This window comes from Lepidochelys kempii, chromosome 6, assembly GCF_965140285.1.
Source record: "Lepidochelys kempii isolate rLepKem1 chromosome 6, rLepKem1.hap1, whole genome shotgun sequence".
In the NCBI taxonomy this organism is placed as follows: domain Eukaryota; kingdom Metazoa; phylum Chordata; order Testudines; family Cheloniidae; genus Lepidochelys; species Lepidochelys kempii.
The window spans coordinates 10,117,473-10,252,103 of record NC_136385.1 but is presented as its reverse complement, the minus strand read 5'-3'; the positions used below and the strand labels follow the sequence as shown (position 1 = coordinate 10,252,103).

The 134,631-nt window shown below is 57.2% G+C and overlaps 10 protein-coding genes across 23 annotated transcripts in view; 8 read left to right on the top strand and 2 right to left on the bottom strand.

Annotated features, from left to right (window-relative positions):
- The window catches only part of SRCAP (Snf2 related CREBBP activator protein), a 31,245-nt gene extending 23,892 nt beyond the window's left edge, over positions 1–7,353 (top strand). For all 4 annotated transcript variants that reach the window (XM_078853452.1, XM_073350373.2, XM_073350372.2 and 1 more), the window contains 4 exons: positions 1,092–1,220; positions 1,306–1,488; positions 1,912–1,995; positions 3,033–7,353. In XM_078853452.1, the coding sequence (XP_078709578.1) occupies positions 1,092–1,220; positions 1,306–1,488; positions 1,912–1,995; positions 3,033–6,359 (3,723 nt within the window). In that variant the 3' untranslated portion in view covers positions 6,360–7,353. The remainder of the gene's footprint in view (positions 1–1,091; positions 1,221–1,305; positions 1,489–1,911; positions 1,996–3,032) is intronic.
- Positions 7,354–22,197: 14,844 nt separating this feature from the next.
- On the top strand, positions 22,198–30,800 carry LOC140913660 (uncharacterized). The gene is made up of 2 exons (XM_073350432.2): positions 22,198–22,328; positions 23,397–30,800. The coding sequence occupies exon 2, from the start codon at positions 23,443–23,445 to the stop codon at positions 25,348–25,350; it is 1,908 nt and encodes a 635-aa protein (XP_073206533.2). The 5' UTR covers positions 22,198–22,328; positions 23,397–23,442; the 3' UTR covers positions 25,351–30,800.
- Positions 30,801–36,757: 5,957 nt separating this feature from the next.
- On the top strand, positions 36,758–39,765 carry TMEM265 (transmembrane protein 265). Its single transcript, XM_073350499.2, has 3 exons — positions 36,758–37,181; positions 38,162–38,418; positions 38,832–39,765. Exons 2-3 carry the CDS (start codon positions 38,203–38,205, stop codon positions 38,988–38,990), a joined length of 375 nt encoding a protein of 124 aa, XP_073206600.1. The 5' UTR covers positions 36,758–37,181; positions 38,162–38,202; the 3' UTR covers positions 38,991–39,765.
- A 4,030-nt stretch (positions 39,766–43,795) lies between these two features.
- PHKG2 (phosphorylase kinase catalytic subunit gamma 2) lies at positions 43,796–56,653 on the top strand. Of its 5 annotated transcripts, XM_073350457.2 has the most exons (11): positions 43,837–43,868; positions 44,562–44,630; positions 45,119–45,255; positions 45,861–46,036; positions 52,687–52,741; positions 53,201–53,266; positions 53,429–53,592; positions 53,982–54,072; positions 54,707–54,860; positions 55,043–55,168; positions 55,853–56,653. In XM_073350457.2, exons 2-11 carry the CDS (start codon positions 44,601–44,603, stop codon positions 56,195–56,197), a joined length of 1,344 nt encoding a protein of 447 aa, XP_073206558.1. In that variant the 5' UTR covers positions 43,837–43,868; positions 44,562–44,600; the 3' UTR covers positions 56,198–56,653. The 5 variants fall into 5 exon arrangements, with proteins under 5 accessions (XP_073206559.1, XP_073206562.1, XP_073206558.1 ...); XM_073350458.2 differs by lacking the exon at positions 44,562–44,630 and having other exon boundaries at positions 43,796–43,868; XM_073350461.2 differs by lacking the exon at positions 44,562–44,630 and having other exon boundaries at positions 43,811–43,868; positions 45,116–45,255.
- Positions 56,654–56,845: 192 nt separating this feature from the next.
- On the bottom strand, positions 56,846–65,219 carry CFAP119 (cilia and flagella associated protein 119). 5 transcript variants are annotated; one of them, XM_073350484.2, is made up of 9 exons: positions 65,077–65,219; positions 60,339–60,370; positions 59,175–59,240; positions 58,770–58,939; positions 58,326–58,396; positions 58,041–58,157; positions 57,745–57,808; positions 57,264–57,347; positions 56,846–57,060 (listed from the first exon to the last, which is right to left on the bottom strand). In XM_073350484.2, the coding sequence occupies exons 1-9, from the start codon at positions 65,101–65,103 to the stop codon at positions 56,882–56,884; spliced, it is 810 nt and encodes a 269-aa protein (XP_073206585.1). In that variant the 5' UTR covers positions 65,104–65,219; the 3' UTR covers positions 56,846–56,881. The 5 variants fall into 5 exon arrangements, with proteins under 5 accessions (XP_073206585.1, XP_073206584.1, XP_073206586.1 ...); XM_073350483.2 differs by having other exon boundaries at positions 57,264–57,350; positions 65,077–65,203; XM_073350485.2 differs by lacking the exon at positions 65,077–65,219 and adding an exon at positions 62,123–62,149 and having other exon boundaries at positions 57,264–57,350.
- A 364-nt stretch (positions 65,220–65,583) lies between these two features.
- On the top strand, positions 65,584–76,428 carry RNF40 (ring finger protein 40). The gene is made up of 20 exons (XM_073350393.2): positions 65,584–65,664; positions 66,104–66,305; positions 66,567–66,734; positions 67,237–67,402; positions 68,010–68,243; positions 68,362–68,483; positions 68,650–68,796; positions 69,039–69,113; positions 69,440–69,559; positions 70,239–70,418; positions 70,700–70,835; positions 71,160–71,281; positions 71,635–72,068; positions 72,173–72,290; positions 72,544–72,693; positions 72,885–73,097; positions 74,576–74,701; positions 75,274–75,414; positions 75,504–75,605; positions 75,772–76,428. The coding sequence occupies exons 2-20, from the start codon at positions 66,174–66,176 to the stop codon at positions 75,946–75,948; spliced, it is 3,063 nt and encodes a 1,020-aa protein (XP_073206494.1). The 5' UTR covers positions 65,584–65,664; positions 66,104–66,173; the 3' UTR covers positions 75,949–76,428.
- A 3,506-nt stretch (positions 76,429–79,934) lies between these two features.
- Positions 79,935–90,392, top strand: LOC140913671 (uncharacterized). 2 transcript variants are annotated; one of them, XM_073350449.2, is made up of 4 exons: positions 79,943–81,165; positions 82,698–82,855; positions 83,576–84,837; positions 89,330–90,392. In XM_073350449.2, the coding sequence occupies exons 2-4, from the start codon at positions 82,711–82,713 to the stop codon at positions 90,053–90,055; spliced, it is 2,133 nt and encodes a 710-aa protein (XP_073206550.1). In that variant the 5' UTR covers positions 79,943–81,165; positions 82,698–82,710; the 3' UTR covers positions 90,056–90,392. The 2 variants fall into 2 exon arrangements, with proteins under 2 accessions (XP_073206549.1, XP_073206550.1); XM_073350448.2 differs by lacking the exon at positions 89,330–90,392 and having other exon boundaries at positions 79,935–81,165; positions 82,701–82,855; positions 83,576–85,413.
- Positions 90,393–93,766: 3,374 nt separating this feature from the next.
- RUSF1 (RUS family member 1) lies at positions 93,767–103,773 on the top strand. The gene is made up of 15 exons (XM_073348500.2): positions 93,767–93,897; positions 95,253–95,415; positions 95,810–95,887; positions 96,279–96,393; positions 98,604–98,649; positions 98,744–98,776; positions 99,427–99,532; positions 100,897–100,998; positions 101,184–101,254; positions 101,463–101,647; positions 101,903–101,960; positions 102,217–102,287; positions 102,549–102,707; positions 102,841–102,918; positions 103,473–103,773. The coding sequence occupies exons 1-15, from the start codon at positions 93,767–93,769 to the stop codon at positions 103,565–103,567; spliced, it is 1,491 nt and encodes a 496-aa protein (XP_073204601.1). The 3' UTR covers positions 103,568–103,773.
- A 488-nt stretch (positions 103,774–104,261) lies between these two features.
- Positions 104,262–110,576, top strand: LOC140913683 (phosphatidylserine decarboxylase proenzyme, mitochondrial). Of its 2 annotated transcripts, XM_073350480.2 has the most exons (7): positions 104,263–104,327; positions 105,881–106,048; positions 106,203–106,433; positions 108,349–108,475; positions 108,671–108,802; positions 108,936–109,096; positions 109,618–110,576. In XM_073350480.2, the coding sequence occupies exons 2-7, from the start codon at positions 105,926–105,928 to the stop codon at positions 109,840–109,842; spliced, it is 999 nt and encodes a 332-aa protein (XP_073206581.1). In that variant the 5' UTR covers positions 104,263–104,327; positions 105,881–105,925; the 3' UTR covers positions 109,843–110,576. The 2 variants fall into 2 exon arrangements, with proteins under 2 accessions (XP_073206582.1, XP_073206581.1); XM_073350481.2 differs by lacking the exon at positions 105,881–106,048 and having other exon boundaries at positions 104,262–104,327.
- Positions 110,577–111,680: 1,104 nt separating this feature from the next.
- SLC5A2 (solute carrier family 5 member 2) lies at positions 111,681–127,222 on the bottom strand. Its single transcript, XM_078853470.1, has 16 exons — positions 127,115–127,222; positions 125,629–125,766; positions 122,073–122,144; positions 119,319–119,423; positions 119,163–119,222; positions 118,669–118,773; positions 118,427–118,532; positions 118,230–118,310; positions 117,493–117,722; positions 117,230–117,365; positions 116,985–117,092; positions 116,146–116,296; positions 115,876–116,044; positions 114,756–114,971; positions 114,317–114,476; positions 111,681–112,177 (listed from the first exon to the last, which is right to left on the bottom strand). The coding sequence occupies exons 1-16, from the start codon at positions 127,136–127,138 to the stop codon at positions 111,789–111,791; spliced, it is 2,250 nt and encodes a 749-aa protein (XP_078709596.1). The 5' UTR covers positions 127,139–127,222; the 3' UTR covers positions 111,681–111,788.
- Positions 127,223–134,631: the final 7,409 nt, after the last annotated feature.

Sequence of the window (134,631 nt, the reverse complement as noted above, 5' to 3'; positions counted from 1 at the left end):
TCCCAGCACCCCCTGCTCTAACCCAAGAGACTCCACTTCCCTTCCAGAACAGAACATAAGAATGGCCATACTAGGTCAGACTAAAGGCTTGCCCAGTATCCCATCTTCCGACCGTGGCCAATGCCAGGTTCCCAAGAGGGAATGAACAGAACAGGTAATCATCAAGTGATCCATCCCCTGTCGCCCATTCCCAGCTTCTCGCAAACACAGGCTAGGGACACCATCCCTGTCCATCTTGGCTAATAGCCATTGATGGACCTGTCCTCCATGAACTTACCTAGTTCTTTTTTGAACCCTGTTATAGTCTTGGCCTTCACAATATCCTCTGGCAAGGAGTTCCACAGGTTGACTGTGCGTTGTGTGAAGAAATACTTCCTTTTGTTTGTTTTAAACCTGCTGCCTGTTAATTTCATTTGGTGACCCCTAGTTCTTGTGTTATGAGGAGTAAATAACACTTCCTTATTTACTTTCTCCACACCAGTCATGGTTTTATAGATCTCTGTCGTATCCCCCCTTAGTCGTCTCTTTTCAAGCTGAAAAGTTCCAGTCTTATTAACCTCTCCACATACAGCAGCCCTAACCATTTTTATTGACCTTTTCCAATTCCAGTATATCTTTTTTGAGATGGGGTGACCACATCCGCACACAGTATTCAAGATGTGGGCGTACCAAGGATTTATATAGAGGCAATATGATATTTTCTGTCTTATTATCTATTTCTTTCTTAATCATTCCCAACGTTCTATTTGCTTTTTTGACTGCCGCTGCATACTGAGTGGATGTTTTCAGAGAATTATCCACAATGACTCCAAGATTTTTCTTGAATGGTAACAGCCAATTTAGACCCCATAATTTTATATGCGTAGTTGGGATTATGTTTTGCAACGTACATTACTTTGCATTTATCAACATTGAATTTGAGCTGGGGGGAGAACCCAGGAGTCCTGACTAAGCCCGATCTCCTTGATCCAATCCCAGAAATCTGGCTGAGTACATTGCTCTTGCTCTTACAAAGCCCCTCACTCAAGCAGGTCACTGCTCAGTATAACCCGGGGGTATCTATGCCTAACCTGGGTGTGTCTGCCCCTCAGCAAACCATCCGGGAACTCTTCGAAATGCCCTTGGATGAGCCGGCCAAGAAGGAAGGGGAGGTCCTCACCATGGCACAGGAGGACGAGGAGGATCCCATGGCCAACAAGCAGACCCAGATCCTGGAGCAGGTAAGCCCCACCCAGCCATGGGGAGGGTTGGGTTTCCCTCAGCTCCGCCTCCTCACCCACTGAGAGAAGTGTGTCTGGCCGGCAGGCGCTGTGCAAGGCCGAGGACCCTGAGGACATCCGAGCGGCCACACAGGCCAAGGCCGAGCAGGTGGCAGAGTTGGCCGAGTTCAACGAGAACATCCCCCTGGACGCAGACGAACGGCCCAGCAAGGAGGAGGAGGAGGAGATGTCCAAGGCGGAGCAGGAGATCGCCTCGCTCATGGAGCAGGTGCAGGGGCAGATTGGCTAGAAAGAGATCCACCCTGCATCATGTTGCTCCCCTTTCTCCTACCCTGCAGCACAGTGAACCCTAGTGTATCTCAACTGGGGGAGCATTGTACCGTGGGAAGGGGGTGGGTGGCTGTGTCCTTGCTGCCACCTGCTGGAGGGAATGAGCCCTGCTCTCAGTGGTAGGTTCAGAATCTCGCAAGCTTTTCCAGCGGCCCCTGCGCCCTGGGTGTAGCCAATCCTGTGGGCCCACCGTTTCAGGGCTCTTTTATGTGCAATAGGACCCAAAAGACCTGACTCCCAGCCCGCTGCTGCTCTACTCCAGTAGACCCCACTCCCCTCCCAGAGCTGGGGCTAGAACCCAGGAGTCCTGGCTTCCCAAATCCCTCTGGTAACTCCTGTTCATCATCTCCTGCCCTCGCAGCTCACCCCCATTGAACGCTATGCCATGAACTTCCTGGAGGCCTCTCTGGAGGACATCAGCCGAGAGGAGCTGAAGCAGGCAGAGGTGAATGCGACCCCTTTAATCCCTTCATCGTTTGGGGCCAGGTGGGGGATCTCATCCTGGCTGGCCAGAGTAGCTTTGTCCACAGCCTTGGCTTCGGCAGCACCTCCAAACCTCAAGCGCGTGGCTCCCCCCATGCAACGCAGCTTCAGTGGTGTGGCCGCACAGCAACCATCTCTCAGGCTGTTGTGAGCCCCACTCCCCTGGGCTTATGACCTTTCATGGAGATGACAAACAGGCACCAGCTGGGTGCGGGATGGGGCCACAGGGCACTGAGGCACTGTGTAAACCCATCTGGTATCCTGTCCCCCATGCCGCCCCAGATCACACCCAGGGGCCCATCTAGCCTGGTATCCAGTCCCCTCGCCCCAGATCACACCCAGGGGCCATCTAGCCCAGTATCTCATCCCCCTCATCGCCCCAGATCACACCCAGGGGCCCATCTAGCCTGGTATCCAGTCCCCTCGCCCCAGATCACACCCAGGGGCCATCTAGCCCAGTATCTCATCCCCCTCATCGCCCCAGATCACACCCAGGGGCCATCTAGCCTGGTATCCTGTCCCCCTACTGCCCCAGATCACACCTAGGGGCCATCTAGCCTGGTATCCTGTCCCCCTACTGCCCCAGATCACACCCAGGGGCCCATCTAGCCCTGTATCTGGTCCCCCCCTGCTGCCCCAGATCACACCCAGGGGCCGATCTAGCCCAGTGTCCCATCCCTCTTGCCACCCGAGATCACACCCACAGGATTATCTAGCCCCCTGTATCCTGTCCCAGATCACGGCCATGGGACCATCGAGGCACAAACATCCCTCTCATATCCCGCCCTGGATGAGACCCATAGGACCCTCAAGTCCTGTACTCTGCCCCCTCCCTGCTGCCCCAGCTCAGACCCATGGGCCCATTTAGCCCAATATCCTGCCCTGGATCAAGCCAATGGGCCCATCTGGCCAAGTATCCCACCCCCTCCTTGTCCCCCTGGCCCAGACCAGATGCTCTGTGGTTGCCTGGCAGATGACCACTGTCTCTCTCCTTTACAGGAGCAGGTGGAGGCCGCCCGGAAGGACATAGACCAGGCCAAGGATGAGGTGGTGTTCAAGCTGCCCGATGACGAGGAGGAGGGTCGGCTCAGCGAGGAAGGCTACATCAAAAAGAGCAAGAAGGCCAAGGTGCCCAGCCGAGCAGGCCCAGAGCGCACTGGCACACGCATGAGTGAGCGACTGCGGGGCACTCGCCTCTCCCTGCGCGAGGCAGATGGAGTGGACACAGAGTCGCCCCAGGCCCGGCTCCCCAGTCTGCGCCACCTGCGGGGCCACCATGCCAGGCTGGAGGCCGAGGAGGCAGAAGACCACCTGTCCCTGGTGGCACAGCACACGCGTGGCGCAGCCATCCGCAGGGATCTGGTGCGGGAGGAGATGCCGGTTCCGACCCGCAAGGCCGCGGCCAAGAAGGAGGAGTCGGGGACCAAGGTTCCAGGGGCTGGCGAGAGGGTGCTCCGGCCCATCCCTCACAGAACAGAGGCCCCCTTCATCGGGGAGAGGGTGCTCCGGACCTCCCCACAGAGACCTGAACCCCCTGCCACCGGAGACAAGGTGCTGCGAGGCACCCCCCAAAGAGCAGAGCCCCCAGCCACCATAGAGCGGGTGCTCCGAGCCATCCCTCAGAGAACAGACACCCCAGTCCCCGGGGACAGGGTGCTACGAGGCGCCCCGCAGCGAGCAGAGCCCTTGGCTGCCCTGGAGCGGGTGTTGCGGAGCGCCCCCCCGAGAACAGATGCTCCAGCTCCTGGGGACAGGGTGCCTCGACCAGCCCCACTCAGACCAGAGGCACCTCCTGCTGGGGAGCAGGACCTGAGACCTGAGGCACCAGGAGCTGGTGCGAAGCTCCTCCAGCCAAGACCTGAGGCAGCACCTGCCAGAGAGGAGACCCCCCAGCCAATGCTCCTAGCTGCTGAGATCTTGGGGGCACCGGCCCTGCTAGGGCATGAGAGCACAGCACCCACAGGGGAGCTAGCCTCGAAGAAGCCCCCTGCTGAGCATGTGTTGAGGGTGGAACCTCCACCCACTTGGGAAAAGGTGCTGGGATCCATGGAGCTCACGACGGGGGCGAAGATGGGGAGCGCAGAGCCATCGTCTGCCTCAGAGAAATTTCCCCTACCAACCCCCTGCAACCTGGAGATCCCAGCCCCCGACAAGCCGGTGCCAAGCCCGGAGACGCCAGCCTCTGGGGAGGAGCCACCTGAAGAAGCCAAGGGATCTTTGGGCAAAGCTGAGGTAGCCGGAGAGCTGTCCCGATGCCCAGTGGAGCTGGACAGTGTGGACGTGAAGAGGGGAGAGCCAGTCAGAGGTACCCTGGAGGTGCTGGAGAGCCAGGCACCCGATGGGCCCGCAGCAGAGCTCCCACCAGAGACGTGTGCCCACAGCGCTGCTAGGACAGGGGTCGAACCGCCCGCTGCTGAGCCTTTCTCCACCACAGAGGACAAAGTGCCAGGAGAGGCGGAGCCCCAGCCAGCCTGGCCTCTCACGGGCTACCTGAACCAGCCCGTGGAGGCTGCCAACTCTCTGCCTCGACTGAAAACGCCGCCCCCCAGCAAGGAGCACAACGGGCTAGAGCGGCCTTCCCCTCTCTCCAATAGCGTGGCCGAGCCCCAGCCCAGGGAGCTGGCGCAGGGTGCCACGGAGCCACTGGAGATGGCCACTGGTGGCAGCAGCAGCCTGAAGGTGGTGTCCAAGAGGGGGCTGGAGGACCGGGAAGACAAGCCCAAGCACCCAGACAGAGTGCGTGCAGCCAACACCACCTCGCTGGGGCTGGGGGAGATGCAGCCAGGGACGACCTCCTCCTCGGACAGCCCATCGCCGGCCAAAACACCACGCCGACGCACCAGCGCTGATGTAGAGATCCGGCAGAACCACCAGGGCCAGGACGGCCCAGCTGCCAAGGTCTTGCGCAAGCTGCCAGGCCGCCTGGTTACTGTGGTGGAGGAGAAAGAGCTGATCCGACGCCGGCGCAACCGCATCCACAAGCTGGACACCACCAGCGGCACCGTGGTGAGCCCCAGCAGCAGTTCGGCCCACAGCATCTCCGAGCTGGAGTTGTCCCCCTCCAGCAAGGAGCTGCCGCTGCTCCGTGACCTGCCCGCCCGCCGCAGGATTGAGCTGGAGAGCCGGGCTGCCAAGGAGAGGGGAGACGAGGGATCTGGGCTGGAGCTGCCCCCCAGCCTGCCCCCGCCGCCCCTCAAGCGTAAACGGGGCCGGCCCCCCAAGAACAAGTCTCCAGAGCAGCCAAGCCAGGGGGAAGCACAGCCACCACCCAGCACCAATGTGCCCCGCATCAGGAAGCCAGAGATCAAGACTCCCGAGCCATCCTCACCCAAGACCCTGAAGCAGCCCTGCAAGGGGGAGGCACGGCCACCGCCCGGCACCCTGAAGCCACGTGCCCAGAAGCTGGAGCCCAAGGCCCCTGAGCCAGTCTCACCCAGGAGCAAGACAGAGAGCAGTGAGAATGACTCCCCCCTGGAGAAGCGCCGGCGGGGCCGGCCCCCCAAGGCACACTGGGCCCCTGCCACTCCCAGCACTGAGTCACCCCCCAAGCGCAAGCGGGGCCGGCCCCCCAAGAACCCAGCTTCCCCCCGTGTGGAGACAGCAGCCCCCCGCCCTGGCTCAACTTCGGACCGCGACACCTCTGCCGAGAAGGAGCCGCCCCCACCTGGCCGCAAGAGGAGGTGGAGGAGGAAGGAAGAGCCTGGCCAGGCCCCCAGCGAGAGCTCGTCAGATGGCGAGGAGGCCCGGCCCCTCACCCGGCTGGCCCGTCTCCGGCAGGAAGAGAAGCTGGAGTCGGGCAGCGAGTGCTCGGCCCTGCTCCCATCCCAGAGCGCTGCCCCTAAGCCGGAGCCGGACGGCACCTCGTCAGGGGAGAGCAGCACCTCCGAGCAGACCCCAGCCCGCTCCACCCGCCAGCGCCCTGGCAGCTTGGTGCCACCGCTGGAGCAGGAGCACCAGAGGCGCAAGCGGGGGTGCTTGTCAGAGGGCGGCAAGTCCCCCGGGGCTGCCGGCTCATCGGAGGACGACGGGGGCGGCGAGTCAGAGTCATCAGCAGAGTTGAGCGGCGAGGAGGGCGAGCGGCGGCCCAAGCGCCGCCGCCGCCATGCAGGCCGAGCCACCGGCAGCAGGAGGCGGCCGTGCCCCCGAGGCAGTTCGGCCGACCGCATCCTGCGAAGCGCCGCCGCCACCCCAGCCGGCAACACCCGCTCGGCCACCGGCACCACGCCGGGGGGGGTGGCTGGAGCCCCCACCCCCTCGGCCACCGCTGCTCCTGCCGCCATGGTTACCTCCTCACTAAGTATCAGAGGCCGCAAGCCCAAAACGTGACCACAGCCTGGGAGATGCCAGAGTCACTTCCCCTTGGGATAGATCGGAGCTCGCCTCCCCACCCACCCCCATCCCGCCCTTCTCGGGCAGCAGTATAGCCGCTCTGGGCTTCCCACCTCTCTGCCATCCCCGTCTGGACTGTTAAACCACTACTTGAACGCGGGAGGGGCTGGTGGCATGGCTGTCCGGTTCCCCTGGCCCCGACACACGCTTGGCTCTGGGCACAAGCTAACCCAGCTGCAAGTCTCGGCAGCCTGGGGTGACCCTGCTGCTCCGGCCCTGGGGCAGACACATCCTGTGAGGGAACAGGGCTCTGCTCCTTGCCATCTTAGAGCAGGCAGGGTGCCAACCAAGGCGGGTGGTGTACGCGGCTCCTCCTGGTTCCAGGCATGGGATTAGCCCAAGGCCCTGGCTGGATTGGCCCAGGCGTTTCACACCCTTTTTTATTTCTATCCTCTTGCCCAATCCAGGGCTGGTTCAGATTCCCCCCTCCTGCCCCCCCAGTGGAGGGAGCTCCCCCCCGCTTTCTAAAAACTCACCCGTTCTTTTTAACTAGCTTGGGTTGGTTTTTAACTGACGCGACCAAATTCGTGGCCTCCCACTCCCGCCTGGGGTTCTTCTCGATTTCCTTCCTGCTCTTCCATGCAGGAGCCAGGTTGTCAGGCTGGGGCAGCCAAATCTGGCCGCTGGGGACAGACTGGAACGCGGGGTGCAGCGGCCCCCCCAACACACACAGGAGAAATTGTCTTCTTTTTAATTATGTACATTTCAGACTCACATAGCTCCAAGGACTCTTGGGGCTCTGATTGGTTGGACCCCCCCCCGACACACAAACCCCCCACCTTTCTCTGTATGTACAGCCCTTGTTGTAAAATAGGTTCTTTTGAACATAATCTATGCAAAGGTTATTTTGTATAGGGGAGCACACCATTCCCCCCTCCACGGCAGGACTGGGGGCGGCAGCCGTTCTCTGGGGTTGGGGGGGGAGCGTGTGGTTGGGGAGCAGGGGGTGTAGGGACTGGGGGGGGGGTGTTCCCATGGAGCTGTCTTTCCTACTGAAGCATGTTCAGAACGTGTACAGAGGTCCGATGTAATCTTTCTTCAGAATAATGCTATGAATAAAGTGTTTAAAAAAAAGAAAAACCGACAGCACAGCCCCGGCCTCTGCAGTGTGGTTTGTGCCTCCTGCACCCTCCTGTCTCCTGTCCACTCTCTCAGCCTTCCCTCGCGGCTATGATTGCCAGGCTGCGGTGGAAGGTCTAAACATGCTCACACACGGCGGTCGTGCCATTTCAAGGGGCTTGGGCACTGGTGGCACGTCAGTGGCTCCCCTCCCCCGGTTCTCTGTGGCTCAGAAGAGAACTGAAATGCTTTGGGCTAACTAAAGCCATTGGGCTCAACATGGGGAACGGGGTGTGCTCTACAGCGGCTCAGAGCAGATGCTCTGTGGGGCTCCTTCTGGACTTGGAATCCGTAAAACAGCCCCGTCCGCAGCATCCCAGGCCACGATTCCAGGGTTGAAGCCTGTATCTGGTGGCCAAGCTAGAGCATCTCTTTAAGAAGGGACGTAGGGACGGCCGGACTGGCTCGGAGCCAGTGGCCATCTAGCCCAGTATCCCATCTGGCAGCGCCCAGTACTAGCCACTTAAGAGGAAGGTGTGAGAACCTCCCAATAGCAGATGTAGGATAATCTGACCCTGCTTTAGGTTTGCACCCTGAGATCAAAGAATTAAAGATCAGGCTCAACCAGAGGAGAAGTAATATCCCCACCAGTATTAGCATGAGCTACGCTAACTCTGGCTGTTCGCGTTATCCATAGACATGACCAATCACTTTAGCAGGCCTCAAAGCCTTGGTGTTGCCCTTATCATGTGGCGGTGAGTTCTGCAGGCTAATCTCAGTGTATGGAAAAGGATTTCCTTTGCTTGGTTTTGAACTTCTCCTCTTACTGTAATTCGTTGTCCCCTTATTCTTGTGTTGTAAGTCAGGGGAAACAAACCCTCCCTACTCTCAGCCCATCAATATTTTAAAGGCTTTCATCATGTCCCTTCTGTCTCTAACCAGCCCCATTCCCGTCAGTCTCTTGGAGAGAGGCCCATCCACTCTGTCTCTGAGGACTCCCAGGGATGGGGAATCTACCTTGACCCACGACGGCACTTCCAACCCAAGACCCTCCACTGCATTTGTTCTTAGAGCAAAAGCATCACCGTGAAAACATATTTTTAAAAACAAAAGTATTGAAAGGTTTCCTTGCCATCCCAGGAATGGCCTGTCTTGGAGGCTGGTGGGCCACAGTCTTCGCAAACATTGAGGCCACCCTATGGGGGCGGGGGAGAAGGGACGGACCAGCAAGCCAGGGACACACACAGACTCATCAGCTGTATTGCTACAAAGGGCTGTAAACATTGTGTGCCTCAAACTGTCCGGCCTAGCTCACTGTAGTGGCTTTTGGGAGGTTTTCAGGCTTTAAATGTGAAACTACCCCGCTCCCCAAAGATACCGCACATAGTTCCAATAGTTGTCACACCTCCCTGGGCCCCTGTATGGCTCAGCCCCATGGTTGGCATCCTTCTGTGCCCTTCATACATCCCTGTACCAGTAAGATACCATAGTCAGGTACCGGACACCTCCCTGGGCCTTTGATGGCACTGCTGGGGGCATGACAGCAGCTGAGGAGGGTGGGAATTTTTTGTGCTATTTTTAGATTCATAGATATTTAAGTCAGAAGGGACCATTATGATCATCTAGTCTGACCTATTGCACAACGCAGGCCACAGAATCTCACCCACCCACTCCTCCGAAAACCTCACCTATGTCTGAGCTACTGAAGTCCTCAAATCGTGGTTTAAAGACTTCAAGGAGCAGAGAATCCTCCAGCAAGTGACCCGTGCCACAGAGGAAGGCGAAAAACCTCCAGGGCCTCTTCCAATCTGCCCTGGAGGAAAATTCCTTCCCGACCCCAAATATGGCGATCAGCTAAACCCTGAGCATATGGGCAAGATTCACCAGCCAGATGCTACAGAAAATTCTTTCCTGGGTAAGTCAGATCCCACCCCATCTAATATCCCATCACAGGCCATTTTTATGACCCATCTGGCTGACTCAGGGCCTCTTCCCACTTTGTATGGCCACCTCTTGGAGGGGAGGGGGCGGAGGGAAGAGTTCTCCCTGGACCAGGGGAGATCAGGGCTGTGGTTTGAGTTGAGCCCAGACTGGCTGCATTCTACACCCCTTGAAGGGCAGACCCTGTGCTGGCAAAGGAAGAGCCATTATTCCATGGGAGGAAATGACCCGCAGCGGGGAAAAAGGTGCCATGGGAGGGAGCCAGGATGGATCTCAGAAGAGCAGGGCAGCGTCGGGGCCATGGCTCCTTCCAGTGGGGACTCTGAAGCCTGGCTTGTCCAGGCCGCCCTAAGGACTTTCTCATGCTGGCTTCTAGGAGACTTAACAGCTACTGCCTTGTTTGAAAAGGTGCAGCATCACTGCGAATACTCCGCTGGCTTCACTCCTGAGAGATGGGGTGCTGGAGCTCACAGACCCTGGCAGGATGGGCCTGGGACCTGCCCTGGGGGTACAGCAGGAGCCCTGGGCGTCTGGCACATGAATGGCCGGGACAGAGCACAGATCCTGTGACTCCACACCACCCTCCCTCTGCCCTTACATGGTACAGCTGGCGGAGTAACAGCCTGGCACATGGTGGCTCCTCGTGCCCCTGAGAGTCTTCATACATACACACCTCTCCCTATTCCCGTATCTCGTAGAGCCTGGTGCGTCTGAGCAATCCACATGCCCTCCCCACCTCCGGCACCCCACCTGCCCACCCTAGTCCCTGTCCACCCTCCCTCGTCTGCCCTGTGCCCCACACACGCTGCCTCCAGCCTCCCCCGTTCGCCCTGCTCTACATCCCATTCTTCTTCGAGTGATTGCTTATGTGTATTCCACAGTAGGGTGCATGTTGCCGTCACGTGCACCGGTGCCAGAAGTTTTTCCCCTAGCAGTACCCGTAGGGGGAGCACCGCTGCACCCCCTGGAGCGGCGCCTTCATGGCGCGGTATAAGGGGAGCTGCGCGCTCCCCTCACCCTCAGTTCCTTCCTGCCGCCAGTGAAGGTGCATGGGAACTATTCTGCTCCAGCTTAGCTGTAGCTCGTCCCCAGAACTTTTCGGTTCGCTTAGTGCTAGTCAGTTCTTTCAGTCAGTTCAGTTCAAGTACCCGGGCTGGGGCCTGCCCCAGGGCCCGGGCTTCAAGTCGTGCGACACTTGCCGGCGTTCTATGCCAAGAAGTGACCCGCCCGCGGATTGCCTATGTTGTTTGGGCGAGACTCACATCGGCAACCGCTGTAAGATTTGTAGATCTTTTAAACTCCGAACAAAAAGGGAAAGAGACATTAGACTCCGGGCCATTCTCATGGAGTCAACGCTGACCCTGGCTCCGGCATGCCGATTCAGCTCTGGGCCCCGTGCCTTCGGTGCACGGCGACCCTTCGGTGCCTTCCACTAGCTGGCACTGCTCCACAGCTACGGGACAGAAGAAGCCGAGGAAAGGCCAACCGTCGCAGTGGCATCGAGAGAAAGTAGGGGCAGAGGCTAGACCCATGTCGGGCAGCCCCTGTTCCCCTCCGGACCCTAGGCCTCTGACTCATGTTGAGCGGAGTAGCCCGGCCGTGTCAGGTCAGGCCTGTCTGGATGCCTTGGATGCCGGAGGCCTTGCAAGCGGCTCGAGACGTCATGACCATGCTGGTACCGGGGGTGTTGGGGCCCCCGCTCTAGAGGCAAACCGCCGCTGGGCTCCCCGCAATCACCCCCAGCTTGGCACAGGTCTTGGTCAGGAGACCGCTCCCGACCCCGCTAGCCGCCCAGCGATCGTTCGGGACGCAGTCCTCATGCATCGCCATCAACATCCGCTAGACTGTCTGGTTGGCTGCCTTCCGAACAGGGCTCCCGGCACCGTTCCACACCACGGAGTGATTACCGACGTGACCGAGAAAGGCGTCGCAGACAGTCACCGAGTGGTCGGGGCTACCGCAGTCGGTCACAGCATGGGCACCGTCGCCGCTCCTGGTTAGGCTCCTGCTCTCGCTCCCCGCCGAGACACCGTCCCTGCGGCTCGAGGCATAGATTGCCAGCACTGTGCCATCGAAGGTCCACGCATTGGAGCAGATCGCGGAGCAGCAGCTATGAGCAGTACCACTCCTCTGTGTCGGGGTCGCGGTCCCGTGGACGCCGTCGCTCCAGGCACCGCCATTCCTCCCTCTCCGGTGATAGCGCCAGGTCACTGGTCAGCCCGACCTCCGCTCGCAACCACCCCTCCTTGGGTCAGCCTAGTCAAGCCGACCAGCCGGTGCCGCTCGTGCTGCAGCAAGGGCAGTGGCACCAGTGGGCACTGTGGCCTCTGACGCAGCCCCAGGTGGGGGCTCGCTCAGTAACCGGAGCTTCAGAGGCGCTGTTGGCCTCACTCTCTAGGCCCCTGGGAGCTAAATCGGTGGGGCATACGTCCTTGGCGCCCCACCTGGAGTCCGACGAAGGGATGGACCCTCCAGTGCCGGCAGACACTCAGAGCTCCATGCCGGCCTCCTCCCCTGTTCCGGATGACACAGTTGCGGCCCCGCCACCCGCGGCCCTGCAGGAGGACTTCAGAGCACACCAGGAGCTCCTGAAAAGGGTAGCATCGAGTATTAACCTCCAAGCAGAGAAGATGGAGGGGCCCTCGGACTCCCTTTTTAATGTCCTGTCCTCCCCGGTGCCGGGCAGGGTGGCTTTGCCCCTCCACAAGGGGCTGGCAAACATTTCAAACACCTTGTGGCAAACGCCAGCTTCCCTGGCCCCCATTTCAAAGAAGGCACAGCGCAAATATTTTGTACGTGCCAAAGGGCATGAATACCTTTATACCCACCCGGTGCCCAACTCCCTGGTGGTCGAATCTGTCAACCACAGAGAGAGACAGGGCCAACCAGCTCCCATGCCCAAAAATAAAGATTCGAGGAGACTGGATTCTTTCGGTAGGAAGCTGTATTCATCTTCAAGCTTCCAGCTGTGGGTGACTAACCACCAAGCTCTCCTGAGCAGATACGAATTTAACTTGTGGGGCTCACTGCCAAAATTTGAGGTCTCCCTCCCAGAGCGAGACAAGAAAGACTTCAAGGTGCTGCTGGAGGAGGGTGCGGCTGCTGCCAACGCTGCCTTACAGGCGGCGTCGGATGCGGTGGACATGGCTGCTCAATCCATGGCCTCAGCAGTATCCAGGCGGAGGGCATCATGGCTCCTGCTGTCCAGGCTATCCACGGAGTCCCAGCCAATTATGCAGGATCTCCCGTTTGATGGGAAGGCTCTGTTCGCAGAACAAATGGATGCCAGGCTGCGTGGCATGAAGGATTCCCACACAACCTTGCAGACCCTGGGCCTTTACGTACCGCTGGCCAAAGCCAAGTTCAAGCTGCAGCAGGCCCCTGCCCAGGCTTCTCAGCCTAGATATGAGCCCACCTATAACAGGTCTAAGGACCGAAAGGGGCGCCCTCAAAGGCAGTCGCGTCCTGCCCTGCAGCCTGGCCCCCCTAAGGGCAAGCAGGCAGGAAAAAGGCATTTTTGATGGGGTGCCAGGGTGTACCCGGGCAACTCCCGAGGGGACTCCCCTTTCAATAAAGCTTCCCTTCCGCAATCGCATGTGTGCTTTCCTCTCAGAATGGTCGTGACTAACCTCGGACCAATGGGTCCTCAACACCATCTCTCGGGGTTACATGCTGCAGTTTGTCTCGCCCCTGCCCAACCCCCCCCCCCATCCCTCGCTGGTCTGGGGGACCCATCACATGTGGATCTGTTAGAGCAGGAGGTGGGCCGGCTCCTCAGTCTGGGAGCTGTGGAAATGGTGCCCAGGGAGTTCAAGGGCAAGGGGTTTTACCCCCATTATTTCCTTATCCCCGAGGCGAAAGGACATCTCAGGCCTATCCTGGATCTGTGGGACCTGAACCAGTTCATGGTCAAGCTCAAGTTCCACATGGTCTCCCTGTCCTCTATCATACCCTCCCTGGACCCTGGGGATTGGTACACGGCCCTGGACCTGCAGGACACGTATTTCCATATTCATATATTCGAGGGGCACAGGTGCTTCCTCCGGTTCCAAGTGGGGCAGAACCACTAGCAGCTCACGGTCCTCCCGTTTGGCCTATCCACTGCCCCCAGGGTGTTCACGAAGTGTATGTCGGTGGTGGTGGCCTACCTCAGGTGCCGGGGGGTCCAGATCTTCCCCTACCTGGACGACTGGCTGGTCAAGGGCAGCTCCTGGTTGCAGGTGCGGGACCACGTGGCACTCCTTTTGTCCGCTTGTGCCACCCTGGGTGTGTTGGTAAACAAGGCCAAGTCAACATTAGTTCCAGTCCAGCACATAGAGTTAATCGGGGCGCTCCTGGATGCCTCGACGGCCACAGCCTCCCTCCTGCTGGGCAGGTTCGAGACCCTGACAGGGCTAATCGCCTCGGTCTTGAAATTCCCCATGACAACGGCCAGGGCGTGCCTACAGCTCCTGGGTCACATGTTGGCGTGCACGTATGTAGTACGCCACACCAGACTCCAGATGAGGCCTCTCCAACTTTGGTTGGCCTCACAGTTCTCCCAGGCCCGGTGATTGCCTCCCTACAGTGGTGGTCCTCCCTGAGCAACATGCTCCAAGGGGTTCCCTTCCGGGACTTGGCCCCGTCACTGGAGCTAGTGTCAGATGCGTCGGACCTGGGTTGGGGGGGACAGTTCAGATCCAAGGGCTGTGGTCGACCACGGAGTTGTCCCTCCACATAAACGTCAGGGAGCTCAGGGCGGTACGCCTGGCGTGTGTGGCCTTCCGCTCACACTTACAGGGCAAGATAATCAGGGTCCTCATGGACAATACGGCCTTGATGTTTACATCAACAGGCAAGGCGGGACCTGGTCCTCGGCCCTCTGCAAAGAAGCCCTCAGGCTGTGGGACTTCTGTATAGCCCACGGCATCTCCCTGAGGGCCTTCCACCTGCCGGGAGCCCGCAACACACGGGCCGATCATTTGAGCAGGAATTTCTCCTCCCAGCATGAGTGGTCTCTCCACTCGGAGGTGGCTCACCAGACCTTCCGAGCACGGGGAATTCCCCAGGTGGACTTGTTCGCAACGAGGCAGAACAGGCATTGCCCCCGGTTCTGCTCCAGCGAGGGTTTGGGACAGGGTGCTATCTCAGATGCCTTCCTCCTGCCGTGGTCAGGCCAGCTTCTCTATGCCTTCCCCCCCTTCCCCCTCATCAGCAAGGCCCTAGAGAAGGTGAAGTTAGACAAGGCACGGGTCATTTTAATCACCCCAGCTTGGCCCTGGCAGCATTGGTATGGGACCCTCATGAGCCTAGTGGCAGCCCCGCCACAGCCGTTGCCTCTCCGCCCAGACTTGCTCTCCCAGAACTGAGGCCGTCTCCTTCACCCCAACTTAGAGGCTCTCCACCTCACGGCGTGGCTGCTCAATGGCTAGGCGGGGAGGAGCGGGCATGTTCGGAAGGGTCCGAGGAGAGTCGGCAGCTGTCCACACGCCGAGCCTACTTGGCAAAGTGGTCCAGGTTCTCCAGATGGGCTGTCGAGCACGGTGTTTCCCCAACGGCCACCCCAATTCAGCTTATCCCGGATTACCTCCTCCACCTTAGAACCCAGGGCCTGGCCCCCTCCTCGGTCAGGGTGCACCGGGCGGCCATATTGGCCTTCCATCCACTGGTGCAGGGTCATAGAATCATAGAATATCAGGGTTGGAAGGGACCCCAGAAGGTCATCTAGTCCAACCCCCTGCTCAAAGCAGGACCAATTCCCAGTTAAATCATCCCAGCCAGGGCTTTGTCAAGCCTGACCTTAAAAACCTCTAAGGAAGGAGATTCTACCACCTCCCTAGGTAACGCATTCCAGTGTTTCACCACCCTCTTAGTGAAAAAGTTTTTCCTAATATCCAATCTAAACCTCCCCCACTGCAACTTGAGACCATTACTCCTCGTTCTGTCATCTGCTACCATTGAGAACAGCCTAGAGCCATCCTCTTTGGAACCCCCTTTCAGGTAGTTGAAAGCAGCTATCAAATCCCCCCTCATTCTTCTCTTCTGCAGGCTAAACAATCCCAGTTCCCTCAGCCTCTCCTCATAACTCATGTGTTCCAGTCCCCTAATCATTTTTGTTGCCCTTCGCTGGACTCTCTCCAATTTATCCACATCCTTCTTGAAGTGTGGGGCCCAAAACTGGACACAGTACTCCAGATGAGGCCTCACCAATGTCGAATAGAGGGGAATGATCACGTCCCTCGATCATGTGTATGGTCGTCGTATGGTGTTCTCCCATACTTTGACCGGATGGTTCCTCAAGGGATTGAACCGTCTTTTCCCATATGCTAGGCCCCCTGTCCCACAGTGGGATCTGAACTTGGTGTTGTCCCGTATCATGGGACCCCCCTTCGAACCTCTGGCCACGTGCTCCTGGTCTCATCTTTCATGGAAGGTGGCCTTCTTGGTTGCCATCACATCGGCCAGGCAGGTATCAGAGCTCTGGACCCCCGTACACGGTTTTTCACAAGGATAAGGTCCAGCTCTGCCCACACCCCGCGTTCCTCCCTAAGGTGATCTCCGTCTTTCACATGGGCCAAGACATCTTCCTGCCTGTCCTCTCCCCCAAGCCTCCCGCGTCCAATGAAGAACGCCTCCTCCACATGCTCGATGTATGTAGGGCACTGGCTTTCCGGAACGGACTAAGCCATTCAGATCTTCGCAAATGTTTATTGCTTCAGCTGAGCACATGAAGGGGCGGTTGATCTCCACCCAGCGCCTCTCTCGCTGGATCACCTTGTGCATCCGCACCTGTTACGATCTGGCAGGAGTTCCCCCGCCACCGATGTGAAGGCACACTCGACGCGGGCACAGGCCTTGTCAGCTGCCTTCGTGGCCCACATCCCAATTCAGGACACTGTAGGGCCGCTGCCTGGTCCTCTGTTCACACGTTCACCTCGCACTATGCGATTGTCTCTCAAACCAGGGACGAATGCCGGGTTTGGTAGGGCTGTACTCCGTCCCGGGAATCTGTGAACTCCTACCCACCTCCAAAAGATATAGCTTGGAATCTCCTATTGTGGAATACACATGAGCAATCACTCGAAGAAGAAAAGACAGTTACCTTTTTCCATAACTGGTGTTCTTTGAGATGTGTTGCTCATGTACCCTACTGTGGAATAGACACAAGCCACACATCTCGAAGAACGCCAGTTACAGAAAAAGGTAACTGTCTTCTCCCAGCCCACCCCACACCCTGCTCTACACCCAGCCGCTGCACGCTCTGCCTGGTTCACATTCTCAGCATGGCCTTTCTACCATTCTGGGTTTCTAGGTCTCAACCATATTCAAACACACAATATTTGCTTGCAACCCATTTACCAGGCAATCCAGATTGCTCTGATTCAGTGACTTCTCATCTTCTATATTTACTGCTCCCCCCAATCTTTGTGTCATCTACAAACTTTATCAGTGAAGCGTTTATGTTTTGGGCCAGGCTACTCATAAAAATGTTACATAGTGTAGGGACAAGAACTGATCCCTGTGCGCCCCCCCCCCCCTTATATCCCAGCCCCCAGGAACTTCTTGCACCGAGACACAGCCCCACACTCCCCACTATACCCAACTTCAGGAACCCCTGGCATCAAGACACAGCCCTATCCCCCCACCATATCCCAGCTCTCAGGAACCTCTGCCACCAAGACACAGCCCTGTTCCCTTGCTATATTCCAGCCTCCAGTACCAGGATGGCACAGGGTCTGGGCGGGTGGCTGATGTCGTGAGGTCAGTGCCTGGTTCATCACCACAGTCTCTGCCTCATCCCCTGTGGGTTTCCCAGCGCAGCCGTTCTGCACGCTGAATGCCATCTCTTCCCCCATGGGGCATCGAGGGCTCCCCCAGGGTGGGACCTACAGGATGGAGACATGAACAGTCACACGGCCCTGCCCTGCCCCGCTTCGGCTGCTGCAGTCCCGGTGTGCTTCCAGCTCTTCCCTTGGGCAGAGGAATCAGGGTGCCAGGGTCCCCCGCAACTCCAGGAGGGGGTGCTGAGCAAAGAGTGATGAAGCAGCCCCCTGGGGCTCCACTCTCCTTTTGGGAGGTGCCCCAGGGCTGGGCACCCTCGTTCTTTGCAGGGCCCCCATTTTGGGCTGTCTGTGCATGGCCCCCTCCCGGTTTTCCTGCAGGGGATTCCCCAGCTTCCCAGGGGAGAGAGGGTGGCACCAAATGCCAGGGCCCAGCACATTCCTGAGTTTCCAGGGGCAGCAGCTGCCTCAGCCAGCAATGCCCCATCCCCCAGTGCCCCCCAAGAGGGGAAGGGCCCCACATCTCATCCCCACCACTGAGCCAGCCAGTCCCCCGCAGTCTCTGGTTCACAATCAATTCCCCTCCCCAGGTCTAATTTCTCTTTTTCTCTCTAGGCTCATTTGAAACACCCTCCCACTAACGGGCCACTTCACCTTGAATGGGCCCTTAGCACAGGCGTTAACTGCTTATGCTAACTATCTGCTCCTCCTCCTGTTTAGCTGTGACTAGGGTTGCCAGGTGTCCGGTTTTCTGGCAACCTGACACACATCTGACCAGGCCATTAAAAGTCCAGCTAGCTGCAGCGGGGCCATGGCAGGCTCCCTGCCCGGCTCCACACGGTTCCCAAGAAGCGGCCAGCGTGTCCGGCTCCTAGGTGGAGGGGCAGCCAGGGGGGCTCCGCACGCTGCCCCCACCCAAAGCACCGGCTCCACAGCTCCCATTAGCTGGGAATCCACGGTGGGCGTGAATCCAGGGAGCCACAGCTGTGGCCAATGGGAGCTGCGGAGCCAGCACTCAGGGCTGCACCTGCAGGCAGGGGCAGCATGTGGTGCCCCCCGGTCGCCCCTCCGCCTAGGAGCCGGAGTGACATATTACTGTTTCCTGGGAGCTGTACGTACTTACTTCCTCCATCTCCGGGAAATGTTAACTAAAGCCATTGGGCTCAGTTAGCCTCCCAGAGCCCCCTCGAACTGCACCAGCCAGAGCCCACACCCCAAACCCCCTCCTGCACCCTAAACTCCTCATCGCGAGCCCCACCCCAGAGCTCGCACCCCCAGCCCAGAGCCCCCCCAACAATCCCCTGCCACAGCCCAGAGCCCCCTCCCTCATTTCTGGCCCCACCCCAGAGCCCTCACCCCCAAGCCCATGCCCGGAGCCCATACCCCCTCTCACACCCCAACCCCCCTGCCCCAGCCCGGAGCCCTCTCCCACACCCCGAACACCTCGGCCACACACCCCAGCCAGCAGCCCCCTCCTGCACCCCAAACCCCTCATCCCCGTCTTCACCCCAACCTGCTACCCAGCCCAGTTAAAATGAGCAAGTAAGCGAGGGTGGGGGACAGCAAGTGACGGATGGAGGGGGGCATGGAGTGAGCGGGGAGGGCACCTTGGAGAAGGGGCGGGGCTTCGCAGAAGGGGCGGGACAGGGCAAGGGTGTTCCATTCTCTTTGATTAGAAAGCTGGCAACCCCGACTGGGAGAACCATTCACGGACCAGACTCTTCCCTGGAGTGGAAGAGGAGCTCTGTGTGGCTTGTCTCTCTCACCAACATAGCTGGGGCCTGTGAAACAGATTACTCCACCCACTTCCTCTCTCCCATTTTTAAAGGCGGCTACAAGCACAGAGCAAACACCAGCCCCCAGCTTCTGAATTCCCTTGATAACATTTCCTCAGTGCCTCTAAAAACCCAGCTGGGTCCTGACAGCGACTCTCAGGCCACACCTAACAGCCCAGGCTGGAAAATCATCCACCACAGCCCTAGAAAGGGGGTGAACTTCTAGCCGAGAGGAGGGGGCTAAGGGGAGCAACTATCCCAGAGCGTCAGGGCAGCTACAAATCTGGTGTGCCCGAGGGAGTACACTGGGGGGACGACCCAGCCTCGGAGGTGAGAGGGACTGTCTGGATGGGCTCTGATGGGGAGTCATCTCCATCTCTGCCGGGGAAACAGACTCTTAGGGAGGGGGCTGTGCGGACAAGAAAGGGGTGGGGTGGAAGGAGGAGCCCCCCACACACACCTCCAGGGTCTTGGCCTGGGATCCCAGCTCCCTCTGCCTGTTTGTCTGCACACCTGTGAGTTCCCGGTCCAGGTTTGGCAGTGCCTCTTTAGGGCTGGGCCCAGCCTCTCAGCATGAGCTCATTGACTCTGACTCAAAGCTGGCTGGCTGCCTCCTCAAACGCCCCCATCCACCTTGCCCCTCTGGCCGAGTCCCCGCCAGGTCCCCAGGATACGGTGGACATTCAGGCTGGTTCAAGCAATGGGGACTGGGAATCAGCCCTCCTGGGTTCTAGCCACAGTGCTAGGCAGGGATCTGTGGGTTAGACCAGAGGATGGCCTGTGAGTCATTCCTAGCCTTTCCTCTGTCTCGTAATACATGTCTCTTCCCCTCTTCATGGCTCAGTTTCCCCCTTGTTGATGCTGCATTTCTGTTGAAATCGGGATGCCTCTGGGGCATATGGCAGGAGAAGGGTTGTTTGCAATAGGCTAGGAGCTAATTTCTGGAGCATGGGGAGCCATTTGATCAGCTATGGCTGCCTCCTTCCATTAGCTTGGGAGTTTTGCTCTCTCCATGCCTGGCAGGCCCTGCCCCAGGCAGCAGCAGCAGGACAGGTGTGTCTTTGTGTGTGTGTGTCCCTCTGCCTCTGAGCATGTGTCTGTCTGGGGAGCAGCCCCCAGGCCAAGCAAATGTGTCACGAGCCACCGCTCCCACTCCAGGAGGGGCTGAATCAGGAAGCACTTGGGGCCCAGTGCTGGCGATGATCCACCCTGGGACTGCCCGAGCCAGGGAAATTGCAGAGCCATCTTGTCTTTTACACATTCCTGTGCCCACAGCGTTGGCATGGTGCCACCCCCATAGCCTGGCATAAGACCCCTCCCCCTAGGGTTGCCATCTTTCTAGTTGCACAAAACCAAACACCCGAGCCCTGAGGCCCCGCCCCCCGGCTCACTACATTCCACCTCCCTGGGTGGGTCGCTCTCCCCCACCCTCACTCACTTTCACTGAGCTGGGGCAGGGGGTTGGGGTGCGGGAAGGGGTGAGGGTTCTTACTGAGGGTGCCAGATCTGGGGTGAGGCTGGGGAATGAGGGGTATGAGGTGCAGGAGGGGGCTCCAGGCTGGAAGATGGGGCCAAGGGATTTGAAGTGCAGGAGGGGGCTGCAGGTTGAGGCAGGGAGTTGGGGTGAAAGCTCTGGGTTGGGGTTGCTGGCTCTGGGGTGAGGCCAGGGATGAGGGGTTTGGAGCTCTGGGTTTGGGGGGGCTCAGGGCTGGGGCACTGGCTTACCTGAGGCAGCTCCTGGTCAGCAGTGCAGCAGGGGGGCTAAGGCAGGCTGCCTGCCTGTCCTGGCACCTAGTGGCACTGGAACATTTCTAGTAGTGGGGGTGCTGAAAGCCAGCCCCCTTACCCATCCACCCCTGCCCCTGATTGAGAGCAGGGCTGTCTCTCCAGGAGCGGGGGACCCGGACAGGGATAAGGGGGCCGAGGCGACAGCTGGGGGAGGGCATGGGGCCAGGAGCGGAGCTCCAGGCAGGGACCAGCAACTGGGACCCCACGTGCGGGGCCAAGAGCAGAGCCCCGTCCATGGGGCCAGGTGCGGGGCTACGGGCAAGGGGCAAGCGATACCCGGGAGCAGAGGCCTGGGAGCGGGGGTGGGGCCGCCACAGGGGCCCAGGACCCGAGGCCCCCCAGGTGAGGTGAGGGGTTGTGGGGCAGAGGTCTGGGAGCAGGGCATAGGCAGGGGAGGCACCCCCCAACACACACACCTCCCCCGCCTATGCCGGCACCGCCCCAGATACCACCGGTGTTGCGCATGATCCGGAAGCGGCAAACAACCAGCAGGTCTGGCTCCTAGGCGGTGGGCCAGGAGGCTCCGCCCGCCCGCAGAGATTGCTCCCCCACCCCCATTGGCCAGCTCCCAGCCAATGGGAGCGCGGAGCCGGTGCTTGGGGCAGAGCACAGAGCTGCCGTGGCCCTGCTGCCCAGGAGCCGGACCGGCTGGTCGTTTGCTGCTGCCGGGGCGCACGCAGCGCGGTGCCAGCCAGGACAGGTAGGGACTGGCCGGCCTTATAGCCGCAGCACCCCCGCGCGGGCTTTTAATGGCCCAGTCGGCCCGGAGCCGCCAGGTTGGTCCAGCCGCAAAGCGGGCACCTGGTCACCCTAACCCCCCGCCCCAGGCTGTGTGTGTTCGTCCCGGGGGAGAGATTCCCCCCTGTGCGCTGAGGGGCTCCGGGGCCTGATGGGCCCCTCTGGCCCCGGCCAACCTGGGCCTGGCCAGGGACAGGATGGGCCCAGGGCAGCGCCCCGGCCCCGGCCGCTGAGGGTCACCGGGGTCACCGGGGCCTCACGTGACCCGGGGGCACCGAGAGGTCAGTGTTTGCCATGTGACAGCCCGGGGCGCCGGTCAGGTCACGTGACCATGCTGCAGCCGCAACCCCCTTGGCGTGAGGGCCCCTAACCCTGCTTCTGGGGTCAGAGGTCACCTGGCTGACCCCACGTTAACCCAGGAAGCTATCCATTTAAGAGCGCCTTCTTTTCCCCTATTGGCCGGCCCGCCCCCCTGCTCGGTTTCTGATTGGTTGGCTGCTTGGGAAAACCGTTCCTCCTCCCCGTCTGATTGGCTGATTGGTTCGTCAATCATAGCGCTGCGCAGCATTCCCATTGCTGATTGGCTATCTGAGCCGTCTCTCAGCTTCAAACCCCGCCCTCCCCTTCTGTTTGGCCACGCTCCCCGCTGCTCACCCGCCGAGGCCGAGCCCCGGAGCTCGATTGGTCAATCTGGCTGCCGCTCAATTCTCCCGGGTCCGCCCCTCATTTGTTCCCTGCCAGTGCCCGTTGATTGTCCTGCCTTCTTGGCGCGTGGGTGGTCAGGCTCCTCTCCGGAAGTGGGCACGGCGCGCGGCCCCATCCAAACCGCGCGGCCCGAAACCGAGGTGCTGAGCGCGTGGGGGCTCTGGCGTGGGGGGGTCTGGAGAAGGGGGAGGGTGGGTGGGTGCGGGGGCTGGAGGAGGGGGAGCTGTGGGGAGGGCGGGTGGGTTGGATGGGGGGCTGGAGGAGGGGGAGCTGGGGGGAGGGTTGGGTGGGTGGGTGGGGGGGCTGGAGGAGGGGGAGCTGGGGGGAGGGTGGGGGGGTTGGTTGGATGGGGGGCTGGAGGAGGGGGAGCTGGGGGGAGGGTGGGTGGGTTGGCTGGATGGGGGGCTGGAGGAGGGGGAGCTGGGGGGAGGGTGGGTGGGTTGGCTGGATGGGGGGCTGGAGGAGGGGGAGCTGGGGGGAGGGTGGGTTGGTTGGGTGGGGGAGCTGGGGGGAGGGTGGGTTGGTTGGGTGGGGGGGCTGGAGGATGAGGGGGAGCTGGGGGGAGGGTGGGTGGGTTGGTTGGATGGGGGGGCTGGAGGAGGAGGGGGAGCTGGGGGGAGGGTGGGTGGGTTGGTCGGATGGGGGGGCTGGAGGGGGAGGGTGGGTGGGTTGGTTGGATGGGGGGGCTGGAGGGGGAGGGTGGGTGGGTTGGTTGGATGGGGGGGCTGGAGGAGGAGAGGGAGCTGGGGGGAGGGTGGGTGGGTTGGTTGGATGGGGGGGCTGGAGGAGGAGGGGGAGCTGGGGGGAGGGTGGGTGGGTTGGTTGGATGGGGGGGCTGGAGGAGGAGGGGGAGCTGGGGGGAGGGTGGGTGGGTTGGTTGGATGGGGGGGCTGGAGGAGGAGGGGGAGCTGGGGGGAGGGTGGGTGGGTTGGTTGGATGGGGGGGCTGGAGGAGGAGGGGGAGCTGGGGGGAGGGTGGGTTGGTTGGGTGGGGGGGCTGGAGGAGGGGGAGCTGGGTGGTATCTGGGGAGATGGTTGGCTGAGGGGGGAGATGGAGATGGATTGTCTGGCTGCAGGGAGGGGGTGGTTCGGGAAGGGGAGGGGGACCTGGGGGTGGGGCTCTAATGCTTGGTTGGGGGTGGGGGAAGTGCAGATAGAGGTGAGTCGCTGCCCTCTCTCCACTTGCTGTTTGTCTCTCCCCTCCCCCAGCTGGCCCGCAGGTCTGTGAGCCTAGCCCCGGGAGAAACTGACAAGCATGACCCAGGACATGGGGCTTGAGGACAAACTGCCGGACTTGGGTGGCAGGAGGGAGTTGGACCAGAAAGACAACGACAGCGGCAGCAGCTGGGCCAGCAACATCTCGGAGCTGGCGCTGTCCTCCAGCGGCGAGGAGCTGCTGCAGCACCGAAGCCAGCCTGCCAGCCACAGGGTCGAGGTGGAGAGTGATGATGAAGCTTCTGAGCCAGAGATGGCCCTCAGCCTTTCCCCAGTGCCCCTCAAGCCTAAACGGGGCCGGCCCCCCAAGAACAAGTCTGTGCAGCAGCCAAGCCAGGGGAAGGTGCAGCCCCCAGCTGGCACCCCCAAGTCCCATGCCAGGAAGCCAGAGACCAAGGCGCCTGAGCCCTCTTCACCCAGGAGCAAGAAGATCTGTGAGAATGACTCTTCCCTTGAGAAGCGCAGGCGGGGCCGGCCTCCCAAGGCGCACCGTGTCCCAGTCGCCCCCAGTGCTGAGTCTCCACGTGGGCGGGGCCGGCCTCCCAAGGCACAGTGTTCCCCAGTCGCTTCCAGTGCTGAGTCACCCCGCAAGCAGGGCTGGCCTCCCAAGCCATGGTGTTCCCCAGTCGCCCCCAGGGCCGAGTCGCCCCGGAAGCGGGGCCGGCCTCCCAAGGCACAAAGTTCCCTGGTAGTGGTCCCCCCCAGCATTGAGTTGCCTCACAAGCGGGGCCGTCCTCCCAAGGCACAGTGTTCCTCAGTCATCCCCAACACTGAGTCGCCCCGTGGGCGGAGCCGGCCTCAGAAGGCACAGTGTTCCCCAGTCGCCCCCAGTGCTGAGTCACCCCGCAAGCGGGGACGGCCTCCCAAGGCACAATGTTCCCTGGTCACCCCCAGTGCTGAGTCACCCCGCAAGCGGGGTCGTCCTCCCAAGGCACAGTGTTCCCCAGTCATCCCCAGCACTGAGTTGCCCCGCAAGCGGGGCCGGCCTCCCAAGATCAAGTCTTTGGAGCAGTTGCCATCCGGCACTCTTAAGTCCCACATCAGGAAGCTGGAGACCAAGGCCCCTGAATTATTCTCACCCGGGAGCGAGACAGACAGCAGTGATAGCAACTCCCGCCTTGAGAAGCGCAAGCAGGGCCGACCTCCCAAGGTGCACGGTGCCCTGGTCATCCCCCATACTGATTTGCCCCATGAGTGGCACCAGCCCTCCAAAAAGAAGTCTCCAGAAATCAACAAGGGGGATGTACAGCCACCACCCGGTGTCCCCACATCCCATGTCATGAAGCTGGAGACCAAGATGCCTGAGCTCTCCTCACCAAGGAGCAGGACCTCAGAACTGCCAGGGGAGGCGGAAGCACAGCCCTCACCCAGCACCCCAAAGCCGCATGCCCAGAAGCCAGGATCCAGTGCCCCTGAGCCAGTCTCATCCAGGAGCAAGACAGTAAGCAGTGAGCAGCCTCTGGAGAAGCGCCGACGGGGCCGGCCCCCCAAGGTGCCCTGGGCCCCGGCTGCCCCCAGTGCTGAATCACCCTCCAAGCGCAAGCGGGGCCGGCCCTCCAAGAGCCCAGCCTTGCCCCGCGTGGAGGTGGCAGTCCTGTGCTCCGGGTCAGCCTCAGACCGTGACACCTCTGCTGAGAACGAGCCACCTCTGCCTGGCCGCAAGAGGAGGAGGCGGTGGAGGAAGGAGGAGCCTGTCCTGGCCGGCAGTGAGAGCTCGTTGGATAGTGAGGATGGGATGGCCCCGCTCTGGCAGAAAGAAAAGCCAGACTTGGGCGGTGAGACCTCGGCCCTGCTCCCACCCCAGAACACCACCCCTGAAGTGGAGCCAGATGGCAACTCGTTGGGGGAAAGCAGTGCCCCTGAACACCCCCCAGCCCGCTCCACCCGCAGCACAGCAGCAGTTAGCAACAGCAAAACGGGGCCCATCAGTGGCTCACTCAGAATGTAGAAAAGGAGAAGAAAGGAACAGGTCTAAAAATTAAAAAGAGCAGCCTTTAAATCTTCAAATTCCCACACCACTGTCTGATGAAGATGGTTTAACTCAAAGGCTTCGGTGTTTATGGTCTGCTCCTTTCTCTCCTCATTCATGCCTCACTCAACTCAGGGTGCTGAACTTGGTGCTGTTGCCTGTGCTTTGGAACGCTTCACTGGTTTTCTCATACCCTTGCTTTCGCTTTCCAATTCTGCATGGCTATGCAATGCCCTCACCAAATTCCAACTTTTCTAATAAACCTACCCCTGATCTTCCCTCTCTCCTTTCCTACATTGCTTCCCTCGCTTCATCCTCTCCCTTTCATAGAATATCAGGGTTGGAAGGGACCTCAGGAGGTCATCTAGTCCAACCCCCTGCTCAAAGCCAGGATTAATCCCCAACTAAATCATCCTAGCCAGGGCTTTGTCAAGCCTGATCTTAAAAACTTCTAAGGAAGGAGATTCCACCACCTCCCTAGGTAACGCATTCCAGTGTTTCACCACCTTCCTAGTGAAAAAGTTTTTCCTAATATCCAACCTAAACCTTCCCCACTGCAACTTGAGACCATTTCTCCTCATTCTGTCATCTGCTACCACTGAGAACAGTCTAGATCCATCCTCTTTGGAACCACCTTTCAGGTAGTTGAAAGCAGCTATCAAATCCCCCCTCATTCTTCTCTTCTGTAGACTAAACAATCCCAGTTCCCTCAGCCTCTCCTCATAAGTCATGTGTTCCAGTCCCCTAATCATTTTTGTTGCCCTCCACTGGATGTTTTCCAATTTTTCCACATCCTTCTTGTAGTGTGGGGCCCAAAACTGGACACGGTACTCCAGATGAGGCCTCACCAATGTCGAATAGAGGGGAACGATCACGTCCCTCAATCTGTTGGCAGTGCCCCTACTTATAAATCCCAAAATGCCATTTGCCTTCTTGGCAACAAGGGCACACTGTTGACTCATATCCAGCTTCTTGTCCACTGTAACCCCTAGGTTCTAAAGGTTTCCTAGATTCCCAAGCCAGAAGAGAGCATTGTGATCCATCTAGTCTGACCTCCTGCCCTGGCCATAGACTCTCCCCTCCCATCTCTTATAAATTGCTTTTCCTCCCGTATTCTACGCTGTCCTCCTATATTTTTTTTTTCTTTTTTTTTTTTTGGTACTTGCTTTCTTCGTCATTTTATTTTTGTGTCCCCCACCTCGCCCTTCTCATTTCATTACGTGATTTGTTTATAAAGGTACTCTGTTCTTACCAAAGTCACTGGTCAATTCCTAAACCTTGAAGTACAGCCTCCTTGTCGGGAATCAGACCCCAGTGTGCTGCAAGACGGGCGGAGATATTCACCAGTATGCTAATGAAGAAAGCTGTACGGCTCTGTTTCATTATGCAAATCTTATCACTAACTCTTGCTACACCAAGTGATCAAGGGGTGACAAGGAAGTGATGGGCTCTTTCCATAAAATTGTGAGCATTTCTGTTCTAGCAATCAGTCTTGCGGAGACTGCCTGTTTTGTAGGCTCAGCAGAGGTGGTTTGCCATATTGTCAGAAGCAATAAAACAGGATCAGGCTAAGGAAGGAGTTGTCATAGGACTAACTCTTAAAATCTTACAAACCAAAATAGAGAACCACGGAGAGTTGCTTTCTTATGTAAAAAGGGAATGGGGCACTAATTTGAAAATTTGATTTATTTGGTCCATGACGTTCCCTCAGGAGGATAGCAAGGGACTGATAAAACCAGGCAAAGATTGGCAAGAGTAGGTTTGTAGCCAGAGAGAAGAAATAATGTGAAATAATGCTGTGACAATTGCTTAATCTGTGTGCAAAATGATCTTAAAGTAATAAGAACAGTGCTCCCCTTAAAGCTCATAAAAATTTAGGGCCGTGGTCTACTTTGCAGATTAATTTTGTGGGACTGCTACCTGCAAGTTAAAAAGGAAATAAATATTTTTTTTCTTCAGCAATGGCTCGTGTGTTGGTAGTCTAGCTATTCTCCTATTGGGCCCTACTGGCAAAATTGAAATCAGATCGAGGACCTAACTTTACAGGAAAAAATCTTCCAGAATTGTCTTTTGGTGTTAGGGACAAAACAAAAGTTCCACAGTCCATACTGCGCTCAGGACAGGTGGAAAGGATGAACAGAATCGTCAAACTGATGGTGAGAAAGTTTCTCTCTAAAGGGAAGAGACCAGGACAGTCTCATTCCATTACTTGACATGGCATTCGGGGCTGCTTTGCTAGTGCAAGAAATTGCATTTTGTTTGAGGTAATGACGCATGGAGAAATGAGACTTTCAAAACATCTATGAAAAACTAATGATGCATGAGATTGAGGGAATAAAAATGGATGTTTTGTGCAAAACTTTCAAAGACTACCTTAAACAAGCACATGTGTACATAGTTAACGAATGGGGAATATCAAAGTGAAAAGCAAAAGTGTATTTTGACAGATAAAGGAAAATGACTGGAAAGTAGGAGACCAGGTCATGCTTCTATTATGCTTATTGAAGCATAATTTGTATAATAAATGGCTGTCTCTCCATTGAACTGTGGGTAAATTAAACTCATTTATGTGTAATCGGGTTACTGGGAATAAGAGAAATGTGGATAAAGTTTAGCATGCTAACCAACTTCAGATGTTTTAGAAGTGCGTCACCCAGACCAAAGACACCAAGGTATATCAGTGCATAGTGAAGAAACCCCCAGGCATTGGAAGGGAAAAGATAAACCTACAGGTGACAGATGAGCCAATTACACTTCCACCTACTCTGTAAGAACAACTGAGTATGCAATTAGCTATAGAGATGTTACAGTGCCCTAAGGTTGGACTGTGCTCGCTTACTGGTCTAACTGCTATTTCAGTCCCTCGTGCTTTGCTTAATAATGTGTAGTTTATGCATATATCTGTTGTTTTAAATCTTTCTCAATGGAATATTGCTGAATTTGTCCACTGTGTAACAACAAATGTATTGTTGCTGTAGGCATCTTTGTTATTAGACTTAATAGCATTTTATCAGGGACAAGTGCAAAATCTGGGAGCTGCTCCAGAAACTATTACATAGTCTGGTATCTTTCAAAATAGGCAACTCTGAAGTTTTGATGGAATTGTTCGTTCAGTTTTAGGATTATTTAGATCAGGGATGTCTTTTTTCAAACGGGAGATTCAGAAAATATCAAAAGACACATTAACTAGTTCAAGTACCAGGCAGTGGAAACAGTTTCTAAACCTATAATATGCCATTAATGGCCTAACTACTGAGGAAAGGTATAGTGTGTGTGTATAATAAGCATGACATTGCTAAACTGTTTAGCCAGACACCAAGATTAATGAATTAATTACAGAAAAGAAAAGGAACATGGCGTAGGTAAGAAGATTATTTGCACAATTTATGATAGTTGTGTTAACTGCCATAACCAGTTTGTCAAGTGATGATGAAATGGATAAATTTCCTGATTTTTGTCACTGACAAAAAATTAGCTAAATGGTCTTTCCATCAGTGTATCTCAAAGGCTCTTGTAAACCAGCAATGTCTCAAATCCTGCAAACAGATTCTCTTGAGCACAATTTGTAATTTGGGGTCAGTGACACCTCATCATACCAGAGGTACTTGTTGATCTAAACAGTCTTGGCTTCCGTTGTCCGAATCTTAGCGCTGACATGTTTAATAAATTGGCATTTGTCCGGTCACTTGATTACCTGGAAGAAGACCTCCGCAACGTGTGTCTGGATGTACCACAGCTACTGGTATTTCATTCAGCAGTGCAAACCTGGAGCCCACCACATGTAGCCTGCCATCATAACTACTGTCTGTGGCCATGCCAGCCTGACACGGCTCAACGAGACAGATGAACAAGAGGCTGTAGCACCTTGTCCTGCAAGACTCGTCCACTGGTGACAACCAGCAGTTAGGGCGACCTAGGCTCTGGAGAGATGGGATTGCATAGTAACCAGTTAAAAATTTTTTTGACCTATGGAGACTTCGCTTCAGTCCAACTTTCTGTTTGACCCACAGTGTTGCAAGTCGAACCATAACGTGTAGGTTGGAACAGGCATCAGTGAATCCATTATCCAAAGTGAACCCCGTCACCAGGATGAAGTTGAAAAATAATACCAGTTGTTCAACCTATACGTTGATCCACTAACCTCAAATGTAAAAATATCATTAGACTGAAGAGATACGCATCTTAATCAGATTAACAATGTCATGCACAAAGCAGAAAAGGCTCTGTATAATCACAGGCATGATGGTGACTTAGAAATACTTACGTCTAATGCTTGGACAGAGATTACTCTTAAGGCTTTAATTATATTGATTTTGCGTGTGTCAGTTTTGTTTTGTCATGTGTTTTGCTAAAACAGCCTAAACTTCAGTTAAATGCCTTCACATCAGCTAGGTGATTTTTTTCCCCCCAGGGAGTCACCCTGTTGCTATAAATCTGAGTGGGGAGGGGCTATTAGCCAATATCATGTTTCTGACGGTTTTGTATTTTCGCACTTTTGCTAAGTTGTGTAACTATGAAGCAGACTCCTAGCATGCTTTGTGTTCATGCTAAGCTTACAGTTGTTGACTTGTGACCCCTGAGCTGATTTTGAAAGGTCCATATTTAAAAATTTATTTTTTCTTTGCTAGGAATGGCTTGCTTACGGTCTCAAATAATCTGGTGGGGTGTTTGGAAAATGAGTTAAAAGCTGGTCAGACCAACTCCATACACCAGGATGACAGGATAGTGGAATCATGTCTACTTATGGTGTTTCTCCACTTACTATTTCTTCCGTCTTCACCTGTGATGCTTCCGGTGGTCTCCATAAGGTTGGGAGCATGTGCAAGGCAGGGAAACATTTTGCTGTTTCCTTTTCAGTTGGATGTTAAAGTCTTCAGATCTGTGTGAGACCCACCAATGTCAGTTGGTATGATACATTTTACGTAGCTGCATGAGTACCGTGATCAGTGACTTGTGCGCTCTAAATTAATCAAAGGCTACGGAGTGAGCTGTATATAACCTGTGGTATTTGTAAGTGTAGGAACTGTCAAGCAAGATGTATGTTCTGTTAAGGCTTGCCAAATAACAATTAGTGTACAAAATACAGGGTATAAAGTGATAGGAGTGATTGGTGCAGGTGTCTTGGGTGAAGATGTCTGTAGACCTTGAAAAACAGGTGGGGAAAGTAGATAAGAATAGGGAAATTAGGTCTTTGATGCTACTGTGAGATGGGGGTGGGTGGGGGAGCGGAGGGTGTTCTGCCTATTGAAAATGCAGGATATAAATGTCAGCTAAGCTCATGATTTTGGAACAGATTGAAGACTGCTGCGAGCCTGTATCCCCAGCTGGTACAGTGCTAACCTTTGCTTTTCTGTATTGTGCTGATCTATCTTTGCTTAATAAACTGACTGAGCATGGTTAGCGGATGTGCCATTGATCGGTAATTTAAATTGACTCCTCAGTGTTTTGTATAAGGGAACGCAGCATTTCCCCTCTCCGCGGCAGGACTGGGGGCAGCAGCCGTTCTCTGGGAGGGGGCAGGGAGTATGTGGTTGGGGAGCTGGGAGATCAGGAGCTGGCGGGGAGGTGTTCCCCCGGAGCTGTCTTTCCCCCTGAAGCATGTTGAGAACGTGTACAGAGGGCTGACGTAAACTCTCTTCAGAATAATGCTATGAATCAAGTGTTTTTAAAAAATAAAGAGGGAAAAACTACCAGCACATCCTCTGCAGTGAGTTGTGTGCTTCTGTTCTTCCATTCCTTCAAGGCAATGCCCATCTCCTCTGACCTCCTTCCTCTGCAGGGGTGCTTACCCAGATGACCCCAGCAGGCATCTCTCACCTCATCAATTCCCTCCCATTGCCACATCCTCAGGGTGGCAGTTCGGTCCCCCCTGTTCTCTTCCTGTGTCTCACACCAAGGCTGAAATGATTTGATCTAACTGAAGTCATTGGGCTCAACCCAGCAAGAAATGGGTGGCACTTGTAAGAAATACAGGGTATAAAATAAACCTTGGTTAAGCAACTGCTTATCTGAGTACCCATCTCACCTTTCTTAGGGTTCTTCTCATGTTGATTACTTAACTAAAGAAAAGGTCATAGGAGTTGAATAGGATTAAATATCCTTAGCAACAACTACGAGTTTAGGACATAAGAAGACGAGAAGAGTGTTGGACTATGTGGGTCCATAAACTAGCACGGTCAATATAACCATGTAGGTTTTCAGAATCAAATCACACAACCACCCTTGAAAACGCTTTTACTCTGTCACTCAAATCAGGGTCTCGCTTATGCTTGTTTGCGTCAGCAACTTCAGTGCTGCTATCACACCCGAGGAAAAACCACCCAAAGCTAGAGTAGAAGATGATCTGCCAATTACTTATATGCCAGTTCACCCACGGAGGCATAGTAATCAACCCTGGTTACCTGTTTCCCAAGGAGTGAGATTAGCCCCAGGCTCTAACGGTTCTAAGTAGCTAAGATGAATTCCTAGGTTCTAATGAATCATTGGGCAGACTTAGTGCAGATCAAGAAGCCTGCCCGCTTGGTCTCATTTTCTATCTGTATGTGCCTAGCACTTGACCAGCAGGTGTGACACACTGACAATATTCCATAATGTCCTGAACAAACCATATGGAATTAAGAGAAGCTTTACGGAGTTAAATTAAACCTTATTGAATTAGGGTTAATGCCTTTGGGGTACATGGTATTAAAAATGCAGCTATGTCTGTTCCTGCAGCATTGTACGTACCTTCTGAGTAGGGTGCTAACGAACTTCCTGCATTATCAGCCTTCAAACTCTTTCTCCCCCTCCTGTGGAGATATGCATAGACTAGTTTGAACTGGATTCTCCAGAGCCCCCCAGACAACAGCTAAGGTGGAGCTGGGGCTTTCTTCCTGATCCAGCAAACGGACTGGACCCTTGCTCCCTGGAGGGCCCCAATCCACAGGGGAAGATTGGAAGGACTTGGCCTACGAGGCCTCTTAAGTCTGTGTGCTTGTTGTGACTAAAGCTCCGCTGAACTGGTGATCACAAGGAAGCCCCCAGGAGTGAGGGTTGAAAGAGGGGTCTTGCCACAGCCCATGTGAGAGTTGGGTTGAAATCTGGTAAACTTATTAGTACACGTGCCAGTTCTTTTGTTGGTTTTAATAGTTCTCTGTCCTGCTTTGTACCTTTAAAAATAAAGTCGGCTTGCTTAGAAAACTTGGTATGGCAACTTGTATTGCTGGCAATCACTCTGTTAGTCTCTGAAGAGGAAGCAAGCCGGTCTGTTTGGGCAGCCTGTCTGTGCTGGGAGCAAAGGCAGGGAACTGTCCATCCTGGAAATACCCTGGTCAGAAGGGAGAGGGACCCATGTCTCTATTCAATAAAGGCAACAGTTGCAGTGCTGGAAGCCTGAGGTAACCTGAACCACGGAGGGCAGATACAGCTATGCTTGCCCTGAACTGGGACAGCAGTATGGAACATGAACTATGGTAGACGTGCATACAGTGTTATGCCATCTTAGTTAACAACAGTAATTTGTTCAGTGTCCAAGGTACTGTACAACAATCTTGATTGGAATTTGCTACAAAACAAGTACACATTCTGTGACACTCTTTAAAACTCATACACAAGCATGTACGCTTCCTTACTAATTAGGAACGCAGTTTCAGGAAGTGGTCAGTTGATTGACTTAGGTCATCACCCCAGAGAGAGTCTGTGTGTTACTTACCAGATCTTTGCTCACTTGTCAGCTTTCAGTGCTTTTATTATTTACAGTAAGAGTTGACATTGCAGTAACAGGTGGAGCAAAGGACACACACAACCACAGTCTTTTCCCAGTGTATTAGCAAGCAACCTGAATTGCCGGAAAATAGAGACAGTTAAAAGTGCCTATCTGAGACAGGTACTTCATGTCACCAGGAGCACTCCTAGGGCATCAACTCAGGATCTCTGTCTTCTCCCTTCCGGGTGTCGTCAGCCTTCAGGAAGCTGTGTGCTGAAGGAGACAGGATGGATTCCTTTTCTTGGAAGTGCTGGTGTGGACCAAGCAGATGGTGAAGATTTGAAAAGTGTCATCCTTTCTCACCATCCAATCAGGGAATGAAACATCAGCTTTTGAGATTTTGCAGCTGGGACTGGAACTTTCTAGTCTTGTTGTGCAGCACATCTTATCACACCAGCTTGTGTAAAAGTTAGGCCATGACTGTTGGTACAATCATCTTGGGACATATCTTGAGCATTGACTTGTTTGCGTCGGTCAGCAATTTACCTCTACAAGTTGCTTTCTATGGGCCCTTTGCAGCCCTTGGACAATTTTTGCAGTTCTGCTTGCTCAAGTTGCAGTTCCTCCATCAATGCTGCTAACAGCTGAAATGTTCAATTTAAAGTTTATAATTTATACAGAGACTCTCCGTCTGCTTTGATGCACCTGACACTTGTTTTAACAGTCCATTATACAATGCGAAGTCCCTTCAAGATCTGGTCTCTAGCAGACTGGAACACCTCTATAAACTTTTCCTTTCTGGTCTCCTTTCTGGTCAAGTGGAAAATACAGTGGGGAGATTTATATACACAGAGAACATGAAACAAAGGCAGTTGACAAAGATGGGACATAGGTCTCTTACTAGGCTTGTCAATTGTAAAGAAAGATTTAAATACCCTTAACAAAAGCATAGGAGGGAGTACATGATGGACTATATTTTGTAGCAGTATCTGGAAAGCAACAATGCCTTTCTTTGTTTTTATCATCACAATCAAGGGGCCCGAAAGAATGATTTTTTCTGTTCTTACTGATATAAATATATAACACTTTACATTTTACTTTTATGCAAGCTGTAACTCTAGATACTCAACAGCATTAAATCATACAAGTCAGTCGATGAGAGAGCTGAGCCATTACTGAAAACAGGTGTTATGATAACAAAAGGCCTAATGCAGAGAGACTGGGGAGGAATTAAGAGGCACTGCTGAAGTGAAAGTGGGTATAAGAATAAATCATGCCAAATCAACCTAATTTCCTTCTTTAACCACTAGGCCAGTAGCCCTGTTAGGGGAGAAGCAATAGATATGTTATAAGGCTTTTGACACAGTCTCACATGACATTCTCATAAGCAAACTAGAGTAATGTGGTCTAGAGGAAATTGCTATAAGGTGGGTGCAAAACTGGTTGGAAGAGTAGTTCTCAATGATTCGCTGTCAAAGTGGGAGGGCGTATCTAGTGGAGTGCTGCAGGGGTCCATCCTGGGTCTAGTACTATTCAGTATTTTCATTAATAACTTGGATAATGGAGTGGAGAGTATGCTTATAAAATTTGTTGCTGACACCATGTTGGGAGTGGTCGCAAGCACTTTGGAGGACAGGATTAGAATTCAGAATGACCATGACAAATTAAGGAATTGGTCTGAATTTGACAAGATGAAATTCAATAAAGACAAGTGCAAAATATTACACCTAGGGAGGAAAAATCAAAGGCACAAATACAAAATGGGGAATAACTGGCTAAATGATAGTATTGCAAAAAAGAATCTGGGGCTATAGTGGATCACAAATTCAATATGAGTCAACAATATGATGCAGTTGTGAAAAAGGCTAATAGCGTTCTGTGGTGTTTTAACAGGGCATTGTATGTAAGACACGGGAGGTAATTGTCCCACTCTACTCAGTACTGGTGAGGTCTCAGCTGGAGCATTGTGTCCAGATGTGGACACCCCATTTTAGGAAAGAGGTGGAGAAATTGGAGAGAGGCCAGAGGACAGCACCAAAATTGATAAAAGGTTTAGCAAACCTGACCTATGAGGAAGGGCTAAAAACACGGTCGTTTTTAGTCTTAGACTCATAGATATTAAGGTCAGAAGGGACCATTTTGATCATCTAGTCTGACCTCCTGCACAGTGCAGGCCACAGAATCTCACCCACCCACTCCTGCAATAAACCCCTCACCTATGTCTGAGCTATTGAAGTCCTCAAATCATGGTTTAAAGACTTCAAGGTGCAGAGAATCCTCCAGCAAGTGACCTGTGCCCCATGCTACAGTCTTGAGATAAAAAGACTCAGGGGGGACCTGGTAACAGTCTTCAAAGATGTTAAAGGCTGTTACAAAGGGGACAGTGATCAATTGGTTGCCATGTGCACCAATGGTAGGAGTTGAGTGCCTGAGGGGTACTTTGTGTAGGCCTAGATGCCCATAGACCTACTGCACACTTGGGAGGACATGGGGCCACGTGTCTCTTGTTCTGGACAAACTCTAACTTATCAATATGTATGAGAAAAATAATGCAGAGCTAAGTGTGCAAATGTCTTTGCCCTTTCAACTATGGTCCCTAATCTACTTTGCCCCAAATAGAAATTCCTCCTTGGGGGAGGCCAATAACTTTCTGAGAGAGAAGCAATTTGAGGACTGCCCAGGTTGTGTTGTAGATGCCCCTGGCCAGAGCAGCCATGGTGATGACCCCACTATAGCAGGCTTTTAAAAAGAAGTGGATAAAATCATGGAGGACAGATCCATCAATGGCATTAGCCAAGATGGTCAGAGATGGAACCCCATGCTCAAGGTTATCCTAAACCTCTGACTACCAGAAGCCAGGAGTGGAAGATGGGGTGGATCACTCCATATTTGCCCTGTACTGTGCACACTCAAGCTCTGGCATGGGCCACTGTCAGAGACAGGATTCTGAGCCAGACGGACCATGGTCTGTGACCTAGTATGGCAACTCTTATGTTTTTGATGACGTGAACCATAAAATCAAAGATACTTGTGTTAATTTGTGCACGGAGAGTGTTTAAAATATTACCACGTTGCATGCACACTACAGTGCCTCTGTTTCACACAGAATCGCTCAGCTCAAAGACCAGAGCTGGTGGACAAAGCGCCAGAGGCTGATGACCCCGCCAGAGTGCTAGATAAAATAATCAGAACGGCGTGTGGAATGTTGAACGTCGTCTTTGTTCAGCCGCATTTCGCTAATGTCATACAAAGTATTCTTACAGCTTCATACAAGCTCTGAAACATAATTTGTGTCAACTCATTTCCCCAGGCACACATGTCGTTTTAATTTTATCCCTCCAAACTTTAATCCTCAGCGAGTACACGTTTAAAACGTACTCTCTGCAGGCCTTTGAATTGCGTTAGCACTGGGAACATGACACTTGGAGGTGCCATATAAGGGCATGGGGAAGTGACACACCCCCAGCTATGCCATATGAGGGCGTGGGGCTGTCACACAGGAGCCCCGGGGCATGCCACAGGAATGAGTGAAGACCAGTTTCCCAGCTGGCTCGGGCAGTCCCAGGGTGGATTGTCCTCAGCACTGGGCCCCAAGTGCTTTCTGATTCAGCCCCTCCTGGAGAGGGAGCGGTGGCTCGTGACACGGTTGCTCGGCCTTGGGGCTGCTGGACAGACACATGCTCAGAGGCAGAGGGACACACACAGAGACTCACCTGTCCTGCTGCTGCCCATGGGGAGGGGGCTGCCAGGCATGGAGAGAGCAAAACTCCCAAGCTAATGGAAGGAGGCAGCCATAGCTGATCAGACGGCTCCCCCTGCCCCAGAAACTAGCTCCTAGCCCACCGACCAGCCCTCCCCCCTCACACGCCCCAGAGGCAGGGGGATGTCAACGCTCAAGCCACTAGCCCAGCCTGACTATCCACGCAGGGACCTGGCAAGGTGGGTGGGGGCGTTTGACGAGGCAGCCGGCCAGCTTTGAGTCAGAGTCAATGAGCTCATGCTGAGAGGCTGGGCCCAGCCCTAAAGACGCACTGCCAAACCTGGACTGGGAACTCACAGGTGTGCAGACAAACAGGCAGACGGCGACGGGTGGAGCTGGGATCCCAGGCCAGAACCCTGCTACCAGGTGAGACAATTCCCCATGGGGGTGGGGGGCTCTTCTCTTCCACCCCACCCCTTCCTCGTCCGCACAGCCCCCTCCCCAAGAGTCCGTTTCCCCAGCAGAGATGGAGACAACTCCCAATCAGAGCCCATCCAGCCTGTCTCCCCGCAGTCTACTCCCTGCCCTTCCCTAGGGCAGACCAGACTCACAGCTGCCCTGGCACGAGGGGATCTTTACTCCCCTTAGCACCCTGCTCTCGGCTAGAGGCCCCCGCCCCCCCCCCGGGGCAGTGGTGGATGATTTTCCAGCCAGGGCTGTTAGGTGTGGCCTGAGAGTCGCTGTCAGGACCCAGCGGGGTTTGGAGAGGACCGGAGGGAACGTTACCAATGTGATTGTGAAGCCCAGGGGCTGTTGTTTGCTCTGGCTCAAAGCCACCTTTAAAGCGCCTTTGAAAAGAGCTGACAGAAAGAAGGAACGATTCTGAACCAGAGACTGGGGGGGACTGGCTGGCTCAGGGGGCGGGGGGGGTGGGACATGGGGCCCTTCCCCTCTTGGGGGGCACTGGGGGATGGGGCATTGCTGGCTGAGGCAGCTGCTGTCCCTGGAAGCTCAGGAATGGGCTGTGTCCTGGCATTCGGTGCCACCCTCCCTTCCCCGGTGTCACCCCCCCTCCCCTGGGCAGCCAGGTAATCCCCTGCGGGCAGTGACTCAGGGCAATGGAAACCAGGGAGGACGCAGGTAATCCCAAGCACAGACACAGCCCGAAAGGGGAAGCCCGCAAAGGATGAGGAGACCCGGCTCAGAGGGGACCCAGCCTTAAGGGAGCTGGTGCGGGGAGGGCGGGTGCTCCCTAATAACTCTGGGCTCAACACCCTATCCCTGAGCTGGTTGGGCACCCCGATTCCCCTCCCCGAGGGGGAGCTTAGCCATGCCTGGGGCTACAGCAGCTGCAGCAGGGCAGGGCAGGGCTGTGGCATGTGGCTATCTGTGTTTCTGTCCTGTAGGTGCCCCTGCGGCCCCATGCTGGGGGAGCCCTCGGTGCCTCATGGGGGAGGAGATGGCCCTCGGTGTGGGGAACGGCTGCGCTGGGAAACCCGCAGGGGATGAGGCAGAGACTGTGGTGATGATCCAGGAGGGGCCCTCACAGCCTGAGCCGTCTGCCTGGACCCCACGTCCCCATGCCCTCCGCCGCCTGGCCATAGGCAGCATTGTCTGCTGCTGCTCCTGCCTGGGAGTGCTGGCCCTAATCTATGCTGTCAAGGTGAGGGGGGCTGGGATACAGCAGGGAGGATGGGGACATGTCTCAGTGCTGGACGGTTCTTGGGGCTGGGATATAATAGGGCGAGGGGGGGCTGGGGCCATGTCTTGGTGCTGGAAGTTCCCAAGAGCTGGGATAGGGTGGTGGGGGCATGGGGCCATGTCTCGGTGCCAGGGGTTACTGGGGACTGGGATGTAGCAGGGGGTCGGGGCCATGTCTTGGCATGGGGGGCTACCAGGAGCTGGGATATAGCGGGGGGTACGTGGCCATGTCTTGGTGCCAGGAGCTACCGGGGACTGGGATATAGAGGGGGTACGGGGTCGTGTCTCGGTGCTGGGGACTACCGGCGGCTGGGATATAGCAGAGAGGGAGGATGACAGGGCTGTGCTTCTTGTGACTCTCCCTTTTCTCCCCAGGCCAACGAGAAGCGGAAGACAAACTCTCCCGACGCAGATCTCTGGGCCCGGAAGTCCTTCCGGTTCTCCCTTCTCAGCATCGGGGTCTGGGTGTCTCTGCTCATCCTGGTGCCGCTGCTCATGGGACTCATCTCCTACCTGATTGCCAAGGCTGAATGATCTCCTGCCACATCCCCATTGGCTCTGGGGGATCAGGGGGATTCCCAGATCTGATTTTCCTCTCCTGGGACTGCAGGATGGGAGTTGCCCTGGCTGCATCTCACCACAACTGGCCTGGAATCTCCCCAGCCCTGCCAGTTCTGGAGCAGCTCTGGCTTCTCTGTGGCTTGGGACTGAGACTTGAGAGAGACCGAGGTGGGATGTGATACAGGATCATCCGTGACTGTCTATTCCCAGCAGAGATGGCAATAAGGGAACCTAAAAACATCAAGGAAAAATCCATGGCTGGTAGGGCTAAGGACCAGACCGATTCCGTTCCTAGACGGAGATGGTAAAGCTGTTAATAAGGATGTACAGAAGGCAGAAGTGTTCCATAAATATTAGGGCTTTGTATTTGGAGAGAAGCAGGATGATGAACTCGCATCCCATGAGGATGGTGAACTACTTTCCGGCCCATTAGTGACCGAGGAGGATGTTAAACAACGTCTACTAAACATGTTCACATCACAGGCCCAGGTAAATCGTCCCCCAAAGTCCCAACGAAGTTGGCGGAGGAGATCGCAGGCCTGCAAATGTTTATTTTTAATAGATGTTGGAATGAAATGCCAGAAGACTAAGAAACAGATTGATAGAGCCAGAAGAGTTCCCAGAAGTCACCTACTACAGGACAGGCCTAACAAAGAAAATAACAGAACGCCACTAGCCGTCACCTTCAGCCCCCAACTAAAACCTCTCCAACGCATTATCAAGGATCTACAACCCATCACTCTCACAGATCTTGGGAGACAGGCCAGTCCTTGCCTACAGACAGCCCCCCAACCTGAAGCAAATACTCACCAGCAACCACACACCACACAACAAAAACAGTAACCCAGGAACCTATCCTTGCAACAAAGCCCGTTGCCAACTGTGCCCACATATCTATTCAGGGGACACCATCACAGGGCCTAATCACATCAGCCACACTATCAGAGGCTCATTCACCTGCACATCTACCAATGTGATATATGCCATCATGTGCAAGCAATGCCCCTCTGCCATGTGCATTGGTCAAACTGGACAGTCTTTACGTAAAAGAATAAATGGACACAAATCAGATGTCAAGAATTATAACATTCATAAACTGGTCGGAGGGCACTTCAGTCTCTCTGGTCACGCGATTACAGACATGAAAGTTGCGATATTACAACAGAAAGGCTTCAGGACCGGGCTCCGGCGGGAGACTGCTGGATTGGAGTTCATTTGCGGATTGGATACAGTTGACTTAGGCTTGAATAGAGACTGGGATTGGCTAAGTCATTATGCAAGGTAACCTATTTCCCCTTGTTTTTTCCTCCCCCCCCCTCCCCCCCTCAGACGTTCTTGTTAAACCCTGGATTTGTGCTGGAAATGGCCCACCTTGATTATCATACACATTGTAAGGAGAGTGATCACTTTAGATAAGCTATTACCAGCAGGAGAGTGGGGTGGGGGGAGAGAAAACCTTTTGAAATGATAGACACCCATTTTTTCTTGGTCTGTGTGTATAAAACATCCTCACTGCATTTTCCACTTTATGCATCTGATGAAGTGAGCTGTAGCTCATGAAAGCTTATGCTCAAATAAATTGGTTAGTCTCTAAGGTGCCACAAGTACTCCTTTTCTTTTTGGAAGAATGCTAATACTGTGCCAGGCAAGCAGGGTGACCAGGGGAATTATAGGCTGGTTAGCGTGACATCAATTCTGGGCGACACAAGGGAAAAGCTGATAAGGGCTTCCATCAACAAAGACTGAAAAGATGTAATTAAAGTCAGACAGCATTGTTTTATGGAAAAGACATTTTTGTCAGACAAAGCTGATTTAATTCTTTAACGAGGTTACAAATTTGGTTGATAAAGGCAGTTGCGTAGCTGTAATATACTTAGGGTTTTTGTAAAGCTGTTGACTTAGACTCATATGACATTCTGATTAAAAATATAGCACAATGCCACATCAACAGAGCACAAGTTAAATGGATTAAGAACGGACTGACTGGCAGAGCTCAAGAAGCAGCTGTCAATGGGGGAGTTTCTAGTGGGGTTCTGCAGGGATCGGTACAAGGCCAGATGCTATTTGACATTTTCATTAACGATCTGAAAGTAAATAGGTGCTGATAAATTTGCAGAGTGTCCAGCCTCTGTTCTGCTGGACACACAGAATTCACAGACCTGCTGTTCCCAAAGGAACACCACACCTCAGCTTACCACAGGATCACAGCTCTGCTTAACACACAACACTTCCCTTTGTTTATGGTGAAAAGAAGTACAGTGAAAGCAAACAACCGTGATTCATATAATAGCAATTAGGTAAAAGTATTGGAAACAATGGGTTATGTTTAAAACAAAATAATCATGTGCCTTCTAGAGTCTAGATTTAAATAACAAGACACTTTCATGGTCTTATGAAGTTTAGGTCACCCAAAGTCTTTCTCTCAGTGAGCAACAAGCAGATCGGCTGTGATCCTCCGTTCATAAGACAAGCAGGCAGGCCGCTTGTCCCTTGGGTGAAGGATACCGTATCTCTCTCTGCATGCTCCTCCTGATATACCAGACGAATGCTTTGATCTTAGTCATAAACAGGACAAACCTTCCTATTGTGTGGTTCTTCCTGTAGATTTTGTGATCTCTTGTTGACTTTGCAGTCTTGATTAGCTGGTGGCTCCAGATGCAAATAGATTTACATTGTAAGACACATAATACGCAATGGTCAGCCCGGGAGAGATAAGCACCTCCACCCTCAGTTGACCTGTCTTAACTTACACACCTTAAAACCATAATGTTCAGTACAGAAACATAACTTCTTAAATATTATTATCATTTTGCAAAGATTAAGCTGATTAGTGGCCTACTGGGTCAGTGGAGACCTCACATGCCCCTCCACTGGTGAATTATTATGCATATACCAGCCCCAGGAGATGCCTGTAAACCTCTGTGCATCACTTATGTCATCCATCAGTTAGCATTAAGGGATCTCTGGGTCAGAGTAAGCTGGGCCCATTCAAACAAAAGGTGCCCTAATGTAATGCCGACAGACCCTGGTCATCGGGATTGAACGTGGAAGCTCTGGAGCTTAGTGCCTGATACTCTACCGCATGAGCTAAAAGTCACCTGGCTGTTCGCTAAGGCTCTAGAGCAGACTCGTTTTCTCTCTCTCTAAGTGGTCTTGGTGCCACTAGATGGGACACACCACCACACCCAGGAGGTGTGTGGATTACACAGTTCCCCTAGCTGGGGAAGTGCATCCCGAGCTTCAGAGACTTCCCAGGTGATATCCTAGATGAGCCCCGACTTGTAACACCAACAGATCCTGGTCATCGGCGGGCGGGATCAAATGGGGAGCTCTGGAGCTTAGTGCATGAGCCTCTACCTCATGAGCTAAAAGCCACCTGGCTGTTAAGCAGACTCATTTTATCTCTCTCTTTAAGTGGTCTCGGTGCCGCTAGATGGGACAGAACACCGCTCCTGGGAGGTATGTGGGTTACACAACCAAATGCAGAGCTGGGCTCGAGAAACGCAGGCCAGAGCACGCGAATGGGGGACTGTAGCCAGGGCAGCAGTGACGCCAAAACGGATCTAGGGGTCAGGGCGGACAAACACGAGCTCCCAGGACGGCGCGGGGGCACAAGGGGCTGACGCGAGCCACGGATGGGTAAGGAGGGGAGGAGCGCAGAGGAGCAGGAAGGTGAATCGGGCGCACTGGGGAGAGGGATACGGGGTCCCGCCACCCCCTGTTCACATCCAGCCCAGAGGCCTTTCTGGAAGATGCTTTAGCCCAGGGGCAGGCAACCTATGGCCCGCGTGCGAGCTGATGTTCAGTGGCACTCACACTGCCTGGGTCCTGGCCACCGCTCCGGGTGGGGTGGGAGGGGTGGGGGGGACTCCCCGTTTTAATTTAATTTTAAATGAAGTTTCTTAAACATTTTAAAGACCTTATTTACTTGACATACAACAATAGTTTAGTGATAGATTATGGACGTCTAGAAAGAGACCCTCTAAAAACGGTACCATGCACGACCGGCAGGCGAAACCCTAAATGAGGGGGACTCAATGAAGACTCGGCACTGAAAGGGGGCCGACCCCGGGTGCAGCCGAAGGCCGGTGGCTGGGCTCCGTGCAGGGGGGGCCGGGGGGACACTGGCCGCCCCGGGCTCTATGGGGCCTCGGGGGCAGGATGGGTCCAGGGCAGCCCCCCCCTGCTGCAGTGCCCCCGGCTGGTCACGTGACCGGGGGGGGGGGGTCACGTGACCGGGGGGCACCATGGGGTCAGCTGGGGGTCAGCATTTGCCATGTGACAGCCCAGGGCACCGGTCAGGTCACGTGACCAGGCTGCACCCCCTTTGGCGTGAGGGCCCCTAACCCTGCCTCTGGGGTCAGAGGTCACCCGGCTGCCCCTTGGCTGACCCAGGAAGCTGCTCCTCTAAGAGCTTCCCCCTGTTCCCCTCCGGCGGGCCCTCTCTTGGCTCCTGATTGGTTAGCTTTAAAGACCTACCCGCCCCTGTCCTCGGCTGACTGGCCGTTTGGTTTGTCAATCATAGGGCTGCTCTACATTCCCGTTCCTGGTCGGTCAATTGAGCCCTCACTCAGGTTCAAACCCCGCCTTGGACTCCTCATTGGTCCGGGTGTCCGCCACTCACCACGCCCGGCCCCACCCCACAGCTCGACTGGACAATCAGGCGGTGGCTTAATTCTTAGATCCGCCTCTTATTGGCTCCCCGACTCATGACCCCTGGCTCGCGACTCACTCTTCCTGCCTGCTGATTGGCCGTCTTGCCTCTCCTCCCGTGGGGGTGGGACAGTGCGGGCCAATCGGGGCAGACGTAGGGGGCGGGGCTGGGAGTCCGGCTCGAAACCGAGGTGCCGGGTGAGTGGGCGGGAGCGCGATGCTCGGGGGGGGAGGCCCCCTGGGGGGGGTACGTGGGGGGGGAGGCCCCGTGTGTGGGGGGGTACGTGGGGGGGAGGCCCCGTGTGTGGGGGGGTACGTGGGGGGGGCTCGGGAACGCCCCGTGTGTGTGGGGGGACGCCCCGTGGCGGGGGGGTACGTGGGGGGGGCTCGGGAACGCCCCGTGTGGGGGGGGCTACGTGGGGGGGGCTCGGGAACGCCCCGTGTGTGGGGGGGACGTGGGGGGGGACGCCCCGTGGCGGGGGGGTACGTGGGGGGGCTCGGGAACGCCCCGTGTGTGTGGGGGGTACGTGGGGGGGAGGCCCCGTGGGGGATTGCGTGGGGGGGAGGCTGGGGGACGCCCCGTGGCGGGGGGGTACGTGGGGGGGAGGCTGGGGGATGCCCCGTGGGGGGTTGTGTGGGGGGGGGAGGCTGGGGGATGCCCCGTTGGGTCCCCTAGGTGGGGATCAGGGCACCCTGTGGCGGGGCGCTGGCGCAGACCCAGTCAGTGGTTGCGGTGGGTGGGATCCCAGCTCAGCTGGCTGCACCCCGCACATTCCCCGCTTGTTCGCTCAGCATCACCCCTGCTGCCACCCAGCCTGCCCTCGCTGCCCAGGCCGGCCTGGCCTGGCTTAGCTCCCTCACCCTTCTCCTCCTGTTCCATCCCACCCGGAGCTCCCCCTGCCCTCCAGCTCCTGTCTAGACCCTTCCAAGATGGCTCCCCTCAAAGTGGCTCTTGCTGAGGTCTGATCACCCCAAGCCTGGGGGCTGGGAATGGGGTACAGTGAAAGGGGGGCTGGCTGGCTTGGGGAGGGAGTGTTGGGAGGGGGTCAGATGGCTGGGGAGGGGAGGCACGTGAGTGGGGAGGGGGTGCTCCGTGGGAGGAGGCTGGGATGGAGGGGCACGTGGGTGGGGAGGGGGCACTCTGTGGGAGGGTGTCTGGGTGGGGTCACATGGGTGGGGCTGGCTGGGGGGGATGCAAGGAGGTGGGTGATCTGGCTGGTTATCTGGAGGGGAAAGGGGGTATGCTAGCTGGAAAAGGGATTGCTGGGGAAGAGAAGTGGGGAACTGGGGGAAGTGAAGTGGGCTGGACGGGAGAGGGAATGGGGCCAGTTGGCTGCGCTGGGGGTCTCCCATGCTGCAGGGGAAGGTGGGGTGTGTGTGTGAAGGGTCTATGGGACAGATCACTGCTCCCTCCCCACTTGCTGTCTGACTCTTCTTTCACCCAGCAGGTGCGGGGGTCCTGGAGCTCAGCTCCTGGGGAGCCGGCCAGCATGACCCGAGATGTAGGGCTAGACGATGAGCTGCCCGACTGGGCCGGCGCTAAGGAGTTCTACCAGAAGTATGACCCCAAGGACGTCATCGGCAGGTGGGGCAGGGGGAAGGGTCTCGCTCCTTACTGGGGGGGGGGGGGTTGGGGTGAGGGGGAGCTCTGTGCACACAGAGATGGGCGGCTACATCTGTCCATGGCAGGTCTGTGAGCAGCGTGGGGTGGGGGGGTTGTGGGTGTCAGTCTGTCTATCTCACCAGGGTGCCTGTCTGTCCGTAGCAGGTGGGTGAGCAGGTGATGTTGATAAACTGGAGAGGTTAGAGAAGAGCCATGACAATGATCAAAGGGTTGGAAATCCTGCCTAATAGCGATAGACTTACGGAGCTCAATTTATTTAGCTTAAGAAAGAGAAGGTTGAGGGGTAACTTGATCACAGTCTCTAAGTATTTATGCGGGGGACAAAATTCGATGATGGACTCTTCAGTCTAGCAGAGAAAGGTCTAACATGATCCAACGGCTGGAGGTTGAAACTGTGCATCTTATTTGTAGTCTGAATTTGTAAACATCTCACAGTGAAAGTAACTAGCTATTGGAACTAGATGATCACAGTGGTTCCATCAGGACTTGAAACGTATGAATCAACAGGGTGTGGAGGGCTGTGGGTGTCTGTCTCACAGTGGTGTCTGTTGGTCTGTCCATGGCAGGGGCGTGAGCAGCGTGGTGCGGCGCTGCGTGCATAAGCAGACGGGGCAGGAGTTTGCGGTGAAGATCATTGAGGTGACCCCGGAGCGCATGACCCCGCAGCAGCTGGAGGAGGTGCGGACCTCCACGGGCAAGGAGATTGCCATCCTGCGTCAGGTGGCTGGGCACCCCTACATCAGTGAGTGACACCCTCCGTCCCCCTGGGACACCCTATGTCAGTAAGTGGGTATGTTTACACTGCAAAAAACAGGTGTGGCCTTGAGTTCATGGATTCCAAATCTAGAAGGGACCACTGGGATGATCTAGTCTGATCTCGTGTATAACACAGGCCAGAGAGCTTCCCTGGGCTATTCCTTATGGAGCAGAGTGGGTGTTTTTAAAAACATTCAGTCCTGATTTTAAAATTGCCAGTGACGGAGAATCCCCCGGGAACCTTGGTCATTTGTTTGAATGGTTAATTATGCCCCCTGTTCAATACGTCCGCTTTATTTCTGAGCTGAATTTGTCCAGCTTCAGTTTCTAGCCGTTGGATCGTATTAGACCTTTCTCTGCTAGATTGTACTGGGAGTTCATGATCAGCTGATCATACATCATGACCCCCAAATCTTTTTCAGAGTCACTTGCTTCTCAGGACAGAGTCACCCATCTTGTAGTATGGCCCACATTCTTTGTTCCCAGATGTACATTTGACTGTAGTGAAACAGACATCGCTGCTTGCACCCAGGGAGCTGTGAAGTAGAGATGAAGATTTAACAGCTCAGGTTGAAGCTTAGAGGACTGGAATTGATTTTTTTTTCCCCCTGCTAACCCAACTCACTGCTAGTTTAACCCCAGTGAAGAACACGCCTTTTTGCTGTGCCTCTATACCGGGTAACACCCTCCAAATTTCCCGGGCACCCCTATGACAGGAAGTCCCACCCCTGGTACCATCCCCTGTGACATACCAGGATGCAGTCCAGACTAATGAACAGCTGTGTCACTCCTGCCTGCAACCTTGCTGAAGTGCCTTCCACCTGGGCTGCTCACAAACAGCATGCAAGTCACACCCTGTGTGTAGCTGAAGCCTGCCAGCCACACCTGGGTTACAATCTGGCTCTCACCAGCCTGGGTTATACAGCAGGGTGACCCCCAATACACCCCCAGTCTTAAGATTCCCCCCCAGAAATGTATGTCCTGTTGTGCCCAACCCTCTCCTGGACAGTACAAGTTACATTTAGTGCATTATTTCTTTAATAGGAATAATGCACACAACTTACCACCCCAGTGGCGTTTCCCAGACACTTCATTTTAAACATACTTGATTAGATAAAATCTCTTTGTACTTATTAAATTTATGACTATTTTTATTGTTGTTTTAAGTGAGTACAAGTAATGAGGCATAAATGTCAGAAATGGGTACAAGAAAAATAAAGATAAAATGCAACCGATGCCTAACTTAACCTTGCTTTGAATTTAACAGTTTGTTTTCTGACCGCGTGCGCTCAGCAGTTTGTGGATTTGTTTTTGTGGATACAAACTAACACGGGTACCCCCCTGATACTCAGCGGTTTGACCAAACCTCTTAACTTAGGACCCCTTCTGCATTCCAACAGCTGCTTCCTTTGTCCCTTTAGATGTAGAGAATCGATGGACAGAGAGAGAGGGGTGTCTTGGGATGTTTTTCCCTCTCTTTTGTAGTTTCAGTTCTTCTTTTGAAAAACATTTAAAACTTGGTTCCAAGAGATAAAAAAGTCTGTGTGGAAGGATGCTCCCTGCTGCTTTTTTCTCACCTGTTTGAGCTTCCTTTGTTTCCCTTCCTGCTTGATGACTCTTTTTACTGCTTAAATGCAAATTAAACAGAGCACCCATTCCTTTGTTTGTGATAGACCTGTTTGCCAACCTCGGTTTGAAACATATGTTCTTAACACCATACAGAGGAATGTTATAACTTCACGTACAATATTTCCACACATATTTTATCAGGATGACAATGATTAGCAAATTATGAGTTTTCAAATGATCCCTTGCAGGGTGTGCTTTTTACAAAGATTATAACAATAGTGCGTAGGGTGTGAATTCAGAAGTACATTCTGTCACACCTCCCCCTTTACAGAGCTGCAGTAAGATTAGTCACTGGCTGACCTGGAGGCAGCAGGTCAGGGCCCTCTTTCCTGGATAGGGCATCTTCCACCATGTTTTCCCTTCCCTTTATATGAACAATTTCCATATCAAATTCTTGGAGTATAAGACTCTAGCATAGAAGCTTGGAAATTGAGCCTTCAGGTTTTTTTAAACAAGATTAATGGCGAATGATCCATCAATACCCTGAATTTTCTGTTAATAAGATAGGCCCTTAATTGCTTGACTGCCTACACTGTAGCATAATGTTCTTTTTCTATGACAGGATAATTTTGTACGGTGGGTGTCAATTGTTTAAGAAGGTGATGGGGTATTTGTTGTTTTTCCCCCATCTGCTTCAGCACAGAGCCTAGACCATGGATCTCGAACTCAAATAACCACGAGGACCACATGAGGACTAGTACATTGGCCCGAGGGCAGCATCACTGAAACCCTTCCATACAAAAGCCCCACACCTTGCCCCTGGCCCTTTCCCCACTCCACCCCTTCCATGAGGCCCTGCCCCTTCCCCACGCCCATTCCAGCTCCGCCCCCTCCCTGCCCCTATTCCAACCCCTTCCCCAAATCCTCTCCCAGGCCCCTCTTCTCCACCTCTTCCCCTGAGCATGCCGCGTCCCCGCTCCTCCCTCCTGGAAAGTCCTAAGCAGCGGGAAGCGCTGGGAGGTAGGCGGAGATGTGGCGCGCTTGGGCGGGAAGGCGGGGGGTCAGGGGAGCCTGGCAGCCGGTGGAGTCTGCGCCTATGGCAGGCCACAGGAAATAACTCCAGGGGCCGCATGTTTGAAACCCCTGGCCTAGACCAATGTCTGATGCACCTGTACACAGTTCAAACATTTTGTCAAAATCTGGACTAGCTTTTTTGGACAAGATTTTCTTCACCTTATCAAATCCCTCTTGATGTGCCTTTGTCCATATGACTTTGTTAGGTTTATTTATTTATTTTTGTGACATAGGTCTGTGATTGCAGATACAATGTTGCTGAACCCCAAGTAACCCCAACAAACCTCAAGTAATAGTTTACCAAACCTATGAAAGAGTGGACCTTTTTTTTGGTTTGAGGTACAGGCCAGTTTCCAATGGCTTCAACTTTTTAAGCGCTCATGGGATCTGTGACCCTCCCCCTACCCAGTGTTCCAAATAAGGAGCTGTGGCTGCTCCAATTTTACACTTAGAGGCTTTTATGGTTAGGCCTAGCTCTTTGGGCTTTGATAGCACAACTTCCGAGTGTGTTTTGTGATCTGCCCAAGTATTGCTAAACACTGCGATGTCCTTAAATGGTTTGCAGAGCTCTGCAAGGGTCTATGTTCACACTGGGTTGACCAGCCTCTGAAAGTTGGTTCCAGCATTAATTAACCCAAATGGTAACATTATGACCCCAGAGTCCCATATCAGTGATGAAAGCCGATTTTTTTTTTTCTGAGCACCCTTATCTAAAGGAATCTGCCAGTAACCTTGAGTTAAATCAAGAGTGGAGATATTTAGCTTTCCTTAAAATGTGCATTATATCATCAATTCTAGGGATGAAATACACATCTGGTGCTGCAAAGCATTGAGTTTTCTATAATCAACACAAAACCATAAAGTGTTGTATTTCTTAGAGACCAAGACCACAGGTGACACCTAAGAGCTGTCAGGTTTCCAAGTAGCTGCCGTGTTAGTCTGTATCCGCAAAAAGAAAAGGAGTACTTGTGGCACCTTAGAGACTAACAAATTTATTTGAGCGTAAGCTTTCGTAAGCTACAGCTCACTTCATCGGATGCTGTCAGACTCTTTAATTACTCCCAGGTCCAACATGTTTTGTATTGCTGTTTGAATTTGTTCCTGCATCTTGCAAGTGGCCCTGGAGGGTCTGCTGGGGGGCGACTGTGGCCCTTCTGTAATGATCTTCTGAGTTAGCAAGTGGATCTTCCCTGGCTCGTGAGAAAACACTTCTTTGTGTTATTGCAACACAGACAACACCTCTGCCCTTTCAACTGGTGTTAATGCACTGCAGATAGTGATGCTTTCCAGGGCTGAGTCAGTTTGGCATTCAGCCATTCAATCAATGAGGTGGTGTGCCTCAGTTTCCCCCTCTACACAGTGGATCATGTTCACCATGGCTTCCCTGCTGTGATAGGCTCTAAGTCTGTTCACATGGACTAGTTGTGGGACAAAATTACCATAAGGCTCTCTAACATGATTTATATCTTCATTTACCAGCCATCATGTCTTCTAACTCCTTTTTTAACCTGTGTACATATTCAGTTACTGGCTCTTTCTCTGTCTCGGTGTTAGTCAGAGCTACAGCCTCAGGATACCTAGTGGCAAATTCACCACCACCAAAATAGATTTCTTCCCCCTTTTGGTAGGACATGGGCCCCACAATGTCCATTGCTACCCTCAGGAATGTCTCTCGTATCAGAGGCAAGGGGTGTAGAGGAACTGTCTGGGGTCCTGCAGGTCTTCTGCAATAATTCCTTTCATCATTCTGTTTTCCTGGCCAGCAGACATTTTCTTTTAACCCGTCTCAGGTTCTGTGTGGCCCCAGGTGATTAGCAAAAGGTCAGTCATGTGCTAACAACATTAATTCCCCACAGTGCTGGTGGGCACAACCAACTGCTTAGAGGGACGCCCAGGGCTTTTGGTTTTTTGTCAATGGAGCATCTTTATGCAATCTCCCATCTTCTTTAAAAAACCTCTCCCCATCTTCCCTGCTTGGGGCCTCATCTAGGACACACTCTTTTATGCTCTCTAGAGTGGGGTTTATCCTTTGTTCAGTTGCAAAACAAACAAAAAAATCTGATATCTGGGACAGTGTCTTCAGTCACAGGGCTCATCCTCTCTCTGCCCCGCCCCTAGCCCGAGGCCATGCTGTTTTTCTCTGCCGTGCAGGACACAGCCTCAACCCTTTCCCACATGTGGAAATGCAGTTTCCGTCTGCTGCAGAGGAGCTAGATAGACCCCCCCCAAGCAATCTCTGGGATTTTACCACTCTCCTCTGGGATCCCAGCATATGATTACCTTTTGCTACAAGTTACCACATTAATAGCCATATGCAAAATATCACTCCCAGCAAGCATTTCCATGGGGTTACTATCCCGCACCCGTACCGGCAAGACACCTTCCAAACCTTCCCAGTCCACATGCACCTTGGCTAAAGGTACAGGAATGTTATATCCCCCCACAGCCAGACGCTCCACCTTCTGGTCAGGTAACAGGTCAGTCTTTTGGTCCATGCTTCCCTTGACCAGAGAGATCTGGGCTCCGGTGTCTCTCCACATCATGCACTCCTTGGTATTTACTCTGGAAGCCTTAATAAATTCCATAGCTACCCCCTCGGGGTCAGTCCTCAGAAAACTCATCATTATACCCTGGGGGTAGCTCTGGAGCGCCTGTATTAAGGACAGCTGCGTTAATGTGGGTTGGCTGGGGCCTGGTTTCTTTTAGCTCAGGCCACTGATTTTTCAGGTGGTCAGTGGAGTTACAATGGAAACACTGACTGGGACCCTCCTCTGTCACAGGAGGTTTGTGATGAGGATTTTCAGAAGGGGAATGATTCTGCAGGGGTGAGTCCTTAGGCCTCCTTCCCAGGGGTAAAATGGGATCCCCTTTACGCTGGGTTTGGGTCCCTCCTTTCTGTGGCTTGCACTCATTGCACCTCTGGGCTTGCACAAAGGAGTTAGCCAGAGTGGCCATCTCTTGCACAGATTTTAAAGATTTATCTCTCAGACTGTTCCTAATGTTGTCAGTGCACATATGCAGGAAATGTTCTGGAGCAAAGATATCGAATCATTAGTTGTAATCCTCAGCCCTCTTCCCCTTTATCCATTTCCTTGTTGTCGCACGTCTTATTCGCTTCAGGAGTAACTTGAAACCTTGTAAAACAGCTTTTTGAAATGTACGATACTGTATAACAACGCTTCCTGAATCAGCATTTCATTAAATACATTCAAAGCTTTACCAGACAGTTTTGCAGTCAGTGGGGGGTCTTTCTTGTCCTCAAGAATATTGTGAATCTCACAGAGCCTTTCAAATGTGGTCAGATATTCTTTAGTGCAGGCTGATTCCCTGTACACAGGATACAACTTGTCTGAGCTAAGGGTTCTTTGAGTGGAGGGAGAGATTGGTGATGCTGGGATCTGTCCAGGTTATACATCCGCTGCTCCTCTTCTTGGATCTCTTTCTCTCTCAGCTCCGCAGCTCATGCATGAGCTGCTGCGTCTCACTCTTCTCTTTGCTTCTCACCTTCTAGGGCTTGCCAATAGGCAGCTCCCTGATTTGCTCACCGTTTCTGGTGCTCATGTTCTCTGTTGCTTTCTTCTGCCTCCAGCCTGGCCAGCTCTGGTTTTGCAGTTGCTTCGCTGTTGCTCATTGTGATGCTTTACTGTTTCTGCATCCCTTACCTGAGACAAGCAGACAGCAAACAAACCAAGGGTGACCTCTCCCTGTCTGCTTCCAGCCACTGCATGTGAGACTTACTTAGAATTTGGTATTAGCGGAGCTTTGAAGCCTAGACGGCTGGTGTCAGTTTCCCCCGGCTAACCCAAGTCACTGCGTCTTCACTGGTAGTTTAACCCCAGTTACGAACATCCCTTGTTTGCAGTGCCTATGTACCCAGTGACCCCCCCCCCCCAGCAATCTTCTGGGCACCCCTCTGGCAGGAAGTCCCACCCCCGACACAAGGAGTGCTCCGCTGTAACCCCCCCATCCTCTCACTCCTTTCTCTCCCCACAGTTTCACTGATTGATTCCTACGAGTCGTCCACGTTCATGTTCCTGGTGTTTGATCTGTGAGTATGAGATTCCTGCGCTCCCATGCCCCTTCCCCAGAGGGGCCTGCCCAGCCCCCACTTCTCCCACCAGGACCCTACCACGAGTGATTCCCCCCCCCCCCACTCCTCCACCCCTGCAGGGGCCTGCCACACCGCAGGGGCCTCCGGCACACTCACGTGTGCCCCCACTCCCTGTAGGGGCCCCCCATGCCCTGGGGCTCTCGCACCAGGAATGGAACCAGCCTACCTCCTGCAGACCCCAGAGTTGCTGTGGTGTGGGGTGCCTGTGCCCATGGATCAGGAAAGGTGGTGTCCCCACATCCTGTACTGCCTGCCTGGGCTCCCTCCCACTCCATCCGCTCCCTGGGCCAATTTCCACCCACCCCACCAGGGCTGATCACCCCCAATCTGCCCTGTCACCCCACCACAGCCGCCCGCCCCCCCCCAAGCTGGCTGACAACCCCCTTCTCTCCCCAGGATGCGGCGTGGGGAGCTCTTTGACTACCTGACGGAGAAAGTGACCCTGAGTGAGAAGGAGACCAGGTACCGTACAATGCCCGCTGCTGGGGGAAGCTGGGGCTGCAGTAGCCAGGAGCTCCCCCGCAGCCGCGCTCCTGCCCTGCTCCCCCCAGCACCCTCTGTTTGGTGAGGCAGTGGCTGTAGGAGCGATCTGGCTCTTCCCTCTCCTCCCCCCTCCCCCCCCAGGTGCATCATGCGAGCGCTGCTGGAGGCAGTGAGCTACCTGCATGCCAGCCACATCATCCACCGTGACTTGAAGCCCGAGAACATCCTCATGGACGATCAGCTCAATATAAAGCTCTCTGACTTCGGCTTCTCCTGCCGGCTGGAGCCGGGGCAGAAACTGCGGGGTCAGAGCAGGCTGGGTGGGAGGGGACTGGCTGGCTGGGCCTGGGGGGAGGACAGGAGGGAGGCCAAGCTGATCTATTGTCAGTGGGAGGGCTGAGCTAGCTGGGTCAATCCAGGGGACTGTGGGGAGGGGAGAGGCCAAGGGGCTGACTGATGGGTGGGGAGGGGTTGGAGGGGAGCACACACCCCAGTCTGGGGCGCTGAGCGATTCAGGGTTGGGGGAAGGGAGAACATGGCTGGGTGGAAGGGGGGAGCTGCTGGGGACTGCTTCGGGGAGGGGGGTGCGGGGGCGGGCTGATCCATGGGGCTGATCTGGGAGGGAATTGAAGGGCACTGTTGGTCCCTGCTCACCCATGCCTGGGGTGTCTCTCTTCCCCCTCCCCCACACCAGAGCTGTGCGGGACCCCCGGGTACTTAGCCCCAGAGATCCTCAAGTGCTCCATGGATGAGATGCACCCGGGCTACGGCCAGGAAGTGGACCTGTGAGTCCCTGTTCCAGCAACCACCTTTGGGCTGTGGGGAGAAGGGCTCATTCTGGGGGGGGCGGGGGGGGAGTGGGTGGGCTTGCCCTGTCTACCTCAGTTCCTGTTATGGCTCTTAGACACCCCCATGTGCCCCCTGCTGGCTGGCCACCCACCCACCCTCTGTGTGGGATTCTGACCAGGTCCCCAGCTAGTGGTTTCCATGCCCGCCCTCCCCCCAGTACCAGCGCCCTGATGGATCCGGTAGGAATGACTTGACCCCTCCCGCCCCATTGTGTCTGTCCCAGCCCCGTACACATGGTCCCACCTGGCAAGTGATGGGTCTGACTTGAGAGCGTGTGGGGGAGGTGGCCCTGTCTGCCATCTGGTGTGGGGAGGGGCCCAGCTCCCCACACAGTGGCCATTGGCCCCTCTTGCTGCTGATCCCCCACTCCTGGCTCCACCCTCTGGCCCCTCCCTGCAGATTCACGGTGGCTGAGTTGTGTCCGTGATTCCAGGCCAATGATCCGTCTGTCCATCCCTCCACCCATTGGTCTGTGTCTGTCCATCTGTCCCCCTCCCAGTGGCTCTGCCTACCCTAGGTCTTACTCATGGAACCGTAGCGTGACCTCACCCCCACCTCTCCTCCCCCCAGGTGGGCATGTGGGGTGATCTTCTTCTCCCTGCTGGCCGGCTCACCCCCATTCTGGCACCGCAAGCAGATGCTGATGCTGCGCATGATCATGGAGGGACACTACCAGTTCAGCTCCCCTGAGTGGGATGACCGCTCCGACACCGTCAAGGACCTGGTGAGAGCAGGAGGCCCCCCTGCCATCCCAATTGGATCCGCCTCCTGCAGTCGCAACCCCCCAACTCCATCCCCAAATCAATCAGCTTCCCCCCCCCCCCATGCCCTTGTGCTGAGTGGATTGTCCCCTGGCACCCCGTGGTCTAGTGGCTTAGGCCCCTCTGACTCCTCCTGCCCCTGCAGATCTCGCGGCTGCTGTGTGTGGAGCCGGCGGAGCGGCTGACGGCGGAGCAAGCCCTGCAGCATCCCTTCTTTGAGCGCTGCGTGGGGCGCCCGGTCCGGCTGTTCAGCCCCTACCGCCGATTCAGGGTGAGTCACCTCCTTCTCCCCCTCCCCACTAGCTGGGGCTCTTCCAGGGCTTTCCCCATCACTGTAATGGGCCTTCCAGCAAGAACCCCCTCCCTTGCGTCAGTGGGCTCTTGAGTCCCCAATAACTCCCCCCGGCCTGCACTGAGCTAATGGGCTCTCCCAGGTTCCCCTCTCCCCCTCCCACCTGAATTGAGCTCTCCTGGGTTCTCCCTCTCCCCCCCACTGCACGGAGCTCATGGACTTTGCTGGGTTCTTCAGGGTACGTGCCCCCCTCCTCCATGTGCTGCCTTAAGGGGCTCTTGTGACTCCCCCTATCCCTCTTCCTTTTCCATTCTCCCCTTTTCTGGAATAACCATTCCGCAGCACTGGAGTAATGGCATCTCCTATGTGCTCCCCCCCTGCCTCCCCAATGGTGGGGATAATGGTCTCTCCTTTGCCACCTGGCTTCTCCTCCTCCTTACAGTGGGATGATGGTCTCTGCCATCCCATTCCTCCCCTCTGCAATTGGAAAATGGTCTCCCCTGTGGCCTCCCCCTCTGCCCTGTGCTAATGGTTTCCCCTGCTGCCTCATTCCCCCCACATCAGGAACAGGGATACTGGGCTCTCCTGTGTTCCCACCCACTGGGATAATGGTCTCTCCCACGCACCCCCACCCTCCTGCTGATGGTCTGTCCTGCGTGGTAGGTGCTGGTGTGGACAGTGCTGGCCTCCATCCGCATGTTCAACAGCTACCGGGTTCGGACGCGGCCGGTGACGCGGGAGCTGCTGCTGCGTGACCCCTACGCGCTGAAGGGCGTGCGCAAGCTCATCGACGCCTGCGCCTTCCGCATCTACGGCCACTGGGTCAAGAAGGGCGAGCAGCAGAACCGCGCCGCCCTCTTCGAGAACCTGCCCAAGGCCCTGCTGCTGGCCCTGCTGGGCGCAGAGGGCGAGGGGGTGGAGCTGGGCCATGGCGAGGGGGCGGAGCACCACTGCTCCTCTCCACTAGGAGGCAGGGACCAGGCTGGGCTGGGGGAGATCCTGGGGTGACCCCCCTCCTAGCCTGGGAACCGCGAGTGGGGGGTAGGGATGGTTGCACTGAACTTTAGGCCAGGGAACCCTCCACTGGGGGGCTGCAGGGGGGGCCCTAATGCAGGTTTGTCAGGGATCTCTGGACAGGAAGGGGCAGTCCTGACTGGGTGAGGTTTAAGGACCCCATGTGTGTCTGGCAGGGAGGGGGCTGGTGTGCTGTGTGCATCCCCCTGCCCGTGTCTTTTTTTTTTTTTTTTTTTTTTTTTTAAAACTTGGTCAGTATTGCAGCCTGGGGGAGATGGGGCCAAATCCTCCCCTCCACCTAGATGGCAGAGTTGGGGAGATGGGGCCAAATGCTCCCCCCCTCCCGCCATGGCTTAGCCAGGCCCCGCTGATGTAGCTTGGTTAATTTTTACTTTTTTTCCTGTAGTCTGAATTCCTGTGAATTAGAATAAAAATCTGTTGTGACCCCTACAGCGCCTGGGGGTCCTTCCTTCGTCTGTACTCCCAGCAGGGGCCCCAGGTCTGGGAGTGCAGGGACTGGGAGCTGTCTCCCCAGCAGGGGGCACTGTCCCTGGGGCAGGGGCAGTGGGGGGGGGACCTTGAGACTGGGGTTCCCCCCCAGCAGGGTGCAGTTTCCCAGGGCAGTGAGACATGGCACCACCGTAGAATTGGAGTCCTTTATTGCACTCTTCTCTCCCCTCACTTCCGGCGGCCCCGGCCGCCCCCCTTGGAGGAGTTGGGCACCTTCTCCAGCAGGGCCAGCTTGGCGTTGAACTGTTCCTCGCTGGCCCGTAGCTGCTCCTCCACTGCCAGCCGCAGCTGGGCCATCTCCTGGCAGAGTTGAGCCGAGATGTATTCCCGCAGCGGGGCCCTAGGGCCTGGAGTGGGGAGAGGGGTGAAGAAAGCAGCCAACCAGATCCCTCACCCTAGATTTGGAGCAGGACTGGTGCCCCCCAGAAGGAAAAAGCCTAGGTCCCATTCCCCACCCCCCACCCTGGGGCCAGTCTGGAGGCCCCGTTTGCCCCCAAAGGGGAAAGGCCCCATATCTCATTCCAGGCCTCACTCTTCCTCACTCTCTTACTCTCACTGGGGGCTGTAGGTCCACTGTCTGCTTCCTCCTCTTGCACTGGGGGGACAGGTGCTGTCACGCTCTCACCCAGCTCTCCTGCTGGGGGGTGAAGACAGTGGATAATCAGGGTGGGGCTTGGCTTCATTGGCTGGATGCTCCACCTTCCCGTACCTCCTAAAGCCCCCTCCTCCCTTCTGTGGTGTCTGGGAGCTTGTCCCGCCCAGCACCCTCAGGTGCCCCACTCTGCTGGCATCAAAAAGCCACTGTCTCAACGTTCTTTGGCTGGGAATTGCCGTCCTGTTCGAGCATTTTCACCTTGGCTCCGAGGCCCCAGGGCTTGCTCTTGGTCAGCAGCAGAAAGGAGAAGCCCCAACCATCTCCCCCCTGCACCTCCCAACCAAACCCCTCCCATGGGTACGAAGGAGGGTAAACTCCTCTGAGTTCATCCGCATGGCCGAGAGGTTTTGGGGTCTGGCGAGCACCAGCTACTCACCCAGCTCAGCTGCGGGCTCCGGCTCTGGCATTCCCACGTAGGACAGCGATATGTCCAGCCGGATCTGCGAGGGGAGAAAACAGGGCCGTCCTGGAAGCTGTAGGGGCTGAGGTAGGTCTTGGGCTGGGCACGCCTGCCCTCTGCTAGCTTCCCCATGTGGGTGGAGGACTCAGAAAGGGGGCCTGTGTGCAGCTAAGCCATGCGGGTGGTGGGGCAGGCCAGGTCCCCAGGGGGTGTTGGGTGTGGCTGACACTGGAGGTGCCATACCCCATGGGATTCCCCGGGGGGCGCCATACCTGCGGTGTGAAGGCGTACTTGTACAGCTTGAAGTGGCGGAAGTAGGTGTTCACCACATAGTCACTTATGAGTACCAGCTGCTCCTGGCTGAAGAGGTCGATGCTGAATGGAGGCCGCTGGGGTTGGGGAGAGGAGAAGGTGAGGCAGGAGATGGGCAGAGGCTCCCCACCCCACACTCATCCCTCTAACTGGGCCCTGCCGGGGGGGAGCTGGCAGCAGCAAGGGGTCCCTGGCTGGAGCTGTCCCTCCCTGGCCCGTGGGCGGTGCCGAGCGGCGGGGCTCACCCGTATGGCGTGGCAGAAGAGCAGCTCGGTGAAGTAGCGGTAACATTCCTCCACATTGGGCAGGGGTGTCTCTGGGGGAGCAGACATGAGTGTGAGGGACCCGCACACCCCATGGCCACCTCCCACCCTGCAAGCTCCTCCCCGCCAGCCACACCATCTTCCAGGCTCCTCCTCTTCCTTCCCCATGCCCACCCCCACTGCCTCTCTCCACAGCCATGTTCAACCTCCAGGCTTCTCCTGAGAGCCCCACCCACCTTGTAGGCTCCTCCCCCTCCCTGTGCCCATCCCTACTCACGGAGGGTCCTCTACACCCCACTCATTTTTGTGGGCTCCTCCCTTGAGACTCATCCCCTTTCTTTAGGCTCTCCTGCCCCCCCGCCCCAATTCCCTGACTCCCTCCTCCCACAGAGGCCAGCAGTGCCTCCCTTCGGCCCCCGCTCTTACCCACACAGGCCTCGTGGGTGTCTTTGACGATGGTGAAGAAGGCGGAGCTTTGCTCCCGGCTGAAGCTGTGCTCCCGGCTGAACTGCACCGTGTAGAAGTAGAGATCCAGCAAGATGGCGGCCCGTGGGTCCGATTCCCAGCCCTGCAGCTGGAACAGCTCCGCCAGCACCCTGCGAACAGGGGGCCACAGAGTCCAGGGGTGGGGTGTCTCCCCACCCAGGGGCCCCCTCCAGGGTGGGGGGCCCTAGGGAGGACCTGAGAGTACGGGGGGCTGGTAGGGGGTGCTCTCCCTACCATGGAAGGACAATGGGGGGGACTCCAAGCCTAGGTGCAGGGGATGGGGGTATCCCCCCAGGACTGCGGGGCACTGACCTAGAGTTTTCCCTGAGTCCTACAATCAGTTACCTCTTCAGCTCGTCGGTGGTCTGCGCTTTGTTGATGAGGTCCATGGAGTGAACGTCCAGGTACTTCCTGCACCAGGGAGAGGGGCCCCAAGGCCGTGAAAGAGCATCATTTGAAGCCCCAGCACGGGCTCAACAGCCCGTTGGGGAACGTTGACAAGAGACCATCTATTAATATGGCAGGTTAAGGAGATATTTTGGGTCTCCCAGCTGAGCCGTTTCTGCCATTCCCAAGTACTGCATACCCCCTCCCTGCTCTAGCTGCAGGGCGTTCGCATTATCTGCATTTTAAGAACATAGTTCGTCCTATGTGCTGGGTGCACCAGAGACTCCAGAACCGGTGGGGAGATAGGTTCACCTGATCAGCTGTAGCCTGGTATGTACCCTGACCCCAAAGGCCATCCCTAATTTAGATTGCCTGTGCCAGGCCTGGAACCCAAGCCAAGCGGGTAGTGCCTTGCAAAGCATTACAAACTCAACACGTGATCTACCGAGCGCCATCCTTGTGGCCCAAGATACAACCCTTTGGCTAGAAGTAGGTAGGAGGATAAACGGCCTTCCCAGAACTGGGCTGTGGGCTAAATCCCATCAATTTAGAAACGCTTCAGCTCCCGGGAAGCTTGGTTCTCTAGATCAGTGCTCGGAGCCAAACGATCTGTGGGGGAGAGATGGAAGAGCAGAAGCCTGGCACGGTGACTTGGCCGACATGGCAGCTAACGAGCGGGAACGTTTCAGAGAAGAGGGACCTCGGACAAATTTGAAAAGATCTGGTCTGACTTTTTAGATGCTTTTGATTAATTCCTAGCAGATGGAAACCAACATGGCACTCTCCTTTTCCTGCCTTTCCAGTTGCTTTCTTTTTTTGTTGTTTTTGTCTTGTTTGTTCTCCACCTACTTTTGGGAGCAATCAATAAAATACACATAACTATCAGAAGCTGCATCTTGGGTCGGGCAACTGGGTAGCAGCCACACAGCGACACCATTTGGGGTGGCTTGCTTGGCACTGAGATGCAGCTGCCTCTGGGGTGGGGAGGTGGGCAAGAGCCATGCAGAGACGCTGCACGGGGATGGCTTGCCTGGCGCTGAGATGAAGGTGCCTCTGGCTGTGTAACAGCCACAGAGCGATGTGCCTAGAGCGCCCCCTTTGGAGGGGTTGGATGCTACTCACCACATGCAGATCTTGGCTTCATGGCACTGGGGCTGAAAGAGAGAGTGGTGTGGGGTGTCAGTGAACATGATGGGGATGGGGTGTGGCCAAGACATTGGGATGGGGAGGAATGACAGGTCACACATGCCCCACCCTGAGAGGGGGTAGCCTGGCCAGTGGCCATAAGAATTAGCTGGTTGATGTTCCTAACGGGTTGGTAAAGCTGGGGGTGTTCGATAGTTTAATTCATATCAGATTATCAGAATCCGAGACAATTTGCCTGTATGTAATGATGAATATCATGAGCTAACCAACAATGTGCTCAACATCAGTGAGGAGACAATCAGCCGGCAGGAGGTGACGGATATTCATGAGGCAATCAGCAACGTGATTAATATTCATGAGGACATGGTTAATCAGCTGTGGATGCTGACTTTTCTTGAGACATGCTTACATGTACAACCTGCATACGTACAAGAACCTACATCACAAAACAGAATTTCCCTCCTGACATTTTGAAATTTGGTTTTGTTCCGAGTCAGAACAAAAAGCTGAAATTTCTTGTGGAAATTTTGAAAAATTGTTCTTTGGAACCATCAAAACGTTTCGTTTCGACAATGTGGAATTGCCCACTTTTGACAATGTCAAAATGTTTTATTCTGATAATAATAATAATACCACCAATTTCTTAGCGCTTTTCCTCAGTAATTTCCAAGCGCTCCAGAATCTTTAATTGTACGCAGAGTAGAATCATAGAATATCAGGGTTGGAAGGGACCCCAGAAGGTCATCTAGTCCAACCCCCTGCTCGAAGCAGGACCAATTCCCAGTTAAATCATCCCAGCCAGGGCTTTGTCAAGCCTGACCTTAAAAACCTCTAAGGAAGGAGATTCTACCACCTCCCTAGGTAACGCATTCCAGTGTTTCACCACCCTCTTCGTGAAAAAGTTTTTCCTAATATCCAATCTAAACCTCCCCCACTGCAACTTGAGACCATTACTCCTCGTTCTGTCCTCTTCTACCACTGGGAATAGTCTAGAACCATCCTCTCTGGAACCACCTCTCAGGTAGTTGAAAGCAGCTATCAAATCCCCCCTCATTCTTCTCTTCTGCAGGCTAAACAATCCCAGCTCCCTCAGCCTCTCCTCATAACTCATGTGTTCCAGTCCCCTAATCATTTTTGTTGCCCTTCGCTGGACTCTCTCCAATTTATCCACATCCTTCTTGAAGTGTGGGGCCCAAAACTGGACACAGTACTCCAGATGAGGCCTCACCAATGTCGAATAGAGGGGAACGATCACGTCCCTCGATCTGCTCGCTATGCCCCTACTTATACATCCCAAAATGCCATTGGCCTTCTTGGCAACAAGGGCACACTGCTGACTCATATCCAGCTTCTCGTCCACTGTCACCCCTAGGTCCTTTTCCGCAGAACTGCTGCCTAGCCATTCGGTCCCTAGTCTGTAGCTGTGCATTGGGTTCTTCCGTCCTAAGTGCAGGACCCTGCACTTATCCTTATTGAACCTCATCAGATTTCTTTTGGCCCAATCCTCCAATTTGTCTAGGTCCTTCTGTATCCTATCCCTCCCCTCCAGTGTATCTACCACTCCTCCCAGTTTAGTATCATCCGCAAATTTGCTGAGAGTGCAATCCACACCATCCTCCAGATCATTTATGAAGATATTGAACAAAACCGGCCCCAGGACCGACCCTTGGGGCACTCCACTTGATACCGGCTGCCAACTAGACATGGAGCCATTGATCACTACCCGTTGAGCCCGACAATCTAGCCAGCTTTCTACCCACCTTATAGTGCATTCATCCAGCCCATACTTCCTTAACTTGCTGACAAGAATACTGTGGGAGACCGTGTCAAAAGCTTTGCTAAAGTCAAGAAACAATACATCCACTGCTTTCCCTTCATCCACAGAACCAGTAATCTCATCATAAAAGGCAATTAGATTAGTCCGGCATGACCTTCCCTTGGTGAATCCATACTGGCTGTTCCTGATCACTTTCCTCTCATGCAAGTGCTTCAGGATTGATTCTTTGAGGACCTGCTCCATGATTTTTCCAGGGACTGAGGTGAGGCTGACTGGCCTGTAGTTCCCAGGATCCTCCTTCTTCCCTTTTTTAAAGATTGGCACTACATTAGCCTTTTTCCAGTCATCCGGGACTTCCCCGGTTCGCCACGAGTTTTCAAAGATAATGGCCAATGGCTCTGCAATCACAGCCGCCAATTTCTTCAGCACTCTCGGATGCAACTCGTCCGGCCCCATGGACTTGTGCACGTCCAGCTTTTCTAAATAGTCCCTAACCACCTCTATCTCCACAGAGGGCTGGCCATCTCTTCCCCATTTTGTGATGCCCAGCGCAGCAGTCTGGGAGCTGATCTTGTTAGTGAAAACAGAGGCAAAAAAAGCATTGAGTACATTAGCTTTTTCCACATCCTCTGTCACTAGGTTGCCTCCCTCATTCAGTAAGGGGCCCACACATTCCTTGGCTTTCTTCTTGTTGCCAACATACCTGAAGAAACCCTTCTTGTTACTCTTGACATCTCTGGCTAGCTGCAGCTCCAGGTGCGATTTGGCCCTCCTGATATCATTCCTACATGCCCGAGCAATATTTTTATACTCTTCCCTGGTCATATGTCCAACCAGAGTAGTTGGAGCTGTGTCAGTCTCAGGATATTAGAGAGACCGGGGCGGGGAGGGAATATCTTTTATTGGACCAACTTCTGTTGGTGAGAGAGAGAAGCCTTCGAGCTACACAGAGCTCTTCTTCAGCTCCGCGAAAGGTACTCCAAGTACCACAGCTCTAACTATTTATGCTAAGCAACCTGTTCCGCCTTGCATTTAGCGGGTGCTGCAAGGCAGAGGTCCTGAGCTTCCCCTCACCCCCAAATCTGGCAGGTGAAGGGGGGAGGCTGCGGGCTGCACTTTAATGGTAAAAGAGCCATATGTTGGCCACCTCTATATTATAGTGTCTGTAGCATTGACATATGTGCAGTGATGAGTGTTTTTAAAGCTGTGGAAATTCAGTAGGTGACAAATCTTACTGAGGGGGAAGTAATTAGGTAATGCTGGGTTTGGATATTCAGAGTGTGATCAAGGTAAATGAGATGGTGAATATTCAGGAGATGATGCATATTAAGGAGGTGATCGAGGAGTGAATAGTCATGTTGAATTACTATTAATGAGCGGTTTGAGAGTAGCAGCTGTGTTAGTCTGTATTCGCAAAAAGAAAAGGAGTACTTGTGGCACCTTAGAGACAAACCAATTTATTTGAGCGTAAGCTTTCATGAGCTACAGCTCACTTAGTTCACGAAAGCTTATGCTCAAATAAATTGGTTCGTCTCTAAGGTGCCACAAGTACTCCTTTTCTTTTTATTAATAAGCAATGACAATTAAAAATGATTGGTGATTCAAGGCTGATCTCTACCACGGATTTACATATGGGTCCTGAGATGACTCAGAAGTCGGATCCTGGAACTGCAAACCCATCCCCTAAAGGTACAGACATTTCGTGGCAGGCCAGCTGCCTGCTGGGAGAAAGTTAGTTCTTTCTTTTTCCTTCCTTCTCTCTCTCTTTTCAGCTTTGAGGGCAAGGTGCTTCTTCTCAAAGCGGGCTACTGCCTGATGAAGGATATGGCGCCATCGGGGTCGGCTGGTGGCTTGCTCCTCCAGTTTGTGATGTCCACATCAGTTTTCTTAAGATACACTTTCAGTGTGTCTTTGCAGCATTTCCTCTGACCACCACGGGATCTCTGACCACGGGCGAGCTGAGAGCAGAGGACTTGTTTTGGGAGGCGAGAGTCTGGCATCCGCGCACAGTGTCCAGCCCAGCGAAGTTGGTGCAGGAGGATCATTGCTTCAATGCTGGTGACATTGGCTTCAGCGAGGATGCTGGCGTTAGTGCGGCGATCTTGCCACCTGACGCAAAGGATCTTCCGGGGGCATCACTGGTGATACCTCCCCAGACGCTTGAGGCGCTGTCGACAGGTCTCCCAGGTCTCGCAGCCGCAGAGGAGCGTGGGAACAGCAAATGTGTTATCGGCTGGATCTCGGTGTCCTGCCGTCGGTCACGAGCCGTGACAACGCGTCGGAGCAATTTCCCAAGGGAAGCCCTTGCGCACTGGAGCCTGAGCTGGGCCTCGCGGTCGATGTGAATACGTGACAGGGGTTCGGCTGCCGGTGGGTGCCAGACCACGCTGGCTAATTCTGCTCCCTTGGGCCCTCCGGTGTCTTGTGCGACACTGGGATTGTCGTTTGGTTCCGCGTCTGTCCCGCGCCAAGGTCCCCGGGCTCCTCCTGGTCTGTGACTGGGGCCTCCAGCTGCCACCCTCAGGCACGGAATAAACACGTGCAGCGCCGAGCACAAGGGGGCGTGGCCCAGGGCGGGGCTCCTCCGGGGTGCGAGGGGGGAGCGATCAGCCCGTGGGCGGGGGCTAAAGGGCAAACGAGCGAGGGACGCGCCCCGGCCCGCCTGCCGCTTGGGCGGTGAATATTTACATGCTCATGAATATTCATGAGCGGCTATGCGGGGGGGGGGGGGCGGGGTTTGCTCACGCTCCCTGAGTGGACAGGGACGGCCCCCAGGCACGAATCAGAGGCCTCCATGACAAGCCGATGAATATTCAGGAGCCGATGAATATTCATGAGGTGGTCGAAGAGCCGCGGCCCCCCCCCGAGGCTGGGTCTTTGTGGCGCGGTTGCCATGGCAGCGGCAGCAGCGTGGCCCCCGCCCCGCCCCGGGCTCACCTGCTTCAGGCGGTCCCCCGGCCCCATCGCTGCGGCGGCGCCGGCTCCCGCTAATGCGTGGGACGCGTCGTCACGGCAACCCCCGCTCCGCCAATCAGAGAGGGTATCGAGGCTCTAGCCAATCAGAGAAGGATTCACTGGATGGGTGAGAGCCCATTGACCAATCGCCGAGGTCGTCTTTGTCCAGCCAATCACAATGTGTATCTGTGCTGGGCTACGACCGAGTTTTAATTCCTTCAGCCAATCAAAAACGGTCTTTTCGGCTCAGCGGGCTTCAGCCAATCAGCGCATGTCTCTCTTTGAGGGCTGGTTTCCATGATCCAATCACAGAAAGCCTCTTTCACCTCTCAGCCAATCCCCAGCCTGTCTCTAACATCAGCCAACCTTCGGCAGGGACTCTCGTCGACTAACCCCGCCCCTCTCTCGCTCTCATCCAATGGGAGAAGAAGGGAGAAAAAAACTCGTCCCACGCATGTGCAACGCGAGGTAGGGGGCGGGTATTGGGAGTGTCAGGTCAGCGCGTGCGCAGTGGTGCGGCTGGGGGTGGGCCTGGCACGGGAAGCTGCTGGGAGTGGGAGCGCGAGGCAGGTGAGCGGTGCGGGAGGGCTGGCAACGGGGGGAGGGAGGCAAAGGGGGTGAGCGGTGGGGGTTGGAGGTGAGGGGGGGCATGGGGGTGAGGGAGTGGGAGGGGTGGCAAGGGGGGGAGAGGTGGGGGAGGGGTGGCAAGGGGGGGAGCGGTGGGGGTTGGGGGGAGGGGTGGCAAGGGGGGAGAGGTGGCAAGGGGGGGAGAGGTGGGGGTTGGGGGGAGGGGTGGCAAGGGGGGGAGCGGTGAGGGTTGGGGGTGTGGGTGGCAAGGGGGTGAGGGGTTGGGGAATTTAAGGGGTGCCATGGTGTTGGGGAGGTGAGGGCTTTGGGGATAGCAAAGGGAGATGAGGGGGGTTGGGTAAGAGTCCAGGGAGTGCGGGGCGGGGGGGCAGAGATCATGAGGGTAGGGAGGTTTCTGACCCCTCTCTGTTTTCCCCTCCAGGTGAGGTGCAGCTCCTGGGCTGATCCCCCGCCCCCAGCTGCTGCTTCCAGAGCCCCCGGCCAGCGGCATCATGTCGGGGCCGGGGAGCAAGCGGGCGGCTGGGGATGGGGGCTCAGGGCCCCCTGAGAAGAAAGCCAACCGGGAGGAGAAGACGACCACCACCTTGATCGAACCCATCCGCCTGGGGGGCATCTCCTCCACGGTCAGTGCTTGGGCTAGGGACTGTTGGGGGCAAGGGGGGTTGGTGGATGGAGGGCATTTGGGGAGGTCAAGAGAAACTGGGAGCATGGAAGGGATTTGGGAACCCTGATTGGGCAGGTGGGATGGGGGCGTGGGGACACTGGGTGTAATTTGGGGAGGGCAGGGTGGGGGATTGAGAAGTGGGGGAAGAGGCAGCTGCGGTGGTGGTGGGGGTGGCAGGGAGCCACTGTTGACCCCCCCCACCCCCCGTTGATCCCCCCAGGAGGAGATGGACCTGAAGGTGCTGCAGTTCAAGAACAAGAAGCTGGCGGAGCGGCTGGAGCAGCGCCAGGCCTTTGAGGATGAGCTGCGTGAGCGCATCGAGAAACTGGAGAAGCGCCAGGCCACAGACGATGCTACCCTGCTCATTGTCAACCGTTACTGGAGCCAGGTGAGACCCATGTCCCTCCCCCGGCCATGGCCCTCTCCCCACGATCTCTCCTGCCGCCTCCCCCGACTGTGCATTCCACACCCACCCCTCCTCCCCTCCCGGCCACAACCCTCGGGCCTTGCATTGCACTACCCTGTTGCAATGCCTCATCACCACCACCATACCCCTGCCATGCATCCCCCACCCTGCCTCGTTGTTTATCGTCATCTGCAGTTGGAAAGCCCTCCCTCTGGACCCTCAGCATATTTCCCAGTGACCACAACAGGCTGCCTACAGTGAGACCTCGGCCTGCTGTACTCTAGTGGGGTTGAGTGATTGGGGGCTGCAAGCCAGGACCTCTGGGTTCTTAGCTCTGTTACCACAGTCTTTCTTTGTCCCTCCCAGAGACCTTCCTCCTGGGTGTACGTTTCCCCCAGCCAGCGGAGGGGGGCACAGGTGTTTATATCCTCTCCCAAACCTGAGCTGGGCTGACACCCCCACCCCCATCTCCATCTCCCTGCAGCTGGATGAAAATGTGCAGGTCCTGCTGAGAGGCTATGATGGGGACTGTGAGCCCCCACCTCCCGCAGCCCCTGCTGTCCCCTCTGCAGAGGAACCCGGGCCAGAGCCAACAGGACCGGACCCTGAGAACACAGCCAGCCCTAGTACCGAGGGCCCAGATAGGACAGGTGAGCATGGGAGAGGTACCAGGCTGCAGGGGGTGCTGCGCTGGGTCAGGGGTGGTGCTGCACTAGGGCAGGGGGTTCAGCGGGGCAGAGGCATTCAGCAGGGGGTGCTCTCCCCTCGTAGTGATCTCAACATAGCGCTAAACCAGGGGTGGGCAAACTACAGCCCGCGGGGCCACAGGGATGTGGTGATGGCTGCTTCCGGCAGCAGCGAGGTGCCAGGGCAGGCAGGGAGCCTGCCCTCGCCCCAGTACGCACCGCTGCCACCCTGGAGCCACTCCAGGTAAGTGGTGCCGGCTGGAGCCCGCACCCTGAACGCCTCCTGTACCCCAACCCCCTGCCCTGAGCCCCCTGCTGCACCCCACACCCGTTCTGCACCCCAACCCCCTGCCCTGAGGCCCCTCCCATACTCCACACCCCTCCTGCACCCCAACCCCTTGCCCTGAGCCCCTTCCTACACACCGCACCCCCTCCTGCTCCTCCTCCCGCACCCCTGCCCCAGCCCTACACTCGGCCCTGCATGCAATTTCCCCACCCAAATGTGGCCCTTGGGCCAAAATGTTTGGTCACCCCTGTGCTAAACCCTTCTCTGTCCTCTCCACCCCCGCAGAAACAGCTCTACCTGTTGCAGCCCCGTCAACCCCCTGGAAGGCCGGGGGGCTCCTGCTGAATGAGCCAGCCCTGTCATTCCTGGCCACCCTGGCCAGCAGCAGCAGCGAGGAGATCGAACTGCAGCTGCAGGAACGCATGGAGTTCTCCAAGGCCGCCGTGTCCCGTGTGGTCGAAGTCTCCAACAAGATCCACCGGCGCACGGAGGAGCTGTGCCAGAAGATCCATGCCCGTGGTGAGCCGAATGCCAGGGTTCCATCCTAGCCGTGGGAGCGGAGTGAGATCTAGGGGGTTAGAGTTGGGGCGCTGGGAGTCAGGACTCCTGGATTCTCAGAGGTGTGACTCCTTTTCAGCTGACTTGGACCAGCTGGATGAGGCGCTGAAGTCCTTGAACAAAGAGCTGATGAGAGAGAATCAGCGGCTGCAGGACTTGGCGATGCAGCTGCAGGAGAAACACCACAAGATCTCGCTGGAGGTACGAGCCGGTTCTCAGGGCAGAGGGGCTGGCTGGCTGGCACAGGGGTAGGGAATGAGTCGCAGGACCTTTCCCCTCTGGGGACACTGGCTCTGACCGCAGAGTCAGGGGCTATCTGGCCTGGAGTGGATCCAGCCCCACTCATCTGTGTCTCTTTCTGGCGCAGTACACAGAGCTGCAGGACAAGGTGACATCGTCGGAGACCAAGGTGCTGGAGATGGAGACGACGGTGGAGGATCTGCAGTGGGACATCGAGAAGCTGCGCAAGCGTGAGCAGAAGCTCAACAAACACCTAGCTGAGGCGCTGGAGCAGGTGACCTGCCCCCATGTCCAAGGCTTCCCTCTCCTCATCCCCCCAGGCCCCTTTCTGTGTCTCACTGCTCCCATCTGGCCCCATTGCAGCTGGAGCCATAGTTTCTCTGCCGCTTATATCTGGGTCCCTCTCCCCCTCATCCCCCATATCTGGGGCTGGTTGCCACATTTGCCCATTGCTCAGAGCACTTGGGAGGCCTGATCGGCAAGGGGGTGGCTGACTCTCTTTCTGGCCTTTTGCAGCTGAACTCCGGTTACTACGTGTCAGGCAGTTCCGGGGGCTTCCAGGGCGGGCAGATCACGCTCAGTATGCAGAAGGTGAGGGGGCAGAGGGAGCTGGGGACATGGGAGGGGCAGGGATCTCTGGCACTTGGGCAGGGGAGGTGAGGGTCTCAGTGGGTGGGGTCCCAGTGCAGAGAGGGGCGGGGCTCTCTGGCACTGGGGTGGGGGAGTCCTGGTGTAGGGAGGGGTGGGGGAGTCTGGCCCTGAGGTTAGGGAGCATCTTCGTGCTGGGTGGGGTCCTGGTGCAGGAAGGAGCGGGGCTGGGAGGGTGGGGTCTCATAGCATGTGTTGAGGCAGCCACTGGGTGGGGGTCTCGAGGCGGGTGGGAGATAGGGCTCCGATGACAGAGTCCGTCTCGGCAGTTTGAGATGCTGAACGCGGAGCTGGAGGAGAACCAGGAGCTGGCCAACAGCCGCATGGCCGAGCTGGAGAAGCTGCAGCAGGAGCTGCAGCAGGCTGTCAGGACCAATGAGAAGCTCAAGGTAACGAGGTGGAGGGCGGCGCCCTCTGGAGCCGGGAGGGGTGGAGGGCAGCACCCCCTGGAGCCAGGCTGGGCGGTGGGGCCTGGCCGGGAGGGGTGGAGGGCGGCAGGCTAGGTGATGGGACCTGGGCAGGAGGGGTGGAGGGCGGTGCCCCCTGGAGCCAGGCTGGGCGGTGGGGCCTGGCCGGGAGGGGTGGAGGGCAGCACCCCCTGGAGCCAGGCTGGGCGGTGGGGCCTGGCCGGGAGGGGTGGAGGGCGGCGCCCCCTGGAGCCAGGCTGGGCGGTGGGGCCTGGCCGGGAGGGGTGGAGGGCGGCGCCCCCTGGAGCCAGGCTGGGCGGTGGGGCCTGGCCGGGAGGGGTGGAGGGCGGCGCCCCCTGGAGCCAGGCTGGGCGGTGGGGCCTGGCCGGGAGGGGTGGAGGGCGGCGCCCCCTGGAGCCAGGCTGGGCGGTGGGGCCTGGCCGGGAGGGGTGGAGGGCGGCGCCCCCTGGAGCCAGGCTGGGCGGTGGGGCCTGGCCGGGAGGGGTGGAGGGCGGCGCCCCCTGGAGCCAGGCTGGGCGGTGGGGCCTGGCCGGGAGGGGTGGAGGGCGGCGCCCCCTGGAGCCAGGCCTGGGGGGAGATGTGGGGAGGCTGGCTGGGGGTGGAGGCCGGTGTCTGTGGCAGTGACTCCCCAGGCCCGCAGGTGGCGCTGCGGTCGCTGCCCGAGGAGGCGGTGAAGGAGACCCTGGACTACAAGGTGCTGCAGTCCCAGTTCTCGCTGCTCTACAACGAGAGCCTGCAGGTGAAGACCCAGCTGGACGAGGCGCGCGCCCTGCTGCTCACCACCAAGAACAGCCACCTGCGCCACATTGAGCACATGGAGGTGAGGCTGGGGGGAGGAGTCACGGTGGGGGCGGGGCCTCTTGGGAGGGGCGGGGCCTGTGAGGGGAATGCACCACGCCTTCTGTGCAGGGGGCGGTTACTGTTCGGGAGAGCCTGTGCCACGTTGGAGGGCACCATTTCTGGTGCAGTGCCTCATTGCGTTGGGATGTGGGTGGCCAGGGGTGGAGGAGCGCTTACCATGCTGCCTGCAGGGAAGCCAACTGGGGTTGGGGGAGAGTGATTCCTCCCCCCGTCTCTCACCCTCCGCCCGCCCCAATGCAGAGCGACGAGCTGAACCTGCAGAAGAAGCTGCGCACGGAGGTGATCCAGCTGGAGGACACGCTGGCCCAGGTGCGCAAGGAATACGAGATGCTGCGCATCGAGTTCGAGCAGAACCTGGCTGCCAATGAGCAAGCGGGTGAGAAAGAGACACTTCCCCCTCCCCCATGCCCGGCCCCGTGGTACAGGCCGACATGGTGTATCACCCGGCCCAGTGTGTAACTTTGTGGTACAGCCTTGTGTGGAGTGCGTGCCTCCCCCACGTAGTGTAGCCCAGTGGGGTGGGCAGGCCGGCCCCTCATAAGGGAGCTCTGTCTCTGCCTGCTGGAAGCTTCCCTCACCAGTGCCCTGCCACCAGCCACCTACCCCCCATGGCAGATGCCCCCCGTTTCTCAAGTGCTTCCCCCCGTCCTGAGACAGCAGGTTCCTCTTCCCCCTGTGTAACCCTGCCCTTCCCCCCCAGGTCCCATTAACAGGGAGATGCGCCACCTGATTAGCAGCCTCCAGAACCACAACCATCAGCTGAAAGGAGACGTGCAGCGATACAAGCGCAAGCTGCGTGAGGTGCAGGCTGAGATCAACAAGGTGAGAGATCCGCTGGGGAGGGGTGCGCTCAACGGTCCGCTCTGCGGGAGGGGAGGGCTTGACTGGAGCAAGGGCAGGGAGGGAGGGATCCATTTAGGGATCTGCTCTGAGGGGCAGAGACGGATCCACTTGAAGCGTGGCTCTGAATTTAGAGATCCATTTGGGGCAGGGAAGGATCTGTTCTAGGGGAGAGGCTTGATTAAGGATCCCCTTGGGGGGCCAGGGAGGGATCTGTGGGGGGGATGCGGGGTTTGGGGATTGGCTTAGGGGGGTCAGGGAGGGATGGGTTGGGGAGGTGTGGGGTTTAGGGAATCTGCAGCCCAGGTGTCTCACTCCGACTCTCTCTCTCCCAGATCCGAATGCAGTCAAGTGGCTTCCCCTGCGGCTCAGCTGTGCTGCCCCCCGCACCTGGGCCGGAGGAGCCGGTGGGCGGGGTCCCAGCTGTGGCGGTGAAGGAGGAAGAGGGGGGCACGCCTGCCCTAGAGGTGAAGAAGGAGCCGAAGGAGGCAGTGGTGGCTGTGGTAAAGAAGGAGGAGGCAGTGCCCCTGCCTGAAGGGGGTGTGAAGAAGGAGGAGGAGGAGCCACTCCCACCGGCTCCCCAGCCGCCCCCCCCTCCTCGCATCAAGGAACCACCAGAGCGCCCCAAGGGGGGCCGTGGGGGGGACCGGGAGCGTTCGCGGGACCGCGACAGGGATGGCTCGGCTCGTGAGCGCGACCGCCAGAAGAGCAGCGATGACCCCAAGAAGAAGGACTCAGACCTGCTCAAGCAGCTGCGCATTGAGCTCAAGTGAGAAAACCCAGGCGTCCGGGGGAAGGGGGTGGGGGGGAGGAGCTCGCAGGGGGTCCCAGGCTGGCTGTGGTGTGCAGGGCCTTGATTCTTCTCCCCCCCAGGAAGGCCCAGGAGAGCCAGAAGGAGATGAAGCTGTTGCTGGACATGTACAAATCAGCCCCCAAGGAGCAGCGGGACAAGGTGCAGCTCATGGCCGCTGAGAAGAAGACGAAGGCCGAAGTGAGTGAGACCCTTGTGGGCTGGGGGGGTCTGGAGGGTGGGTCTATGGGTAGAATGCAGGTTGAGGGGTAGGGTTTGCCTCACTCTCTGTATGGGCAGATATGGGACAGTGACCCCCGTCTTTCTGCCCCCTGCAGGCAGAGGAGCTGCGGGAATGGTTATGGGGCTGACACACCATATCTCTGCCCCCTGCAGGTGGAGGAGCTGCGGGGGGGGAGCTATGGGGTTGTGACGCCATCTCTGCCCCATGCAGGTGGAGGAGCTGCGAGGGCGGGTACGGGAGCTGGAGGAGAAGGAGAAGAAGGAGAGCAAGAAGATGGCCGACGAGGATGCCCTGCGCAAGATCAAGCTGGCAGAGGAGCAGATTGAGCACCTGCAGAAGAAACTGGCTGCTACCAAGCAGGTACTGGGGTAGGGGAGTGGAGGGCGGCTGGGTTGGGGGTGGTTAGTGGTGGGAGTTTCCCCTGAATGGGGTGGGGAGGGGAGAACTGGCAGGATTGGGGAGCTCTGGGGGTGGGGCTGGGCAATCTGGCAGAAAGGACTTAGCAGGGGAGAGCATCCAGGCCCCCCTGACCTCACGGCCTCGGGCTTCAGGAGGAGGAGGCCCTGCTGTCGGAGATGGATGTGACTGGCCAGGCCTTCGAGGACATGCAGGAGCAGAACATGCGCCTCATGCAGCAGCTGCGTGAGAAGGACGATGCCAACTTCAAGCTCATGTCAGAGCGGATCAAGTCCAACCAGATCCACAAGCTGCTGCGTGAGGAGAAGGACGAGCTGGCAGATCAGGTGCTGGCTCTCAAGTCACAGGTAGGGGGTGCTGCAGGGAGTGGGATGGGGGGCTCAGTAGTAGGGTTGCCAACTGTGTTATCACACAAACCCAAACACCCTTGCCCTGCCTCTTCTCCGAGGCCCCACCCTCCCCACTCCATCCCCCCTCCCTCTGTCGCTTGCTCTTCTTCCACTCTCACTCATTTTCACTGGGCTGGGGCAGGGGGTTAGTGTGCGGGAGGGAGTGCCGTCTCTGGGCTGGGGCTGAGGGGTTTGCAGTGTGGGAGGGGACTCCGGGCTGAGTCTGGGGCAGGGGGTTGAGGTGCAGGAGGGGATGCGGGTGCAAGCTCTGGGAGGGACTTTGGGTTTTATAAGGGGCTCAGGGCTGGGGCAGGGGCTTGGGATGGAGGAGGGAGTGTGGATTCTGGGAGGGAGTTTGGGTGTGGGAGGGGGCTCAGGGCTGGGGCAGGGGGTTGGGGTGCGGGACAAGGTGAGGGGTGCAGACTCTGGGAGGGAGTTTGGATGCAGGAGGGGGCTGGGACAGGGGCTTGGGTGCAGGAGGGTGTTTGGGTGCGGGAGGGGACTCAGGGTTGGGGCAGGGGGTTGGGGTGCTGGCTCTTGGAGGGGGCTCAGAGCTGAGACACGGGGTTGGAGTATGGGAGGGCATGTGGGGTGCTGGCTCCGGGAGGGGGCTCAGGGCTGGGGCAGAGGATTGGGATGCGGGAGGGGGTGTAGGGTGCTGGCTCTAGGAGGGGGCTTAGGGCTGGGGCAGGGATGTGAGGGTGTGGGGTGCTGGCTCCGGGAAGGGGTTCAGCGGTGGGGCAGGGGGTTGGGGTGCTGGAGGGGCTGCAGGCTACAGCAGGACGGCGCTTATCTCAGGCAGCTCCCAATGGGCGGCGCAGTGGGGCTAAGGCAGGCACCCTGCCTGCCCTGGCCCCTTGCAACTCCTGGAAGTGGCCGGCATGTCCCTGCGGGGGGTCACCAGGGGGCTCTGTGCTCTGCCCATGCAGCTCCCATTGGCTGCAGTTCCTGGCCAATGGGAGCTGCAGAGTTGGCGCTCGGGGTTGGGGCAGTGAGCAGAGACCCCCCTGCTCCCTCCCCACAGGGGCCGCAGGGACGTGCCGGCCGCTTCCAGGAGCGGCGCAGGGCCAGGGCAGGCAGGGAGCCTGCCTTAGCCCCACTGTGCCGCTGGACTTTTAGCGCCTAAAATCTCCCTGTTTGGCTTCAGTAGCCTCCAGGAGATAGAGCCCAATTCCGGGAGACTTCTGGGAAAACTGGGAGGGTTAGCGACCCTAGCTCATTAGGGACCGCTCTTCCCACACAAGCAGCGTGTGCCTCAGTGCGGCACTAGGGGGCACTGGGTTGCACAGAGGAGCATGGGGGTTCAGCAGGGTGGGCCTGTGTGGTTGGGGTGGGGGTTCATTAGGGGGTGCTCTCCCCTGGCAGGCAGGGGGGTGGGGGCAGCTGGCTGGCTGCGAGTCGGCAGGCGGCGCTCTCCTGACCGGGCTGCGTTGCAGGTGGACGCCCAGCTGCTGGTGGTGCAGAAGCTGGAGGAGAAGGAGCGGGTGCTGCAGGGGAACCTGGGCACGGTGGAGAAGGAGCTGACCCTGCGTAGCCAGGCCCTCGAGCTCAACAAGAGGAAGGTGAGTTGGGGGGCAGGGCTGTGGGCTGGGGACCTGGGTCGGGGGGGTTGATGAGGGCGATCCGCAGGCGAGGGGGAGTGGGGTGGCGGCAGCGGCTCTTTTGCACCCACAGGGCAGTCTCCTGGGAGAACCCTTATTTCTTGGCTAAGCTTCTGCTGCCTCAGCCCAGCCTTCTCCCACTCAAGAGTCCCTCTGCTTCCTGGTCTGTCATTGGGGTTCCTGTTCACAGGTGTGGATCCCAGTGTACCCGATCTCATCCCAGATGCTTGGCCTGGCCTCATGCCTCTCTCCCCTAGGAGTCACCTGCCCAGTTCCGCTCAGCGGGTGGGGAAACTGAGTCACACATGTTGGTTATAAAAATATGACCAATATCTCCACGTTTGTTGGTGATGCTGCTGGAGGGAAGCTACCAGCATCGGGATGGGCTCTGTGGCTGAGGCCCTCCTGTGGGGGGAAGCTGGCAGTGCTGTGGGGTGTTCCCCAGTGGGAGCACTCCCATAGGGGTAGATTACAGTGCCGGAGGCACTGTTCAGGGGGAAGCTCGCAATGATTGACATTCCCTCCTCCTGCAGGCGGTGGAAGCGGCCCAGCTGGCCGAGGACCTGAAGGTGCAGCAGGAGCATGTGCAGTGCAAGCTGAAAGAGATCCAGGCCTGCATGGCCGAGAACCGCGCTGCCAAGGAGAAGGAGTCCTTCAACCTCAAGAGGGCCCAGGTAGGGGGCGGGGGCTTGTGGGGCATACTGGGGGGAGGGGCAGGGAGGGCCCGGGCCCTCTTGCTGACTGGATCTTCCCTGCACTCCAGGAGGACATCTCCCGGCTGCGGCGCAAGCTGGAGAAGCAGAAGAAGGTGGAGGTGTACGCCGACGCTGACGAGATACTGCAGGAGGAGATCAAAGAGTACAAGGTGGGCAGGGGGCAGCTGCGGGAGGAGGGGGAAGCCTGGCACGGGGGCCGGGGGTGCAGGGAGGCACGAAGCTTGGGGAGGGCCTGTGCTCAGGCTCTGGGGTTGGGGGGAAGGAAGCCCACCCCCCCCCCCACTAACAGGGTCTGTGCCCTCCCTGCCCCCCTAGGCCAAGCTGACCTGTCCCTGCTGCAACACACGCAAGAAGGACGCGGTGCTCACCAAGTGTTTCCACGTCTTCTGCTTTGACTGCGTCAAGACCCGCTACGACACCCGGCAGCGCAAGTGCCCCAAGTGCAATGCTGCCTTCGGCGCCAATGACTTCCACCGAATTTACATCAGCTGAGCACCTGCAGTTCCTCTTCCCACCCCATCCCCTAGCCCAGCGTTCCACAGATCCACCCCCTCCAGGATCCACGTGGCGGTCCCCTCCCTCCTGCCCTCTGCAATCCGCTCAGCAGGTGCTGCCAGGATTCCCTTGACCCATCACTGAGGATCGCACCCAAATGATGCCCGATCCCCTGAGGATCTGCTCCTCACAGCTCTCTGGATCCTCCCCCAGGCTCTGCTCTGTGCTCACTCTGTGGGTTCTGCCGGGGTCTGCTCCCCTGGGGCTGGTCTCCTCCCTCTGATATTTGAACCCCGGTGAGAGCCCTGTTGTGCTGAGAGGATGCCCTTGGGGGCGAAGGGCCGCAGGGCAGCAGCTGACTGTGTGTGTGGCGGGGTGGGGACTGTTCATTCTATTTGGATTTTATTTTATTTTTAAATACTATGTTTGGTTATGTGGGAAATAAAAATTGGAGAGTCCCACTGGGGCCAGATCCTCCAGCCTGGGAGCGTCTGTATCGGTGCTTGGGGAGGGGAACCGGGGGAGGACCACAAACACGGGGGTCACGCAGGAAGCTTTTACGGTACATCTACACTGCAATTAAAACCCTGTGGCTGGCCCGTGCCAGCTGGCTCGGGCTGTGGGCTGTTTAATTGCAGCATAGAGTCCCGGCCTTGGGCTGGAGCCCAGGTTCTAGGACCCTGTTTTTTAATCAGACTGTGATTAAAAGGCCTTACAGAAGTCTAAATATATCCTCATCCAAACAAAGTTACCAACATTTGCCTGGATCTGTTGTCTGTAAACCCATGGTGCTTGGTATTAATTACTTTGCTTTCCTTTATTAATGGAGTCCCCCCATCAGCTGATCTGTTATCTTCAGTGGGATTGAGGTCAGGCTGACAGGCCTATGATTATCTAGGTCATCCTGTTTACCCTTTTAAAATATCGGCAAATCTTTTGCATGTGGTCAGGCAGGGCACTGCCAGGTGGCAGCTCGCAGCTTCCATGCTCCAGGAGAGTGGGAATGGGGGGTGCCTCCTTTTCCAGCCTGTCAGCACTGGAGAGTTGGGAGGTGCTGAGCTGAGATGGAAGGGTTGTCCCATGACCCCAGAGTCTTCATCCACCCAGTGAAATGTAAGGGGAATGCTGCATCCCATCAGCCGCCTTGCTGCCATGATGGCTGAGAGGGGCTGGGGAGGAGACCCTGTTGTTGGGATGGTGCTGCTCCATTCATGTGGCCCTGCTCCCCTCCCAGAACTGGGGCAGAGAACCCTGGAGTTGAGTCCCAACCCACAAGGCCCCACTCCCCTCCCAGAGCCATGGATAGAACCTGGGACTCTTGACCACCTCCCAGCTGGCTCAACCTCATTCCCCTCCCAGAGTTGAGGATAGAATCATAAAAATGTAGGACTGGAAGGGACTTTGATAGCTTGTCCAGTCCCGTGCACTGAGGCACTTTAAGTATTATCTAGACCGTTCCAGACAGGTGTGTGTCCAATTCTGGCTGTTCTTAAAAACCTCCAGTGTCAGAGATTCCACACCCTCCCTTGGTAACCTGTTCCAGCATTTAACTACAGGATGTTTATCCTAATATCTAACCTAAGTCTCCCTTGCTGCAATGTAAGCCCATTACTCTTGTCCTGGCCTTAGTGTATAAGGAGAACAATTTGTCACCCTTCTCTTTGTAACAACTTCTTACATACTTGAAGACTGTTATCATGACTCCCTTCAATCTTCTCCAGAAAAACTCAGTTTTTTCAATTGTTTTCTAGACCTTTAATCAGTTTTGTTGCTCTCCTCTGGACTCTCTCCAATTTGTCTACATCCATCCTGAAATGTGACCAGAACTGGACACAGTACTCCAGTTGAGGCCTAATCAGTGTGGAGTAGAGCAGAAGAATTACTTCTCCTGTCTTGCTTACAACACTGCCACCAATACATCCCAGAATGTTGTTTGCTTTTTTTGCAATAGTGTGACACTCTTGACTCATATTTAGCTTGTGATCCACTATGACCCCCGGATCCCTTTCTGCAGTACTCCTTTCAAGGCAGTCATTTCCCGTTTTGTATGTGTGCAACTGATTGTTCCTTCCTAAGTGGAGTACTTTGCATTTGTCATATTGAATTTCATCTTATTTATTTGACTATTTCTACAGTTTGTCAAGATCATTTTTAATTCTAATCTTGTCCTCAAGTGCTTGCAACCCCTCCCCTCTTGGTGTCATCTGCAAACTTTATAAGTGTACTCTCTACGCCATTGTCCAAATTATTTATGAAGATATTGAACAGAACCGGACCCAGAACTGATCCCTGTGCGACCCTGCTTGATATGCCCTTCCAGCATGACTGTGAACCACTGATAACTAGTCTGAGTACCGTTTGCCAACCAGATGTGCATTCACCTTATAGTAGGTTCACCTAGGCTGTATTTCCTTAGTTTGCTGATAAGAAATTCATGTGAGACCGTATCAAAAACCTTACTAAAGTTGAGATATGTGACATCTGCTTTCCCCTCTCAATCCCCAAGTCTTGTTATCCTGTCAAAGAAGGATATTAGGTTGGTTTGATAAGATTTGTTCTTGACAAATTCATGTTGACTGTTACTTATTACCTTTTTTTCTAGGTGCTTACAAATTGAGTGTGTGTTTGCTCCATTATCTTTCTGGGTACTGAAGTTAAGCTGACTGGTCTATAATTCCCTGGGTTGCCCTTATTCCTCTTTTTTTTGGTAGATACAGTATTTGCCCTTTTCCCATCCTCAGGTATCTCTCCCATTCTCTATGAGTTCTCAGAGATAATCACTAATGGCTCAGAGATCTCGTCAGCCAGTTCCTTAAGTATTCTAGACTTACTTCATCAGGCCCTGCTGACCCCTGAAGACACCTAACTTAATTCGTAACTTGTTCTTTCCCTATTTTAGCCTCAGATTCTACCCCATTTACACTGATGTTCACTATGTTAGATGTCCAGTCACTGCTAACCTGTTTGGTGAAAACTGAAACAAAAAGAGCATTTAACACTTTGGCCATTGCTGTGTTTTTTATTGTCATTGTCTTTCCCTCTTCATTGAGTAATGAGCCTACCCTGTCCTTGGTCTTCCTCTGGTTTCTAATGTATTTGTAAAATGTTTTCTTACTACCCTTTATGCCCCTAGCTAATTGAATCTTGTTTAGTGCCTTGGCATTTGTAACTTTGTCCCGACATGGTCTCATCCTTTGTAATTTGACCTAGTTTCCACTTTTTATATGACTCTCTTTTGAGTTTCAGGTCTTTGAAGATCTGGAGTTGTCAGGGTGGTCTCTTACCGTACTTCCTTCTCTCCTGAGCCCGGGGATAGTTTGCTCTTAATAATGTCTCTTTAAAAAAACGCCAATTCCCCTGCACTTGTTTCCCTTAGACTTGCTTCTCATGGGCTCTGACCTGCCATTTCTCTGAGTTTGCTAACGCCTGCCTTCTTGAAGTCCATTGTTTTTTTTTTATTCTGCTGTTTTCCCTCCTACCATTCCTTAGAACCGTGAACTCCATCTTTTCATGATCACGTCGACCCAAGCTGCCTGCCATGTTCAAATTCTCAACCAGTTCCTTCCTGTTTGTCAGAATCCACTCTAGGACGGCCTCTCACCTAGTCGCTTTCTCCACCTTCTGCAATAAGAGTTGTCTCCAATGCATTCCAAGCACTGGTTGGAAAATCTGTGTCCTTCTGTATTATTTTCCCAACAGTTGTCTGTGTAGGTGAAGTTCCCCATCACCGCTAAGGTCTGGTCTGTACTACAGACTTCTATCGGTATAACTTCATCCCTCAGGGGTGTGTGAAAAATCCACACGTCTGAGCGACGAAGTTACACCAGCCTAACCTGCTGTGTACACAGCGCTATGGCAGCAGGAGAGTTGCTTCCGTCGACATAGTTACCACCTTCTGGGGAGGTGGATTAACTATGCCAAAGGAAGAGCTCTTTTCTGTCATCTTAGATGCAGCGTTTTAAGGGGGCGTTTGCCCTAAGTCTGGGGCTTGGGATGATTTTGTTAGTTGCTTAAGAAAAGCCTCCTCCACCTCTTCTTCCTGGTGTGGTCGTCTCTCGTAGACCCCTCCCATGACGTCACACTTATCTTTTACTCCTTTCATCCTTTCTCAGAGACTTTCAGCCGTCTGCTTCCCTTCTCTCTCAATCTCAGTGTAAGCGTACGCATCTTGGATATTCAAGGCAACACCTCCTCCCTCTTTCCCCTGCCGGTCCTTCCTGAACAAGCTGGACCCCTCTATGCCAATATTCCAGTCATGTGAATTGTCCCACCGAGTCGCTGTGATGTCAGGGATGGCCCAAGTGTGATTATTCACTAATATTTTTAGTTCTTCCTGTTTATTCTCCATACTTCTAGCATTAGTCTACAGACATCTAAGAACCCAGGAGTCCTGACTCCCAGCCCCCCGATCTAACCCACTAGACCTAGAGCTGGGGCCTCCTTGAGCAACATAAGCTGGGTGAGTGAAGTTCTGCTCCTGGGCTCCAGCTGGTCTCATGGGGGCTGGTTTCTGCTGTTCCATGAACGCCCTGGGGCTGTGGATGAACAGGTCAGGACTGACCCAGGGTTCAGCACCTCTAGCAGGGCTGGGGCCAGACTTCTGCAATGCCTCACACCGAGCCCAGGGGCTGCTGCAGGGAGTACACAGCACCCCCTAGTGGCGCATTTGGGGCTAGCGCTGACTGCAAGGGGAGAGCGCCCCCTACTGAGCCCCCACCCCCGCTCTGGGTGCAGTGACCCCTTAGCACCAGTCTGGGGCCAGCAGTGACTGTGAGGCCCTCACCCCACTCCGACCCAGATCCCGTGACCCTGCTGGGCCCGTAGGAGCTGGTCAAGTAGCCCCGGGTTTCAGGACACGTGCTAATGCCCCCCCTGCCCTGGCTGCCGCCTCCGCTGGGGGTCCAGGGCCATGCTCGCACCCCCCACCCCACCCCCCACACACAATGGGGCGATTCCTAGAGGGGATGAGGAACTATTGCAAGGAGGGGACGGAATAAGGCGGGGACCTTCCTGTTCCCAGCAATCCCCCCGGCTTGTGTTGTGTGTGTGAGCCTGGCAGCTGGGAGGGGAGCACACAAAGAGACCCGCTGCCACCCGTGCCTCGGGGCTGCGTCTCCGGCTGCAGCCCCGGCCCCGGGAGGGGATCGCCCCGGCTGGGCGGGGGCGCGAACAGCAGGCGAGGCAGGAAATCGCTGCCCGGAGGAAGCGGCCGCGGTGAGGAGGGGATCGGGGCTGGGGACCGGAGAGACACCCCCGCCCCCAGCCAGCTCCGGGGCAGCCCGGGGAGGGGGTCTGTGCAGCTGAGCCCAGCGGGGTCCCCAGCTCCGAGGCAGCGGCGGGGTGGGGCTGCGGATGGGAAAGATGCTAAACCCAGGTGATCTGGCCACGGGGGTCCCTGGGAGCAGAGGAGAGAGAGCGGCGATGGTTGCAAAGCCCCCCTCCCCCCACCGCACAGCACCCCCGGGCATGTGGCCCTTAATTCCAGCTGGAAATTGTGCAGGAGCCTTGTTTAAATAACTTCCCCCAGGCCTGTTCTGAATGGTGCAGAAATGGAACCCAGGCGTCCGGGGTGTGGAGGGTGTCTGGGTATTTGATCTTCTCCCCTGCCCTCCTGGTTCTCCAGGCCCCAGGGATTGCTGTGCTGATGGTGTCTGCCTCCTCGAATTGGCATGTGTATTGGGGGTAGCGGGGTCGGGGCTGGCTGAAGGTTTGAGCACCCAGGGGGATGGGTTGAGATAAGTGCATGAGCTGGACAGGGCAGCTCAACGACTTTGACGTTTTACACGTCATCATTAGGTTTCAGAGTCGATGCCCCCAGTGAGAAGAGTGGAGGCAATTCATGCCTTTCAGGGCAAGTCTACGCTATGACCTAAATACGGCCCTTGCAGTAATTGAATCGGTTTTACACGTCCCCACTACGCTCCTTGTGTCAGCGGTGCACGTCCTCACCAGGACCTTATTAGCTACCAGCGTGGGGTAGTGGGGGATGGTTTCCTAAAGGCAGCAACGGTCGATGTAAGTAACGCAGTTTTTACACGGGACACTGTGTCGACCGAACTACATCGACTTAAGCGCTACGCCTCTCGCGGAGGTGGAGTTATTAAGTCGGTGCAGTGGGCGAGTTACATCGGTGGGAGCTACATTTTAGTGTAGATGCTTACAGAGCCAGGCCGATGTAAGCTGCCTTATGTCAGCCTAGCTGTGTCGTGTGGACCAGGCCTCAGCGTGATCAGTTCAGGCTCTCTGCAGACTCAGGCAGATGTTGGGTCATGTTCTCCAGCTTTTCTGCGCACCTGTGACATCTAGAAACATGTGAAAACCGAGGTTCTACTGCTAATTGTGCATTCTGGGCACTTAATACATGTCTCTTCTGATTTCTGGTTTCATCTTATTCGATGCCTAGCCTATCTCAATTCAGAAGTGATGAAATTAAAACCTTTAGCATGGAAAACTCATTGAGATCAACGGCTGCTTTCTAGGGCCAGATAATGCCCCAGGGCAGCTGTGGAGCGTTCTGTGTGGGGCCTGTGGCATGCGGAAGTGGAATCAGCTGGGAATAATGCAATGTCTTGTGGCTGTAAATTGTCCCAATGCCAGATATCGGGCTGGGGGGTGTTGAGTGATGGTGCTGTGATTAGGTCCCATCTTAATTAAGCTCTTGGTTAAGGGTCCCTCTGAAAGTGGGGTGCTAACCGTGGATGGCACCTGAATGAGAAGGGGAAACGTAACAATGTGTTTGAATTCAGCAGCTCACTCCACATGACTGGGATCATGCCTGGCCCTGCCCCTGCCCCAGGATTCCCCGACCCGGCCAGGATCTCCCGCATGGAGCAAGGGGAAGGGCCCAGGGTCCCGGATCTCCAGGGCTCTGAGGAAAGGGAGATCCCGAGAGGTGCCTACACAGGTGAGGAATGAATGACACCGGCTTAGAGACTGGGAGTGAAGGGAAAAGCTGGTTTCCTAGCAAAGCCATTGGGAGCCCCCCTCCAGTTCTGTTTTCCACTCCCCTATTCCTGTTACTGTGTAACCCCATCCACAGCCATGTGCCCAGCAGTGGGGTGGGGGGGGGAAAGACTTGGGCTCCAACTCCTGCACCCTGTGGGGCCAGATGCCCCCCCTTGCGTCCTCCAATGCTCAGCACTGCCTCTTTCTGCTCCCCCCATGACAGCTGGGGAACCCCAAGGGCCACTGAGAATCCTAAAATCTCCCCAGCAGCATCTCCCTGAGCAATGCCCCACCCCACAATTCCGTTTCCATAGAGATGGGATGGGGAGATGTGAAAGGGGCTAGACCCCCATCACTATGGTTACAGGTGGGTAGGGACCTCCTGGCCCCATCTCTATAGTTACTGGGGTGCTGGGGCAGGGTGATATATGTTCTAGGCCCTACCGCTGTGGTATGGGCAGGGAAGAGCAGAGCAGAGCCGATCCCACTGTGAGTTGGCAGGGCAGCAGTCGTGGGTCCCCTGTGGCAGCTGGGCCACTGGGGCAGACGTGGCCTCTCCTCTCCCTTCTTGCGAAGGGTTGGGGGGAATTCAGCTTCCTGCCCATCAGCTTTTCTGCTTTGCCAGCCGCTGTCTCCCTGGGCCCAGGAATGAGCCCTGTCTGGATTCTCTGTCTCCTAGCATGTGCCAGGATGGAGGAGAATCCCCAGCGGGAAGGGCCTGCAGGAACGGAGTCTTACGGGAGCCCCAAGCAGGGGGAGGGCCGGCCCGACTGGGAGACGGCGTGCGAGAGCCCCCTGCAGGAGATCCTGGTGCACCAGCGCACCCACATGGGTGAGAAGCCCTACAAGTGCCCCGAGTGCGGGAAGAGCTTCCACCAGAGCTCCCACCTCATCCGGCACCAGCGCATCCACACCGGGGAGCGCCCCTACAAATGCGGCGAGTGCGGCAAGGCCTTCAGCCAGAGCTCGCTGCTGACCCGCCACCAGCGCACCCACACCGGGGAGCGCCCCTACAAATGCCCCGACTGCGGGAAGAGCTTCAGCCGCGGCTCCAACCTCAGCCAGCACCAGCGCATCCACACCGGGGAGCGCCCCTACCAGTGCACCGAGTGCGGCAAGAGCTTCACGCTCAGCTCCCACCTGATCCGCCACCAGCGCACCCACACCGGGGAGCGGCCCCACAAATGCGGCGAGTGCGGCAAGGCCTTCGCCGAGAGCTCCCACCTCCGCCAGCACCGCCGCACCCACCGGGGCGAGCCGCCCTACAAGTGCCCCGACTGCGGGCGCGCCTTCGCCCTGAGCCTGGACTTCGTGCAGCACGTGCGGGAGCACACGGAGCGCCGGCCCTACCGCTGCGGGGCCTGCGGGCGCCGCTTCCCCCTCAGCTCGGCCCTCTCGCAGCACCGCAAGAGCCACCACCGCCCCCCGGCCGCCCCCAAGGCCCACCCCTGTGGGGTGTGCGGGAAGGTGTTCGGGAAGAGCTCGCACCTGGTGACCCACCGGCGGGTGCACACGGGCGAGAAGCCCTTCGCCTGTGCGGAGTGCGGGCGCGGCTTCAGCCAGAGCGCCGACCTGGCCAAGCACCGGCGCACCCACACCGGCGAGCGGCCCTACCCCTGCCCCGAGTGTGGCAAGCGCTTCAGCGTCTCCTCCACCCTGGCCAAGCACCAGCGCAGCCACAAGGGCGAGCGGCCCTACCCCTGCCCCGAGTGCGGCAAGCGCTTCAGCCAGAGCTCCAACCTCGCCCAGCACCAGCGCAGCCACCGCGGGCACCGGCCCTACCGCTGCACCGAGTGCGGCAAGGCCTTCGCCCAGAGCTCGGCCCTCCTGCAGCACCACCGCACCCACACCGGCGAGAAGCCCTTCGCCTGCCTGCAGTGCGGCAAGGCCTTCAGCCTCAGCTCCAACCTGCACCAGCACCGGCGTACGCACCGCGGAGACGCCAGCCCCGCCTGGGGCGTGGCTGGGGGAGCTGGCCCGCTCGGACGCATTCGGAAATACCTTGGCTGACCCGGAGGGGACACGGGAACCCCACGGGGGTGTCCCCGGGAGGGGAGGGGATTTAAAGCAGGGAGGGGGCTGATAACCAAGACGCCTAGGTTCCCTGGGGGGTAGAGTCTAGTGGTTAGAGCAGGGGGCTGGCAGTCAGGACACTTGGGTCCTTTCCCTGACTCTGGAAGAGGAGTGGGTCCAGGGGTGAGAGAAAGAGGGACAGGGAGACAGGACTCCTGGGTTCTCGTCCCGGCTCTGGGAGGAGAGTGGGGTCTAGCGGTGAGAGCAAGGTGGGAGACCGGACTCCTGGGTTCTACCCTGGCTCTGACATTTTGCTTTTGTGCTCTTGGGGAAGTCTTTTCCCCTGTCTCTGCCTTAGTGCCTCATCTGGAAAAAGGGGACAGTGCTGCTGACCCACCTTCGGGAACGCGCTTTGGGATCTAGGGCTGAAGAGCGTTGGCTGGGAACTCCGCATGATACATAGGCTCATCCGAAGGGGATCGGAGTGCAATGAGGGAGGGGACGGATGGGTTATTTAGAATTCATGTGGAGGGAGGGGGAGGAGGCAAATAAGAGGGTGGGGAGGGAGGTTTGGGTCAGGGTGGGGACTCCACGGAAGAAGAGGTTTTGGGGGAACGTTGGAGAAAGAAGGATTCGAGTTTCTCCCTGGTGCCCTGGGAATCCCATCCGTGCTGGAGCTGGGGGAGAAGTGCCCCAGTTTGGGGGCCTCTCCTGCTCTCCCACCCCCCACTCAGCAGGGATCATTAACTCTTGCAGGCCCATCCTGTCCCCTAATGTCTGTGCCCGTCCTGGGCGGGGGAGACCATCCCTTCACTCTCCAGAATCTGGCTGCCTCTGGACCCTGCTCTCTGCTCCTTCCCCTTTCACAGGCACCAGGGGGTTCGGGAGCTGTGGGGGGCGTGTGAGACTGCTGAGTACCAGAGAGGCTGCTCCCTGAGAGGCTGGACAAACGGACACACCCAGATGGGGGGCAGCCTGTCTCCTTCTCTCCAGCGCCTGGCTCCTCTCTTTGCAGCGCATGGAGCTGTTCATTTAGGAGCCTAGTGACACCTGGGGAACATCCCCTCCTGGCCTGGAGCAGACAGAGACCTTCCCAGAAGTCAGTCTGGCCCCAGCCCAAACCCTCTGTTCCCAGCAGGTGCCTGGATCCTGCTCCCCTGCTGGATTTTGTGACCGATGGGCTCTCTTGTTGTGTTATCAAGTTGTATCTGTAGGAAATAAATTCCCTTCCTCTGTGATTTGCCTCCCCCCGTGTCTGTACTGTGGACCCCGTCTTGGGGGTCAGAATGGCCCTGGACATGTCGCTGTGCCGGCACGGAAGCCCAGATGCTGCTTGGGCTCCCAGATGGGCCAGGAGGCTCCCAGTTCTGTGGTGGGGTCCAGACTATACTGATAGAGACCTCAGGGAGACCTCCCAGACTGTAACGCCCCCTCCAGGATTCTAAACCATAGAGACTCCTGGGAGACCTCCCACATTCCAGAATGGAACCTCCTCCAGGATTCTAAACCATAGAGACCCCTAGCAGCTCTACCCAAGCGTAACGCCATCAGGTCTCCAAATCAGAGAGGCACTCGCGAATCCTCCCACCGTGTAATCCTTTCAGGACTCTAAATCATAGCAACCCTCAGCAGCCCTCCCAGACTCCTTCAGGATTCTAAACCATAGAGATGCTTGGCAGATGTCCCAGAGTGTAACCTCTGCAGGAGACCAAATAATAGAGACTCCCCAAGAATGCTCCTAGATTGTAACACCCTCCAGGGCACTGTACTCTCGAGCAGTGTTTCTCAATGACCGGTCTGTGGACCACTGCTGGTCTCTGAGATCTCCCCAACACAGTCTAGGAAGGCAGCAAGCCGGTCCCTGGGATCAAAAAGCTTGAAAATACCTAGATCAGTGCAGGTGTTAGCCCACTGGGTGCCCGAAGTAAAAAATGTTTGGTTCCCCCCAATACTAAAACAAGAAAATAGGGGTCCCCCTTGAGCTGCTCAGGGCCCTAAGCAATTGCTTAGTCTGCTTATGCGCAGTGCCAACTCTGCCCTAGATCATAATGCTCCCCAACCCATAACCATAGAGAGATGGACAGTGACATGGCTAGATTGGTACTACACAGGTGGTCATTCTGGCCATATTTCTGTGGCAAGGCTGGAAGAGAAAACTGTATCTCTATGGTTATTAGACTCCTGGAGGGTGCTTGGAAAACTCACCATAGAGACCCTGCCCTGGAGTTTCTCCCAGCTGGCCTACAATCCTGGGCAACGCTAGTGCACTGGGTGACATAATGGATAGAGTGGACCAATGCAGGCAGCCACTCTTAACTACATCTCTGTGGCTGCAGGGTGGCTGTGGGGGATCAGTGCTCCACGGTCAGGGAGGCCTTGGGGCTGTGGCCGGGTGGACAGAGCCAAACAGAAATTGCGGGGGAGGGAGGGAAGGAATCTATATTATGTAGATAGTCAATGCATATTAATCCAGCATGTATACTGCTCTTGCATACTTCTCATGAGATGCCTGGATCTCTGGTCCCACAGACAGGGGACTGGCCTAGGGGATGTTGGTTTGCCTCCCCAGCCTCCTGGGGAGAGGGAGAAACCTCAGACAGGGCAGGGCAGAATCCCCACCCCCAGTGTTGCTGACTCTCTTGATTTTTCATGAGTCTCATGATAATTATTTTTCCTTAAAGCCCCAGCTCCTGGAGTCAAGTGGAGATGTGATAATTTCAGCCTTCATTCTTACAGAAAAAGTATGTTTCTAGCCCTCGTGGCTGTGGAGAAAGCTTCAACATGCGACCCCTGTGCAGCCTAAAGACTCACAAAGCAGAAGGCAAAGAAAAAGACCCCTACATCTATTATTTTTACCTCATCTCATGATTTTGGGTGAGCCTGACTCTTGATTTTTGAATATCTGGGATTGGCAATACTGCTCACCCTCCTTGTTGTCTGCCTCCCGCTGAAGTTTAGCAGGGGGCTTCCCCATCCTGGTTATGCTTCAAACACCCCAACAAAAGAGCCTCTGTTGCATTATGAGTGGGTGTAACAGACCCCAACCAGTAGGGGGCAGCACCCCCAAAGGGGGAAAGGCCCCACGTCCCATTCCCCACCTCCCAGAGCCAGCCAGTCCCCTGCTCTGGCTGGGGCTGGATCAGAGCTAGTGCCCCTGATCGTGAGCCACAGCTTTGCCCTTCGGCCATTCACTTCGCTCTCACTTCTGCCTCCTGGCGCTCCCTGTCCCTGCCAGGCGACCACCGGGGCCAGTTACAGCTCCCCACCCCCCTCATGAATATGCAAGAGGAGGTGGGCCAGAAACCTCCCAAGTGGCCGACCCTGCCCAGGGTGCATTGCAAAGGGAAACTGCATTTCCCAGAGCCCCTTGCAAAGGGGACAGACCGAAGCGTGGGACAGGCTCCCCGCGCCAGCCCGTTCCCACCCCGTTGGTTCCTGCCCAGAGCGGCAGGTGCGGCGCGGGGTGCCCGCCCCGGTGGCTCCCGGCGGGGCTGGAGGAGGCTCCCGCGGGGCGGGGGGCTCCCGGCGGACGGGCAGAGGCAGCGCTGCGGGACGCGCCGCAGGAGAATTACCAGGCTCCGGGCTCGCTGGCTGCGGCGCTGCCCCGCGGGGATCAGGAGCTCGCGGGCTCTGACGGCCCCGGGGCAGCTCCGGCTCAGGGCTCGTCCCCGCTGAGATCTCTGGGGGACCAGCCCCGCGGCCCCCAGGCCCAGCGGCTGTCACCCCCCAGCGCGGATCCCGTGTCCCCCCAGCAGGGAGCGGGGCCCGGGTTCAAGCCAGGGCGGGTTCTCCGGACCGAGACCTCGGGGCAAATTTCACCGAGCCCCGTCTCGCCTGTTTCCTTCCCCAGAGCAGGACTCCCCGTCCCGGCCGGGATCCCCCGCGCGGAGCCAGGGGAAGAGCCGAGGGTCCCGGATCTCCCGGGCTCCGAGGACGGGGAGACCCCGAGAGGCGCCCACCCAGGTGAGGGGTGAGCGACACCGGCTCGGAGACCGTCCGGGCGGGAAGGGACCAGCTGGGACCCCAGCAAAGCCGCTGGGAGCCCCCAGTTCTGCCTCCTCCCAGTATCGTCCCCAGCAGGTCCCTGTCCTCACGGCAGGTGTCACTCCCGGATCCCCCCGGCAGGAGCCCTCCCCTCCCCCAGCCTTTCCCTGGGGGCTCAGCTGGGCTGTTGGGGCAGCCCCGGCCCCCCTCTCCCCTCAGGGAAGGGTTTGGGGGATTCGCGTCCTGCCCATCAGGTTTTCCGCTCAGCGACAAACCCCTTTGCTGCCCCCCCCCTTCACCCCGGCGCAGGGACCGAGCCCCACCTGGATTCTCTCTCTCTCTCCCAGCAGGTGCCGGCATGGAGGAAGAGACTCCTCAGCAGGCAGGGCCTCTGGGAGCAGAGCCGCGCGGGACCCCCGAGCAGGGGCAGAGTCAGGGTGGGCTGGGCCGGCCCTACCAGTGCCCCGAGTGCGGGAAGAGCTTTGCCCGCAGCACCCTCCTGATCCGGCACCAGCGGATCCACACCGGCGAAAAGCCCTACAAGTGCGGGGAGTGCGGGAAGAGCTTCTACCAGAGCTCCAACCTGGCGCAGCACCGGCGCGTCCACACGGAGGAGAAACCGTTCGGCTGCCCCGACTGCGGGCGCGGCTTCCGCCACAACGCCCACCTGGCGCAGCACCGGCGCGTCCACACCGGCGAGCGCCCCTTCCCCTGCCCCCAGTGCGGCAAGGCCTTCAGCCAGCGCTCCAACCTGCTGCAGCACCGGCGCGTCCACACCGGCGAGCGCCCCTACGTCTGCACCCACTGCGGGAAGGGCTTCGGTGACAGCTCCAACCTGCTGCAGCACCTGCGCACCCACACGCCGGAGAGACCCTATCCGTGCCCCGAGTGCGGGCGCAGCTTCCGTCACGGCAAGCACCTGACCCAGCACCGCTCCCTGCACACGGGCCAGAAATCCCACCGCTGCCCTGACTGCGGGAAGGGCTTCAACTGGAGCTCCCACCTCGCCCAGCACCGGCGCATCCACACTGGGGAGCGGCCCTACCAGTGCCCCCAGTGCGGGAAGGCGTTCACACAGAGATCCAATCTCTTGCAGCACCAGGCCCTCCATCGCCCTGCCCAGGACCTGGCTGAGCAGCTGCAGATGAACCATGTGGCTTAGGGATGGCTGGGGTCAGAGGTCATGCTGGAGAGGAGAGAGACCCGCCTCTCAGCATCGGATGCCTGGGGTCAAAGGTCTGACGATGTCTGACACCCAGGACTCCCCCACAGCATGGACACACCAACTGGACCCCACTCGGACATGCTGCCAGAGAATGCGGGGGTGGATTAAACAAGCTCCCTGAGGGGACTTACTTGCTGGAGAGGAGAGCTGGGGACATTATTAATAAAGGGTGTAAAGCAGTGGTTCTCAAACTTTTGCACTGGTGACCCCTTTCACGCAGCAAGCCTCTGAGTGCGACCCCCCCCCCAACAAATTAAAAACACTTTTTTACGTATTTAACACCATTATAAATGCTGGAGGCAAAGCGGGGTCAGGGTTGGAGGCTGACAGCTCATGACCCCCTGAGGGGCCCTGACCCCCAGTTTGAGAACCCCCGGTGTAAAGTAAGAGTGTGTGGGTGGGTGTGCACGGGTGTGTGTACAGCACTGCCCCCTGCTGGAGGGAATCGGGGCTGTGTGTGAGTACACATGCATAGCACTGCCCCCTGCTGGAGGGAATCTGTCATATATGTGTGCAGCACTGCCCTCTACTGGAGGGAATCAGGTGTGTGTGTGTGTGTGTGTGTGCGCGCATGTGCACAGCGCTGTCCCCTGCTGGAGGGATTCAGGGCTGTGTGGATCCCTGCTGCCCCCTAGTGGAGTAAATGAACCCAGGTACCTGTGTGATTCTGTATCTAAGTGGTAATATCAGACACTTTCCCCCCCTCACAAACCCCCTCCTCGCCATTTCACCATCAGCCCACGTGAAATCCAGATGGCAAGAAAAATAGCTTTTGTCCTAGAGGGAACACAAGCCCCAAGGCAGGACAAAATCCAGCTGTTGGCAAGGAAGAGAGCCCTCTGCACTCCACAGCACAGCCCTCCCAGAGCCAGGGCACCCATCCCCTGCTCTCATCCACTAGACCCCACTCCCCACCCAGGACCGGGGATTGAACCAGTGGTGCTGGGACAATTTGTGTAGTGGGGGGTGGTGAGAGCCATTGAACCAAACTGTAGACCCTGGATATAATGGAAACCACTTCAAGTCAGCCCATACACTCCTAGTTCCAGCACCTATGGATCGAACCCAGCACTCTCAGCCCAGCTCTCCCGCAGGGTGCTACAGATGGGCGTTCAGAGCAGCTGCATGGCTCTTCCCCGAGGCACTGAGATTTCACAGTGGAGTGCCCTGTTTGGGGGATCCCCCATGGGAGACATCTCACTTCGATTGTAGGGTGGGTGTGAGAGATGCAAATCCTTCCTCTCAACCGGTTAAAGCTCCCAGAGTCATTTTGGACCTGGTCTGTTTTTCAGTGTAATGTGGTAATACCCCTTGGCTGAAATCAGTCACCCTCACCACCGGCTTTCCTCATTTGCTCCATGTGCAGCACCTGGCACAACGAGGGCTCGATCTCAGCTGGGGTCTGTGTAGCATCTGGCACGATGGGGGCCCCGATCTTGGTCAGGGCCTGACAGAAGTGGGGGAAGAGGTGAGGGTCGGGACCCAGCGGGAGACTTGTTAGAGTGGGAGGTGAGGGAGCCGGCAGGGTGTCCAGTGCGGGCTGCATAAGCAGCAAAGCACAAACCCCGCTAGCTAATAGTGATTGAAGAATCCTCTCTGCCCCGTGTCACGGGTCGCCAGCTGTTCCCTGTGGGCTGGTACCTATTCTCTGGTACTTGCCACACTCCCCTCCAGTGGCTGGCCTGCGTAGTGGATAACAGCCCACTGCTGCTACCAGCAAAGGGATGACTCCTTTCAGAGCTCAGGGCTGATGGGCATAGGCAGTAGTCAAGAGAGAAGAACAACCTACTACTGCTGCTTGACTCAAATAGGAGAGAGCCTGGCTGGGCTGTCCTCCCAAAGGCTTTGAATGCAATAGTGCTGGTGGCTCGGGGCAGGGGCCTGCTGTACGTGGAAGATAACAGCTTACTATGGCAGCCTGCAGGTGGCATTACTCCATCTCAAGTGGCAGCATGTTGTGAGGTGAAAGGGAAGGCCCTGGGTTTGATTCCCAGTCAGGGCTGTTCTGCTGTGTGCTGGCAGCCCTTGTTGATGTTAGGGGGTGCTCAGTGCTGCTGCAAACAGGGTGTTAGGTGCCCCTGAATAGCAGCCACATTGGCCTCAGGCTGTCAGGGCAGGTTTGTGCAGCTCTGAGACTGGCCACCAGCACATTGTGGAGGCCCAGCACTCTGGCTGTCTGCTGGAGAGGGAGATAACTCTCTCTCTATCCCCATACACCCCCTGTACCTATTTCTAGCCCCTTGCACTACCTCCTCTACCCTCATACCCCCAATCCATAAGAACAGCCAGACTGGGTCAGACCAAAAGTCCATCTAGCCCAGTTTCCTGTCTTCCAACAGTGGCCAATGCCAGGTGCCCCATAGGGAATGAACAGAACAGGTGATCATCAAGTGATCCATCCCCTGTCGCCCATTGCCAGCTTCTGGCAAACAGAGGCTAGGGACATCATCCTGGCTAATAGCCGTTGATGGACCTGTCCTCCATGAATTTATCTAGTTCTTTTTTGAACCCTGTTATAGTCTTGGCCTCTGGCAAGGAGTTCCACAGGTTGACTGTGCGTTGTGTGAAGAAATACTTCCTTTGGTTTGTTTTAAACCTGCTGCCTATTAATTTCATTTGGTGACCCCGGGTTCTTGTGTTATGAGAAGGAATAAACAACACTTCCTTATCTACTTTCTCCACACCAGGCATGATTTTATAGACCTTACCATACCCCCATAGAAACCCCCAACCCTATACACCCCCCATCTCTCTCTATCCTCATAGCCCCTCCCAGCCCCATACAACCCCCATCTCTCTAGCCCCCCATATACCCTCATACCCCCAACCCTATACACCCCCGTAACTCTCTATCCTCATAGCCCCTCCCAGCCCCATACAACCCCCATCTCTCTAGTCCCCCATATACCCTCATCCTCATACCCCCAACCCTATACACCCCCCGTATCTCTCTATCCTCATAGCCCCTCCCAGCCCCATACAACCCCCATCTCTCTAGCCCCCCATATACCCTCATACCCCCAACCCTATACACCCCGTAACTCTCTATCCTCATAGCCCCTCCCAGCCCCATACAACCCCCATCTCTCTAGCCCCCCATATACCCTCATCCTCATACCCCAACCCTATACACCCCCCATATCTCTCTATCCTCATAGCCCCTCCCAGCCCCATACAACCCCCATCTCTCTAGCCCCCCATATACCCTCATACCCCCAACCCTATACACCCCGTAACTCTCTATCCTCATAGCCCCTCCCAGCCCCATACAACCCCCATCTCTCTAGCCCCCCATATACCCTCATCCTCATACCCCCAACCCTATACACCCCCCGTATCTCTCTATCCTCATAGCCCCTCTCAGCCCCATACAACCCCCATCTCTCTAGCCCCCCATATACCCTCATCCTCATACCCCCAACCCTATACACCCCCCGTATCTCTCTATCCTCATAGCCCCTCCCAGCCCCATACAACCCCCATCTCTCTAGCCCCCCCATATACCCTCATCCTCACAAACACCCCCCCGTATCTCTCTATCCTCATAGCTCCTCCCAGCCCCAACCTCATAACCCCCCATCTCGCTCTATCCCCCTACATGGCCTCCTCCGCCCTCCAGGCTCTCCGACAGGGACTACACCCCCCAGAATGCCGTGCGCGAGGAACTACACCTCCCACAATGCCCCGCGCGGGGGTGGGGGCGCTTTAGAACCCCACTGCCTGGAGTCCGCTGCACCGGCCAGACTCGGGTCCCCGCTGCTCCCGCGCCCCCTGCCCAGGTAAGTGCGGGCAGCCGGGGCCCCGGGGTGTGTCCCGGCCTGGGGGGAGGGGCGCTTCCCGGGCCCCTCCCCCCGCCAACGTGTCCCCCGGGCAGCGCCGGACACCGGGCCTGCGGGGCGCCTCGCTCCTGCCCCGGGGGTGCAGCCTGCGCGGGGAGGGGCGGGTCAGTGTAACTCACTAACTCCCCCCCCATTACACCCACGGCGTATTTATAGCTCTGTGTGTGCAGGCAGCTACACTGCGTGTGTAACACCGACATGCACACACACAGAGCGTGTAACACGCGTGCAGAAACACAAGGCATGTAACACACACACAGTGTAACACCCAGACGTGTGCGCACACTCAGAGCGTGCAACACACGCACAATGTAACACCCAGACGTGTGCGCACACTCAGAGCGTGTAACACACACACAGTGTAACACCCAGACGTGTGCGCACACTCAGAGCGTGCAACACACACACAGCGAAACACCCAGACGTGTGCGCACACTCAGAGCGTGTAACACACGCACAGTGTAACACCCAGACGTGCGCGCACACTCAGAGCGTGTAACACACACAGCGTAACACCCAGACGTGTGCGCACACTCAGAGCGTGCAACACACACAGTGTAACACCCAGACGTGCGCGCACACTCAGAGCGTGTAACACACACAGTGTAACACCCAGACGTGTGCGCACACTCAGAGCGTGTAACACACACACAGCGTAACACCCACATGCATGTGCACACACACAGAGCGTGTAACACACACACAGTGTAACACCCACACATGTGCACAGAGCGTGTAACACACAGAGTAACACACGGACACACAGTGTAATGCGCACACAGAGCATGTAACACAGTGGAACACACACAGAGAGTGTGTAACAGGTGCACACAGAGTGTAACACACATGCACACAGAGTGCAATAGACCTACACACAGCATGTAATACACACTGCGCACATGTACAGAGTGTAACATGCCCCCACGCCCCCACATATACACACCGTATAACACACATGCAGTGTAACATGCACGCACACCAAATGTGTAGCACGCACACCACACTCTCACACCCCGCTTAACACACTGCACACATGCACTAATGCGCACACAGAGTGTAACACACTCACCGCAGACACAGGCTGCATTCAGATTGCGCCCGCACACCTCAACATACCCATGGCGTGTAACGCACGGGCAGCGTGCACAGACAGAGTGTACCACTGCCCGGCGGCAGTCTCTGCGTTACACTGTATACTTGTGACATTGTGTGTGTGTGTATGCAGTCAGTGGGTTGTGTTCTCTTCTCGTACCCATGGACTCCTCCTTGCTCTGTCTAATGTCTTCTCCCCACAGACCCGCTCCGGCCATGCCCAGCCTGGGGGTGCAGCCGCTCTGCACGGAGCAGTACGGCTCCCGTGGTGCCCGGTGCTACCTGCCGTCACCTGACGGGCGCCTAAGCTGTGTGGGGGATGAGCCAGGGCGTGTGGGATGGCGCTCGCTAAAGGAGATCTTCATGGTGAGACGAGGGGTGGGGGTCAGAGGGCAAAGGTGGGGAGTTGGGGGGGAGCCAGGAGGGCTGACGGGTAATTCAGAGGTGGGCAGGGGAGGAGGGGTTCAGAAGTCAGAGGGATCAGGGTGGGGGGCACAGGTTGGGAAGGGGGTTTAGCCAGGCTCGATCTGAGTGTGGGGGGGTTGGAGGTTATGAAAGCGAGCTGAGGGTGAGAGATGAGGGGAAGGGCGATTGGGGAGCTTGGAGGAGTTTACGGGGGGTGGGTGTTGGAGAATTTGTGGGGGGTGGGCAGGACATGTTGTTGACCAGGTGGAGATGTAGGGTGGGACGTGTGGTCTCTGATTCCCAGGGGAAGGTCGCTGTTCTGCTCACCCTTGGCCCCCACTTTTCTCCGCTGCAGTCCGTGTTTCTGCCTCAGGGGTACCCCGAGAGTGTGAGCGAGGACTACCTGCCCTACCAGATATGGGACACCGTGCAGGTGAGGTGGTGTAGAGAGGGAGACCCACCCCAGCTCTGGGGGAGGAGGGGACCTAGCCCCTGACCTGGGGGATTGGGGGTGCACTGGGAGTCAAGGGGACCCAGTCCTGGGGGAAGAGGGCACTGGGGGGGCAAGGGAACCCAGCCCCAGCCCTGGAGGTATTGGGGGACCCCTGCTGATTAGCAGTGGGTTTTGGGGGTCAGAGTGCAGTGGGGTGTGGCCCAGTCCCCCTCTTTATAGTACTAGGGCATGCGGGGGACTGGCTGAGGGCAGAAGGGTGTGATGGGGGTAATGGCGGGCACTGGGAAGCCAGAGGTGTGGAGGGGTTTGTCAGGGTACTTGCCCCTCCAGGGGCTGCCCCAGTAGTAACAGCCTTCCCTGTTCCTCCCAGGCCTTTGCCAGCAGCATCACGGGGGCGCTGGCCACGCAGGCCGTGCTAAAGGGGGTGGGCGTGGGGGACCAGACCTCGACTGTTGCTGCAGCCACCGTCACCTGGATACTCAAAGGTGAGACACACTCCCTGAATCATCCTGGAGACACCCACTCCACAAATCCCTATCTCTGATCCCACCAGAAGAAGGCCGTACTGGTTAAAAAACTGACCTGGTTTGGTGGGGAAGTGACGGCATCTTCAAAAATATAAAAATAACATGTAATGAATAGAAGAAAGGGGAAACCTCATAGTAATTATTATAAATCAGAAGCTAGGAGTTTCAGTAAACTGATAAAGGAAGCAAAGAGACACAAGGAGAAATCTGTGGCCAGCAGAGTTAAGGACAGTAACAAGGGAAGTTTTTAAGCACATTAGGAACAAAAAGAATCCTGACAGTGATATTGGTCCATGACTAGATGGAAATTGTCGAATTAACAATAATAATGCAGAAAAGGCAGGAGTGTTCAATAAATGTTTTTGTTCTGTATTTAGGGCAAAAACAAATGATGCTGTCATATAATAGAATAACACTTTTTCCATTCCACTAGTATCTCTGAAGGATGTTAAACAGCAGCTACTTAAGTTAGACATTTTAAAATCAGCAAGTCCAGATAACTTGCATCCAAGAGTTTTAAAAGAGCTGGAGTAGGAGCTTCCTGGACTTTTAATGTTGATTTTCAATAAGTCTTGGAGCACTGGGGAAGTCCCAGAAGACTGGAAGACAGCTAATGTGCCAACATTTAAAAAGGGTAAACAGGATGATCTGGGTAATTATAGGCCCATCAGCCTGACCTTGATCCCAGCAAAGAAAATGGATCAGCTGATACGGGACTCTATTAAGGAAGAATTAAAGGAGGATAATATCATTAATGGCAGTCCATATGGATTTATGGAAAATAGGGCCTGTCAGACTAACTTTGTTTTGGGTAAGATTACAAGTTTGAAAAAGGTCACACTGTTGTAATATACTTAGACTTCTGTAAGGCTTTTCACTTGGTACTGCACCACATTTTGATTAAAAAAACTAGAATGATGTAAAATGAACACGGTCCACATCAAATGGATTGAAAACTGGCTAACGGATAGGTATCAAAATGTGCCTGTGAACGGGGAATCCCCACCAAGTGGGTGTGTTACTAGTGGGGTCCCGCAGAGCTGGCCCTTTGCTGTTTAACATTTGCATTGATGACGTGCCAGAAAACATAAAATCATCGCTGATGACACAAAAAGTCTGGGGAGTGGGAAATAACGAAGCGGACAGGTCACTGATACAGAGCGATCACTTGAGCTGGGCTCAGGTGAACAATATGTGTTTGGATACGGCTAAATATATAGGTATAGGAACCAAAGAGCGTGGGCCAGACTTACAGGATGGGGGGACTCTGTCCTGGGAGACAGGGACTCTGAAAAAGATTTGGAGGTCCTGGTGGATAATCAGCTGAACGGGAGCCCCCAGTGTGAAGCTGTGGCCAAAAGAAGTCAGGCGGTCCTGGAATGCATAAATGGGGATCTTGAGTCGGAGCAGAGAGGTTATTCTACCCCTGTATTTATCCCTGGTGTGTCTGCAACTGTGTTCAGTGCTGGAACCTACAATTCCAGAAGGATGTTGTTACATCCTTAATTGCAGAAGGATGTTGAGAGGGTCAGAGAAGAGCCGTGAGAATGATTAAAGGATTAGAAAACCTGACTTATAGTGACAGCTCAATCTCTTTAGCGTAACAAAGAAAAGGTTATGGGATGACTTGATCACAGTCAGTAAGTACCTACGTGGGGAACAAATATTTAATAGTGGGCTCTTCAATCTAGGAGAGGGAGGTCTAACAGGATCTAATGGCTGGAAGTTGAAGCTAGACAAATTTAGACTGGAAATAAGGGTAAATGTTTCACCGTGGGAGGAATTAACCATTGGAACAATTTATCCAGGGTTGTGGTGGATTCTCCATCAGTGACCATTTTAAAATTAATTTGATATGTTTTTCTACAAGCTCCGTTCTAGGAATTACCCTGGGGTAGGTCTCTGGCCTGTGTTATCCAGGAGGTCAAATGAGATTATCGTAATGGTCCCTTCTGGCCTTGGAATCAATGAATTGGTGAATCCATGCTGTCCTGGGACTCCCCCATACCTGGGTTCCCCTCCTTGATGCATGCCGGCCTGGGACATCGCCCACTCCCTCCCACTAATCCCAATACTGCCCCCCCAGATTCCCCTGAACCCGCCATTCACCCTGCGGGATCTGCCATTTCCTTCACTCCCCCTGACAGCCCTCTCTGTCTCCCCTGCAGACGGGACGGGGATGCTTGGCCGGATCCTTTTTGCCTGGATGAAAGGGTGAGTGGTACACCCTGTGGAGGGGGCGGTTTCTGGGTCACCAGTGGTGGTAGGGTTATCTCTCCTCATGACCTCTTCTCTCTCTCTCCCCCAGGAGCAAACTGGACTGTGACGCCAAGCAGTGGAGGTGAGTGAGGAAAGGACCCGCCCCCCCGTTTTCCCAGGACATCCCTCCCCCAACCCCTCATCGCTGGGGCGCCCTTCACCCCAACACCCTGGGATGCCCCTCATCCTGATATCCCAGTGGCGGATCCCCGCTTGCTGACTATTACATGATCTTTGACCTCTGAACCTTAAATGTGTTGGTCTTGCCCTCTGCATGTGATTGGACGATCCTCCCCTCTGAGCCTCTCAGGTGACCCTCACACTCTGATCTCTCATTGGGCATTTGTCGTCTGAGTCCCCATTGTGTGATCTTCACCTTCTGACTGTCCATTGGGCAACACTTGCCTTGTGACTGCACTGTGTGACCTTTGCCCTCTGACCCCCATTGAGCCAACCTCAACTTTTGACATTTGTTGAGCAATACTTGACGTTTGACCTCGACCCATAGGTGATCTTCACTCTTTGAATCTCATGGTGCAATTCTCAACCTCGTACCCCGTTGAGTGCCCTCTGACCTCCCCCATGACCTCTTACCCTTCACTCCTGACCATCAGCAGGCAATCCTGAACCTCTGACCCCTGTTTAGTGCCCAGTGTCCTCTGAACCCCATTGGGTGACATGTGACCTCTAACCCTGCCATGCCCCACCACTCTTACCCCTTGTGCCCTTCAGGCTCTTCGCAGATGGGCTCAATGACCTGGCCATCTTCATGGAGATCTTGGCCCCTGCCTTCCCAGCATGCTTCACTCTCATCATCTGCATCAGCGGCTTCTTCAAGGTAGCAGGGACTGGGTTGGCATGAGGGGGTTTGGCGTGTGGGGAGAGGGGATTGATGCAAGGGGTTTGCATTGGGAGTTGGGGTGGGGGTTGGCATGAGGGTAAGAGGGTTGGTTCGGGGGAGGGGGCGGTGTGATATATTGGTCTGTATTAGTAGGAGCATTGCCAGCACATCAAGGGAAGTGATTATTCCCCTCTATTCGGCACTGGTGAGGCCACACCTGGAGTATTGCGTCCAGTTTTGGTCCCCCCCCACTACAAGAAGGATGTGGACAAATTGGAGAGAATCCAGCGGAGGGCAACAAAAATGATCAGGGGGCTGGGGCACATGACTTACGAGGGGAAGCTGAGGGGACTGGGGTCATTTAGTCTGCAGAAGAGAAGAGTAAGCAGGGATTTGATAGCGTCCTTCAACTACCTGAAGGGGGGTTCCAAAGAGGATGGATCTAGACTGTTCTCAGTGGTAGCAGATGACAGAACAAGGAGTAATGGTCTCAAGTTGCAGTGGGGGTGGTCTCGGTTGGATATTAGGAAACACTATTTCACTAGGAGGGTGGTGAAGCACTGGAATGGGTTACCTAGGGAGGTGGTGGACTCTCCATCCTTAGAGGTTTTTAAGGTCAGGCTTGACAAAAGTCGTGGCTGGGATGATTTAGTTGGTGTTTGTCCTGCGTTGAGCAGGGGGTTGGACTAGATGGCCTCCTGAGGTCTCTTCCAACCCTAATCTTCTATGATTCTATGTGGGTGAGGAGTTGGTGGGAGGGGTTGGCATGAGGGGCTGGCATTGGGGGATTGGCACAGGGGGAGGGATTGGCATGGGGTGATTGGTAGGGGGTTGGCAGTGGGGCAGAGGATTGGCAGAGGGGCAGGGGATGGTGTCAGAGCTGCGTGGATGGCAGAAGTTCCATTTCACGAAGGATTTTGTGCTTTTGAAATTTGGCCTCATTCTTCATCAGAGCAAAACCTGACCATTTCAATATTCTCCACGAAGGAGAATTCCAGAAAACGTTCATTTCAGCTCGTTGGAAAGATTTTGCTTTAGTTTCACCTCTTTCTACTATATAACACAGCGTATACTCCATACTGAGGTCTATGCAGTAGAGAATTCTATGGCCATCGATACCAAAATGAAATAAAAACAATCCAAGCAAAAATTATTTTCTAAACAAAGAGTCAGGACATTGTCAGAACATTTTCTCCCGTTTTCTTTTTTTCCCCCTGATGAAATTCTGGTGGAACCGCCCTGATCCACATATTCCTATGGGATACGGCTCTCTCTTAAGTCTTTCCCCCCGACTCTCGTTGACATGAGTCCTGCACCCCACACCCAAACCCCTCTCCTCTCTCTCTCTCTTTCTGCCCCAGTGCATCGTGGGAGTAGCCGGAGGCGCCACCCGGGCAGCCCTCACCATGCACCAAGCCCGGCGGGACAACATGGCGGACGTTTCAGCCAAAGACGGGAGCCAGGTGGGATCCTGCTGGGGCGGTGTGGCCAATGTTAAGGGGCACCCCACAGTGCAGCGAGCAGGGGAGCTCCAGGGGGCAGAGGGGACAGGTTCTCCCAGAATGCAGCAGGGCGGAAATGCCATGGGGATGGGAGTTGTACCCCACCTCTGCAGACGCCCTCACTCACTCCTCTCCCCGACCCCCAGGAGACCCTGGTGAATTTAGCCGGCCTGCTCGTCAGCCTCCTCCTCATCCCCCTCGTCACTGACAGGCTCCAGTGAGTGACCCCAAGGGCAGGGATAGCACAAGTGTTATGGGGGTGGGGGTCAGAGGGGACTGTGGGAAGGATTGTGGGGGATTATGGGAGGTGGGAGGCAAAAGTGATTATGGGAAGGGTGGTGGTAGGCATGGGATTGTGGGGGATTCTAGGTCTGGCTGGGCCTGCCCCTGTCTCTGATCCCTGTCCCTGCCCTCCACCCCCCCAGGCTCACCTACGCCCTCTATGGCCTGTTCACGGCTCTACACCTCTACGCCAACTACCGGGCCGTGCGCGCCGTCTGCATGGAGACGCTCAACCGGGCCCGGCTGCGCCTTGCCCTGCGCCACTTCCTGTGCCAGGGCTGGGTCCCCACGCCCGCCCATGCCAACCCGCAGGAACCCCTGCTGCCAGGTGACCATGGGGGGAAGAGGATACGGGGGGAGAGGGGAAGAGGAGAACCCCAGCATGGGCAGATGCAGAGACCAATTACCCCGAGAGAGGAAAGGCCCCATGTCTCATTCCCTGACCCCCTGAGCCAGCCAGCCAGTCAGTCTCCCCACCCTGGAGCCAGATTGGAGCCAGCGCTCCCGAGAGGGGAAAGGCCCCATGTCCCCTTCCCCCCACATACCCAGCTGACTAGACTCTTTGCTCCTTACTTCTTCACAGAATTCCAGCGGCATCTCAGGGTAACTCTGGGCGCCCCACTCCACCTGCTGGTCTCCAGGTTAGTAACAGAGGTTTAACTTGTCCCTCATCCCTCCCCAGGGATTGGCCCCTCGGCCCAGCCAGCACAAGTCTCTAGGGACATCCCTCGACATTTATTCTAGTTGCTGTTCCTGCTCACAGAAACCTTTGTGTCTTTGGTGGATCTTGTCCCTGTAACATCTTGTGGCAGGGAGTTCCAGAGGCTAAACGTGTCTGTTCCATTCATAGTGAGCATCGCCTTCTTTGCGTATTCTTTCCCTCTGTCTATCCTGCAGCGTAGCTGAGTTCCAGCAGGCCTGCGAGGGCAACTCGAGGAACTATCTAATCGCTCTGAACCGAAAAGCTGGTGAGGAGGGACCGGGAGGAGGAATGAGACCCAGGTGTCCGGGATGGCAGCCATAGGAGGCAGAGACCAGGAGGGGAATGGGACCTAAGTGTCCAGAACAGCAGCTGTAGGGGGCAGAGCCTGGGAGAGGAAATGGGACCCAGGCATCCGGGATGGCAGTTGTAGGAGACAGAGACTGGGAAGGGAAATGGGATCCAGACGTCCAGGATGGCAGTGCGGTGAGATGGTGCGGGACACCCTGCTGTGCCCTTCTCCCCACAGGCACTGTGGCCGTGGCCCTGCACCATGGGGCGAGCAGTGTGGACACCATCCAGGCCTGTTCCCACGCCCTGCTGCTGGAGACCCTGCTGTGCCAGGCCCTGCCCCCGGGTGCTGTGGAGGGAGAGACGGTACAGAAGCTGCAAAGGCAGCTGTGTGGAGGTGAGGTGCCGGGCAGGGGGGCGGGGTGCCCAGACACCCCCTGTGCCTGATCCTGTGTGCGGGGAGGGGGGCTCAACTACGGGTTTCCCAGCACCTATCCTTCATCCCCAGCCAGCTCTGTTCTGTCTTTCAGCCCCTGACGGAGAGGTGTGGGCTGCACTAACGGAAACTCACCAGCTGCTGGACAGGCTGTTCCCCCGGTTCCTAGCAGGTAACTGGGATGTCTGTGCACTCAGCCCTCAGGGACCCCTAGTGCCCCTCCCTGGAGAGAGCGCCCCCTGCACTCAGCCCTGAGCTCCCTGGTGCCCCTACCCCTGGGAGAGCGCCTCCTGCTGGGGAACATCCCCATCCCCTGCACTCAGCCTTGAGCCCCCTAGTGTCCCTACCCCTGGGAGAGCGCCCCCTCCTTGGAAATGTCCCCACCCCCTGCACTCAGCCCCGGCCCTTCCCTGTGTCCCCCTGTCTGGGGAGAGCGCCCCCTGCTGGGGAACATCCCCACTCCTTGCACTCCCAGTCCTGGTCCCACCCCCTGCAGGCCCCGTGCCCTGGGAAGAGCACTCTGTGCTCTGGAGACCCCACCCCCATGCTCTCAGCGCTGGAGTCTTCCCCATGGGCCCCTGCCCTGGGGAGATTGGCGAGACACCCCCACCCACTGCATTTCCAGCCCTGGGGTGTCCCCTGCTGCCCCCTCTCTTATGGAGAGCGCCCCCTGCTGGGGAAACACACACACCATCCCCTTGCCCTGGGCTGGTCTGTCTCTTGCAGGGCTAGTCTCGGCGGGCTGGGTCACAGATCGGAACCTGCTTGGAGCAGAGGAGTGGCGTCTGGATTGGACCCCAAAGGACAAGAAAGTCCTGTAGGCCGGCCCCCCTCCCCAGCATCGGTACCAACCCCAACGGGACCAAAACATTCAGTGCCTTAGTGGGCTCATCCCAGGGAGCTGACTGGGACCAGTGACTGAAGGATGTGGATTGGATCCAGCTCCATGTGGGACCAGAGTTATAGATGCTGGGAATTCAACGTGCTCTGCACCCCTGTACTGCTGGAAATAAAGTTTTAATATATATACATAGACCTGGGGCTTTTCCCTGCTAGGAGGAACAGCTGAGATGGGGCCACCTTTAGGTTGGGGTGCAGGGGCTGTTTACATGGGGATCCCTCACCCAGCACTGAGATGCAGCCACCTCTGGTGCAGGGTGTGGGGACTGTTTATATGGGGATCCCTTGCTTAGTGCTGAGATGCAGCCCCCTCTGGGGTGGGGTTCAAGGGCTGTTTATATGGGGTTGCCCGGTGCTGAGACGCAGCCCCCTCTGGGGTGGGGTTCAAGGGCTGTTTATATGGGGATGCCTGGCCTGGGCTGAGATGCAGCCGTATCTGGGGCATAGTTCAAGCCCCTTCTGTTTGCAATCCCACCTGTGTGCGTGGCCCGGTGATGTCATGGTCCTGCTGTGTGGGGTGATGATGAGACCATAGGCTTGTGCAGAGCCAATTCCGTGAGGGAGCGCCCGGCCCCCCCGTGCAAGCCTTGTGAGTCATTGTGCACGTGTTGTGTGATGGCCATTGCTGAGCACTGGCGAGGAGGAAGAGACAGATCCGGGCCAGCAACACCCTTGCTCCCAGTGAGTGTGTCTGGGCTGGCCTCGCCCTGTGTGTGTGTGTGGTTATTTGTGTGTTGTCATTCTCTGTACCCTTGTAGTGGGTGTGATTTTGGGTTAGTGTCATTCAGTGTTTTTCTCTGTGTTTGTGATTGTGTTAGTGTTCTGTCAGTGTGATTTTGTGTTTGTGTGAATGTTACCCTCTATTGTTATAGTGGGTGTGATTGTGTGTTAGGAGTATTCTCTGTACCCTTGTGTGTGTGATTGTATGTCACTGTGCGCACATGTGTGTGTGTCTTGTTCCGCATGCCCTTGTGTGTGTGACTGTGTGTCACTGTTCTGTGTGCCATATTGTAGGAGGCTGCTGGGGGGTGTGTCTGTGCTGAGTTGTGTGTGTGTGTGTGTGTGCATATGCGTGCACCAACATCAGTAGATATCAGCTGTCTTGAGAGTCGTCGTCCTGCTATCAGTGTGTGTGTGTGTGTGTGTGTGTACATGATGCAGGGTGTGGGTCATTGTGTCAAATGTGTGTGTTGTATCTGTGCCAGTTGTCCGTTCTGCTGTCAGCGAGTGTGTGTGAGTTTTGTTTCCTGTGTGTATAAATAGCAGGGTGCGTCACTCAGGGCAGGTGTGTGTTACATTATTACTGCGTGTGGGGGGTGTCCTGTTCCGTGTGTGTGTGACCCAAAGGCTAGGAGTCACTCTCCCAGCCACTGTGCATCAGTGTGTGTGTGTATATTGGTGGGTGTTTGTTTGAAGGTTTTCGGGAGTCACACCCCACTCTCAGCTGCTGTGTGTTATGTGTGTGTATATCTCTCTCTGTGTTACACTATGTTATAGTCTGTGTGTATGTGACACTGTGTGTGTGATGTGTGTTACACTGTGCTACACTGCGACATTGCGTGTTACACACAGACACACAGTGTGTGTGAATTACACTGTGCATTTTGTGTTAGTCTGTCAGTGTATCACGTCTGTTATTGTGTTATACTGTTATGCTCTCTGTGTGTTACACTGTGTTATGCCCTGTTTATGTGTTAAATTTGTGTGTGCACCTCTTACTCTTTCTGTGTATCTTGGTGTGTGTGTTACACTGTGCTCTGTGTGTGATGCGGTTACACTTTCTGTGTTACACTGTTAGTGGCTTATGCTCTCTTTGTGTGTTACACCCTGTGTGTATTACATTTGTATGTGCAACACTTTCGCTATGTATCTCTGTATCAGTGTGTGTTATACTGCTGTACTCTGTGTGATGCTGTTTGTGTGTTACGCTCTGTGTGTTACACTTGCCTGTGCACAACACTGTTATGCTCTGTGTGTATGACACTGTGTGTCTGTGTTATGCTGTGTCTAACTGTGTGTGATCTCGGGGAGTGGGCTGGCTCTGTCTTAGGGGGTGCCCTCTGACCCCATGGCAGCCCTGAACCGGGGCGCTGCTCTCCTGATGGGCGTGGGGGGCCCAGCCTGGCTTTGGGGGATGCGCCTGGGGCAGTGGCTCCCCTCTGCCCCAGGCTGGGATCATCCCAGGCAAAGGCAGGCTGTGCAGAGCATCTCCTAACTCCCAGTTTCACCCCCAGGGGTGAGCCGTGGTGTGTGTGCGGTGCTGTACGTGTCCCTCCAGGATGGCCATCCCCAGGCTCTCCCTGCGGCGCCATCTACCCCAGATGCCTGGCCATGCCCTGCGGCTCCGCTCCTGGCAGATTCTCAAGCCCCTCACCCATGCTGGGCTGCAGCCCACCAGCAAGGTCAGGGCGTGGGGGGTAGACAAGGAGCCAGCGAGGGGGAGGAGCTGGGGAGAAGGGGGGCAGAAGAAGCGGTGGGAGGGGAGGAGTGGGGGGAGGGGGTATATACGGGGTGCTATGGGGCGAGTGCCCCCTGCTGACTCCCCCCCCCCCGCAGGCCGTGTACCGTCGCGCCCCCACCCGGCTGCTCTCGCGACTCTGGGGGGTGCTGACTGGGCTGGCGCTGCCCCGCTGGCTGCGGCGCCCCCTGCTGGCGCTCTACGTCTGGGCCTTCTCCGTCAACATGGCCGAGGCGGCTGAGGAAGATCTGAGCAGCTACCGCAGCCTTGGGGAGCTCTTCCGACGCCCGCTCAAGCCCTGGGTGCGTCCCATCGCACCCCATGAGATGGTATGTCCTGCCCTGTCCCCCGCATTGCCCTCCCATGACATGGTACGCCCTGCTGTGTTTCCCCCCCATTGCACTTCCATGCCGTGGTATATCCTGCCCTGTCCCCCATTGCCCTTCCATGGCATGGTATGTCTCATGCTGCCCCCCCATTGTCCTCCCATGCCATGGTACGTCTTGCCCTGCCCCCCCCATGACATAGTAGGTCTCTCCCATTGTCCTCCCATGGCATGGTACGTCCCACCCTGCCTCCCCATTGCCCTCCCATGACATGGTATGTCTCACCGGCCCCTTCATTGCCTTCTCATGTCATGGCAGGTCCCCTCACCCCTCCCCTTCATAAATGATCTGGAGGATGGTGTGGATTGCACTCTCAGCAAATTTGCGGATGATACTAAACTGGGAGGAGTGGTAGATACGCTGGAGGGGAGGGATAGGATACAGAAGGACCTAGACAAATTGGAGGATTGGGCCAAAAGGAATCTGATGAGGTTCAATAAGGATAAGTGCAGGGTCCTGCACTTAGGACGGAAGAACCCAATGCACAGCTACAGACTAGGGACCGAATGGCTAGGCAGCAGTTCTGCGGAAAAGGACCTAGGGGTGACAGTGGACGAGAAGCTGGATATGAGTCAGCAGTGTGCCCTTGTTGCCAAGAAGGCCAATGGCATTTTGGGATGTATAAGTAGGGGCATAGCGAGCAGATCGAGGGACGTGATCGTTCCCCTCTATTCGACATTGGTGAGGCCTCATCTGGAGTACTGTGTCCAGTTTTGGGCCCCACACTACAAGAAGGATGTGGATAAATTGGAGAGAGTCCAGCGGAGGGCAACAAAAATGATTAGGGGACTGGAACACATGAGTTATGAGGAGAGGCTGAGGGAGCTGGGATTGTTTAGCCTGCAGAAGAGAAGAATGAGGGGGGATTTGATAGCTGCTTTCAACTACCTGAAAGGGGGTTCCAAAGAGGATGGCTCTAGACTGTTCTCAATGGTAGCAGATGACAGAACGAGGAGTAATGGTCTCAAGTTGCAGTGGGGGAGGTTTAGATTGGATATTAGGAAAAACTTTTTCACTAGGAGGGTGGTGAAACACTGGAATGCGTTACCTAGGGAGGTGGTGGAATCTCCTTCCTTAGAGGTTTTTTTAAGGTCAGGCTTGACAAAGCCCTGGCTGGGATGATTTAACTGGGAATTGGTCCTGCTTTGAGCAGGGGGTTGGACTAGATGACCTTCTGGGGTCCCTTCCAACCCTGATATTCTATGATTCTATGATTCCACGGTATGGTTACATTCCACTCCTGCACCCCCTAAAATATGATAGGTCTCATTTTGTTCTCGTCCCGCCATGGCATGGTATGTCCCACCCCTCCTGTACAATTATGGTATGTCCCACCCCCACCCCAACATGGTATGTCTCATTGGCCCCTCCCCCAGGTGCCCCATGTCATGGGTCTTCCAGCCCCGAGACACCCCTTTGACATGGTTCGTGGGGATGCCCACAGTGGCAGTACACATGCACGTCCCTCCTTGAGGCCAGGCTCACCAGGGTCCCAGACCTACCCGCCTGCCGTGTGCCCAGCAGTGCCCCGAGCTGGCGTTGGCCACCGCTCAACATGGCCGTGCCAGCCGCGGCACTTGAGCCTCCCGCACGTGCGAGACACAAGCGCGTTCCCCGGGGCTCCGGGCCGGGTGCCTTCACAGCCTGGCTCTTCACGAGAGCTTTGCACTGTCTGTCCACGGGCCGGCATGGGCCCTCCCCAGAGCCCTGCCCCTGCCTTCCCCAGGGCGCTGCTCCCTGGGGATTGGGAGCTCCCCCATCTTCGCTCAGCTGCCACAGGTGTGACCGCCCTGGCCTGCCGTCGTGAATCCCCTTGTGAGGCCATCCCCGCTTCTCATCCTGTCCCGGCTGGTTGCAGGTCAGCCCGGCGGACGGCTGCATCGTGCACCTGGGCCGGGTGCGGAGGAGCCGCCTGGAGCAGGTGAAGGGGGTGACGTACTCCCTGGAGAGCTTCCTCGGGCCCCAGGACTGGAGGGAAGATGGGGGTGAGCAAGGGGTTGGGGGTGGGCTGACGGTGGGGGGCTGGGCCCAGGATCCAATCCAGGGGGGGTGGCTGGGATAGATCCCAGGGGCCAATCTGGGCCCCAAGGGGGCCATGCTGGAGGGCCAATGTGGGGTGTGTCTCCCCCAATCCAAGGCAGGCCCCAATTAACCCTTTGCTGTCCGTCTCTCTCCCCCAGGCCGGGGTCTCTCCCCACGGTGGCACCGGGGGCATCGGCTCTATCAGTGCGTCATCTATCTGGCGCCGGGCGACTACCACCGCTTCCACTCGCCCACCAACTGGCACATCCAGCACCGCCGGCACTTCCCTGGTACGGCACAGCTGAGGGGGGGAGCAGGCTGGGGGGGCGGGGGGCATGGACCCGGTTGTCACTCACGCTGGGGTCTCCTCTTCCCTCCCATCTGTCTGCCTGCCCTGCCCTGCCCCGTGCCCGTCCGTGGCAGGGTCCCTGATGTCGGTGAGCCCGAGTGTGGTGCGCTGGATCCCGGGGCTGTTCTGCCACAACGAGCGGGTGGTGCTGAGCGGGGAGTGGGCCCACGGCTTCTTCTCCCTGACTGCCGTGGGGGCCACCAACGTGGGCTCCATCCGCATCTACTGCGACCAGGTAGGGCTGGGGGCAGAGGGAGCTGGGAGCCCTGGAGAGGGGGGCAGCCCTCTGGTGTCCTGATGGGGTCCTTGGTGAGCGTGTGCGCTTGTGGGGGTTGCGGGGGGGGGTGTCCTGGTGAGCATGCACAGGCTCATGGGATTGCATGTGGGGGGGCCCTGGTGAGCCTGTGTGTGCTTGTGGAATCTCATGTGGGGGAGCCCCTGGTGAGCGCGCACATATTTGTGGGATCAGACAAGGGGGGGGCCCTGGTGAGTGTGCAGGCGCTTGTGAGATTGCACGTGGGGGGCCCCCGGTTAGCATGTGCTCCCATAGGATTGCATGTGGGGGGGCCTGGTGAGCATATGCTTTGGTGGGATTGCACGTGGGGGGGGGGGGGCTAGTGAGCACGTGCTCCCGTGGGATCGCATGTGGAGGGGGGGGTGAGCGCACAGTCACATGGCTCCTGCAAACCAGAGCAGACGTGGCGTCGGGGGGGTGCCCGTCACCGTGGTAACCGTGGCCCCCTTTCTCTCCGGCAGGACCTTCGCACCAATTGTGCCCGTCACGTGCAGGGCTGCTACCATGACTGCAGCTACTTGGCCTGGGCGGAGCCAGCTGGAGTCCCCGCCCCCAAGGGGGCTGGCCTGGGCGAGTTCAACCTGGGTTCCACCATCGTCCTCCTCTTCCAGGGGCCCCGGCGCTTTGGCTTCCGCGCCAGTGCTGGGCGCAGGGTGCGGGTGGGGCAGGCGCTGGGCAGCCTGTGACGCGGCGGGCAGAGGAGCAGGCCCCCATTTCCGGGCGGGACCCCGCTTTCCTGGGGAGATTGCAGAACCCCTTCACTGCCATGGGGGAGACACCCCAGATTCAGTTGGGTAACAGGGAGGAGACACCAGACTTGTGGGAGAAGGGAAACCCCCACTTCAGATGGGAGAATTGGACCCCTCTTTACTGGGGGGAAGGGAAGAGTCCCCCATCCCAATAGCCCCTTCAGCTTTCTGCTGGGGAATGTGGGGGGCTTTGACACCCCTTAAGAGCCATGGAGGAAACATAGGTGGGACCCTGATCTTAGCAGGGGATGGGATTTTTGGAGGCAGGAGCATGAGGAACCTACTTTCAAGATGGGGAACCGAGAGCCCCCCCATACTAGGAGAAGGGACCCCACTTTCCAGTGAGGGAATATGGGGTGAATCTGTGGCCCCCCATCTTTAATTCCAATGGGGGTAAAAAGAAGATACTTGGTTTTAAGTGGGGGAGTACCAGATTCAGCGGGGAGGGTATGGGGGTGGATCCGAGGCCCCCCCTTAATTCCCATGGGGGATGATGTGAATGGGGCTCTGGGGAGCTCCTTCCCAGATCCTTTGGGGTTGAAATCTGGGGGGAAACTTTTGTACAATCCTCTCTGCCGCCCCGGCCCCTGCATCCCATCCCATCCCCATAAGGCGGTCTGAACGCCAGGGGCAGAATAGCTCTGAAATAGACCTTTCTATTTTCATATACAGCCTGTTTGTCCTAGTGCGTTTGTGGTGGGGAACGGGACTTAGGGCCTTTCCCCTCTAAAGGGCGCTGGCTGTGATCCGGCCCTGGGCTAGGGGATTGGCTGGCTCGGGGGGGTGGGGAACGGGACCTGGGGCCTTTCCCCTTTAGGGGGTGCCGGCTGTGATCCGGCCCTGGGCTAGGGGATTGGCTGGCTCGGGGGGGTGGGGAACGGGACCTGGGGCCTTTCCCCTCTAAAGGGCACTGGCTGTGATCCGGCCCTGGGCTAGGGGATTGGCTGGCTCGGGGGGGTGGGGAACGGGACCTGGGGCCTTTCCCCTTTAGGGGGTGCCGGCTGTGATCCGGCCCTGGGCTAGGGGATTGGCTGGCTCGGGGGGGTGGGGAACGGGACCTGGGGCCTTTCCCCTTTAGGGGGTGCCGGCTGTGATCCGGCCCTGGGCTAGGGGATTGGCTGGCTCGGGGGGGTGGGGAACGGGACCTGGGGCCTTTCCCCTCTAGGGGGTGCTGGCTCCGATCCGGCCCTGGGCTAGGGGATTGGCTGGCTCGGGGGGGGGGGGGGGGGGGGGGGGACCGGGACCTGGGGCCTTTCCCCTCTAGGGGGTGCTGGCTCCGATCCGGCCCTGGGCTAGGGGATTGGCTGGCTCGGGGGGGTGGGGAACGGGACCTGGGGCCTTTCCCCTCTAGGGGGTGCTGGCTCCGATCCGGCCCTGGGCTTGGGGATTGGCTGGCTCAGGGGGATGGAGAATGCCTGGGGCCTTTCCCCTCTACGGGGCGCTGGCTGTGATCCGGCCCTGGGCTAGGGGATTGGCTGGCTCTGGGGGGTGAGGAATGGGACCCGGGGCCTTTCCCCTCTAGGGGGCGCCAGCTCCCTCCCAGAAAAGCAAACACTGGCTGGAGTTTCCCATTCATTTATTTGTCTATTGCTTTCCCTCCACGCTCTTCCCAGCCTGAGTTTCATGGGGGGTACCTGGTGGGAGGCTGGGCTGGGGGGTCGGTGAGAGGTTGGGGGGCCATGCTGTCCCCCTCCCATTTCCACCCTCTTCCTGTGGTCGCAGCACTGGGTTTGGGCGGGAGGGGAGCCCCCAACTCTGAGATAGCGCGTAGCTGAGGTGCACAGTGCCGGGGGGGGAGGGGGACGATGGCATAGGGCAGAGGGGACCCCACCACAGGGAGAGGCCACATTGGACAGAGGATGCAGTGGGGGCGGGGTGGGGGGCTACAGGAACGGGGAAGGGAAAAAGGGTTTATTTGGCGGCAGTGGGGGGGCCGAGGTGCTGTGGGTTCCCCGTGGCAGAGGCAGAAGCTGCTGTGGGTTCCCTGCGGTGGGGCTCAGACCCGGGGGAGGGGCTCCGCATGGCAGAGGTGGGGGTGCGGGCAGTGGCTCAGGCGTAATAGCCCACAGGAAGAGGGCGACGGCCATCATGGCGATGGCGTTGAGGTTGACGACCCGGCTCCAGGTTGGCTGCTCCGTGATGTCCGGCAGTGTCTCCTCGGCCTCCTTGTCCACACCTGGCTCCGGCACCCCGCTGCGCCGCGGCCCCCCCAGGCTGCAGAGCCAGGCTACGCAGCGCCCCCACGCAGCCCTGGGCTGACCTACTGGGGGCCTGGTGCAAGAAAGAATGTGAACAGCGCCCCCTGCTGAGCCCCCTGCCCGCCCCCTGCAGCCCGGCGTCCCCTGCTGAGCCCTTGTCTGCTCCCTGCAGCCCAGCGCCCCCTGCTGAGCCCCCCTCCCGCTCCCTGCAGCCCAGCGCCCCCTGCTGAGCCCCCCTCCCACTCCCTGCAGCCTGGCGCCCCCTGCTGAGCCCCCCTCCCGCTCCCTGCAGCCCGGCGTCCCCTGCTGAGCCCTTGTCTGCTCCCTGCAGCCCAGCGCCCCCTGCTGAGCCCCCTCCCGCTCCCTGCAGCACTGCGCCCCCTGCTGAGCCCCCCGCCTGTCCCCTGCAGCCCGGCGTCCCCTGCTGAGCCCTTGCTGCTCCCTGCAGCCCGGTGCCCCCTGCTGAGCCCCCCTCCCGCTCCCTGCAGCCCAGCGCCCCCTGCTGAGCCCCCCTCCCACTCCCTGCAGCCCGGCGCCCCCTGCTGAGCCCCCCTCCCGCTCCCTGCAGCACTGCGCCCCCTGCTGAGCCCCCCGCCTGTCCCCTGCAGCCCGGCGCCCCCTACTGAGCCCCCTCCTGCTCCCTGCAGCCCGGCATCCCCTGCTGAGCCCTTGTCTGCTCCCTGCAGCCCAGCGCCCCCTGCTGAGCCCCCCCTCCCACTCCCTGCAGCCCGGCGCCCCCTGCTGAGCCCCCCTCCCGCTCCCTGCAGCCCGGCGTCCCCTGCTGAGCCCCCCTCCCGCTCCCTGCAGCCCGGCGTCCCCTGCTGAGCCCTTGTCTGCTCCCTGCAGCCCAGCGCCCCCTACTGAGCCCCCCGTCCGCCCCCTGCAGCCCAGCGCCCCCTGCTGAGCCCCCCTCCCGCTCCCTGCAGCACTGCGCCCCCTGCTGAGCCCCCCGCCTGTCCCTGCAGCCCGGCGTCCCCCTGCTGAGCCCTTGCCTGCTCCCTGCAGCCCGGTGCCCCCTGCTGAGCCCCCCTCCCGCTCCCTGCAGCCCAGCGCCCCCTGCTGAGCCCCCCTCCCACTCCCTGCAGCCCGGCGCCCCTGCTGAGCCCCCCTCCCGCTCCTGCAGCACTGCGCCCCCTGCTGAGCCCCCCGCCTGTCCCCTGCAGCCCGGCGCCCCCTACTGAGCCCCCCCTCCCGCTCCCTGCAGCCCGGCGTCCCCTGCTGAGCCCTTGTCTGCTCCCTGCAGCCCAGCGCCCCCTGCTGAGCCCCCCTCCCGCTCCCTGCAGCCCAGCGCCCCCTGCTGAGCCCCCCTCCACTCCCTGCAGCCCGGCGCCCCCTGCTGAGCCCCCTCCCGCTCCCTGCAGCCCGGCGTCCCCTGCTGAGCCCCCCTCCCGCTCCCTGCAGCCCGGCGTCCCCTGCTGAGCCCTTGTCTGCTCCCTGCAGCCCAGCGCCCCCTACTGAGCCCCCCGTCCGCCCCCTGCAGCCCAGCGCCCCCTGCTGAGCCCCCCTCCCGCTCCCTGCAGCACTGCGCCCCCTGCTGAGCCCCCGCCTGTCCCCTGCAGCCCGGCGTCCCCTGCTGAGCCCCTTGCCTGCTCCCTGCAGCCCGGTGCCCCTGCTGAGCCCCCCTCCCGCTCCCTGCAGCCCCAGCGCCCCTGCTGAGCCCCCCTCCCACTCCCTGCAGCCCGGCGCCCCCTGCTGAGCCCCCCTCCCGCTCCTGCAGCACTGCGCCCCCTGCTGAGCCCCCCGCCTGTCCCCTGCAGCCCGGCGCCCCCTACTGAGCCCCCCTCCTGCTCCCTGCAGCCCGGCATCCCCTGCTGAGCCCTTGTCTGCTCCCTGCAGCCCAGCGCCCCCTGCTGAGCCCCCCTCCCGCTCCCTGCAGCCCAGCGCCCCCTGCTGAGCCCCCTCCCACTCCCTGCAGCCCGGCGCCCCCTGCTGAGCCCCCCTCCCGCTCCCTGCAGCCCGGCGTCCCCTGCTGAGCCCTTGTCTGCTCCCTGCAGCCCAGCGCCCCCTACTGAGCCCCCCGTCGCCCCCTGCAGCCCAGCGCCCCCTGCTGAGCCCCCCTCCCACTCCTGCAGCACTGCGCCCCCTGCTGAGCCCCCTACCGCTCCCTGCAGCACTGCGCCCCCTGCTGAGCCCCCCGCCTGCCCCTGCAGCGTGACGCCCCTGCTGAGCCCCCCGCCCACCCCCCTGCAGCCCAGAGTCCTCTAGAGCCCCACCTTCCACCTCCAGCACGTGCTCCACAGCCCCATTCACGGCCACTCCTTGCTGCCGCCTCATTTCTTGCCTCCTCCTCCTCTCCTCCTTCTCCTCCTCCTCCACGTCCAGGTCCACGCGCTCCTCCTTGCTGTGCCGCAGGCTGAACACCAGCCGGTGTAGCTGGGGATGGGGGGTTGCAGGGTGAGCACGCTGCACTGGGGTGCCTGGGTCCCATTCCCCGTCCTGCTCCCTCCCCCTAGGGGGGAGAGCCCTGTGCTGCTGTCCCGGACACCTGGGTCCCTTTTCCCCACTTTGTCTCTTCCACTAGGGGCGAGCACCCTGTGGTCCTGTCCTGCATTCTTCCCCACCCTGGTCTCTCTCTTCTAGGGTGAGCGCCCTGTGCAGCTGTCCCGGACGCCTGGCTCCCATCCCCCTTCCCCACTCCCAAGGGCTACTCACGTGCTTGTCAGGGATGGGTGGGGTGCAAAGCGATACCCCCACCACCAGGGCGACGCTGGCCAGGAAGAGGATGATGGCGAAGTACAGGTAGTGGACCCCGCAGACGAGGCGGGGGCAGGCACTGGGGAAGGTGCAGCTGCCAGTGCCATAGGCGAATTCAGGCAGCAGACGGGCCAGGCCCATCAGCAGCCCCCCGACCAGCCCCCAGAACGCGCCCTGTGTGGAGAAAGGCGGGGGGAGGGGGGTGTCACCTGGGCTTCTGAGTCCTCGCTCCCTCATCCTCCCACGGCGGGGATGCGCATTCCCCACCCCCTCCACCCTCCCCTGGTCTCCCGCTCCCCGGACGCCTGGGTCCCCCCCCCCGTCCGTCCGCCCTGTGCCCGACACTTGGGTCCCCCACACCCTCCATGCCACCCCTCCCCCATCCTTCCACTGCCTAGACACTGGGTTCCCCCCACTCCTCCCCACTGCCTGGAAGCCTGGGTCCCTCTCTCCCTCCCTCCTTCTGCTGCCTGCTGTGGACACCGGCAGACCGGGTGTCAGCTCGGGCCAAGGCCTCTGGAGCTCAGCTGGACACTGAGGCCCGCACAGCTGGGCCCCAGCCTCCCCCCCGTGTGTTAGCGTTGTTAAATAAGGTCGGCGGGGTTAGTGTGTAGACTTGCGGAAGCATTTGTACATTGCTGTGTAAACGTCTGGGGTCGGGCTGGAGCCCGGGCTCTGGGACCCTCTGACCCCGCAGGCTCCTAGACCCTGGCCCGCGCCCGGCCGTGTACACAGCAACAAAACAGCCCCGCAGCCCAAAGCTGAGTGGGCCAGACTCAGAGACACCAGACAGCCCAATGCGGAGCATCAGAGGAAGAGGAGATGCCCATGAGGCCTTGTCCCGCCAGCTTAAATTCTGGGGGAAGGGAATAAAAACCCCTGCCAGGAAGAATGGCCCCTTCTCGCCATCCCCGGTCACCTGGGTCCCTCGGCTCCCCCACCCTTGACCCCTCCTCCCCATCTCCAGATACCTGGGTTCCCCACTCCGCCGGCCCCTTCTCACCATCCCCGGACACCTGGGTCCCTCCCTCCCCCTCCCCGGTCCATCTCCGAATGCCTGGGTCCCCTGGCACTCCACGGGCTCGTTGACCCTCTTAACGAACAGGGCGAGGAAGAAGACGGCGGCGATGGGTGGCGCCAGGTAGCTGGCGATGGACTGGATGTAATCGAAGAGCTGCCCACTCTGCGCTGCCTGCACCACTGGGATCCAGGCAATGCTGATGGCCACCATGCACAAGATCCACACCCTGCCCAGAGACCAGGGTGAGGGGCAGGGGCATGGCTGGGCCCACAGGGAGCTCAGAGGCACAGCCCTCCCCGCAGCACAGTGCCCCGAGCCCACCCTCACCTGCCCACAATCAGCAGCTCCTTGCTCCTGGCCCGGGGCCGCAGGCGGTTGTAGATGTCCATGGTGAATAGGGTGCTGCTGCTATTGAAGATGGAGGCCAGGGAGCTCATCAGGGCGGCCAGCATCACGGCCAGCATCAACCCCCGCAGACCTGTAGGGGGCGACAGAGAGTCATATGGCCCCTGCCCTGCAGCCCAGCGCCCCCTGCCGAGCCCCCCGCCCGCTCCCTGCAGCCCAGCGCCCCCTGCCGAGCCCCCGCCCGCTCCCTGCAGCCCAGCGCCCCCTGCCGAGCCCCCGCCCCCTCCCTGCAGCCCAGCGCCCCCTGCCGAGCCCCCGCCCGCTCCCTGCAGCCCAGCGCCCCCTGCCGAGCCCCCGCCCCCTCCCTGCAGCCCGGCGCCCCCTGCCGAGCCCCAGCCCGCTCCCTGCAGCCCGGCGCCCCCTGCCGAGCCCCCGCCCGCTCCCTGCAGCCCGGCGCCCCCTGCCGAGCCCCCAGCCCGCTCCCTGCAGCCCGGCGCCCCCTGTCGAGCCCCCGCCCGCTCCCTGCAGCCCGGCGCCCCCTGCCGAGCCCCCCGCCCGCTCCCTGCAGCCCGGCGCCCCCTGCCGAGCCCCAGCCCGCTCCCTGCAGCCCGGCGCCCCCTGCCGAGCCCCCCGCCCGCTCCCTGCAGCCCGGCGCCCCCTGCCGAGCCCCCCGCCCGCTCCCTGCAGCCCGGCGCCCCCTGCTGAGCCCCCCCAACCCACTGCAGCACAGCGCCCCCTGCTGAGTCCCACGGCCGCTCCCTGCAGCCCGGCGCCCCGCTAGCAATGCACTAAGGCATTGGGGGCCAGCTCCAACTGCTTACCAGCAGGCATGAGCGTCACCACCAGCTTGGGGTAGGCGATGTTGGAGCAGCCGACTTCAGTGCCACAGATCCGCTTGCAGTCCTCTGGCACCACGCAGGCCACCTCGTCTGGGGAGAAAACGGGGTCAGCTGGGCGGCCAGGCCTGGAGGCAGGGGGCTAAGACACGGGGCAGCTGGGATCCCGCCAGCAGGGGGCAGCGGTACCCAGCCGTCACTATCTCCTGGTGAGGTGAGGAGCACCGTACCTGGGTAGAGGATGCGGCTGATCATGCCTGGCATCACCATGAGGAACATGGGCAACAGCTTCAGGTACCCACAGAGGATGCAGCCGGCTTTGACGTGGGTCAGGCTCCTGCCCGCTAGGCAACGCTGCACAATCACCTGTGAACAGGGAATGCCCCCGTGGCAGGCCCCACACCCTGAGCCAGCCAGTCCCCACCCTGGGGCTGGATGGGAACCGGCGCCCCCAGAGGGGAAAGGCCCCGGGCCCCACTCCCCGCCCCCATACCTGGTCACTGCACCAGTACCAGGTGGAGATGATGGTGAGGCCGAAGATTAGCGCTGGCCAGGGGAGGTCTCCCGTCAGGGGGTCGCGGAGGAGGTGGAAGGCGTCGGGGCGGGGCTGGTAGCAGGTGGCTGAGATGTTGTACAGGGCCGGGGCTGGAGAGAGGGTCTTGCTGGGAATGGCCTCCAGGTACTTGTCAAAGAGCCCCTGGTAGCCCCCCACCTCGTGAAATGCTGCAAAGCAACCAACAGGGGTCACTGTGACCAAGAGTGACCGCGGCAGCCTGCCCCCAACATCTGGGAGAACTCGGGGCTGGAGTCACCGGGAGCCCCCACAACCAGCACCCCTTCCCTACTTCCTACAGCACCCCCTGCTGGGACTGGAGTCACCAGGAGCCCCCCCTCACCCCAGTCAGGACGCCCGCCCTGTTTCCTATAGCATCTCCTGCTGGGACTGGAGTCACCAGGAGCCCCCCCCACCCCAGTCAGGACGCCCGCCCTGCTTCCTACAGCATCTCCTGCCGGGACTGGAGTCACCGGGAGCCCCCCACAACTGGCACCCCCTCCCCACTCCCTACAGCACCCCCTGCTGGGTATGGAGGCACCGGGAGCCCCCCACAACTGGCACCCCCTCCTCACTCCCTACAGCACTCCCTGCTGGGTCTGGAGGCACCGGCGGCTTCCTTTCAGCTGCAATTCCTGCCCCTGTCCGTGGGGGAGCAGTGGGTGGATCTCACTCACCAAAGCCCATGAGGACGAAGGCTCCCCCAATGATGACGAAGGTTTGCACTGTGTCGGTGTACATCAGGGCTGCCAGCCCCCCTGGGAGAGCAACAAGGGGTGGGGTGAAACGGTGCCCACCTGCACTCCCCCCCCCCGCTCTCCAGGGCCCAGCTGGAGCAGCCCCTGGGCCCCCACCCCAGATGCATCCCCATTACCTGTCACAGTGTATATGGTGGTAATTACAAGCAGGGCAATGACAGCGACATAGATATTCCAGCCCAGAGCCTGCTGGATAAAAACAGCCCCCGAGAACATGTCCACCTACGGGGGGGCGATACAGGATGGGGGGGTCTCAGCATTGGGCCAATGTACACAGCACCCCCTGCTGGGAGAAGCCAGGAACACCACCCACAGCCGGTGCTCCTGCCCACCCCCTGGAAGAGGATTAATTACGTACTGAGATTTTAGTGAAGATGTAGAGAAAGAGGGACAGGATGGACAGATAGATCCGGATTCGCCGGCCCCCAAATCGCTTCTTCAGATACTGGGGCATCGTGATCACCTGCAGGTAAAGGGAGAACAGAATGGAACCCAGGTGTCCTGGCTCCCAGCCCCCAATGCTCTAACCCACCAGACCCCGCTGCCCTCCCCTCCCAGAGCTGAGGATAAAACCCCGGAGTCCTGGCTCCCAGCCCCCCGGTCTAACCCACGAGACCCCACTCCTCTCCCAGAGTTGGGATAGAACCCAGGAGTCCTGGCTTCCAGCCACCGTTGCTCTAACCCACTAGACCCCACTGCCCTCCCCTCCTGGAGCTGAGGATAAAACCCCGGAGTCCTGGCTCCCAGCCCCCGGCTCTAACCCACCAGAGCCCACTCCTCTCCCAGGATTGGGATAGAACCCAGGAGTCCTGGCTCCCAGCCACCCCAGCCTATACCCAGTGTGATGCTCACCCCGGCAGTGAGGTAGACAGGTACGAAGAGCCATCCCAGGAGGAGAACCACGAAGAGAGCCTGGCAGGGAGAGAGGAGAGGGGTCAGGGAGGGGCAGTGGGGTCAGGGAGGGGGTGATGGGGGGGGAGGGAGTTCTGGGCACTCGAAATCACTTACATTCCACTCGAAGCCGGCCACAGCCAGGCCACTGGCGGCACCGGTGCCAGCCAGCCCCACGAAGTGCCCACTGCCGATGTTGCTGGCAAAGAGAGACGCGCCCACCTGCAGCATAGCCGGAGGGAGAGGGACTGGGCTATGGATAGGTGCACGGAGCACTGCCCCTAACCCCAACCCCCTGCCCCTGGGCACTGCCCCTAACCCCAACCCCCTGCCCCCGGGCACTGCCCCAAACCCCAACCCCCTGCCCCCTGCCCCTAACCCCAACCCCCTGCCCCCGGGCACTGCCCCAAACCCCAACCCCCTGCCCCCTGCCCCTAACCCCAACCCCCTGCCCCCGGGCACTGCCCCAAACCCCAACCCCCTGACCCCGGGCACTGCCCCTAACCCCAACCCCCTGCCCCCGGGCACTGCCCCTAACGCCAACCCCCTGCCCCCGGGCACTGCCCCTAACCCCAACCCCCTGCCCCAGGCACTGCCCCTAACCCCAACCCCCTGCCCCCAGGCACTGCCCCTAATGCCAACCCCCTGCCCCGGGCACTGCCCCTAACCCCAACCCCCTGCCCCCAGGCACTGCCCCTAATGCCAACCCCCTGCCCCCAGGCACTGCCCCTAACCCCAACCCCCTGCCCCGGGCACTGCCCCTAACCCCAACCCCCTGCCCCCAGGCACTGCCCCTAATGCCAACCCCCTGCCCCCGGGCACTGCACCTAACCCCAACCCCCTGCCCCCGGGCACTGCCCCTAATGCCAACCCCCTGCCCCCGGGCACTGCCCCTAAGCCCAAGCCCCTGCCCCTGGGCAGTGCCCCTAAAGCCAGCCCCTGCCCCCGGGCACTGCCCCTAACCCCAATCCCCTGCCCCCAGGCACTGCCCCTAACGCCAACCCCCTGCCCCGGGCACTGCCCCTAACCCCAACCCCCTGCCCCCAGGCACTGCCCCTAATGCCAACCCCCTGCCCCCGGGCACTGCCCCTAACCCCAACCCCCTGCCCCGGGCACTGCCCCTAACCCCAACCCCCTGCCCCCGGGCACTGCCCCTAAAGCCAGCCCCTGCCCCCGGGCACTGCCCCTAACCCCAACCCCCTGCCCCTGGGCACTGCCCCTAAAGCAAGCCCCTGCCCCTGGGCACTGCCCCTAATGCCAACCCCCTGCCCCCGGGCTCTGCCCCTAACCCCAACCCCCTGCCCCGGGCACTGCCACTAACGCCAACCCCTGCCCCGGGCAATGCCCCTAATGCCAACCCCCTGCACCCGGGCACTGCCCCTAACCCCAACCCCCTGCCTCGGGCACTGCCCCTAACACCACCCCCTGCCCCGGGTACTGCCCCTAACGCCAACCCCCTGCCCCGGGCACTGCCCCTAACGCCAACCCCCTGCCCCCAGGCACTGCCCCTAACGCCAACCCCCTGCCCCGGGCACTGCCCCTAATGCCAACCCCCTGCCCCGGGCACTGCCCCTAATGCCAGCCCCCTGCCCCTGGGCACTGCCCCTAACCCCAACCCCCTGCCCCCGGGCACTGCACCAACCCCAACCTCCTGCCCCTGGGCACTGCCCCTAATGCCAACCCCCTGCCCCGGGCACTGCCCCTAAAGCCAGCCCCTGCCCCCGGGCACTGCCCCTAACCCCAACCCCCTGCCCCGGGCACTGCCCCTAACCCCAACCCCCTGCCCCCGGGCACTGCCCCTAAAGCCAGCCCCTGCCCCCGGGCACTGCCCCTAACCCCAACCCCCTGCCCCTGGGCACTGCCCCTAAAGCAAGCCCCTGCCCCTGGGCACTGCCCCTAATGCCAACCCCCTGCCCCCGGGCTCTGCCCCTAACCCCAACCCCCTGCCCCGGGCACTGCCACTAACGCCAACCCCTGCCCCGGGCAATGCCCCTAATGCCAACCCCCTGCACCCGGGCACTGCCCCTAACCCCAACCCCCTGCCTCGGGCACTGCCCCTAACACCACCCCCTGCCCCGGGTACTGCCCCTAACGCCAACCCCCTGCCCCGGGCACTGCCCCTAACGCCAACCCCCTGCCCCCAGGCACTGCCCCTAACGCCAACCCCCTGCCCCGGGCACTGCCCCTAATGCCAACCCCCTGCCCCGGGCACTGCCCCTAATGCCAGCCCCCTGCCCCTGGGCACTGCCCCTAACCCCAACCCCCTGCCCCGGGCACTGCCCCTAACCCCAACCCCCTGCCCCCGGGCACTGCACCAACCCCAACCTCCTGCCCCTGGGCACTGCCCCTAATGCCAACCCCCTGCCCCGGGCACTGCCCCTAAAGCCAGCCCCTGCCCCCGGGCACTGCCCCTAACCCCAACCGCCTGCCCCCGGGCACTGCCCCTAACCGCAACCCCCTGCCCCTGGGCACTGCCCCTAATGCCAACCCCCTGCCCCTGGGCACTGCCCCTAATGCCACCCCCTGCTCCCGGGCACTGCCCCTAACACGAACCCCTGCCCCTGGGCACTGCCCCAATGCCAGCCCCTGCCTCTGGGCACTGCCCCTAATGCCACCCCCTGCCCCCAGGCACTGCCCCTAACGCCAACCCCCTGCCACTCAACCTCATACCCTTGCTATGGGCCCCCTGACATCAATCCCCTGCCCCGCCCCACACTGCCCCATCCTCACCCCAGTTGCTTCTAGGGTCAAGTATTAACCCTCTTCCCTAAATCCATCTCTGAATCCGTTCCCGAGATCGACGGTTAGCCCCATACGCACCCATCTATCTGTCTGTCTGTCTATCTCCCCCGCCCCCACTGCAATACTCACCGGCCCCCAGACCATGTTCCTACCAGCCAGGAAGTAACCCCCGATGGTGCTGCGGTTGGTGCGGCACATAGACTGCAGGGGCGAGAGCGGGAGGAGGGCGTTTTCATGGGCTGGATGCTGGGTTTCTCCCCCAGCTTCAGAGATACCCCGCCAGCTCTGTCTCCCTCCACGGGGTGAGCCCCCCCAGCTCTGTCTGGGGATGCCAGGCTCCGAGAAGGGCGATGGGACGGCTCAGCGGGCTGGAGCAAATCTCCTCTGGAGAGTGACTGACCTGGGGCTCAGAGATTCTCAGGCCGGCCAGGTCTGACCTCCCGGGTAGCACAGGCCAGGGAACTGCCCCAAATCGTTCCTGGCTGAACTGGGGCACCAACTTCCCAGCGATGGCGAATCAGCCACAGCCCTGGGTGAGCTGTTCCAATGGTTAATTCCCCACACTCTTAAAAACGTACCCCTTAGTTCCAGGCTGAATTTGCCTACGTCCAGCCACTGGGTCGTGTCAGACCTTCGTCCACTAAAGAGCCCCGTATTAATGATTTGTTCCCTATGGAGGTACGTACAGACTGTGATCAGCCCACCCCTTAACCTGCTCTTGGTTTCGCTAAATAGATTGAGCTCCTGGAGTCAATCACAAGGAGGCAGGAAATGCACTTTCACCCGAGGCGTGATCGGCCTTCGGAACTGCCTGCCACCAGAAGTTGTGGGGGGCCAAGATTCAAAGAGGGACTGGGTATTTCAGTGGCTGAAACTAGCCAGAGTTGGTGACACAGCTTCCTGCCGCAAGGCTTCAGGGGGGTCCCTGTTAGAGACCAGGTTGAGATGTATATTGCGGGGGGGGGGTGTGTGTGTCACATTTTCCTTTGCTGGAGGCTGAGTTAGATGGGCCTCAGTTGTGAGCCAGCCTGGCACTGAGTGAGGAATCCCACTGCCGTGCATGTGTCTTGCCTGAGTAATTCTAGTGTGTCCCATCATTTTGGGTCTTTGCCATGTACTGCAGCAAGCTGAGGTGTCCGCGGGGGGAGGATCCAGCACTCGGGGCTGTGAGGGGATGGGGCTGGCTAGTTGGAGGGGCCGCAGTGACTTATTAAAGCCATGGGTCAACGGTCGGGGGACTTTGTGTGGCAAAGTGATGCAGGGGGCATACGCCGTACATTTCTGCTCCCTGACTAATCTGCTAAATTTACAACACCTCATTACAGGCCTCATGAGCATGGACCATGTACTTCCCAGTAATAATTAACAACCTCTTCCCCTGTCCCTGCCCAATCTGGAGCTGAGATCAAAGAGCTAAGACTATGAGAAGAGCAAAAAACCAACTGTACAGCCGGGATGAGGCCCCACCAGCCCTTCCACTGTGAGATGGGACCCTCCTGGGGTGGAGTAGAGGGAGTGATAAGCGGGAGAAGGGACAGAAATGTCATGGGAGTGGTGGAACAAGGACAGCCCCATCCAAGATCCTAGCGGTTTGGGTTCTAGGTACATCAATCATGCCAGTGACTTGTGTTCTAGGCGTGTCAATCACATGAGATTATTGGGTTCTAAGGTCTGGCTCCACAAAGGGACTTAGGCATCATGGTGCTCGGCACAGGAACGCCTAATGTTTAGGTGCTGAGAAAAATCACTGGACCAACACTGGGATCCAGAAAGCCTGAGCTAGGCGCCAGGCTCCCTATATAATGAATGGGTGCTAGGCGTGCTAGGCAGGGAGCCAGCTGAGCCAGGCAGTGGGAGATGGGAGGTCCTAAGTCCTGCCCCTCTCATGCAGTTTGCCCCCTTAGTCCAAGCTGCAGAGAGGCGCCTCGCTCTGCCAGCGGCCCAGAGCTGGGAATCCCTCTCCTGGGGTCGGGCAGCTTTGGTATCTCAGTTGTTCCTTGTGAGAATGAGTTGGGCGCCTGCCTCGCTCCCCACAAACCAGCCACAGGAGGAGGTGCCCAGCTTACGACTTCCAGCCCAGTGCTTAGAGCACTCAGCCTGGGTTGTGGAAGCTCCTGGTTCAATTCCCCCTTCTGCCTGAAGAGAAGCCACGGAGCAATAATGGGATAGTCGGACGTGCGAGCTCCCTTGGTCTCTCCTGGTTCAGCTTCTCCTCCGTGGTGGCTTTAAAGAACAAGAGTCCCTGGGCCAGAGAGAGAGCAGGCCAGAGCTTGAGAAGAACTCTGTGGGCTGGTGCTTGGGACATCCAGCTGGGAGGTGGGAGACTCCTGGGGCCAGTCCCCTGGCTGTACCCACTCCTTCACTGAGGCACTGTGGAACAGCTGTACCAGGAGGGACTGAGGGGGTCCCACATCAGCATAGCCCAGTGGGTAGCATGAATGCGTGTCCTCCTGGACACCCAGAGGGAGGCAGCAGCTCATGTGCCCCGAGGCAGAAACTCCGGCGGGTATGAAACTTCGACTACAATGACTTAGGTGTTGGGTGGGAGCCGAGTGAGAGTTTTGTGGATCTCAGGGGAGCCTAAAACTAGGACTTGGGCATCTAAGTCCTCTGTGGATGTGGGCCTCAGCCGCAGGCCCTTCTGAGCCCCACTGTTTTGTGGATGGGCTTCCCGGGCCACAGTTCAAGTTCTGGGGTCAGATTTCCAGGGTCGAGCCCTGGGCTTTGATTCTGGGATCTGCCAGCAACAGAGACATGCTAGGGTTGAGATGGAAATTCAAGTTTCAGAGACTGAGTTCCTGGGTGATGATGCTTGATTCTGGGATGGATGGATAAGTGTGGGGGGGTTCTGGAGACTGATGGATAGAGGGGTGTGTATGGAGATAGGTAGATGTGTGTGTGTATGGGGATAGACAGCTGGCTAGAGGGGTGTGTATGGGGATGGAGAGAGGGGTGAGCAGCGGGATGGATGGGTGGACAGAGGGTTGTGTAGCTGGATAAAGAGCGGGCTCTGCTTGGGGCTGGATGGATAGAAGGTTGGGTATTAGGGTGGATAGATAGGTAGGGAGGTGCCTATGGAGTCTGATAAAGGGATAGAGAGAGAGGTGTGTACGGGGAGGGATGAATGGATAGACAGAGGGGTGTGTATGGGGATGGCTAGAAAGAGGGGTATGTTTGGGGAATGAAGGATGGATGGGGTGTGTGTATGGGGATGGATAGAGGGATAGAAAGCGAGGAGTGTATGGGAAAGGATGGATGGACAGCTAGAGAGAGGGGTGTATATGGGAATGGCTGGATGGGGGGATAGATAGCAGGGTGCATATGGGGATGGGGGATAGATAGAGAGTGTTTATGGGGATGGGTGGATAGATAGCAAGGTGTGTATGTGGATGAGTGGATGGATGGATAGATAGAGGGGTGTATATGGGGATGGGGGATAGATAGAGGGGTGTATATGGGGATGGGTGGATAGATGGCTGGATAGCAGGGTGTATATGGGGATGTCCTTGACTCAAGTTTTGGGTCTAATTTTGGGGTGGTCAGTTCTCGTTCTCCGCCTGGTGGTTCTGGGTCCCAGAAGAGTGGCTCAGGTCTCTACCCTGTGCAATTTCTACCCCTGGTGCCCAGTGTTGGGGGGTGGGAGAGAGGGGACTGGGGCAAAGGGCTGTGTCCCCAGCTCACCTACCCAGAGCCCTACGCAGATGACCAGGACGAAGTAGCCCACGATGACGCTGATGTCGGCCGGGTTGTTGATGACGGCCCTGGACTGTGGCACCCCCTCCATACTGTTGCGGTCTCTCTCCCTGAACCGAAATGACACCTCCTGGAAGGGTCCCCAGGGGCCAGCGGGGATGGTTAATAGCAAACTTGGTCATGGGGCTGGATCTGTGATTAACCAACCCAGAGACGGCGGGGAGGGGGGAAGTAGACTAGAATGAAGGAATCCTGACTCCCAGTCCCGCCCTGAGTTGGGGACAGAACGCAGGAGTCCTGATTCCAGACCCATTGTTGGGCCAGGCACTGGCTCTGGGTTGAGTCACCATGTGCCAGTGGCTAGTATCAGAGCAGGGGTGTCTCTAGAGTGCGATTAGCCTTGTCCCTCCTCCTTCCCTTGCCGTCTCTGCCCCACCGTTCCCTGGTAGCTGGGTGGAGCAGAGCCCATGTTCTGAGCCAGCTGAAGTGTTCTCCAAGGAGAAGCAGAGTGAGGCTGAGCTGAGCCAGGCAGAAACGTGCACTGCTGGTGAGTGCCCCCTACTACCCTGTGCTTCCTAGGGGATGGGGAGGAGGCTTCTGCCATGGGAGGGTTGTCACAGGGGAGGGGGCAAAGGGGGAGTCAGGCAAGGAGGGCTCCAGAAGATTGATTTAGCTTTCCTTCCATCCATCCTCATGCTGAGCCACCTACATGTCTATCCATCACTCTACACCCTCCTCTAGGTATGTATCTATGCCCCTCATTAACCCAACTATCTATCTATCCCTCCATCCCTCTAAGAGCCAACTACCTGTCCATCCCTCCACATCGCCAATTACCCATTCCTCCATCAATCTTCAGAGCCAACTACCCATCCCTCCACCCCTCCATCACCCTATGGAGCCAACTATCCATATCTCCATCAATCTTCAGAGACAACTACCCATCCCTCCATACCCCTACAGACCCAACTATCCATCCCCCTCTGGATCCAACTACCCATCCCTCCATCACCCGAGAGACCCAATTATCCATCCCTCCATCACCCTTCAGACCCAACTACCCATCCCTCCATCACCCTACAGAGCCAACTACCCATCCCGCTGTGGGACCAACTACCCATCCATGCGTCCCTCCATCCATCCTTCTATGGACCCAGCTATCCCTCCCTCCATTCCCCTGTGGATCCAACAACCTATCCTTCCCTCCCTCCCTCACCATATGGACCCATCTACCTAATTATCCTTTCCTCCACCCCCCATGGACCCTATTACCCATCTTTCCAACCTCCTACGGATCAACTACCTAACCCTCCATCCCCCTATGGGCCCAACTACCCATCCCTCCATTTCCCTATGGACTCAATGATCTAACCCTCCATCTCCCTATGGACCCAACTACTCAAAAATCCATCCCTCCAAGCCTCTACAAACCCAGCTACTCACCCACCCACCCATCCCTATATCCCCTACCTACTCACCCACACATCCTTCCATCTCTTCATCTCTGTGATGGGGTGTTGTTAGCCGACGGCCAAGGATGTTTGGTGAGGTGCCAGCTATGCCCGTTTATACCATCCGTGACTTTAACCGCTAGGACGCACTGTCCCTTCGCGGCAGGCAGCCCGGGCTAGGCTGACGGATGCCCCAAGGTCCTAACCACCCGTGACTTTAACTGCTAGAGCTCAGAGCTCCTTCGCAGCGGGCAGTCAATACTGACTGACAGGTGCCCCAATGGCAGCACTAAGAGCCTCTCCACACCCGTGACTTTAACTGCTAGAGCTCAGAGCTCCTTCGCAGCGGGCAGCCAGGATTGACTGACAGGTGCCCCAAGAGTTTGCCCCGTGGAGGCGGCACAACTCAACGCTAGGCTCTTAGTACTCTCACCTAATGGCCAGGCTTTAGAGCCAAAACGGCTGAGGTTCTTTAATTGTGTTGGCTGCTTTACAGTAAACCAGAGAAAACAAGTCAGGCTTATGCACAAATGGTTACCAAAATTTATTAAGCTAGATTCTAATCATGTGGTTACAAAATTGTTAGTGCCTACTTATTTAAATGTAGAGATGTTACACACACAAACAAGTTACAAAACTGAAGCCACAATCCCAAAGAAAGAAAACAAAGTATAGAGCTCTATTTCAAAATATGTGTACACTAAAGATAGGAGATCAGGTGTGGGTGCTTCTTACCCTCCTTGCATCTCTCGATTCCAGCGGTGCCAAGCCAGGATCGGTCACTCAATTCCGCGGAAAGACGAATAAGGGACAAGGCGTAGGGACCCTCTTAGCTGCAGAAGCCTTGGGAGGCTGTCACTTATCTGACCAGCAGATAGATAGTGAAAAGCACTCAAAAATCATGGTGCTGTAGGTCCCCTACTTATACCTCTGTACTCCTTTATTCTCTTTCTCCTTTCTTATGCCAAATTGAGGCTGGTCTGTCTGGGTGACGCCAGCTTTCGCAAGAGTAGTTTACACTTGCAAGGGAGAGAAACAATAAGTGTCGACTACTGGACATTTCTTTTATCAGGGTAAATATTTTCCCACCTAGGATGTTGGGGTGTGTGCATCACGCTATTTAGTAGGGGCTAAGAGCCATGTCTGTCACCGGGCCTCTGCCTGCTGTGAGCTTAATCCTTGTATCTGTTCCCAGAGGCACATTGTAGCAGCACACCTGGGCTTTCACAGCTTCAAAGGCTGGGCTGGAATATATGTTAAGTGCCCTGCTCCGGCTTCCTCCTGTGTTTCCAGCAATGCTGGTCTGAGGGGGGGTGGGCTGGCTGTCTGGCTACAGGTGTTCACCCCACACCAGAGAAGATGGGGTTAATGGAGGCCTCATGGGCCCTCCTCACCCTGTCCCAGAAAAAAGCAGTGGAGGCAAGTCCTCCAAGCAGCCTAGCCAGGCTGTGCAGGGAGCAGCCAATTGGAGGGAGGATGCACAGAGCGAGAGGGAGCTGCTGGCTGACTGCTGGGACTTGCTGGCTGGGTACTCTGAGAAGAGGGGAAAGAAGGTGCTGGGGCGGCAGGGAAGTGGCCCAGGAAATAGAAGCAGCATGGAGCAAGGTTAAGGAGATGCTGAAGGAAGCTGTTATCTACAGGGTCCCTGGGTCAGGACCCAGAGTAGTGGGTGGACCCGGGTATCCCCCCACTTGCCACTGTGGGAGGGGCTGGTCTATTGAACTGAGCTACTTCACCCCTGGAAGGGGGAAAACATGCTGATGACATGGCTGGAGGCCAAGAAGAGGACACATTCCCCCTATCAGCACCTCTCCCTCCCGCCAGCGCCTCCTGCCTGCTGGCGGGCTCCACCGATCAGTGCTTCTCCCTCCCACCCTCCCGCCTGCCTCAATCAGCTGTTTTGCGGCGTGCAGGAGGCTGGGGGGAGGGGGAGGGGGGAGGACGCAGGGCTTGGGGGAACGGATAGAACAGGGCAGGAAAAGGTGAGGCGGGGGTGTGAAGAGGTGGGGCTGGGGTGGGGCCTTGAGGGAAGGGTTGGAGCCTGGGGCAGGGCTGGGGGTTGAGCAGGGGGTGAGTGTGGACCGGATGTGGTATGGTGCACTGCTCAAGGCTGTGTGAAGACCATGAAATACAGAGGAAGTCTCCTGTGTATTGTGTTTACTGTCCGTGGGGACAGGGATGGGCGGTGCTTTGCACTGCAAGAGAACGGGGGGGTGTGTGTGGATATCTCGGCACGCATCTGCCTGCCAGACCTGGTGCCTCCCGGTGCCGTGATAGCAAACAACACCCCCCGCTTGAGCTGGAACCCTGCTTGAAAAGAGAGGCGCTGCTGATGGGCTGTCCTCTGCGAAGGATCCCAGGATCATTTCAATAGGGTTCCCATATGTCCGGGTTTTCCCCGACAGCACAGCGGCCAAAGCCTTTGTGAGCCTCATCTCTACTAAAACTTGACCACAGAAGTCATAACAACGGAAGCCCTGTTTGCTCAGGCTTCTGTGCTTGCAATCCGGAAGGGATCATTCTGTTTTGTTGACTGGCATTTTGGTGGTGGAGCGGTATTTTATTTTAAACTGTGATAGTCCCTGCAATGTCCTGCCCCCTGTGATGGGCTCAGTTACAGAGACCCCCTTGGGACTGTCACCTGACGTACTGGAATTACCTCTGAGCCCGTTTTCCCGGCCAGCTTGGGACTCCAGAACCCTGCCTGGTGGAGCCAGACATGCTAGACTGCTGCAACACAAACCTAGGACTGGTCCATGCCTCCAAAACTTCAGACTTTAATTAAAAACAGCTCAGCAGGTTATCTATCTCCAGCACCCAGATACGCAAGCTCCCAATGGGATCCAAACCCCAAATAAATCCATTTTTCTCTGTATAAAGCTTCTACAGGGCAAACTCGTAAATTGTCTGCCCTCTCTAACACTGATAGTCATACCTTCAGTTTGATAAATAAATAACCCAGAAAGGGAGTTACAATTTGGAGGATTTAATCGACAACAAAAATTACTTTTGGAAATTTTTCCCTTTAGAAATGTTAGCAAGCATGGTTTTCCTTCTTGCTTCGTTGGCAATTCGCTTGTCGACTGATTTGCTTTGAATAACTCTTGATAATATGCCTTTTGTGGTGTGAAATTGGAGCTGAATTAAAGCAAGACACAGGACAACTTCTGTTTGATTCACTACTGGCATGGCACTGCTCACTGAAGTGCCATTTGTTTTGCCAGGATTAGGGGCCATCCCTGGTGTTTTGCACAATTGCAAATAACTGTGTCAATGCCACCTACACTGAAGCTACCTTCACTTCCTAAATGAAATGCAAACAACAAAATCATCCCCGTGTTTAAAGAGGCAAACTTCATGCTGGTAAGTCCATTTGCATTAGCAAATTAGCAAAAACCTTTCATTTATTTTTACCCATCCTTCCAGTCCCTGCAGCCCAACCTCCACCCTAGCTTCTAGACACTTTGCCAGTGATTAAAACCTCCAGTGTGGGTGTGACGTAGCACTCCATATGTTTTATGGAAATATGCTTAAGAACGTGAAAATGATGTAACTGCAACATGCTTTAGGCAAAAGGTCTCTTGTAAGGTATCATTACAAAGCTTATAATCTACTGTGTGTGGTCATCCTATTTGTATCCATGTATCATTCTTGTATCTGAAGCTAGAAATATGAAGTATAACTCTGAGGTCCTATTGTAATTATGCAAAGTGTGGGCCACTGATGGTGGTTTAGAATCTTGATGGCTCCTGGTGTCACAAGTCACGGGTGTGATGTTCTGCTCTGTTCAATGTTGATAACAGTTGGTTGCGGGGGGGGGGGGGGGGGTGTTCCCTCTGTGTGCTGCCTCAGCTCTGTGCAGATCGCTGACACAGCAACCCCGAGAGAACCCCCAATGACCACAGACTCTGATAAGGTATGAAGGCACCCGGCCAGGTTTATTGCCAAACGAAACACAGTCTCTGGCTCCCCGGTTCAGATGTCTGCAGTTCTCCTAGTACATATGTGCTCCCTGACAAAGGACGGGCTTGGTCAGTGGCGGGATTTACCACTGCCCCCTACGCCAGACAGACATCCGCTCAGGGATGCATTCTTAGACACAGGTTCAAACAAGTTACAGATCACTCCTGACATGTAGAGGTGCAATCCCCCCTACATGTGAGGCTGCTGCCTCTCACAAAACAGCTCTACCATATTACCTTCCTGCCCCTGTCTTTAGGATAGGTCAGCCTGTCCCTGTTATCTGGGGAATGTGCAAGTACCGGCATGTTCTGGTACTATCCTGGCACGTGTTTCCATAACTAGTGCCCAGTACCATTTTAGGTACGTGTATTTTTGCAACATTAGCCCTCTTCTTGCCAGATTCTGTGAGCAGGGCTTTCCTCTGGCTCACAGCTTAACTTTGCTTTATGTTAGCAAAGTCTTGACCATTACTTTAGTTCAGGCCTTAGGCGTCATACCAGGCCTCTAATGCAAGAGTTTATGTTTCAGTGAACAGAGCCATTCACGACCAATTGTCCTAGTCAATGGGAGGTGTAGTAAGATGAGGCCCTGAAACATAAACTCTTGCATTAGAGGCCTAGTATGACTGATCCCAATGCCTGATGGGGCTAAAACATTGTCGCGGGTGGTTCTGGTTACATATCGTCAGGCCCCTGTTCCCTCCCTCCCTCCGTGAAAGCAAGCGCAGACAATCGTTTCGCGCCTTTTTTCCTGAGTTACCTGTGCAGACGCCATACCACGGCAAGCATGGAGCCTGCTCAGGTAACCGTCACCCTATGTCTCCTGGGTGCTGGCAGACGCGGTATGGCTTTGCTGCACAGTAGCAGCAACCCATTGCCTTCTGGCAGCAGACGGTGCAATACGATTGGTAGTCGTCCTCGTCGTATCCGAGGTGCTCCTGGCCACGTCGTCTGGGAGCGCCTGGGCAGACATGGGCGCAGGGACTAAATTTGGAGTGACTTGACCAGGTCATTCTCTTTAGTCCTGCAGTCAGTCCTATTGAACCGTCTTATGGTGAGCGGGCAGGCGATACGGACTGCTAGCAGTCGTACTGTACCATCTTCTGCCAGGCAGGCAAGAGATGAGGATTGCTAGTAGTCGTATTGTACCATCTTCTGCCAGGCAGGCAAGAGATGAGGATGGCTAGCAGTCGTACTGTACCATCTTCTGCCGAGCAGCCATGAGATGTGGATGGCATGCAGTCCTTCTGCACCGTCTGCTGCCAGCCAAAGATGTAAAAGATAGATGGAGTGGGTCAAAACAAGAAATAGACCAGATTTGTTTTGTACTCATTTGCCTCCTCCCCTGTCTAGGGGACTCATTCCTCTAGGTCACACTGCAGTCACTCACAGAGAAGGTGCAGCGAGGTAAATCTAGCCATGTATCAATCAGAGGCCAGGCTAACCTCCTTGTTCCAATAAGAACGATAACTTAGGTGCACCATTTCTTATTGGAACCCTCCGTGAAGTCCTGCCTGAAATACTCCTTGATGTAAAGACACCCACTTTGTTGATTTTAGCTCCCTGAAGCCAACCCTGTAAGCCGTGTCGTCAGTCGCCCCTCCCTCTGTCAGAGCAATGGTAGACAATCGTTCCGCGCCTTTTTTCTGTGTGGACGCCATACCAAGGCAAGCATGGAGGCCGCTCAGCTCACTTTGGCAATTAGGAGCACATTAAACACCACACGCATTATCCAGCAGTATATGCAGCACCAGAACCTGGCAAAGCGATACCGGGCGAGGAGGCGACGTCAGCGCGGTCACGTGAGTGATCAGGACATGGACACAGATTTCTCTGAAAGCATGGGCCCTGCCAATGCATGCATCATGGTGCTAATGGGGCAGGTTCATGCTGTGGAACACCGATTCTGGGCTCGGGAAACAAGCACAGACTGGTGGGACCGCATAGTGTTGCAGGTCTGGGACGATTCCCAGTGGCTGCGAAACTTTCGCATGCGTAAGGGCACTTTCATGGAACTTTGTGACTTGCTTTCCCCTGCCCTGAGGCGCATGAATACCAAGATGAGAGCAGCCCTCACAGTTGAGAAGCGAGTGGCGATAGCCCTGTGGAAGCTTGCAACGCCAGACAGCTACCGGTCAGCTGGGAATCAATTTGGAGTGGGCAAATCTACTGTGGGGGCTGCTGTGATGCAAGTAGCTCACGCAATCAAAGATCTGCTGATATCAAGGGTAGTGACCCTGGGAAATGTGCAGGTCATAGTGGATGGCTTTGCTGCAATGGGATTCCCTAACTGTGGTGGGGCTATAGACGGAACCCATATCCCTATCTTGGCACCGGAGCACCAAGCCGGCGAGTACATAAACCGCAAGGGGTACTTTTCAATAGTGCTGCAAGCTCTGGTGGATCACAAGGGACGTTTCACCAACATCAACGTGGGATGGCCGGGAAAGGTGCATGACGCTCGCATCTTCAGGAACTCTGGTCTGTTTCAAAAGCTGCAGGAAGGGACTTTATTCCCAGACCAGAAAATAACTGTTGGGGATGTTGAAATGCCTATAGTTATCCTTGGGGACCCAGCCTACCCCTTACTGCCATGGCTCATGAAGCCGTACACAGGCAGCCTGGACAGTGGTCAGGAGCTGTTCAACTACAGGCTGAGCAAGTGCAGAATGGTGGTAGAATGTGCATTTGGACGTTTAAAGGCGCGCTGGCGCAGTTTACTGACTCGCTTAGACCTCAGCGAAACCAATATTCCCACTGTTATTACTGCTTGCTGTGTGCTCCACAATATCTGTGAGAGTAAGGGGGAGATGTTTATGACGGGGTGGGAGGTTGAGGCAAATCGCCTGGCTGCTGGTTACGCGCAGCCAGACACCAGGGCGGTTAGAAGAGCACAGGAGGGCGCGGTACGCATCAGAGAAGCTTTGAAAACCAGTTTCATGACTGGCCAGGCTACGGTGTGAAAGTAATGTTTGTTTCTCCTTGATGAAACCCCCCGCCCCTTGGTTCACTCTACTTCCCTGTAAGCTAACCACCCGCCCCTCCTCCCTTCAATCACCGCTTGCAGAGGCAATAAAGTCATTGTTGCTTCACATTCATGCATTCTTTATTCATTCATCACACAAATAGGGGGATGACTACGAAGGTAGCCCAGGAGGGGTGGTGGAGGAGGGAAGGAAAATGCCGCACAGCACTTTAAAAGTTTACAACTTTAAAATTTATTGAATGACAGCCTTCTTTTTTTTGGGCAATCCTCTGTGGTGGAGTGGCTGGTTGGCCGGAGGCCCCCCCACCGCGTTCTTGGGCGTCTGGGTGTGGAGGCTATGGAGCTTGGGGAGGAGGGTGGTTGGTTACAGAGGGGCTGCAGTGGCAGTCTGTGCTCCAGCTGCCTTTCTGGCAGCTCAACCATATGCTGGAACATACTGGTTTGGTCCTGCAGCAGCCTCAGCATTGAATCCTGCCTCCTCTCATCACGCTGCCGCCACATTTGAGCTTCAGCCCTGTCTTCAGCCCGCCACTTACTCTCTTCAGCCCGCCACTTACTCTCTTCAGCCCGCCACCTCTCCTCCCGGTCATTTTGTG

Bases quoted from the DNA above. Each gene is read 5' to 3' on its own strand.
- LOC140913660 (XM_073350432.2), top strand. From the start codon at position 23,443: ATGACCCAGGACATGGGGCTTGAGGACAAACTGCCGGACTTGGGTGGC.
- TMEM265 (XM_073350499.2), top strand. From the start codon at position 38,203: ATGGGGGAGGAGATGGCCCTCGGTGTGGGGAACGGCTGCGCTGGGAAA. The intron at 38,419-38,831 runs GTGAGGGGGGCT...TTTTCTCCCCAG, and splicing joins CCCTAATCTATGCTGTCAAG to GCCAACGAGAAGCGGAAGAC.
- PHKG2 (XM_073350457.2), top strand. From the start codon at position 44,601: ATGGCTCCCCTCAAAGTGGCTCTTGCTGAG. The intron at 52,742-53,200 runs GTGAGTATGAGA...TTCTCTCCCCAG, and splicing joins ATGTTCCTGGTGTTTGATCT to GATGCGGCGTGGGGAGCTCT. The intron at 55,169-55,852 runs GTGAGTCACCTC...CCTGCGTGGTAG, and splicing joins GCCCCTACCGCCGATTCAGG to GTGCTGGTGTGGACAGTGCT.
- CFAP119 (XM_073350483.2), bottom strand. From the start codon at position 65,103: ATGGGGCCGGGGGACCGCCTGAAGCAG. The intron at 58,940-59,174 runs GTAACTGATTGT...CCCTGTTCGCAG, and splicing joins ACCACCGACGAGCTGAAGAG to GGTGCTGGCGGAGCTGTTCC. The intron at 57,351-57,744 runs GTGAGTAGCTGG...TTCACCCCCCAG, and splicing joins GGAGCCCGCAGCTGAGCTGG to CAGGAGAGCTGGGTGAGAGC.
- RNF40 (XM_073350393.2), top strand. From the start codon at position 66,174: ATGTCGGGGCCGGGGAGCAAGCGGGCGGCTGGGGATGGGGGCTCAGGG. The intron at 70,419-70,699 runs GTGAGGCTGGGG...GCCCCAATGCAG, and splicing joins GCCACATTGAGCACATGGAG to AGCGACGAGCTGAACCTGCA. The intron at 73,098-74,575 runs GTAGGGGGTGCT...GCTGCGTTGCAG, and splicing joins TGCTGGCTCTCAAGTCACAG to GTGGACGCCCAGCTGCTGGT.
- LOC140913671 (XM_073350449.2), top strand. From the start codon at position 82,711: ATGACTGGGATCATGCCTGGCCCTGCCCCTGCCCCAGGATTCCCCGAC. The intron at 82,856-83,575 runs GTGAGGAATGAA...TCTGTCTCCTAG, and splicing joins CCCGAGAGGTGCCTACACAG to CATGTGCCAGGATGGAGGAG. The intron at 84,838-89,329 runs GCCAGCCCCGCC...GGGCAGAGTCAG, and splicing joins GGCGTACGCACCGCGGAGAC to GGTGGGCTGGGCCGGCCCTA.
- RUSF1 (XM_073348500.2), top strand. From the start codon at position 93,767: ATGCCGTGCGCGAGGAACTACACCTCCCACAATGCCCCGCGCGGGGGT. The intron at 95,888-96,278 runs GTGAGGTGGTGT...TGTTCCTCCCAG, and splicing joins AGATATGGGACACCGTGCAG to GCCTTTGCCAGCAGCATCAC. The intron at 99,533-100,896 runs GTAGCAGGGACT...TTTCTGCCCCAG, and splicing joins GCATCAGCGGCTTCTTCAAG to TGCATCGTGGGAGTAGCCGG.
- LOC140913683 (XM_073350480.2), top strand. From the start codon at position 105,926: ATGGCCATCCCCAGGCTCTCCCTGCGGCGCCATCTACCCCAGATGCCT. The intron at 106,049-106,202 runs GTCAGGGCGTGG...CCCCCCCCGCAG, and splicing joins GGCTGCAGCCCACCAGCAAG to GCCGTGTACCGTCGCGCCCC. The intron at 106,434-108,348 runs GTATGTCCTGCC...GGCTGGTTGCAG, and splicing joins CCATCGCACCCCATGAGATG to GTCAGCCCGGCGGACGGCTG.
- SLC5A2 (XM_078853470.1), bottom strand. From the start codon at position 127,138: ATGAAGAGATGGAAGGATGTGTGG. The intron at 122,145-125,628 runs GTAGGTGAGCTG...TCGCCCCTGCAG, and splicing joins TCATCTGCGTAGGGCTCTGG to TCTATGTGCCGCACCAACCG. The intron at 119,223-119,318 runs GTAAGTGATTTC...TCTCCCTGCCAG, and splicing joins TGGCCGGCTTCGAGTGGAAT to GCTCTCTTCGTGGTTCTCCT.